This window comes from Mytilus californianus, unplaced genomic scaffold (genome assembly GCF_021869535.1).
Source record: "Mytilus californianus isolate M0D057914Y unplaced genomic scaffold, xbMytCali1.0.p SCAF_2, whole genome shotgun sequence".
Taxonomy (NCBI): domain Eukaryota; kingdom Metazoa; phylum Mollusca; class Bivalvia; order Mytilida; family Mytilidae; genus Mytilus; species Mytilus californianus.
The window spans coordinates 139,213,844-139,347,718 of record NW_026262668.1 but is presented as its reverse complement, the minus strand read 5'-3'; the positions used below and the strand labels follow the sequence as shown (position 1 = coordinate 139,347,718).

Genomic DNA, 133,875 nt, shown 5'->3' with positions numbered 1-133,875 from the left:
TAAAAAAACAAAAATTTCGCTAACGTCAGCAAAAATAAGGCCCCCTTTTTATTAAATATGCATAAATACATGCAGTGTTATCGAGGATGAGGAGAAATGATTAAAGACAGAGTCATTGACAGAAATCTCGTTCTTACAGTAGGTTAATGAACCCTACCCCTTAGGCAGAAGAATAAAAAAACAGTAAAAATTTGATATAGACTATAGTTTCTTGGCGATCAGCAATTTTCTTCTGATACAGTTTATCACTTAGTACCTTATTAATTTACCGATCCAATTTCTAAAATATCTCGAAAAATACAGTGATGCGCCAGAAATCGTTATTTCGCTTTAGGTTACAAGGAAGTAATTATTTACATAGGCGACAATGGTAGCCTTTTTTGGTCCTGCGTTTTCACTATCAAAGATCCATAGAAAAAAATGTCGAATTCTGAATTATCAACACCTTTGGGTGTAATTGAAACTGCAAAACACATATGGTGCCGCAGCTTTTTTGATAGAAAAATTGCATTTTTTAAAGGTACTCAACGGTTCCGGAATTTTCGAAATAGTATAAACGAAGAACACCCCTTGCTAAATTTGGCACAGAAAATGTTGCTCGTCACAGAGAGTTTTCTCTAAATTTCTCGCTATTTCTACACCAATGGCCAACACTCATTTCTCACTATTTCAATTTTGATTTCTAATTACAAGGGCAGCAGAAAATAAATTTACTTCTACCTATTACAGTTATAGTCTTTATCACGAGTATATGAACACCGTTGCATAAGAGTCAAAATATTTTATGAAATAGACTATAAAAGTGCTGAAACTAAGAATTTATCATTGCTGTTATGTGTTTTATATGAATCGTGTGCAGAATATTCAATTCGACGATACTAAGGAGAAACATGTATTGCCTTTGATTTTTTACCTAATTTTAATATTTTAGGGGCATTTTGGCACATTTTGGCCATTAAAAAAACAAAAATTTCGCTAACGTCAGCAAAAATAAGCCCCCCTTTTTTTTAAATATGCATAAATACATGCAGTGTTATCGAGGATGAGGAGAAATGATTAAAGACAGAGTCATTGACAGAAGTCTCGTTCTTACAGTAGGTTAATGAACCCTACCCCTTAGGATGCTAAGCAACCAACAATCTTTAATCTATCGCTGTATCATGCCAAACCTTAGAAGGTAGTATGGAAACTTACTACAAACTAATATGATTGTCAATGAACTATGGAAGTTGTACTATTATACTAGCAAACAACCTTATGTCATCACTATATCATAGTCCTAAACATACATGAAATATTTGCCACTGGATGCTAAGCAACCAACAAATCTTTAGTTCATCGCTGTTTCATGTCAAACCTTAGAATGTAGCATGGAAAACAACTACAACTAATATGATTGTCAATAAACAATGGAAGTTATACTATTATACTAGCAAACATCCTTGTTCCACCACTATATGTATCATAGTTCTAAACATACATGAAATATTTGCCACTGGATGCTAAGCAACCAACAAATCTTCAATTCATCACTGTTTCATGTCAAACCTTAGAAGGTAGCATAAAAATTAACTACAAACTAATATGATTGTCAATGAACTATGGAAGTTATACTATTATACTAGCAAACAACCTTATGTCATCACTATATCATAGTCCTAAACATACATGAAATATTTGCCACTGGATGCTAAGCAACCAACAATCTTTAATCTATCGCTGTATCATGCCAAACCTTAGAAGGTAGCATGGAAACTTACTACAAACTAATATGATTGTCAATGAACTATGGAAGTTGTACTATTATACTAGCAAACAACCTTATGTCATCACTATATCATAGTCCTAAACATACATGAAATATTTGCCACTGGATGCTAAGCAACCAACAATCGTTAATTTATCGCTATATCATGTCAAACCTTAGAAGGTAGCATGGAAACTAACTACAAACGAATATGATTGTCAATGAACTATGGAAGTTATACTATTATACTAGCAAACAACCTTATGTCATCACTATATCATAGTCCTAAACATACATGGAATATTTGCCACTGGATGCTAAGCAACCAACAATCTTTAATCTATCGCTGTATCATGCCAAACCTTAGAAGGTAGCATGGAAACCTACTACAAACTAATATGATTGTCAATGAACTATGGAAGTTGTACTATTATACTAGCAAACAACCTTATGTCATCACTATATCATAGTCCTAAACATACATGAAATATTTGCCACTGGATGCTAAGCAACCAAAAATCGTTAATTTATCGCTGTATCATGTCAAACCTTAGAAGGTAGCATGGAAACTAACTACAACTAATATGATTGTCAATGAACTATGGAAGTTATTCTATTATACTAGCAAACAACCTTATGTCATCACTATATCATAGTCCTAAACATACATGGAATATTTGCCACTGGATGCTAAGCAACCAGCAATCTTCAATCTATCGCTATGGAAGTTATACTATTATACTAGCAAGCAACCTTATGTCATCACTATATCATAGTCCTAAACATACATGGAATATTTGTCACTGGATGCTGTATCATGTCAAACCTTAGAAGGTATCATGAAAACTAACTACAAACTAATATGATTGTCAATGAACTATGGAAGTTATACTATTATACTAGCAAACAACCTTATGTCATCACTATATCAGTCTTAAACATACATGAAATATTTGCCACTGATTGCTTAGCAACCAACAATCTTAAATTTATCGCTGTATCATGTCAAACCTTAGAAGGTAGCATGTTAACTAACTACAAACTAATATGATTGTCAATGAACTATGGAAGTTATTCTATTATACTAGCAAACAACCTTATGTCATCACTATATCATAGTCCTAAACATACATGGAATATTTGCCACTGGATGCTAAGCAACCAACAATCTTTAATCTATCGCTGTATCATGCCAAACCTTAGAAGGTAGCATGGAAACCTACTACAAACTAATATGATTGTCAATGAACTATGGAAGTTGTACTATTATACTAGCAAACAACCTTATGTCATCACTATATCATAGTCCTAAACATACATGAAATATTTGCTACTGGATGCTAAGCAACCAAAAATCTTTAATTTATCGCTGTATCATGTCAAACCTTAGAAGGTAGCATGGAAACTAACTACAACTAATATGATTGTCAACGAACTATGGAAGTTATACTATTATACTAGTAAACAACCTTATGTCATCACTATATCACAGTCCTAAACATACATGAAATATTGGCAACAGGACGTTAAGCAACTAATATCGATAATAATTATTATGTCAAGCCGTTGAAGGTAACATGGAAACTAATAACAAATAAATATGATTGTCAATGAACAACGAAAGTTATACTGTTGTACTAGCAACAGATCGTTGGCGTTTCAATGGGCAGAGTTGCCTCCCTGGAAATATCTGATATTGCTATATTTAACCATAATTATAGACATAAAACAGAGAAATATCCTACGAAAATACTATTAAATTCCACTAAAGAATGAGAATTGATGGATTTAATATATTTAATGAAGAAGGTGAACAAAGTGAACAATTATTTGAAATAGTACATTGTTTTCATTCCTTCTGAAGGTACGAGAATTCTTAGAAACAATAGCAACATGTACTTATAAGATAATCGTTTCAAATACGGTCTAAAGTGTAAATGTCTTGCAGATTTTTCCCTAACAAAACAGTTAGGCTAAGTTAGCATAGATACAGACAGCAACTTCGAAAGAAACCAAATATTAGAAAACAAGTGGCAGAAATATCTTGAATATTTTAACACGGTAATAACAAAATTTGGTATATAATTCGGAGAGATCCGATTGCCAAAATAATAAATAAAAAAAACTATCTAAATCCAAACCTGATATTGGTTTAAAAAACAATAAGAATATTGGCAACATGATAATTAATCATTAAGCCGAAGACATTGATTCACAATACCCCACCACGGGAGGCTTAAGTATACAATCATTATACTGTGAAACAGATGTAAAAAGACGTGATGCCGATTTATTTCAAGAGATCACGTACATGGGAAAACTGAATGGTTCCTGTTATATTCATGCATAGAACCGACATGGTATCTACACAAACCTCTTCAATTGTTAAACATGGAGACATTTGTATATTATCAAATAGGTGTTAAAACATACACGACAGTCTAGTGTGAATTCAACAGTATAGCACTGATAACTTCTATCTCTATTAGATCTCGTGTAGATTTATGATAGATTAGATTACGAGAATAAAGACAATAAGTCTTTTCATTATATATATGAATAATTAACCAAAGGTGCTGATCTACTTGGTCAGTTTCTTTAGTCTGTAAAAAGACTAGCTACAACGTAGACCTATATGCACGTGTAGTAAATTTGAAAAAAACTGTTATGAAACAGACACACATCTATCTACAATACTAGATATAAAATAAATATATAAAGGTCGGCCTCTGATGAGGGTTTACCTGGGATTATTCCCGAAAGAACCCGAAACATTGCATATTAAATTCTAAAGAATTAAGCAATAAAAAGTACGTAGTGTCAGGTCAGAAATATTGATACCATACCATGAATAAGTGGGTTTATGGTCTTTTTATAAAACTCTTCTGATACAGTTTATCACTTAGTACCTTATTAATTTACCGATCCAATTTCTAAAATATCTCGAAAAATACAGTGATGCGCCAGAAATCGTTATTTCGCTTTAGGTTACAAGGAAGTAATTATTTACATAGGCGACAATGGTAGCCTTTTTTGGTCCTGCGTTTTCACTATCAAAGATCCATAGACTATAAAAGTGCTGAAACTAAGAATTTATCATTGCTGTTATGTGTTTTATATGAATCGTGTGCAGAATATTCAATTCGACGATACTAAGGAGAAACATGTATTGCCTCGATTTTTTACCTAATTTTAATATTTAAGGGGCATTTTGGCACATTTTGGCCATTAAAAAAACAAAAATTTCGCTAACGTCAGCAAAAATAAGCCCCCCTTTTTTTTTATTGAAATATGCATAAATACATGCAGTGTTATCGAGGATGAGGAGAAATGATTAAAGACAGAGTCATTGACAGAAATCTCGTTCTTACAGTAGGTTAATGAACCCTACCCCTTAGGCAGAAGAATAAAAAAACAGTAAAAATTTGATATAGACTATAGTTTCTTGGCGATCAGCAATTTTCTTCTGATACAGTTTATCACTTAGTACCTTATTAATTTACCGATCCAATTTCTAAAATATCTCGAAAAATACAGTGATGCGCCAGAAATCGTTATTTCGCTTTAGGTTACAAGGAAGTAATTATTTACATAGGCGACAATGCTAGCCTTTTTTGGTCCTGCGTTTTCACTATCAAAGATCCATAGAAAAAAATGTCGAATTCTGAATTATCAACACCTTTGGGTGTAATTGAAACTGCAAAACACATATGGTGCCGCAGCTTTTTTGATAGAAAAATTGCATTTTTTAAAGGTACTCAACGGTTCCGGAATTTTCGAAATAGTATAAACGAAGAACACCCCTTGCTAAATTTGGCACAGAAAATGTTGCTCGTCACAGAGAGTTTTCTCTAAATTTCTCGCTATTTCTACACCAATGACCAACACTCATTTCTCACTATTTCAATTTTGATTTCTAATTACAAGGGCAGCAGAAAATAAATTTACTTCTACCTATTATCTTGGATGTACAATCTAGGTGGCGCCAGTCATCTTTATTTACTTCCTTTTAACCTATACTGACATATATTGAAATAAAATCGGACAATCTTTACATAAGTCGATTACTATATACTCCTGCTGCTAAAGTTCAAATTTTTGGATTAAAGGTACAACTTTTCACCTTTAAAAATGACTTTCTTTACAGGTACCCCCCTTTGCAGAAAACGTTGCTTTTTACAGACTTGGGGCCATTGGCCAGCTTATTTTGACTGTTTGGCTATGTTTAAAACCAGGTGTTTGATTAATGAAGTTCGATTTAGGCCTATTAAAGACTTTAGGCTGATGATTTGATAACTGTGTCCAACTTATATGTCTTTATCACGAGTATATGAACACCGTTGCATAAGAGTCAAAATATTTTATGAAATAGACTATAAAAGTGCTGAAACTAAGAATTTATCATTGCTGTTATGTGTTTTATATGAATCGTGTGCAGAATATTCAATTCGACGATACTAAGGAGAAACATGTATTGCCTTTGATTTTTTACCTAATTTTAATATTTTAGGGGCATTTTGGCACATTTTGGCCATTAAAAAAACAAAAATTTCGCTAACGTCAGCAAAAATAAGCCCCCCCCCTTTTTTTAAATATGCATAAATACATGCAGTGTTATCGAGGATGAGGAGAAATGATTAAAGACAGAGTCATTGACAGAAGTCTCGTTCTTACAGTAGGTTAATGAACCCTACCCCTTAGGCAGAAGAATAAAAAAACAGTAAAAATTTGATATAGACTATAGTTTCTTGGCGATCAGCAATTTTCTTCTGATACAGTTTATCACTTAGTACCTTATTAATTTACCGATCCAATTTCTAAAATATCTCGAAAAATACAGTGATGCGCCAGAAATCGTTATTTCGCTTTAGGTTACAAGGAAGTAATTATTTACATAGGCGACAATGGTAGCCTTTTTTGGTCCTGCGTTTTCACTATCAAAGATCCATAGAAAAAAATGTCGAATTCTGAATTATCAACACCTTTGGGTGTAATTGAAACTGCAAAACACATATGGTGCCGCAGCTTTTTTGATAGAAAAATTGCATTTTTTAAAGGTACTCAACGGTTCCGGAATTTTCGAAATAGTATAAACGAAGAACACCCCTTGCTAAATTTGGCACAGAAAATGTTGCTCGTCACAGAGAGTTTTCTCTAAATTTCTCGCTATTTCTACACCAATGGCCAACACTCATTTCTCACTATTTCAATTTTGATTTCTAATTACAAGGGCAGCAGAAAATAAATTTACTTCTACCTATTATCTTGGATGTAAAATCTAGGTAGCGCCAGTCATCTTTATTTACTTCCTTTTAACCTATACTGACATATATTGAAATAAAATCGGACAATCTTTACATTAGTCGATTACTATATACTCCTGCTGCTAAAGTTCAAATTTTTGGATTAAAGGTACAACTTTTCACCTTTAAAAATGACTTTCTTTACAGGTACCCCCCTTTGCAGAAAACGTTGCTTTTTACAGACTTGGGGCCATTGGCCAGCTTATTTTGACTGTTTGGCTATGTTTAAAACCAGGTGTTTGATTAATGAAGTTCGATTTAGGCCTATTAAAGACTTTAGGCTGATGATTTGATAACTGTGTCCAACTTATATGTCTTTATCACGAGTATATGAACACCGTTGCATAAGAGTCAAAATATTTTATGAAATAGACTATAAAAGTGCTGAAACTAAGAATTTATCATTGCTGTTATGTGTTTTATATGAATCGTGTGCAGAATATCCAATTCGACGATACTAAGGAGAAACATGTATTGCCTTTGATTTTTTACCTAATTTTAATATTTTAGGGGCATTTTGGCACATTTTGGCCATTAAAAAAACAAAAATTTCGCTAACGTCAGCAAAAATAAGCCCCCCCTTTTTTTAAATATGCATAAATACATGCAGTGTTATCGAGGATGAGGAGAAATGATTAAAGACAGAGTCATTGACAGAAGTCTCGTTCTTACAGTAGGTTAATGAACCCTACCCCTTAGGCAGAAGAATAAAAAAACAGTAAAAATTTGATATAGACTATAGTTTCTTGGCGATCAGCAATTTTCTTCTGATACAGTTTATCACTTAGTACCTTATTAATTTACCGATCCAATTTCTAAAATATCTCGAAAAATACAGTGATGCGCCAGAAATCGTTATTTCGCTTTAGGTTACAAGGAAGTAATTATTTACATAGGCGACAATGGTAGCCTTTTTTGGTCCTGCGTTTTCACTATCAAAGATCCATAGAAAAAAATGTCGAATTCTGAATTATCAACACCTTTGGGTGTAATTGAAACTGCAAAACACATATGGTGCCGCAGCTTTTTTGATAGAAAAATTGCATTTTTTAAAGGTACTCAACGGTTCCGGAATTTTCGAAATAGTATAAACGAAGAACACCCCTTGCTAAATTTGGCACAGAAAATGTTGCTCGTCACAGAGAGTTTTCTCTAAATTTCTCGCTATTTCTACACCAATGGCCAACACTCATTTCTCACTATTTCAATTTTGATTTCTAATTACAAGGGCAGCAGAAAATAAATTTACTTCTACCTATTATCTTGGATGTAAAATCTAGGTGGCGCCAGTCATCTTTATTTACTTCCTTTTAACCTATACTGACATATATTGAAATAAAATCGGACAATCTTTACATTAGTCGATTACTATATACTCCTGCTGCTAAAGTTCAAATTTTTGGATTAAAGGTACAACTTTTCACCTTTAAAAATGACTTTCTTTACAGGTACCCCCCTTTGCAGAAAACGTTGCTTTTTACAGACTTGGGGCCATTGGCCAGCTTATTTTGACTGTTTGGCTATGTTTAAAACCAGGTGTTTGATTAATGAAGTTCGATTTAGGCCTATTAAAGACTTTAGGCTGATGATTTGATAACTGTGTCCAACTTATATGTCTTTATCACGAGTATATGAACACCGTTGCATAAGAGTCAAAATATTTTATGAAATAGACTATAAAAGTGCTGAAACTAAGAATTTATCATTGCTGTTATGTGTTTTATATGAATCGTGTGCAGAATATCCAATTCGACGATACTAAGGAGAAACATGTATTGCCTTTGATTTTTTACCTAATTTTAATATTTTAGGGGCATTTTGGCACATTTTGGCCATTAAAAAAACAAAAATTTCGCTAACGTCAGCAAAAATAAGCCCCCCCTTTTTTTAAATATGCATAAATACATGCAGTGTTATCGAGGATGAGGAGAAATGATTAAAGACAGAGTCATTGACAGAAGTCTCGTTCTTACAGTAGGTTAATGAACCCTACCCCTTAGGCAGAAGAATAAAAAAACAGTAAAAATTTGATATAGACTATAGTTTCTTGGCGATCAGCAATTTTCTTCTGATACAGTTTATCACTTAGTACCTTATTAATTTACCGATCCAATTTCTAAAATATCTCGAAAAATACAGTGATGCGCCAGAAATCGTTATTTCGCTTTAGGTTACAAGGAAGTAATTATTTACATAGGCGACAATGGTAGCCTTTTTTGGTCCTGCGTTTTCACTATCAAAGATCCATAGAAAAAAATGTCGAATTCTGAATTATCAACACCTTTGGGTGTAATTGAAACTGCAAAACACATATGGTGCCGCAGCTTTTTTGATAGAAAAATTGCATTTTTTAAAGGTACTCAACGGTTCCGGAATTTTCGAAATAGTATAAACGAAGAACACCCCTTGCTAAATTTGGCACAGAAAATGTTGCTCGTCACAGAGAGTTTTCTCTAAATTTCTCGCTATTTCTACACCAATGGCCAACACTCATTTCTCACTATTTCAATTTTGATTTCTAATTACAAGGGCAGCAGAAAATAAATTTACTTCTACCTATTATCTTGGATGTAAAATCTAGGTGGCGCCAGTCATCTTTATTTACTTCCTTTTAACCTATACTGACATATATTGAAATAAAATCGGACAATCTTTACATTAGTCGATTACTATATACTCCTGCTGCTAAAGTTCAAATTTTTGGATTAAAGGTACAACTTTTCACCTTTAAAAATGACTTTCTTTACAGGTACCCCCCTTTGCAGAAAACGTTGCTTTTTACAGACTTGGGGCCATTGGCCACTTTATTTTGACTGTTTGGCTATGTTTAAAACCAGGTGTTTGATTAATGAAGTTCGATTTAGGCCTATTAAAGACTTTAGGCTGATGATTTGATAACTGTGTCCAACTTATATGTCTTTATCACGAGTATATGAACACCGTTGCATAAGAGTCAAAATATTTTATGAAATAGACTATAAAAGTGCTGAAACTAAGAATTTATCATTGCTGTTATGTGTTTTATATGAATCGTGTGCAGAATATTCAATTCGACGATACTAAGGAGAAACATGTATTGCCTTTGATTTTTTACCTAATTTTAATATTTTAGGGGCATTTTGGCACATTTTGGCCATTAAAAAAACAAAAATTTCGCTAACGTCAGCAAAAATAAGCCCCCCCTTTTTTTAAATATGCATAAATACATGCAGTGTTATCGAGGATGAGGAGAAATGATTAAAGACAGAGTCATTGACAGAAGTCTCGTTCTTACAGTAGGTTAATGAACCCTACCCCTTAGGCAGAAGAATAAAAAAACAGTAAAAATTTGATATAGACTATAGTTTCTTGGCGATCAGCAATTTTCTTCTGATACAGTTTATCACTTAGTACCTTATTAATTTACCGATCCAATTTCTAAAATATCTCGAAAAATACAGTGATGCGCCAGAAATCGTTATTTCGCTTTAGGTTACAAGGAAGTAATTATTTACATAGGCGACAATGGTAGCCTTTTTTGGTCCTGCGTTTTCACTATCAAAGATCCATAGAAAAAAATGTCGAATTCTGAATTATCAACACCTTTGGGTGTAATTGAAACTGCAAAACACATATGGTGCCGCAGCTTTTTTGATAGAAAAATTGCATTTTTTAAAGGTACTCAACGGTTCCGGAATTTTCGAAATAGTATAAACGAAGAACACCCCTTGCTAAATTTGGCACAGAAAATGTTGCTCGTCACAGAGAGTTTTCTCTAAATTTCTCGCTATTTCTACACCAATGGCCAACACTCATTTCTCACTATTTCAATTTTGATTTCTAATTACAAGGGCAGCAGAAAATAAATTTACTTCTACCTATTATCTTGGATGTAAAATCTAGGTAGCGCCAGTCATCTTTATTTACTTCCTTTTAACCTATACTGACATATATTGAAATAAAATCGGACAATCTTTACATTAGTCGATTACTATATACTCCTGCTGCTAAAGTTCAAATTTTTGGATTAAAGGTACAACTTTTCACCTTTAAAAATGACTTTCTTTACAGGTACCCCCCTTTGCAGAAAACGTTGCTTTTTACAGACTTGGGGCCATTGGCCAGCTTATTTTGACTGTTTGGCTATGTTTAAAACCAGGTGTTTGATTAATGAAGTTCGATTTAGGCCTATTAAAGACTTTAGGCTGATGATTTGATAACTGTGTCCAACTTATATGTCTTTATCACGAGTATATGAACACCGTTGCATAAGAGTCAAAATATTTTATGAAATAGACTATAAAAGTGCTGAAACTAAGATTTTATCATTGCTGTTATGTGTTTTATATGAATCGTGTGCAGAATATCTATTTCGACGATACTAAGGAGAAACATGTATTGCCTTTGATTTTTTACCTAATTTTAATATTTTAGGGGCATTTTGGCACATTTTGGCCATTAAAAAAACAAAAATTTCGCTAACGTCAGCAAAAATAAGCCCCCCCTTTTTTTAAATATGCATAAATACATGCAGTGTTATCGAGGATGAGGAGAAATGATTAAAGACAGAGTCATTGACAGAAGTCTCGTTCTTACAGTAGGTTAATGAACCCTACCCCTTAGGCAGAAGAATAAAAAAACAGTAAAAATTTGATATAGACTATAGTTTCTTGGCGATCAGCAATTTTCTTCTGATACAGTTTATCACTTAGTACCTTATTAATTTACCGATCCAATTTCTAAAATATCTCGAAAAATACAGTGATGCGCCAGAAATCGTTATTTCGCTTTAGGTTACAAGGAAGTAATTATTTACATAGGCGACAATGGTAGCCTTTTTTGGTCCTGCGTTTTCACTATCAAAGATCCATAGAAAAAAATGTCGAATTCTGAATTATCAACACCTTTGGGTGTAATTGAAACTGCAAAACACATATGGTGCCGCAGCTTTTTTGATAGAAAAATTGCATTTTTTAAAGGTACTCAACGGTTCCGGAATTTTCGAAATAGTATAAACGAAGAACACCCCTTGCTAAATTTGGCACAGAAAATGTTGCTCGTCACAGAGAGTTTTCTCTAAATTTCTCGCTATTTCTACACCAATGGCCAACACTCATTTCTCACTATTTCAATTTTGATTTCTAATTACAAGGGCAGCAGAAAATAAATTTACTTCTACCTATTATCTTGGATGTAAAATCTAGGTGGCGCCAGTCATCTTTATTTACTTCCTTTTAACCTATACTGACATATATTGAAATAAAATCGGACAATCTTTACATTAGTCGATTACTATATACTCCTGCTGCTAAAGTTCAAATTTTTGGATTAAAGGTACAACTTTTCACCTTTAAAAATGACTTTCTTTACAGGTACCCCCCTTTGCAGAAAACGTTGCTTTTTACAGACTTGGGGCCATTGGCCACTTTATTTTGACTGTTTGGCTATGTTTAAAACCAGGTGTTTGATTAATGAAGTTCGATTTAGGCCTATTAAAGACTTTAGGCTGATGATTTGATAACTGTGTCCAACTTATATGTCTTTATCACGAGTATATGAACACCGTTGCATAAGAGTCAAAATATTTTATGAAATAGACTATAAAAGTGCTGAAACTAAGAATTTATCATTGCTGTTATGTGTTTTATATGAATCGTGTGCAGAATATTCAATTCGACGATACTAAGGAGAAACATGTATTGCCTTTGATTTTTTACCTAATTTTAATATTTTAGGGGCATTTTGGCACATTTTGGCCATTAAAAAAACAAAAATTTCGCTAACGTCAGCAAAAATAAGCCCCCTTTTTTTTAAATATGCATAAATACATGCAGTGTTATCGAGGATGAGGAGAAATGATTAAAGACAGAGTCATTGACAGAAGTCTCGTTCTTACAGTAGGTTAATGAACCCTACCCCTTAGGCAGAAGAATAAAAAAAACAGTAAAAATTTGATATAGACTATAGTTTCTTGGCGATCAGCAATTTTCTTCTGATACAGTTTATCATTTAGTACCTTATTAATTTACCGATCCAATTTCTAAAATATCTCGAAAAATACAGTGATGCGCCAGAAATCGTTATTTCGCTTTAGGTTACAAGGAAGTAATTATTTACATAGGCGACAATGGTAGCCTTTTTTGGTCCTGCGTTTTCACTATCAAAGATCAATAGAAAAAAATGTCGAATTCCTAATTATCAACACCTTTGGGTGTAATTGAAACTGCAAAACACATATGGTGCCGCAGCTTTTTTGATAGAAAAATTGCATTTTTTAAAGGTACTCAACGGTTCCGGAATTTTCGAAATAGTATAAACGAAGAACACCCCTTGCTAAATTTGGCACAGAAAATGTTGCTCGTCACAGAGAGTTTTCTCTAAATTTCTCGCTATTTCTACACCAATGGCCAACACTCATTTCTCACTATTTCAATTTTGATTTCTAATTACAAGGGCAGCAGAAAATAAATTTACTTCTACCTATTATCTTGGATGTAAAATCTAGGTGGCGCCAGTCATCTTTATTTACTTCCTTTTAACCTATACTGACATATATTGAAATAAAATCGGACATTCTTTACATTAGTCGATTACTATATACTCCTGCTGCTAAAGTTCAAATTTTTGGATTAAAGGTACAACTTTTCACCTTTAAAAATGACTTTCTTTACAGGTACCCCCCTTTGCAGAAAACGTTGCTTTTTACAGACTTGGGGCCATTGGCCAGCTTATTTTGACTGTTTGGCTATGTTTAAAACCAGGTGTTTGATTAATGAAGTTCGATTTAGGCCTATTAAAGACTTTAGGCTGATGATTTGATAACTGTGTCCAACTTATATGTCTTTATCACGAGTATATGAACACCGTTGCATAAGAGTCAAAATATTTTATGAAATAGACTATAAAAGTGCTGAAACTAAGAATTTATCATTGCTGTTATGTGTTTTATATGAATCGTGTGCAGAATATTCAATTCGACGATACTAAGGAGAAACATGTATTGCCTTTGATTTTTGACCTAATTTTAATATTTTAGGGGCATTTTGGCACATTTTGGCCATTAAAAAAACAAAAATTTCGCTAACGTCAGCAAAAATAAGCCCCCCTTTTTTTTAAATATGCATAAATACATGCAGTGTTATCGAGGATGAGGAGAAATGATTAAAGACAGAGTCATTGACAGAAGTCTCGTTCTTACAGTAGGTTAATGAACCCTACCCCTTAGGCAGAAGAATAAAAAAACAGTAAAAATTTGATATAGACTATAGTTTCTTGGCGATCAGCAATTTTCTTCTGATACAGTTTATCACTTAGTACCTTATTAATTTACCGATCCAATTTCTAAAATATCTCGAAAAATACAGTGATGCGCCAGAAATCGTTATTTCGCTTTAGGTTACAAGGAAGTAATTATTTACATAGGCGACAATGGTAGCCTTTTTTGGTCCTGCGTTTTCACTATCAAAGATCCATAGAAAAAAATGTCGAATTCTGAATTATCAACACCTTTGGGTGTAATTGAAACTGCAAAACACATATGGTGCCGCAGCTTTTTTGATAGAAAAATTGCATTTTTTAAAGGTACTCAACGGTTCCGGAATTTTCGAAATAGTATAAACGAAGAACACCCCTTGCTAAATTTGGCACAGAAAATGTTGCTCGTCACAGAGAGTTTTCTCTAAATTTCTCGCTATTTCTACACCAATGGCCAACACTCATTTCTCACTATTTCAATTTTGATTTCTAATTACAAGGGCAGCAGAAAATAAATTTACTTCTACCTATTATCTTGGATGTAAAATCTAGGTGGCGCCAGTCATCTTTATTTACTTCCTTTTAACCTATACTGACATATATTGAAATAAAATCGGACAATCTTTACATTAGTCGATTACTATATACTCCTGCTGCTAAAGTTCAAATTTTTGGATTAAAGGTACAACTTTTCACCTTTAAAAATGACTTTCTTTACAGGTACCCCCCTTTGCAGAAAACGTTGCTTTTTACAGACTTGGGGCCATTGGCCAGCTTATTTTGACTGTTTGGCTATGTTTAAAACCAGGTGTTTGATTAATGAAGTTCGATTTAGGCCTATTAAAGACTTTAGGCTGATGATTTGATAACTGTGTCCAACTTTTATGTCTTTATCACGAGTATATGAACACCGTTGCATAAGAGTCAAAATATTTTATGAAATAGACTATAAAAGTGCTGAAACTAAGAATTTATCATTGCTGTTATGTGTTTTATATGAATCGTGTGCAGAATATTCAATTCGACGATACTAAGGAGAAACATGTATTGCCTTTGATTTTTTACCTAATTTTAATATTTTAGGGGCATTTTGGCACATTTTGGCCATTAAAAAAACAAAAATTTCGCTAACGTCAGCAAAAATAAGTCCCCCTTTTTTTTAAATATGCATAAATACATGCAGTGTTATCGAGGATGAGGAGAAATGATTAAAGACAGAGTCATTGACAGAAGTCTCGTTCTTACAGTAGGTTAATGAACCCTACCCCTTAGGCAGAAGAATAAAAAAACAGTAAAAATTTGATATAGACTATAGTTTCTTGGCGATCAGCAATTTTCTTCTGATACAGTTTATCATTTAGTACCTTATTAATTTACCGATCCAATTTCTAAAATATCTCGAAAAATACAGTGATGCGCCAGAAATCGTTATTTCGCTTTAGGTTACAAGGAAGTAATTATTTACATAGGCGACAATGGTAGCCTTTTTTGGTCCTGCGTTTTCACTATCAAAGATCCATAGAAAAAAATGTCGAATTCTGAATTATCAACACCTTTGGGTGTAATTGAAACTGCAAAACACATATGGTGCCGCAGCTTTTTTGATAGAAAAATTGCATTTTTTAAAGGTACTCAACGGTTCCGGAATTTTCGAAATAGTATAAACGAAGAACACCTCTTGCTAAATTTGGCACAGAAAATGTTGCTCGTCACAGAGAGTTTTCTCTAAATTTCTCGCTATTTCTACACCAATGGCCAACACTCATTTCTCACTATTTCAATTTTGATTTCTAATTACAAGGGCAGCAGAAAATAAATTTACTTCTACCTATTATCTTGGATGTAAAATCTAGGTGGCGCCAGTCATCTTTATTTACTTCCTTTTAACCTATACTGACATATATTGAAATAAAATCGGACATTCTTTACATTAGTCGATTACTATATACTCCTGCTGCTAAAGTTCAAATTTTTGGATTAAAGGTACAACTTTTCACCTTTAAAAATGACTTTCTTTACAGGTACCCCCCTTTGCAGAAAACGTTGCTTTTTACAGACTTGGGGCCATTGGCCAGCTTATTTTGACTGTTTGGCTATGTTTAAAACCAGGTGTTTGATTAATGAAGTTCGATTTAGGCCTATTAAAGACTTTAGGCTGATGATTTGATAACTGTGTCCAACTTATATGTCTTTATCACGAGTATATGAACACCGTTGCATAAGAGTCAAAATATTTTATGAAATAGACTATAAAAGTGCTGAAACTAAGAATTTATCATTGCTGTTATGTGTTTTATATGAATCGTGTGCAGAATATTCAATTCGACGATACTAAGGAGAAACATGTATTGCCTTTGATTTTTTACCTAATTTTAATATTTTAGGGGCATTTTGGCACATTTTGGCCATTAAAAAAACAAAAATTTCGCTAACGTCAGCAAAAATAAGCACCCCTTTTTTTTAAATATGCATAAATACATGCAGTGTTATCGAGGATGAGGAGAAATGATTAAAGACAGAGTCATTGACAGAAGTCTCGTTCTTACAGTAGGTTAATGAACCCTACCCCTTAGGCAGAAGAATAAAAAAACAGTAAAAATTTGATATAGACTATAGTTTCTTGGCGATCAGCAATTTTCTTCTGATACAGTTTATCACTTAGTACCTTATTAATTTACCGATCCAATTTCTAAAATATCTCGAAAAATACAGTGATGCGCCAGAAATCGTTATTTCGCTTTAGGTTACAAGGAAGTAATTATTTACATAGGCGACAATGGTAGCCTTTTTTGGTCCTGCGTTTTCACTATCAAAGATCCATAGAAAAAAATGTCGAATTCTGAATTATCAACACCTTTGGGTGTAATTGAAACTGCAAAACACATATGGTGCCGCAGCTTTTTTGATAGAAAAATTGCATTTTTTAAAGGTACTCAACGGTTCCGGAATTTTCGAAATAGTATAAACGAAGAACACCCCTTGCTAAATTTGGCACAGAAAATGTTGCTCGTCACAGAGAGTTTTCTCTAAATTTCTCGCTATTTCTACACCAATGGCCAACACTCATTTCTCACTATTTCAATTTTGATTTCTAATTACAAGGGCAGCAGAAAATAAATTTACTTCTACCTATTATCTTGGATGTAAAATCTAGGTGGCGCCAGTCATCTTTATTTACTTCCTTTTAACCTATACTGACATATATTGAAATAAAATCGGACATTCTTTACATTAGTCGATTACTATATACTCCTGCTGCTAAAGTTCAAATTTTTGGATTAAAGGTACAACTTTTCACCTTTAAAAATGACTTTCTTTACAGGTACCCCCCTTTGCAGAAAACGTTGCTTTTTACAGACTTGGGGCCATTGGCCAGCTTATTTTGACTGTTTGGCTATGTTTAAAACCAGGTGTTTGATTAATGAAGTTCGATTTAGGCCTATTAAAGACTTTAGGCTGATGATTTGATAACTGTGTCCAACTTATATGTCTTTATCACGAGTATATGAACACCGTTGCATAAGAGTCAAAATATTTTATGAAATAGACTATAAAAGTGCTGAAACTAAGAATTTATCATTGCTGTTATGTGTTTTATATGAATCGTGTGCAGAATATTCAATTCGACGATACTAAGGAGAAACATGTATTGCCTTTGATTTTTTACCTAATTTTAATATTTTAGGGGCATTTTGGCACATTTTGGCCATTAAAAAAACAAAAATTTCGCTAACGTCAGCAAAAATAAGCCCCCCTTTTTTTTAAATATGCATAAATACATGCAGTGTTATCGAGGATGAGGAGAAATGATTAAAGACAGAGTCATTGACAGAAGTCTCGTTCTTACAGTAGGTTAATGAACCCTAACCCTTAGGCAGAAGAATAAAAAAACAGTAAAAATTTGATATAGACTATAGTTTCTTGGCGATCAGCAATTTTCTTCTGATACAGTTTATCACTTAGTACCTTATTAATTTACCGATCCAATTTCTAAAATATCTCGAAAAATACAGTGATGCGCCAGAAATCGTTATTTCGCTTTAGGTTACAAGGAAGTAATTATTTACATAGGCGACAATGGTAGCCTTTTTTGGTCCTGCGTTTTCACTATCAAAGATCCATAGAAAAAAATGTCGAATTCTGAATTATCAACACCTTTGGGTGTAATTGAAACTGCAAAACACATATGTTGCCGCAGCTTTTTTGATAGAAAAATTGCATTTTTTAAAGGTACTCAACGGTTCCGGAATTTTCGAAATAGTATAAACGAAGAACACCCCTTGCTAAATTTGGCACAGAAAATGTTGCTCGTCACAGAGAGTTTTCTCTAAATTTCTCGCTATTTCTACACCAATGGCCAACACTCATTTCTCACTATTTCAATTTTGATTTCTAATTACAAGGGCAGCAGAAAATAAATTTACTTCTACCTATTATCTTGGATGTAAAATCTAGGTGGCGCCAGTCATCTTTATTTACTTCCTTTTAACCTATACTGACATATATTGAAATAAAATCGGACAATCTTTACATTAGTCGATTACTATATACTCCTGCTGCTAAAGTTCAAATTTTTGGATTAAAGGTACAACTTTTCACCTTTAAAAATGACTTTCTTTACAGGTACCCCCCTTTGCAGAAAACGTTGCTTTTTACAGACTTGGGGCCATTGGCCAGCTTATTTTGACTGTTTGGCTATGTTTAAAACCAGGTGTTTGATTAATGAAGTTCGATTTAGGCCTATTAAAGACTTTAGGCTGATGATTTGATAACTGTGTCCAACTTATATGTCTTTATCACGAGTATATGAACACCGTTGCATAAGAGTCAAAATATTTTATGAAATAGACTATAAAAGTGCTGAAACTAAGAATTTATCATTGCTGTTATGTGTTTTATGTGAATCGTGTGCAGAATATTCAATTCGACGATACTGAGGAGAAACATGTATTGCCTTTGATTTTTTACCTAATTTTAATATTTTAGGGGCATTTTGGCACATTTTGGCCATTAAAAAAACAAAAATTTCGCTAACGTCAGCAAAAATAAGCCCCCCTTTTTTTTTAAATATGCATAAATACATGCAGTGTTATCGAGGATGAGGAGAAATGATTAAAGACAGAGTCATTGACAGAAGTCTCGTTCTTACAGTAGGTTAATGAACCCTACCCCTTAGGCAGAAGAATAAAAAAACAGTAAAAATTTGATATAGACTATAGTTTCTTGGCGATCAGCAATTTTCTTCTGATACAGTTTATCACTTAGTACCTTATTAATTTACCGATCCAATTTCTAAAATATCTCGAAAAATACAGTGATGCGCCAGAAATCGTTATTTCGCTTTAGGTTACAAGGAAGTAATTATTTACATAGGCGACAATGGTAGCCTTTTTTGGTCCTGCGTTTTCACTATCAAAGATCCATAGAAAAAAATGTCGAATTCTGAATTATCAACACCTTTGGGTGTAATTGAAACTGCAAAACACATATGTTGCCGCAGCTTTTTTGATAGAAAAATTGCATTTTTTAAAGGTACTCAACGGTTCCGGAATTTTCGAAATAGTATAAACGAAGAACACCCCTTGCTAAATTTGGCACAGAAAATGTTGCTCGTCACAGAGAGTTTTCTCTAAATTTCTCGCTATTTCTACACCAATGGCCAACACTCATTTCTCACTATTTCAATTTTGATTTCTAATTACAAGGGCAGCAGAAAATAAATTTACTTCTACCTATTATCTTGGATGTAAAATCTAGGTGGCGCCAGTCATCTTTATTTACTTCCTTTTAACCTATACTGACATATATTGAAATAAAATCGGACAATCTTTACATTAGTCGATTACTATATACTCCTGCTGCTAAAGTTCAAATTTTTGGATTAAAGGTACAACTTTTCACCTTTAAAAATGACTTTCTTTACAGGTACCCCCCTTTGCAGAAAACGTTGCTTTTTACAGACTTGGGGCCATTGGCCAGCTTATTTTGACTGTTTGGCTATGTTTAAAACCAGGTGTTTGATTAATGAAGTTCGATTTAGGCCTATTAAAGACTTTAGGCTGATGATTTGATAACTGTGTCCAACTTATATGTCTTTATCACGAGTATATGAACACCGTTGCATAAGAGTCAAAATATTTTATGAAATAGACTATAAAAGTGCTGAAACTAAGAATTTATCATTGCTGTTATGTGTTTTATGTGAATCGTGTGCAGAATATTCAATTCGACGATACTGAGGAGAAACATGTATTGCCTTTGATTTTTTACCTAATTTTAATATTTTAGGGGCATTTTGGCACATTTTGGCCATTAAAAAAACAAAAATTTCGCTAACGTCAGCAAAAATAAGCCCCCCTTTTTTTTTAAATATGCATAAATACATGCAGTGTTATCGAGGATGAGGAGAAATGATTAAAGACAGAGTCATTGACAGAAGTCTCGTTCTTACAGTAGGTTAATGAACCCTACCCCTTAGGCAGAAGAATAAAAAAACAGTAAAAATTTGATATAGACTATAGTTTCTTGGCGATCAGCAATTTTCTTCTGATACAGTTTATCACTTAGTACCTTATTAATTTACCGATCCAATTTCTAAAATATCTCGAAAAATACAGTGATGCGCCAGAAATCGTTATTTCGCTTTAGGTTACAAGGAAGTAATTATTTACATAGGCGACAATGGTAGCCTTTTTTGGTCCTGCGTTTTCACTATCAAAGATCCATAGAAAAAAATGTCGAATTCTGAATTATCAACACCTTTGGGTGTAATTGAAACTGCAAAACACATATGTTGCCGCAGCTTTTTTGATAGAAAAATTGCATTTTTTAAAGGTACTCAACGGTTCCGGAATTTTCGAAATAGTATAAACGAAGAACACCCCTTGCTAAATTTGGCACAGAAAATGTTGCTCGTCACAGAGAGTTTTCTCTAAATTTCTCGCTATTTCTACACCAATGGCCAACACTCATTTCTCACTATTTCAATTTTGATTTCTAATTACAAGGGCAGCAGAAAATAAATTTACTTCTACCTATTATCTTGGATGTAAAATCTAGGTGGCGCCAGTCATCTTTATTTACTTCCTTTTAACCTATACTGACATATATTGAAATAAAATCGGACAATCTTTACATTAGTCGATTACTATATACTCCTGCTGCTAAAGTTCAAATTTTTGGATTAAAGGTACAACTTTTCACCTTTAAAAATGACTTTCTTTACAGGTACCCCCCTTTGCAGAAAACGTTGCTTTTTACAGACTTGGGGCCATTGGCCAGCTTATTTTGACTGTTTGGCTATGTTTAAAACCAGGTGTTTGATTAATGAAGTTCGATTTAGGCCTATTAAAGACTTTAGGCTGATGATTTGATAACTGTGTCCAACTTATATGTCTTTATCACGAGTATATGAACACCGTTGCATAAGAGTCAAAATATTTTATGAAATAGACTATAAAAGTGCTGAAACTAAGAATTTATCATTGCTGTTATGTGTTTTATGTGAATCGTGTGCAGAATATTCAATTCGACGATACTGAGGAGAAACATGTATTGCCTTTGATTTTTTACCTAATTTTAATATTTTAGGGGCATTTTGGCACATTTTGGCCATTAAAAAAACAAAAATTTCGCTAACGTCAGCAAAAATAAGCCCCCCTTTTTTTTAAATATGCATAAATACATGCAGTGTTATCGAGGATGAGGAGAAATGATTAAAGACAGAGTCATTGACAGAAGTCTCGTTCTTACAGTAGGTTAATGAACCCTACCCCTTAGGCAGAAGAATAAAAAAACAGTAAAAATTTGATATAGACTATAGTTTCTTGGCGATCAGCAATTTTCTTCTGATACAGTTTATCACTTAGTACCTTATTAATTTACCGATCCAATTTCTAAAATATCTCGAAAAATACAGTGATGCGCCAGAAATCGTTATTTCGCTTTAGGTTACAAGGAAGTAATTATTTACATAGGCGACAATGGTAGCCTTTTTTGGTCCTGCGTTTTCACTATCAAAGATCCATAGAAAAAAATGTCGAATTCTGAATTATCAACACCTTTGGGTGTAATTGAAACTGCAAAACACATATGTTGCCGCAGCTTTTTTGATAGAAAAATTGCATTTTTTAAAGGTACTCAACGGTTCCGGAATTTTCGAAATAGTATAAACGAAGAACACCCCTTGCTAAATTTGGCACAGAAAATGTTGCTCGTCACAGAGAGTTTTCTCTAAATTTCTCGCTATTTCTACACCAATGGCCAACACTCATTTCTCACTATTTCAATTTTGATTTCTAATTACAAGGGCAGCAGAAAATAAATTTACTTCTACCTATTATCTTGGATGTAAAATCTAGGTGGCGCCAGTCATCTTTATTTACTTCCTTTTAACCTATACTGACATATATTGAAATAAAATCGGACAATCTTTACATTAGTCGATTACTATATACTCCTGCTGCTAAAGTTCAAATTTTTGGATTAAAGGTACAACTTTTCACCTTTAAAAATGACTTTCTTTACAGGTACCCCCCTTTGCAGAAAACGTTGCTTTTTACAGACTTGGGGCCATTGGCCAGCTTATTTTGACTGTTTGGCTATGTTTAAAACCAGGTGTTTGATTAATGAAGTTCGATTTAGGCCTATTAAAGACTTTAGGCTGATGATTTGATAACTGTGTCCAACTTATATGTCTTTATCACGAGTATATGAACACCGTTGCATAAGAGTCAAAATATTTTATGAAATAGACTATAAAAGTGCTGAAACTAAGAATTTATCATTGCTGTTATGTGTTTTATGTGAATCGTGTGCAGAATATTCAATTCGACGATACTGAGGAGAAACATGTATTGCCTTTGATTTTTTACCTAATTTTAATATTTTAGGGGCATTTTGGCACATTTTGGCCATTAAAAAAACAAAAATTTCGCTAACGTCAGCAAAAATAAGCCCCCCTTTTTTTTAAATATGCATAAATACATGCAGTGTTATCGAGGATGAGGAGAAATGATTAAAGACAGAGTCATTGACAGAAGTCTCGTTCTTACAGTAGGTTAATGAACCCTACCCCTTAGGCAGAAGAATAAAAAAACAGTAAAAATTTGATATAGACTATAGTTTCTTGGCGATCAGCAATTTTCTTCTGATACAGTTTATCACTTAGTACCTTATTAATTTACCGATCCAATTTCTAAAATATCTCGAAAAATACAGTGATGCGCCAGAAATCGTTATTTCGCTTTAGGTTACAAGGAAGTAATTATTTACATAGGCGACAATGGTAGCCTTTTTTGGTCCTGCGTTTTCACTATCAAAGATCCATAGAAAAAAATGTCGAATTCTGAATTATCAACACCTTTGGGTGTAATTGAAACTGCAAAACACATATGTTGCCGCAGCTTTTTTGATAGAAAAATTGCATTTTTTAAAGGTACTCAACGGTTCCGAAATTTTCGAAATAGTATAAACGAAGAACACCCCTTGCTAAATTTGGCACAGAAAATGTTGCTCGTCACAGAGAGTTTTCTCTAAATTTCTCGCTATTTCTACACCAATGGCCAACACTCATTTCTCACTATTTCAATTTTGATTTCTAATTACAAGGGCAGCAGAAAATAAATTTATTTCTACCTATTATCTTGGATGTAAAATCTAGGTGGCGCCAGTCATCTTTATTTACTTCCTTTTAACCTATACTGACATATATTGAAATAAAATCGGACAATCTTTACATTAGTCGATTACTATATACTCCTGCTGCTAAAGTTCAAATTTTTGGATTAAAGGTACAACTTTTCACCTTTAAAAATGACTTTCTTTACAGGTACCCCCCTTTGCAGAAAACGTTGCTTTTTACAGACTTGGGGCCATTGGCCAGCTTATTTTGACTGTTTGGCTATGTTTAAAACCAGGTGTTTGATTAATGAAGTTCGATTTAGGCCTATTAAAGACTTTAGGCTGATGATTTGATAACTGTGTCCAACTTATATGTCTTTATCACGAGTATATGAACACCGTTGCATAAGAGTCAAAATATTTTATGAAATAGACTATAAAAGTGCTGAAACTAAGAATTTATCATTGCTGTTATGTGTTTTATGTGAATCGTGTGCAGAATATTCAATTCGACGATACTGAGGAGAAACATGTATTGCCTTTGATTTTTTACCTAATTTTAATATTTTAGGGGCATTTTGGCACATTTTGGCCATTAAAAAAACAAAAATTTCGCTAACGTCAGCAAAAATAAGCCCCCCTTTTTTTTAAATATGCATAAATACATGCAGTGTTATCGAGGATGAGGAGAAATGATTAAAGACAGAGTCATTGACAGAAGTCTCGTTCTTACAGTAGGTTAATGAACCCTACCCCTTAGGCAGAAGAATAAAAAAACAGTAAAAATTTGATATAGACTATAGTTTCTTGGCGATCAGCAATTTTCTTCTGATACAGTTTATCACTTAGTACCTTATTAATTTACCGATCCAATTTCTAAAATATCTCGAAAAATACAGTGATGCGCCAGAAATCGTTATTTCGCTTTAGGTTACAAGGAAGTAATTATTTACATAGGCGACAATGGTAGCCTTTTTTGGTCCTGCGTTTTCACTATCAAAGATCCATAGAAAAAAATGTCGAATTCTGAATTATCAACACCTTTGGGTGTAATTGAAACTGCAAAACACATATGTTGCCGCAGCTTTTTTGATAGAAAAATTGCATTTTTTAAAGGTACTCAACGGTTCCGGAATTTTCGAAATAGTATAAACGAAGAACACCCCTTGCTAAATTTGGCACAGAAAATGTTGCTCGTCACAGAGAGTTTTCTCTAAATTTCTCGCTATTTCTACACCAATGGCCAACACTCATTTCTCACTATTTCAATTTTGATTTCTAATTACAAGGGCAGCAGAAAATAAATTTACTTCTACCTATTATCTTGGATGTAAAATCTAGGTGGCGCCAGTCATCTTTATTTACTTCCTTTTAACCTATACTGACATATATTGAAATAAAATCGGACAATCTTTACATTAGTCGATTACTATATACTCCTGCTGCTAAAGTTCAAATTTTTGGATTAAAGGTACAACTTTTCACCTTTAAAAATGACTTTCTTTACAGGTACCCCCCTTTGCAGAAAACGTTGCTTTTTACAGACTTGGGGCCATTGGCCAGCTTATTTTGACTGTTTGGCTATGTTTAAAACCAGGTGTTTGATTAATGAAGTTCGATTTAGGCCTATTAAAGACTTTAGGCTGATGATTTGATAACTGTGTCCAACTTATATGTCTTTATCACGAGTATATGAACACCGTTGCATAAGAGTCAAAATATTTTATGAAATAGACTATAAAAGTGCTGAAACTAAGAATTTATCATTGCTGTTATGTGTTTTATGTGAATCGTGTGCAGAATATTCAATTCGACGATACTGAGGAGAAACATGTATTGCCTTTGATTTTTTACCTAATTTTAATATTTTAGGGGCATTTTGGCACATTTTGGCCATTAAAAAAACAAAAATTTCGCTAACGTCAGCAAAAATAAGCCCCCTTTTTTTTAAATATGCATAAATACATGCAGTGTTATCGAGGATGAGGAGAAATGATTAAAGACAGAGTCATTGACAGAAGTCTCGTTCTTACAGTAGGTTAATGAACCCTACCCCTTAGGCAGAAGAATAAAAAAACAGTAAAAATTTGATATAGACTATAGTTTCTTGGCGATCAGCAATTTTCTTCTGATACAGTTTATCACTTAGTACCTTATTAATTTACCGATCCAATTTCTAAAATATCTCGAAAAATACAGTGATGCGCCAGAAATCGTTATTTCGCTTTAGGTTACAAGGAAGTAATTATTTACATAGGCGACAATGGTAGCCTTTTTTGGTCCTGCGTTTTCACTATCAAAGATCCATAGAAAAAAATGTCGAATTCTGAATTATCAACACCTTTGGGTGTAACTGAAACTGCAAAACACATATGGTGCCGCAGCTTTTTTGATAGAAAAATTGCATTTTTTAAAGGTACTCAACGGTTCCGGAATTTTCGAAATAGTATAAACGAAGAACACCCCTTGCTAAATTTGGCACAGAAAATGTTGCTCGTCACAGAGAGTTTTCTCTAAATTTCTCGCTATTTCTACACCAATGGCCAACACTCATTTCTCACTATTTCAATTTTGATTTCTAATTACAAGGGCAGCAGAAAATAAATTTACTTCTACCTATTATCTTGGATGTAAAATCTAGGTGGCGCCAGTCATCTTTATTTACTTCCTTTTAACCTATACTGACATATATTGAAATAAAATCGGACAATCTTTACATTAGTCGATTACTATATACTCCTGCTGCTAAAGTTCAAATTTTTGGATTAAAGGTACAACTTTTCACCTTTAAAAATGACTTTCTTTACAGGTACCCCCTTTGCAGAAAACGTTGCTTTTTACAGACTTGGGGCCATTGGCCAGCTTATTTTGACTGTTTGGCTATGTTTAAAACCAGGTGTTTGATTAATGAAGTTCGATTTAGGCCTATTAAAGACTTTAGGCTGATGATTTGATAACTGTGTCCAACTTATATGTCTTTATCACGAGTATATGAACACCGTTGCATAAGAGTCAAAATATTTTATGAAATAGACTATAAAAGTGCTGAAACTAAGAATTTATCATTGCTGTTATGTGTTTTATGTGAATCGTGTGCAGAATATTCAATTCGACGATACTGAGGAGAAACATGTATTGCCTTTGATTTTTTACCTAATTTTAATATTTTAGGGGCATTTTGGCACATTTTGGCCATTAAAAAAACAAAAATTTCGCTAACGTCAGCAAAAATAAGCCCCCTTTTTTTTAAATATGCATAAATACATGCAGTGTTATCGAGGATGAGGAGAAATGATTAAAGACAGAGTCATTGACAGAAGTCTCGTTCTTACAGTAGGTTAATGAACCCTACCCCTTAGGCAGAAGAATAAAAAAACAGTAAAAATTTGATATAGACTATAGTTTCTTGGCGATCAGCAATTTTCTTCTGATACAGTTTATCACTTAGTACCTTATTAATTTACCGATCCAATTTCTAAAATATCTCGAAAAATACAGTGATGCGCCAGAAATCGTTATTTCGCTTTAGGTTACAAGGAAGTAATTATTTACATAGGCGACAATGGTAGCCTTTTTTGGTCCTGCGTTTTCACTATCAAAGATCCATAGAAAAAAATGTCGAATTCTGAATTATCAACACCTTTGGGTGTAACTGAAACTGCAAAACACATATGGTGCCGCAGCTTTTTTGATAGAAAAATTGCATTTTTTAAAGGTACTCAACGGTTCCGGAATTTTCGAAATAGTATAAACGAAGAACACCCCTTGCTAAATTTGGCACAGAAAATGTTGCTCGTCACAGAGAGTTTTCTCTAAATTTCTCGCTATTTCTACACCAATGGCCAACACTCATTTCTCACTATTTCAATTTTGATTTCTAATTACAAGGGCAGCAGAAAATAAATTTACTTCTACCTATTATCTTGGATGTAAAATCTAGGTGGCGCCAGTCATCTTTATTTACTTCCTTTTAACCTATACTGACATATATTGAAATAAAATCGGACAATCTTTACATTAGTCGATTACTATATACTCCTGCTGCTAAAGTTCAAATTTTTGGATTAAAGGTACAACTTTTCACCTTTAAAAATGACTTTCTTTACAGGTACCCCCTTTGCAGAAAACGTTGCTTTTTACAGACTTGGGGCCATTGGCCAGCTTATTTTGACTGTTTGGCTATGTTTAAAACCAGGTGTTTGATTAATGAAGTTCGATTTAGGCCTATTAAAGACTTTAGGCTGATGATTTGATAACTGTGTCCAACTTATATGTCTTTATCACGAGTATATGAACACCGTTGCATAAGAGTCAAAATATTTTATGAAATAGACTATAAAAGTGCTGAAACTAAGAATTTATCATTGCTGTTATGTGTTTTATATGAATCGTGTGCAGAATATTCAATTCGACGATACTAAGGAGAAACATGTATTGCCTTTGATTTTTTACCTAATTTTAATATTTTAGGGGCATTTTGGCACATTTTGGCCATTAAAAAAACAAAAATTTCGCTAACGTCAGCAAAAATAAGTCCCTCTTTTTTTTAAATATGCATAAATACATGCAGTGTTATCGAGGATGAGGAGAAATGATTAAAGACAGAGTCATTGACAGAAGTCTCGTTCTTACAGTAGGTTAATGAACCCTACCCCTTAGGCAGAAGAATAAAAAAACAGTAAAAATTTGATATAGACTATAGTTTCTTGGCGATCAGCAATTTTCTTCTGATACAGTTTATCACTTAGTACCTTATTAATTTACCGATCCAATTTCTAAAATATCTCGAAAAATACAGTGATGCGCCAGAAATCGTTATTTCGCTTTAGGTTACAAGGAAGTAATTATTTACATAGTCGACAATGGTAGCCTTTTTTGGTCCTGCGTTTTCACTATCAAAGATCCATAGAAAAAAATGTCGAATTCTGAATTATCAACACCTTTGGGTGTAACTGAAACTGCAAAACACATATGGTGCCGCAGCTTTTTTGATAGAAAAATTGCATTTTTTAAAGGTACTCAACGGTTCCGGAATTTTCGAAATAGTATAAACGAAGAACACCCCTTGCTAAATTTGGCACAGAAAATGTTGCTCGTCACAGAGAGTTTTCTCTAAATTTCTCGCTATTTCTACACCAATGGCCAACACTCATTTCTCACTATTTCAATTTTGATTTCTAATTACAAGGGCAGCAGAAAATAAATTTACTTCTACCTATTATCTTGGATGTAAAATCTAGGTGGCGCCAGTCATCTTTATTTACTTCCTTTTAACCTATACTGACATATATTGAAATAAAATCGGACAATCTTTACATTAGTCGATTACTATATACTCCTGCTGCTAAAGTTCAAATTTTTGGATTAAAGGTACAACTTTTCACCTTTAAAAATGACTTTCTTTACAGGTACCCACCTTTGCAGAAAACGTTGCTTTTTACAGACTTGGGGCCATTGGCCAGCTTATTTTGACTGTTTGGCTATGTTTAAAACCAGGTGTTTGATTAATGAAGTTCGATTTAGGCCTATTAAAGACTTTAGGCTGATGATTTGATAACTGTGTCCAACTTATATGTCTTTATCACGAGTATATGAACACCGTTGCATAAGAGTCAAAATATTTTATGAAATAGACTATAAAAGTGCTGAAACTAAGAATTTATCATTGCTGTTATGTGTTTTATATGAATCGTGTGCAGAATATTCAATTCGACGATACTAAGGAGAAACATGTATTGCCTTTGATTTTTTACCTAATTTTAATATTTTAGGGGCATTTTGGCACATTTTGGCCATTAAAAAAACAAAAATTTCGCTAACGTCAGCAAAAATAAGTCCCCCTTTTTTTTAAATATGCATAAATACATGCAGTGTTATCGAGGATGAGGAGAAATGATTAAAGACAGAGTCATTGACAGAAGTCTCGTTCTTACAGCAGGTTAATGAACCCTACCCCTTAGGCAGAAGAATAAAAAAACAGTAAAAATTTGATATAGACTATAGTTTCTTGGCGATCAGCAATTTTCTTCTGATACAGTTTATCACTTAGTACCTTATTAATTTACCGATCCAATTTCTAAAATATCTCGAAAAATACAGTGATGCGCCAGAAATCGTTATTTCGCTTTAGGTTACAAGGAAGTAATTATTTACATAGGCGACAATGGTAGCCTTTTTTGGTCCTGCGTTTTCACTATCAAAGATCCATAGAAAAAAATGTCGAATTCTGAATTATCAACACCTTTGGGTGTAATTGAAACTGCAAAACACATATGGTGCCGCAGCTTTTTTGATAGAAAAATTGCATTTTTTAAAGGTACTCAACGGTTCCGGAATTTTCGAAATAGTATAAACGAAGAACACCCCTTGCTAAATTTGGCACAGAAAATGTTGCTCGTCACAGAGAGTTTTCTCTAAATTTTTCGCTATTTCTACACCAATGGCCAACACTCATTTCTCACTATTTCAATTTTGATTTCTAATTACAAGGGCAGCAGAAAATAAATTTACTTCTACCTATTATCTTGGATGTAAAATCTAGGTGGCGCCAGTCATCTTTATTTACTTCCTTTTAACCTATACTGACATATATTGAAATAAAATCGGACAATCTTTACATTAGTCGATTACTATATACTCCTGCTGCTAAAGTTCAAATTTTTGGATTAAAGGTACAACTTTTCACCTTTAAAAATGACTTTCTTTACAGGTACCCCCCTTTGCAGAAAACGTTGCTTTTTACAGACTTGGGGCCATTGGCCAGCTTATTTTGACTGTTTGGCTATGTTTAAAACCAGGTGTTTGATTAATGAAGTTCGATTTAGGCCTATTAAAGACTTTAGGCTGATGATTTGATAACTGTGTCCAACTTATATGTCTTTATCACGAGTATATGAACACCGTTGCATAAGAGTCAAAATATTTTATGAAATAGACTATAAAAGTGCTGAAACTAAGAATTTATCATTGCTGTTATGTGTTTTATATGAATCGTGTGCAGAATATTCAATTCGACGATACTAAGGAGAAACATGTATTGCCTTTGATTTTTTACCTAATTTTAGTATTTTAGGGGCATTTTGGCACATTTTGGCCATTAAAAAAACAAAAATTTCGCTAACGTCAGCAAAAATAAGTCCCCCTTTTTTTTAAATATGCATAAATACATGCAGTGTTATCGAGGATGAGGAGAAATGATTAAAGACAGAGTCATTGACAGAAGTCTCGTTCTTACAGTAGGTTAATGAACCCTACCCCTTAGGCAGAAGAATAAAAAAACAGTAAAAATTTGATATAGACTATAGTTTCTTGGCGATCAGCAATTTTCTTCTGATACAGTTTATCACTTAGTACCTTATTAATTTACCGATCCAATTTCTAAAATATCTCGAAAAATACAGTGATGCGCCAGAAATCGTTATTTCGCTTTAGGTTACAAGGAAGTAATTATTTACATAGGCGACAATGGTAGCCTTTTTTGGTCCTGCGTTTTCACTATCAAAGATCCATAGAAAAAAATGTCGAATTCTGAATTATCAACACCTTTGGGTGTAATTGAAACTGCAAAACACATATGGTGCCGCAGCTTTTTTGATAGAAAAATTGCATTTTTTAAAGGTACTCAACGGTTCCGGAATTTTCGAAATAGTATAAACGAAGAACACCCCTTGCTAAATTTGGCACAGAAAATGTTGCTCGTCACAGAGAGTTTTCTCTAAATTTCTCGCTATTTCTACACCAATGGCCAACACTCATTTCTCACTATTTCAATTTTGATTTCTAATTACAAGGGCAGCAGAAAATAAATTTACTTCTACCTATTATCTTGGATGTAAAATCTAGGTGGCGCCAGTCATCTTTATTTACTTCCTTTTAACCTATACTGACATATATTGAAATAAAATCGGACAATCTTTACATTAGTCGATTACTATATACTCCTGCTGCTAAAGTTCAAATTTTTGGATTAAAGGTACAACTTTTCACCTTTAAAAATGACTTTCTTTACAGGTACCCCCCTTTGCAGAAAACGTTGCTTTTTACAGACTTGGGGCCATTGGCCAGCTTATTTTGACTGTTTGGCTATGTTTAAAACCAGGTGTTTGATTAATGAAGTTCGATTTAGGCCTATTAAAGACTTTAGGCTGATGATTTGATAACTGTGTCCAACTTATATGTCTTTATCACGAGTATATGAACACCGTTGCATAAGAGTCAAAATATTTTATGAAATAGACTATAAAAGTGCTGAAACTAAGAATTTATCATTGCTGTTATGTGTTTTATATGAATCGTGTGCAGAATATTCAATTCGACGATACTAAGGAGAAACATGTATTGCCTTTGATTTTTTACCTAATTTTAATATTTTAGGGGCATTTTGGCACATTTTGGCCATTAAAAAAACAAAAATTTCGCTAACGTCAGCAAAAATAAGCCCCCCTTTTTTTTAAATATGCATAAATACATGCAGTGTTATCGAGGATGAGGAGAAATGATTAAAGACAGAGTCATTGACAGAAGTCTCGTTCTTACAGTAGGTTAATGAACCCTACCCCTTAGGCAGAAGAATAAAAAAACAGTAAAAATTTGATATAGACTATAGTTTCTTGGCGATCAGCAATTTTCTTCTGATACAGTTTATCACTTAGTACCTTATTAATTTACCGATCCAATTTCTAAAATATCTCGAAAAATACAGTGATGCGCCAGAAATCGTTATTTCGCTTTAGGTTACAAGGAAGTAATTATTTACATAGGCGACAATGGTAGCCTTTTTTGGTCCTGCGTTTTCACTATCAAAGATCCATAGAAAAAAATGCCGAATTCTGAATTATCAACACCTTTGGGTGTAATTGAAACTGCAAAACACATATGGTGCCGCAGCTTTTTTGATAGAAAAATTGCATTTTTTAAAGGTACTCAACGGTTCCGGAATTTTCGAAATAGTATAAACGAAGAACACCCCTTGCTAAATTTGGCACAGAAAATGTTGCTCGTCACAGAGAGTTTTCTCTAAATTTTTCGCTATTTCTACACCAATGGCCAACACTCATTTCTCACTATTTCAATTTTGATTTCTAATTACAAGGGCAGCAGAAAATAAATTTACTTCTACCTATTATCTTGGATGTAAAATCTAGGTGGCGCCAGTCATCTTTATTTACTTCCTTTTAACCTATACTGACATATATTGAAATAAAATCGGACAATCTTTACATTAGTCGATTACTATATACTCCTGCTGCTAAAGTTCAAATTTTTGGATTAAAGGTACAACTTTTCACCTTTAAAAATGACTTTCTTTACAGGTACCCCCCTTTGCAGAAAACGTTGCTTTTTACAGACTTGGGGCCATTGGCCAGCTTATTTTGACTGTTTGGCTATGTTTAAAACCAGGTGTTTGATTAATGAAGTTCGATTTAGGCCTATTAAAGACTTTAGGCTGATGATTTGATAACTGTGTCCAACTTATATGTCTTTATCACGAGTATATGAACACCGTTGCATAAGAGTCAAAATATTTTATGAAATAGACTATAAAAGTGCTGAAACTAAGAATTTATCATTGCTGTTATGTGTTTTATATGAATCGTGTGCAGAATATTCAATTCGACGATACTAAGGAGAAACATGTATTGCCTTTGATTTTTTACCTAATTTTAATATTTTAGGGGCATTTTGGCACATTTTGGCCATTAAAAAAACAAAAATTTCGCTAACGTCAGCAAAAATAAGTCCCCCTTTTTTTTAAATATGCATAAATACATGCAGTGTTATCGAGGATGAGGAGAAATGATTAAAGACAGAGTCATTGACAGAAGTCTCGTTCTTACAGTAGGTTAATGAACCCTACCCCTTAGGCAGAAGAATAAAAAAACAGTAAAAATTTGATATAGACTATAGTTTCTTGGCGATCAGCAATTTTCTTCTGATACAGTTTATCACTTAGTACCTTATTAATTTACCGATCCAATTTCTAAAATATCTCGAAAAATACAGTGATGCGCCAGAAATCGTTATTTCGCTTTAGGTTACAAGGAAGTAATTATTTACATAGGCGACAATGGTAGCCTTTTTTGGTCCTGCGTTTTCACTATCAAAGATCCATAGAAAAAAATGTCGAATTCTGAATTATCAACACCTTTGGGTGTAATTGAAACTGCAAAACACATATGGTGCCGCAGCTTTTTTGATAGAAAAATTGCATTTTTTAAAGGTACTCAACGGTTCCGGAATTTTCGAAATAGTATAAACGAAGAACACCCCTTGCTAAATTTGGCACAGAAAATGTTGCTCGTCACAGAGAGTTTTCTCTAAATTTCTCGCTATTTCTACACCAATGGCCAACACTCATTTCTCACTATTTCAATTTTGATTTCTAATTACAAGGGCAGCAGAAAATAAATTTACTTCTACCTATTATCTTGGATGTAAAATCTAGGTGGCGCCAGTCATCTTTATTTACTTCCTTTTAACCTATACTGACATATATTGAAATAAAATCGGACAATCTTTACATTAGTCGATTACTATATACTCCTGCTGCTAAAGTTCAAATTTTTGGATTAAAGGTACAACTTTTCACCTTTAAAAATGACTTTCTTTACAGGTACCCCCCTTTGCAGAAAACGTTGCTTTTTACAGACTTGGGGCCATTGGCCAGCTTATTTTGACTGTTTGGCTATGTTTAAAACCAGGTGTTTGATTAATGAAGTTCGATTTAGGCCTATTAAAGACTTTAGGCTGATGATTTGATAACTGTGTCCAACTTATATGTCTTTATCACGAGTATATGAACACCGTTGCATAAGAGTCAAAATATTTTATGAAATAGACTATAAAAGTGCTGAAACTAAGAATTTATCATTGCTGTTATGTGTTTTATATGAATCGTGTGCAGAATATTCAATTCGACGATACTAAGGAGAAACATGTATTGCCTTTGATTTTTTACCTAATTTTAATATTTTAGGGGCATTTTGGCACATTTTGGCCATTAAAAAAACAAAAATTTCGCTAACGTCAGCAAAAATAAGCCCCCCTTTTTTTTAAATATGCATAAATACATGCAGTGTTATCGAGGATGAGGAGAAATGATTAAAGACAGAGTCATTGACAGAAGTCTCGTTCTTACAGTAGGTTAATGAACCCTACCCCTTAGGCAGAAGAATGAAAAAACAGTAAAAATTTGATATAGACTATAGTTTCTTGGCGATCAGCAATTTTCTTCTGATACAGTTTATCACTTAGTACCTTATTAATTTACCGATCCAATTTCTAAAATATCTCGAAAAATACAGTGATGCGCCAGAAATCGTTATTTCGCTTTAGGTTACAAGGAAGTAATTATTTACATAGGCGACAATGGTAGCCTTTTTTGGTCCTGCGTTTTCACTATCAAAGATCCATAGAAAAAAATGTCGAATTCTGAATTATCAACACCTTTGGGTGTAATTGAAACTGCAAAACACATATGGTGCCGCAGCTTTTTTGATAGAAAAATTGCATTTTTTAAAGGTACTCAACGGTTCCGGAATTTTCGAAATAGTATAAACGAAGAACACCCCTTGCTAAATTTGGCACAGAAAATGTTGCTCGTCACAGAGAGTTTTCTCTAAATTTCTCGCTATTTCTACACCAATGGCCAACACTCATTTCTCACTATTTCAATTTTGATTTCTAATTACAAGGGCAGCAGAAAATAAATTTACTTCTACCTATTATCTTGGATGTAAAATCTAGGTGGCGCCAGTCATCTTTATTTACTTCCTTTTAACCTATACTGACATATATTGAAATAAAATCGGACAATCTTTACATTAGTCGATTACTATATACTCCTGCTGCTAAAGTTCAAATTTTTGGATTAAAGGTACAACTTTTCACCTTTAAAAATGACTTTCTTTACAGGTACCCCCCTTTGCAGAAAACGTTGCTTTTTACAGACTTGGGGCCATTGGCCAGCTTATTTTGACTGTTTGGCTATGTTTAAAACCAGGTGTTTGATTAATGAAGTTCGATTTAGGCCTATTAAAGACTTTAGGCTGATGATTTGATAACTGTGTCCAACTTATATGTCTTTATCACGAGTATATGAACACCGTTGCATAAGAGTCAAAATATCTTATGAAATAGACTATAAAAGTGCTGAAACTAAGAATTTATCATTGCTGTTATGTGTTTTATATGAATCGTGTGCAGAATATTCAATTCGACGATACTAAGGAGAAACATGTATTGCCTTTGATTTTTTACCTAATTTTAATATTTTAGGGGCATTTTGGCACATTTTGGCCATTAAAAAAACAAAAATTTCGCTAACGTCAGCAAAAATAAGCCCCCCTTTTTTTTAAATATGCATAAATACATGCAGTGTTATCGAGGATGAGGAGAAATGATTAAAGACAGAGTCATTGACAGAAGTCTCGTTCTTACAGTAGGTTAATGAACCCTACCCCTTAGGCAGAAGAATGAAAAAACAGTAAAAATTTGATATAGACTATAGTTTCTTGGCGATCAGCAATTTTCTTCTGATACAGTTTATCACTTAGTACCTTATTAATTTACCGATCCAATTTCTAAAATATCTCGAAAAATACAGTGATGCGCTAGAAATCGTTATTTCGCTTTAGGTTACAAGGAAGTAATTATTTACATAGGCGACAATGGTAGCCTTTTTTGGTCCTGCGTTTTCACTATCAAAGATCCATAGAAAAAAATGTCGAATTCTGAATTATCAACACCTTTGGGTGTAATTGAAACTGCAAAACACATATGGTGCTGCAGCTTTTTTGATAGAAAAATTGCATTTTTTAAAGGTACTCAACGGTTCCGGAATTTTCGAAATAGTATAAACGAAGAACACCCCTTGCTAAATTTGGCACAGAAAATGTTGCTCGTCACAGAGAGTTTTCTCTAAATTTCTCGCTATTTCTACACCAATGGCCAACACTCATTTCTCACTATTTCAATTTTGATTTCTAATTACAAGGGCAGCAGAAAATAAATTTACTTCTACCTATTATCTTGGATGTAAAATCTAGGTGGCGCCAGTCATCTTTATTTACTTCCTTTTAACCTATACTGACATATATTGAAATAAAATCGGACAATCTTTACATTAGTCGATTACTATATACTCCTGCTGCTAAAGTTCAAATTTTTGGATTAAAGGTACAACTTTTCACCTTTAAAAATGACTTTCTTTACAGGTACCCCCCTTTGCAGAAAACGTTGCTTTTTACAGACTTGGGGCCATTGGCCAGCTTATTTTGACTGTTTGGCTATGTTTAAAACCAGGTGTTTGATTAATGAAGTTCGATTTAGGCCTATTAAAGACTTTAGGCTGATGATTTGATAACTGTGTCCAACTTATATGTCTTTATCACGAGTATATGAACACCGTTGCATAAGAGTCAAAATATTTTATGAAATAGACTATAAAAGTGCTGAAACTAAGAATTTATCATTGCTGTTATGTGTTTTATATGAATCGTGTGCAGAATATTCAATTCGACGATACTAAGGAGAAACATGTATTGCCTTTGATTTTTTACCTAATTTTAATATTTTAGGGCCATTTTGGCACATTTTGGCCATTAAAAAAACAAAAATTTCGCTAACGTCAGCAAAAATAAGCCCCCCTTTTTTTTAAATATGCATAAATACATGCAGTGTTATCGAGGATGAGGAGAAATGATTAAAGACAGAGTCATTGACAGAAGTCTCGTTCTTACAGTAGGTTAATGAACCCTACCCCTTAGGCAGAAGAATAAAAAAACAGTAAAAATTTGATATAGACTATAGTTTCGTGGCGATCAGCAATTTTCTTCTGATACAGTTTATCACTTAGTACCTTATTAATTTACCGATCCAATTTCTAAAATATCTCGAAAAATACAGTGATGCGCCAGAAATCGTTATTTCGCTTTAGGTTACAAGGAAGTAATTATTTACATAGGCGACAATGGTAGCCTTTTTTGGTCCTGCGTTTTCACTATCAAAGATCCATAGAAAAAAATGCCGAATTCTGAATTATCAACACCTTTGGGTGTAATTGAAACTGCAAAACACATATGGTGCCGCAGCTTTTTTGATAGAAAAATTGCATTTTTTAAAGGTACTCAACGGTTCCGGAATTTTCGAAATAGTATAAACGAAGAACACCCCTTGCTAAATTTGGCACAGAAAATGTTGCTCGTCACAGAGAGTTTTCTCTAAATTTCTTGCTATTTCTACACCAATGGCCAACACTCATTTCTCACTATTTCAATTTTGATTTCTAATTACAAGGGCAGCAGAAAATAAATTTACTTCTACCTATTATCTTGGATGTAAAATCTAGGTGGCGCCAGTCATCTTTATTTACTTCCTTTTAACCTATACTGACATATATTGAAATAAAATCGGACAATCTTTACATTAGTCGATTACTATATACTCCTGCTGCTAAAGTTCAAATTTTTGGATTAAAGGTACAACTTTTCACCTTTAAAAATGACTTTCTTTACAGGTACCCCCCTTTGCAGAAAACGTTGCTTTTTACAGACTTGGGGCCATTGGCCAGCTTATTTTGACTGTTTGGCTATGCTTAAAACCAGGTGTTTGATTAATGAAGTTCGATTTAGGCCTATTAAAGACTTTAGGCTGATGATTTGATAACTGTGTCCAACTTATATGTCTTTATCACGAGTATATGAACACCGTTGCATAAGAGTCAAAATATTTTATGAAATAGACTATAAAAGTGCTGAAACTAAGAATTTATCATTGCTGTTATGTGTTTTATATGAATCGTGTGCAGAATATTCAATTCGACGATACTAAGGAGAAACATGTATTGCCTTTGATTTTTTACCTAATTTTAATATTTTAGGGGCATTTTGGCACATTTTGGCCATTAAAAAAACAAAAATTACGCTAACGTCAGCAAAAATAAGCCCCCCTTTTTTTTTAAATATGCATAAATACATGCAGTGTTATCGAGGATGAGGAGAAATGATTAAAGACAGAGTCATTGACAGAAGTCTCGTTCTTACAGTAGGTTAATGAACCCTACCCCTTAGGCAGAAGAATAAAAAAACAGTAAAAATTTGATATAGACTATAGTTTCTTGGCGATCAGCAATTTTCTTCTGATACAGTTTATCACTTAGTACCTTATTAATTTACCGATCCAATTTCTAAAATATCTCGAAAAATACAGTGATGCGCCAGAAATCGTTATTTCGCTTTAGGTTACAAGGAAGTAATTATTTACATAGGCGACAATGGTAGCCTTTTTTGGTCCTGCGTTTTCACTATCAAAGATCCATAGAAAAAAATGTCGAATTCTGAATTATCAACACCTTTGGGTGTAATTGAAACTGCAAAACACATATGGTGCCGCAGCTTTTTTGATAGAAAAATTGCATTTTTTAAAGGTACTCAACGGTTCCGGAATTTTCGAAATAGTATAAACGAAGAACACCCCTTGCTAAATTTGGCACAGAAAATGTTGCTCGTCACAGAGAGTTTTCTCTAAATTTCTCGCTATTTCTACACCAATGGCCAACACTCATTTCTCACTATTTCAATTTTGATTTCTAATTACAAGGGCAGCAGAAAATAAATTTACTTCTACCTATTATCTTGGATGTAAAATCTAGGTGGCGCCAGTCATCTTTATTTACTTCCTTTTAACCTATACTGACATATATTGAAATAAAATCGGACAATCTTTACATTAGTCGATTACTATATACTCCTGCTGCTAAAGTTCAAATTTTTGGATTAAAGGTACAACTTTTCACCTTTAAAAATGACTTTCTTTACAGGTACCCCCCTTTGCAGAAAACGTTGCTTTTTACAGACTTGGGGCCATTGGCCAGCTTATTTTGACTGTTTGGCTATGTTTAAAACCAGGTGTTTGATTAATGAAGTTCGATTTAGGCCTATTAAAGACTTTAGGCTGATGATTTGATAACTGTGTCCAACTTATATGTCTTTATCACGAGTATATGAACACCGTTGCATAAGAGTCAAAATATTTTATGAAATAGACTATAAAAGTGCTGAAACTAAGAATTTATCATTGCTGTTATGTGTTTTATATGAATCGTGTGCAGAATATTCAATTCGACGATACTAAGGAGAAACATGTATTGCCTTTGATTTTTTACCTAATTTTAATATTTTAGGGGCATTTTGGCACATTTTGGCCATTAAAAAAACAAAAATTTCGCTAACGTCAGCAAAAATAAGCCCCCCTTTTTTATTAAATATGCATAAATACATGCAGTGTTATCGAGGATGAGGAGAAATGATTAAAGACAGAGTCATTGACAGAAGTCTCGTTCTTACAGTAGGTTAATGAACCCTACCCCTTAGGCAGAAGAATAAAAAAAACAGTAAAAATTTGATATAGACTATAGTTTCTTGGCGATCAGCAATTTTCTTCTGATACAGTTTATCACTTAGTACCTTATTAATTTACCGATCCAATTTCTAAAATATCTCGAAAAATACAGTGATGCGCCAGAAATCGTTATTTCGCTTTAGGTTACAAGGAAGTAATTATTTACATAGGCGACAATGGTAGCCTTTTTTGGTCCTGCGTTTTCACTATCAAAGATCCATAGAAAAAAATGCCGAATTCTGAATTATCAACACCTTTGGGTGTAATTGAAACTGCAAAACACATATGGTGCTTCAGCTTTTTTGATAGAAAAATTGCATTTTTTAAAGGTACTCAACGGTTCCGGAATTTTCGAAATAGTATAAACGAATAACACCCCTTGCTAAATTTGGCACAGAAAATGTTGCTCGTCACAGAGAGTTTTCTCTAAATTTCTCGCTATTTCTACACCAATGGCCAACACTCATTTCTCACTATTTCAATTTTGATTTCTAATTACAAGGGCAGCAGAAAATAAATTTACTTCTACCTATTATCTTGGATGTAAAATCTAGGTGGCGCCAGTCATCTTTATTTACTTCCTTTTAACCTATACTGACATATATTGAAATAAAATCGGACAATCTTTACATTAGTCGATTACTATATACTCCTGCTGCTAAAGTTCAAATTTTTGGATTAAAGGTACAACTTTTCACCTTTAAAAATGACTTTCTTTACAGGTACCCCCCTTTGCAGAAAACGTTGCTTTTTACAGACTTGGGGCCATTGGCCAGCTTATTTTGACTGTTTGGCTATGTTTAAAACCAGGTGTTTGATTAATGAAGTTCGATTTAGGCCTATTAAAGACTTTAGGCTGATGATTTGATAACTGTGTCCAACTTATATGTCTTTATCACGAGTATATGAACACCGTTGCATAAGAGTCAAAATATTTTATGAAATAGACTATAAAAGTGCTGAAACTAAGAATTTATCATTGCTGTTATGTGTTTTATATGAATCGTGTGCAGAATATTCAATTCGACGATACTAAGGAGAAACATGTATTGCCTTTGATTTTTTACCTAATTTTAATATTTTAGGGGCATTTTGGCACATTTTGGCCATTAAAAAAACAAAAATTTCGCTAACGTCAGCAAAAATAAGCCCCCCTTTTTTATTAAATATGCATAAATACATGCAGTGTTATCGAGGATGAGGAGAAATGATTAAAGACAGAGTCATTGACAGAAGTCTCGTTCTTACAGTAGGTTAATGAACCCTACCCCTTAGGCAGAAGAATAAAAAAACAGTAAAAATTTGATATAGACTATAGTTTCTTGGCGATCAGCAATTTTCTTCTGATACAGTTTATCACTTAGTACCTTATTAATTTACCGATCCAATTTCTAAAATATCTCGAAAAATACAGTGATGCGCCAGAAATCGTTATTTCGCTTTAGGTTACAAGGAAGTAATTATTTACATAGGCGACAATGGTAGCCTTTTTTGGTCCTGCGTTTTCACTATCAAAGATCCATAGAAAAAAATGTCGAATTCTGAATTATCAACACCTTTGGGTGTAATTGAAACTGCAAAACACATATGGTGCCGCAGCTTTTTTGATAGAAAAATTGCATTTTTTAAAGGTACTCAACGGTTCCGGAATTTTCGAAATAGTATAAACGAAGAACACCCCTTGCTAAATTTGGCACAGAAAATGTTGCTCGTCACAGAGAGTTTTCTCTAAATTTCTCGCTATTTCTACACCAATGGCCAACACTCATTTCTCACTATTTCAATTTTGATTTCTAATTACCAGGGCAGCAGAAAATAAATTTACTTCTACCTATTATCTTGGATGTAAAATCTAGGTGGCGCCAGTCATCTTTATTTACTTCCTTTTAACCTATACTGACATATATTGAAATAAAATCGGACAATCTTTACATTAGTCGATTACTATATACTCCTGCTGCTACAGTTCAAATTTTTGGATTAAAGGTACAACTTTTCACCTTTAAAAATGACTTTCTTTACAGGTACCCCCCTTTGCAGAAAACGTTGCTTTTTACAGACTTGGGGCCATTGGCCAGCTTATTTTGACTGTTTGGCTATGTTTAAAACCAGGTGTTTGATTAATGAAGTTCGATTTAGGCCTATTAAAGACTTTAGGCTGATGATTTGATAACTGTGTCCAACTTATATGTCTTTATCACGAGTATATGAACACCGTTGCATAAGAGTCAAAATATTTTATGAAATAGACTATAAAAGTGCTGAAACTAAGAATTTATCATTGCTGTTATGTGTTTTATATGAATCGTGTGCAGAATATTCAATTCGACGATACTAAGGAGAAACATGTATTGCCTTTGATTTTTTACCTAATTTTAATATTTTAGGGCCATTTTGGCACATTTTGGCCATTAAAAAAACAAAAATTTCGCTAACGTCAGCAAAAATAAGCCCCCCTTTTTTTTAAATATGCATAAATACATGCAGTGTTATCGAGGATGAGGAGAAATGATTAAAGACAGAGTCATTGACAGAAGTCTCGTTCTTACAGTAGGTTAATGAACCCTACCCCTTAGGCAGAAGAATAAAAAAACAGTAAAAATTTGATATAGACTATAGTTTCTTGGCGATCAGCAATTTTCTTCTGATACAGTTTATCACTTAGTACCTTATTAATTTACCGATCCAATTTCTAAAATATCTCGAAAAATACAGTGATGCGCTAGAAATCGTTATTTCGCTTTAGGTTACAAGGAAGTAATTATTTACATAGGCGACAATGCTAGCCTTTTTTGGTCCTGCGTTTTCACTATCAAAGATCCATAGATAAAAATGTCGAATTCTGAATTATCAACACCTTTGGGTGTAATTGAAACTGCAAAACACATATGGTGCCGCAGCTTTTTTGATAGAAAAATTGCATTTTTTAAAGGTACTCAACGGTTCCGGAATTTTCGAAATAGTATAAACGAAGAACACCCCTTGCTAAATTTGGCACAGAAAATGTTGCTCGTCACAGAGAGTTTTCTCTAAATTTCTCGCTATTTCTACACCAATGGCCAACACTCATTTCTCACTATTTCAATTTTGATTTCTAATTACCAGGGCAGCAGAAAATAAATTTACTTCTACCTATTATCTTGGATGTAAAATCTAGGTGGCGCCAGTCATCTTTATTTACTTCCTTTTAACCTATACTGACATATATTGAAATAAAATCGGACAATCTTTACATTAGTCGATTACTATATACTCCTGCTGCTACAGTTCAAATTTTTGGATTAAAGGTACAACTTTTCACCTTTAAAAATGACTTTCTTTACAGGTACCCCCCTTTGCAGAAAACGTTGCTTTTTACAGACTTGGGGCCATTGGCCAGCTTATTTTGACTGTTTGGCTATGTTTAAAACCAGGTGTTTGATTAATGAAGTTCGATTTAGGCCTATTAAAGACTTTAGGCTGATGATTTGATAACTGTGTCCAACTTATATGTCTTTATCACGAGTATATGAACACCGTTGCATAAGAGTCAAAATATTTTATGAAATAGACTATAAAAGTGCTGAAACTAAGAATTTATCATTGCTGTTATGTGTTTTATATGAATCGTGTGCAGAATATTCAATTAGACGATACTAAGGAGAAACATGTATTGCCTTTGATTTTTGACCTAATTTTAATATTTTAGGGGCATTTTGGCACATTTTGGCCATTAAAAAAACAAAAATTTCGCTAACGTCAGCAAAAATAAGCCCCCCTTTTTTTTAAATATGCATAAATACATGCAGTGTTATCGAGGATGAGGAGAAATGATTAAAGACAGAGTCATTGACAGAAGTCTCGTTCTTACAGTAGGTTAATGAACCCTACCCCTTAGGCAGAAGAATAAAAAAACAGTAAAAATTTGATATAGACTATAGTTTCTTGGCGATCAGCAATTTTCTTCTGATACAGTTTATCACTTAGTACCTTATTAATTTACCGATCCAATTTCTAAAATATCTCGAAAAATACAGTGATGCGCCAGAAATCGTTATTTCGCTTTAGGTTACAAGGAAGTAATTATTTACATAGGCGACAATGGTAGCCTTTTTTGGTCCTGCGTTTTCACTATCAAAGATCCATAGAAAAAAATGTCGAATTCTGAATTATCAACACCTTTGGGTGTAATTGAAACTGCAAAACACATATGGTGCCGCAGCTTTTTTGATAGAAAAATTGCATTTTTTAAAGGTACTCAACGGTTCCGGAATTTTCGAAATAGTATAAACGAAGAACACCCCTTGCTAAATTTGGCACAGAAAATGTTGCTCGTCACAGAGAGTTTTCTCTAAATTTCTCGCTATTTCTACACCAATGGCCAACACTCATTTCTCACTATTTCAATTTTGATTTCTAATTACAAGGGCAGCAGAAAATAAATTTACTTCTACCTATTATCTTGGATGTAAAATCTAGGTGGCGCCAGTCATCTTTATTTACTTCCTTTTAACCTATACTGACATATATTGAAATAAAATCGGACAATCTTTACATTAGTCGATTACTATATACTCCTGCTGCTACAGTTCAAATTTTTGGATTAAAGGTACAACTTTTCACCTTTAAAAATGACTTTCTTTACAGGTACCCCCCTTTGCAGAAAACGTTGCTTTTTACAGACTTGGGGCCATTGGCCAGCTTATTTTGACTGTTTGGCTATGTTTAAAACCAGGTGTTTGATTAATGAAGTTCGATTTAGGCCTATTAAAGACTTTAGGCTGATGATTTGATAACTGTGTCCAACTTATATGTCTTTATCACGAGTATATGAACACCGTTGCATAAGAGTCAAAATATTTTATGAAATAGACTATAAAAGTGCTGAAACTAAGAATTTATCATTGCTGTTATGTGTTTTATATGAATCGTGTGCAGAATATTCAATTCGACGATACTAAGGAGAAACATGTATTGCCTTTGATTTTTTACCTAATTTTAATATTTTAGGGCCATTTTGGCACATTTTGGCCATTAAAAAAACAAAAATTTCGCTAACGTCAGCAAAAATAAGCCCCCCTTTTTTTTAAATATGCATAAATACATGCAGTGTTATCGAGGATGAGGAGAAATGATTAAAGACAGAGTCATTGACAGAAGTCTCGTTCTTACAGTAGGTTAATGAACCCTACCCCTTAGGCAGAAGAATAAAAAAACAGTAAAAATTTGATATAGACTATAGTTTCTTGGCGATCAGCAATTTTCTTCTGATACAGTTTATCACTTAGTACCTTATTAATTTACCGATCCAATTTCTAAAATATCTCGAAAAATACAGTGATGCGCTAGAAATCGTTATTTCGCTTTAGGTTACAAGGAAGTAATTATTTACATAGGCGACAATGCTAGCCTTTTTTGGTCCTGCGTTTTCACTATCAAAGATCCATAGATAAAAATGTCGAATTCTGAATTATCAACACCTTTGGGTGTAATTGAAACTGCAAAACACATATGGTGCCGCAGCTTTTTTGATAGAAAAATTGCATTTTTTAAAGGTACTCAACGGTTCCGGAATTTTCGAAATAGTATAAACGAAGAACACCCCTTGCTAAATTTGGCACAGAAAATGTTGCTCGTCACAGAGAGTTTTCTCTAAATTTCTCGCTATTTCTACACCAATGGCCAACACTCATTTCTCACTATTTCAATTTTGATTTCTAATTACCAGGGCAGCAGAAAATAAATTTACTTCTACCTATTATCTTGGATGTAAAATCTAGGTGGCGCCAGTCATCTTTATTTACTTCCTTTTAACCTATACTGACATATATTGAAATAAAATCGGACAATCTTTACATTAGTCGATTACTATATACTCCTGCTGCTACAGTTCAAATTTTTGGATTAAAGGTACAACTTTTCACCTTTAAAAATGACTTTCTTTACAGGTACCCCCCTTTGCAGAAAACGTTGCTTTTTACAGACTTGGGGCCATTGGCCAGCTTATTTTGACTGTTTGGCTATGTTTAAAACCAGGTGTTTGATTAATGAAGTTCGATTTAGGCCTATTAAAGACTTTAGGCTGATGATTTGATAACTGTGTCCAACTTATATGTCTTTATCAAGAGTATATGAACACCGTTGCATAAGAGTCAAAATATTTTATGAAATAGACTATAAAAGTGCTGAAACTAAGAATTTATCATTGCTGTTATGTGTTTTATATGAATCGTGTGCAGAATATTCAATTAGACGATACTAAGGAGAAACATGTATTGCCTTTGATTTTTGACCTAATTTTAATATTTTAGGGGCATTTTGGCACATTTTGGCCATTAAAAAAACAAAAATTTCGCTAACGTCAGCAAAAATAAGCCCCCCTTTTTTTTAAATATGCATAAATACATGCAGTGTTATCGAGGATGAGGAGAAATGATTAAAGACAGAGTCATTGACAGAAGTCTCGTTCTTACAGTAGGTTAATGAACCCTACCCCTTAGGCAGAAGAATAAAAAAACAGTAAAAATTTGATATAGACTATAGTTTCTTGGCGATCAGCAATTTTCTTCTGATACAGTTTATCACTTAGTACCTTATTAATTTACCGATCCAATTTCTAAAATATCTCGAAAAATACAGTGATGCGCCAGAAATCGTTATTTCGCTTTAGGTTACAAGGAAGTAATTATTTACATAGGCGACAATGCTAGCCTTTTTTGGTCCTGCGTTTTCACTATCAAAGATCCATAGATAAAAATGTCGAATTCTGAATTATCAACACCTTTGGGTGTAATTGAAACTGCAAAACACATATGGTGCCGCAGCTTTTTTGATAGAAAAATTGCATTTTTTAAAGGTACTCAACGGTTCCGGAATTTTCGAAATAGTATAAACGAAGAACACCCCTTGCTAAATTTGGCACAGAAAATGTTGCTCGTCACAGAGAGTTTTCTCTAAATTTCTCGCTATTTCTACACCAATGGCCAACACTCATTTCTCACTATTTCAATTTTGATTTCTAATTACCAGGGCAGCAGAAAATAAATTTACTTCTACCTATTATCTTGGATGTAAAATCTAGGTGGCGCCAGTCATCTTTATTTACTTCCTTTTAACCTATACTGACATATATTGAAATAAAATCGGACAATCTTTACATTAGTCGATTACTATATACTCCTGCTGCTAAAGTTCAAATTTTTGGATTAAAGGTACAACTTTTCACCTTTAAAAATGACTTTCTTTACAGGTACCCCCCTTTGCAGAAAACGTTGCTTTTTACAGACTTGGGGCCATTGGCCAGCTTATTTTGACTGTTTGGCTATGTTTAAAACCAGGTGTCTGATTAATGAAGTTCGATTTAGGCCTATTAAAGACTTTAGGCTGATGATTTGATAACTGTGTCCAACTTATATGTCTTTATCACGAGTATATGAACACCGTTGCATAAGAGTCAAAATATTTTATGAAATAGACTATAAAAGTGCTGAAACTAAGAATTTATCATTGCTGTTATGTGTTTTATATGAATCGTGTGCAGAATATTCAATTCGACGATACTAAGGAGAAACATGTATTGCCTTTGATTTTTGACCTAATTTTAATATTTTAGGGGCATTTTGGCACATTTTGGCCATTAAAAAAACAAAAATTTCGCTAACGTCAGCAAAAATAAGCCCCCCTTTTTTTTAAATATGCATAAATACATGCAGTGTTATCGAGGATGAGGAGAAATGATTAAAGACAGAGTCATTGACAGAAGTCTCGTTCTTACAGTAGGTTAATGAACCCTACCCCTTAGGCAGAAGAATAAAAAAACAGTAAAAATTTGATATAGACTATAGTTTCTTGGCGATCAGCAATTTTCTTCTGATACAGTTTATCACTTAGTACCTTATTAATTTACCGATCCAATTTCTAAAATATCTCGAAAAATACAGTGATGCGCCAGAAATCGTTATTTCGCTTTAGGTTACAAGGAAGTAATTATTTACATAGGCGACAATGCTAGCCTTTTTTGGTCCTGCGTTTTCACTATCAAAGATCCATAGAAAAAAATGTCGAATTCTGAATTATCAACACCTTTGGGTGTAATTGAAACTGCAAAACACATATGGTGCCGCAGCTTTTTTGATAGAAAAATTGCATTTTTTAAAGGTACTCAACGGTTCCGGAATTTTCGAAATAGTATAAACGAAGAACACCCCTTGCTAAATTTGGCACAGAAAATGTTGCTCGTCACAGAGAGTTTTCTCTAAATTTCTCGCTATTTCTACACCAATGGCCAACACTCATTTCTCACTATTTCAATTTTGATTTCTAATTACCAGGGCAGCAGAAAATAAATTTACTTCTACCTATTATCTTGGATGTAAAATCTAGGTGGCGCCAGTCATCTTTATTTACTTCCTTTTAACCTATACTGACATATATTGGAATAAAATCGGACAATCTTTACATTAGTCGATTACTATATACTCCTGCTGCTAAAGTTCAAATTTTTGGATTAAAGGTACAACTTTTCACCTTTAAAAATGACTTTCTTTACAGGTACCCCCTTTGCAGAAAACGTTGCTTTTTACAGACTTGGGGCCATTGGCCAGCTTATTTTGACTGTTTGGCTATGTTTAAAACCAGGTGTTTGATTAATGAAGTTCGATTTAGGCCTATTAAAGACTTTAGGCTGATGATTTGATAACTGTGTCCAACTTATATGTCTTTATCACGAGTATATGAACACCGTTGCATAAGAGTCAAAATATTTTATGAAATAGACTATAAAAGTGCTGAAACTAAGAATTTATCATTGCTGTTATGTGTTTTATATGAATCGTGTGCAGAATATTCAATTCGACGATACTAAGGAGAAACATGTATTGCCTTTGATTTTTGACCTAATTTTAATATTTTAGGGGCATTTTGGCACATTTTGGCCATTAAAAAAACAAAAATTTCGCTAACGTCAGCAAAAATAAGCCCCCCTTTTTTTTAAATATGCATAAATACATGCAGTGTTATCGAGGATGAGGAGAAATGATTAAAGACAGAGTCATTGACAGATGTCTCGTTCTTACAGTAGGTTAATGAACCCTACCCCTTAGGCAGAAGAATAAAAAAACAGTAAAAATTTGATATAGACTATAGTTTCTTGGCGATCAGCAATTTTCTTCTGATACAGTTTATCACTTAGTACCTTATTAATTTACCGATCCAATTTCTAAAATATCTCGAAAAATACAGTGATGCGCCAGAAATCGTTATTTCGCTTTAGGTTACAAGGAAGTAATTATTTACATAGGCGACAATGCTAGCCTTTTTTGGTCCTGCGTTTTCACTATCAAAGATCCATAGAAAAAAATGTCGAATTCTGAATTATCAACACCTTTGGGTGTAATTGAAACTGCAAAACACATATGGTGCCGCAGCTTTTTTGATAGAAAAATTGCATTTTTTAAAGGTACGCAACGGTTCCGGAATTTTCGAAATAGTATAAACGAAGAACACCCCTTGCTAAATTTGGCACAGAAAATGTTGCTCGTCACAGAGAGTTTTCTCTAAATTTCTCGCTATTTCTACACCAATGGCCAACACTCATTTCTCACTATTTCAATTTTGATTTCTAATTACAAGGGCAGCAGAAAATAAATTTACTTCTACCTATTATCTTGGATGTAAAATCTAGGTGGCGCCAGTCATCTTTATTTACTTCCTTTTAACCTATACTGACATATATTGAAATAAAATCGGACAATCTTTACATTAGTCGATTACTATATACTCCTGCTGCTAAAGTTCAAACTTTTGGATTAAAGGTACAACTTTTCACCTTTAAAAATGACTTTCTTTACAGGTACCCCCTTTGCAGAAAACGTTGCTTTTTACAGACTTGGGGCCATTGGCCAGCTTATTTTGACTGTTTGGCTATGTTTAAAACCAGGTGTTTGATTAATGAAGTTCGATTTAGGCCTATTAAAGACTTTAGGCTGATGATTTGATAACTGTGTCCAACTTATATGTCTTTATCACGAGTATATGAACACCGTTGCATAAGAGTCAAAATATTTTATGAAATAGACTATAAAAGTGCTGAAACTAAGAATTTATCATTGCTGTTATGTGTTTTATATGAATCGTGTGCAGAATATTCAATTCGACGATACTAAGGAGAAACATGTATTGCCTTTGATTTTTGACCTAATTTTAATATTTTAGGGGCATTTTGGCACATTTTGGCCATTAAAAAAACAAAAATTTCGCTAACGTCAGCAAAAATAAGCCCCCCTTTTTTTTAAATATGCATAAATACATGCAGTGTTATCGAGGATGAGGAGAAATGATTAAAGACAGAGTCATTGACAGAAGTCTCGTTCTTACAGTAGGTTAATGAACCCTACCCCTTAGGCAGAAGAATAAAAAAACAGTAAAAATTTGATATAGACTATAGTTTCTTGGCGATCAGCAATTTTCTTCTGATACAGTTTATCACTTAGTACCTTATTAATTTACCGATCCAATTTCTAAAATATCTCGAAAAATACAGTGATGCGCCAGAAATCGTTATTTCGCTTTAGGTTACAAGGAAGTAATTATTTACATAGGCGACAATGGTAGCCTTTTTTGGTCCTGCGTTTTCACTATCAAAGATCCATAGAAAAAAATGTCGAATTCTGAATTATCAACACCTTTGGGTGTAATTGAAACTGCAAAACACATATGGTGCCGCAGCTTTTTTGATAGAAAAATTGCATTTTTTAAAGGTACTCAACGGTTCCGGAATTTTCGAAATAGTATAAACGAAGAACACCCCTTGCTAAATTTGGCACAGAAAATGTTGCTCGTCACAGAGAGTTTTCTCTAAATTTCTCGCTATTTCTACACCAATGGCCAACACTCATTTCTCACTATTTCAATTTTGATTTCTAATTACAAGGGCAGCAGAAAATAAATTTACTTCTACCTATTATCTTGGATGTAAAATCTAGGTGGCGCCAGTCATCTTTATTTACTTCCTTTTAACCTATACTGACATATATTGAAATAAAATCGGACAATCTTTACAGTAGTCGATTACTATATACTCCTGCTGCTAAAGTTCAAATTTTTGGATTAAAGGTACAACTTTTCACCTTTAAAAATGACTTTCTTTACAGGTACCCCCCTTTGCAGAAAACGTTGCTTTTTACAGACTTGGGGCCATTGGCCAGCTTATTTTGACTGTTTGGCTATGTTTAAAACCAGGTGTTTGATTAATGAAGTTCGATTTAGGCCTATTAAAGACTTTAGGCTGATGATTTGATAACTGTGTCCAACTTATATGTCTTTATCACGAGTATATGAACACCGTTGCATAAGAGTCAAAATATTTTATGAAATAGACTATAAAAGTGCTGAAACTAAGAATTTATCATTGCTGTTATGTGTTTTATATGAATCGTGTGCAGAATATTCAATTCGACGATACTAAGGAGAAACATGTATTGCCTTTGATTTTTGACCTAATTTTAATATTTTAGGGGCATTTTGGCACATTTTGGCCATTAAAAAAACAAAAATTTCGCTAACGTCAGCAAAAATAAGCCCCCCTTTTTTTTAAATATGCATAAATACATGCAGTGTTATCGAGGATGAGGAGAAATGATTAAAGACAGAGTCATTGACAGAAGTCTCGTTCTTACAGTAGGTTAATGAACCCTACCCCTTAGGCAGAAGAATAAAAAAAACAGTAAAAATTTGATATAGACTATAGTTTCTTGGCGATCAGCAATTTTCTTCTGATACAGTTTATCACTTAGTACCTTATTAATTTACCGATCCAATTTCTAAAATATCTCGAAAAATACAGTGATGCGCCAGAAATCGTTATTTCGCTTTAGGTTACAAGGAAGTAATTATTTACATAGGCGACAATGCTAGCCTTTTTTGGTCCTGCGTTTTCACTATCAAAGATCCATAGAAAAAAATGTCGAATTCTGAATTATCAACACCTTTGGGTGTAATTGAAACTGCAAAACACATATGGTGCCGCAGCTTTTTTGATAGAAAAATTGCATTTTTTAAAGGTACTCAACGGTTCCGGAATTTTCGAAATAGTATAAACGAAGAACACCCCTTGCTAAATTTGGCACAGAAAATGTTGCTCGTCACAGAGAGTTTTCTCTAAATTTCTCGCTATTTCTACACCAATGGCCAACACTCATTTCTCACTATTTCAATTTTGATTTCTAATTACAAGGGCAGCAGAAAATAAATTTACTTCTACCTATTATCTTGGATGTAAAATCTAGGTGGCGCCAGTCATCTTTATTTACTTCCTTTTAACCTATACTGACATATATTGAAATAAAATCGGACAATCTTTACATTAGTCGATTACTATATACTCCTGCTGCTAAAGTTCAAATTTTTGGATTAAAGGTACAACTTTTCACCTTTAAAAATGACTTTCTTTACAGGTACCCCCCTTTGCAGAAAACGTTGCTTTTTACAGACTTGGGGCCATTGGCCAGCTTATTTTGACTGTTTGGCTATGTTTAAAACCAGGTGTTTGATTAATGAAGTTCGATTTAGGCCTATTAAAGACTTTAGGCTGATGATTTGATAACTGTGTCCAACTTATATGTCTTTATCACGAGTATATGAACACCGTTGCATAAGAGTCAAAATATTTTATGAAATAGACTATAAAAGTGCTGAAACTAAGAATTTATCATTGCTGTTATGTGTTTTATATGAATCGTGTGCAGAATATTCAATTCGACGATACTAAGGAGAAACATGTATTGCCTTTGATTTTTGACCTAATTTTAATATTTTAGGGGCATTTTGGCACATTTTGGCCATTAAAAAACAAAAATTTCGCTAACGTCAGCAAAAATAAGCCCCCCTTTTTTTTAAATATGCATAAATACATGCAGTGTTATCGAGGATGAGGAGAAATGATTAAAGACAGAGTCATTGACAGAAGTCTCGTTCTTACAGTAGGTTAATGAACCCTACCCCTTAGGCAGAAGAATAAAAAAACAGTAAAAATTTGATATAGACTATAGTTTCTTGGCGATCAGCAATTTTCTTCTGATACAGTTTATCACTTAGTACCTTATTAATTTACCGATCCAATTTCTAAAATATCTCGAAAAATACAGTGATGCGCCAGAAATCGTTATTTCGCTTTAGGTTACAAGGAAGTAATTATTTACATAGGCGACAATGGTAGCCTTTTTTGGTCCTGCGTTTTCACTATCAAAGATCCATAGAAAAAAATGTCGAATTCTGAATTATCAACACCTTTGGGTGTAATTGAAACTGCAAAACACATATGGTGCCGCAGCTTTTTTGATAGAAAAATTGCATTTTTTAAAGGTACTCAACGGTTCCGGAATTTTCGAAATAGTATAAACGAAGAACACCCCTTGCTAAATTTGGCACAGAAAATGTTGCTCATCACAGAGAGTTTTCTCTAAATTTCTCGCTATTTCTACACCAATGGCCAACACTCATTTCTCACTATTTCAATTTTGATTTCTAATTACAAGGGCAGCAGAAAATAAATTTACTTCTACCTATTATCTTTATTTACTTCCTTTTAACCTATAAGTTTGTTTTTTTCTTTTAGTTTTCCATTTACTGACAACTCTTTTAATTTCAAACTTTCTTCTTTTTCTTTAGTTTTAATTCTAATTGACGTAATTCTTTCTGTTTCAACACACTATTTCCATATTTCTTAACTTGATTTTCATTAGATTTATCAGAAATGTTTTTGTCTTCACAAACTGGAGTGGGACGAGGTGATGTAACCTTCTTCACTAAAGTTTCATTATTTAAACGTAAATTTTCAGAAGTTTGACTATGTGTTGTGTAATAGCTGACTTTTGGGCTTCTATTAAAATTAAGTCGCTTTGCTAGGGTTCAGGATATATTTATTTATCAGTAATGTAAAACACCCTGTAATAACAATGATTAAGTTACAAGAATTTACAGAACAATAGTAATAATACACATGATAAGAATAATACTCTTTCGTTACATTTAATGGTATTATAAAAAACATTGCACTCCAAAAATACACTTAAGTTGTGAACATAATGAGAACAAATATTATGTTCAATCATCAAATCATAGTATTAGTGTATTTTCATGTAATATTCAAATGTTCAAATTAACACTATTGATATATTAAGCGAATATTAAAAGCATCCTAAAACAAGGGAAATAACTCTATACCAAAACTATGTGTTTAACATACTTCGTAGTTAATTCAACCTATTTAAACACCATGACATACAGTATGATTCTAATAAGATATTTCTAATCCTCACCAACTTGTGCAGCAATGTAGTTTCTGTTATGGCACAAACCATTTTAAGCGTTCATACTGGTAAATCATACAGTGAATTTCTATACAACAGCTTACAAATTCTGTAAACTTAAATTACAATGTTTAATAACGGATTTTGATGAAACCGTATTTAAACCAGAGACATATAATACAAGAGATTCGCAACTCGGCGAAATCCCGTAATAACACGCGGCCACTAGTTAAACCTCGCGAGATCTCCTTAGGTAATAAAGTCATTAATAAAAGTATTAAAAGTACTCGAAGTAAGGACGAATGTTTAAGCATAACATAAACTGTTTCAGTGTTAAATTTATCATAATTAATTAAATATAATTTGAGTACATATATAATTAATTATTTATTTTAATGTAATTTTGATTTTAGATTTGTATTATTGAAAAAGAGACATAATTTGATATTGTATAAAAAAAAACTGATATTAAATAATTAACACTTGATAAATTGTGTCAGAGTTCATTTTATTTGATAGTTACATAATGGGTTTCTATTGAATATACACCTGTCTCGGAGACATAATTTCACAGTGTGACATGTATATTAGGTTTGAATTATTCGATGACCAGGTAAATCACGAACATGTTATAAATAATGAGTTTTAATTGACACCTTGTAAACAAGAAGTTGTCACACCACAGGTGTCCACACTCTTTCCAAAAATACAAGTCACAAAATGTATAATTAATTAATATGGAAAAAAACTTAATTTATTTGTTAGTTAATTGTTAATCATGATAGGCTTTGTTTTTTAGTCTTGATATTTATAAATTATTAAAATTTTATCTATTTTTATATTCCTCATTTATTGGGCTTTCATTGAGTTTTTTTTCTGTAGGATTGTCGGTAAATGTTTGATTTCTAAGTGTTGTTTGACAGTTTTATCATATAGGCTTGCATTGAGTTGTTTTTTTAAATGATTGTCGGTAAATTTATGGTTTCTTCATGTTCGAAGTGTGTATTGAGAATTAATATTTAAGAAAATTACAATTAATTTCTCATTTGAATAAAGCTTCATTCATGTGCACGCAATATGGAAAATTCCGATTTTATTTCGTGGGATGACAATCTTAATTTCGTGGGATGACAATCTTAATTTCGTGGGATGACAATCTTAATAGTAACGACTTAGATATACTCCTAGTTGAATAGACTGATAACGAACTCTTTGTTGATAATGAAAAGGACGAAAACATAAGCGAGAGACCCACCAACAAAAACAATTGACAATACTGCATACATAGATGGATATGTGTGTCCTCGAAGCAACAAAAAATCTATAAAAAAACACAGGTCATACATCAAAGCAACACGGAAGACACTATTTAAAAAGTATTTTATAACCTTGTTTCCACGAGACAATCATTTGTAGTGGTTTTTGTCTTTTAATCATTTGTAGCGGTTTTTGTCTTTTTAATCTGGGGTAAAGAGATGGCAATTTAAAAGTAAGATTGTTTATGTGTATACATATACAAATCCTTGGTGTAAATAAAATCTTTTATTATCAAATATATATATAAAATGCGTTTTGTTAAAATATACTTTTTCACTCTTTTTGGTCTTTTGGAAAATGTTGTTTGTGCTGTATTTAGACCACTCTACCAAGTAATTTGTTTTGCATGCACACGTATCAAAATTGCGGTTTTTATCCAACGCAATCATATATAGGTTTGAACGTTGTTTTCAATTTAGACTTGTTTATATTTTTTCGTTTGGGCTTGTATTATATTTGCCTTCGGGTTTATATGATCCGTTCATCCTATTTTGACTCTTCAAAATTTAAGAGTCAATCCCAAATTGAGGTAAATTATATGGCCTTCCAAATACCGTTTCGATTCCTAACATCACTGAAGAGACATTAATTGTCGAAATCCGGATATGGTGTACAAATTTTTGCACCTCATGTTTGCGGTATACCATCTTTTCCGCAAGTTTATTGTTTTCTGTTTGGTATTTAATTAATAAATTAAGATCCATTTTTACATCTGGTGATCCGTTTTTTTGGCAATCGCCATGGCAGTCAGCAGGGTTTAAGAACATCCGTTGTTCGACCTGCTAGTCAAATGCGTTTTGTTAAAATATACTTTTTCACTCTTTTTGGTCTTTTGGAAAATGTTGTTTGTGCTGTATTTAGACCACTCTACCAAGAAATTTGTTTTGCATGCACACGTATAAAAATTGCGGTTTTTATCCAACGCAATCATATATAGGTTTGAACGTTGTTTTCAATTTAGACTTGTATATATATATATATATATATATCTTTTGCAGTCACCATTGAAACGATTTTAATTTAAAAATGAATTAGGTTCATGTTTTGAACGAGAAGCGTAGACTGAAACGACAACAGATGCATATGAAGCTCATTCATAATATTACGACCAGCAGAAGGTTTCCTTTACTAGGAAAATTTTACTCCTTTTGTAAATTTACTGCATTCGTTCATCTTTGGCACCCTAAAAAGAAGGAAAAAAAACAATGAATTCAGAATAGGAGAAAATAAACAACTTTGCTATAAACAGAATGAAAAATGAATAAAATGTCTTACAAAATGCAGGCTATAAATTTTATAGTGCACAAAAAAGAAGGACTGATTTAAGGAAATTTGTCCATGAACAATTTCAATATTAAGCCAGTTTAATAAAAAATTTCGGGTATCAATCAGAAAAAATCGCCACATTGTTGGATCAAATTTTACGAAAATAGTCTTATTTTCACGAAACAACATTTGGGAGTACTATTGGCCCATAAAATTATATATTTATTAGCATATTTTCAAGTTTTAAGAACAAAATTGGGAGATCAAATGGTTTCTACGGCAATAGGTGAAGTAAAATGGGCCGAGTTTTAACTTTGTTTGTATTTGATTAATCTCATCATTAGAACACATTTTATCAATAACAAATTATTAGAATTAGTTTTTTGTAACTTTTAAATATACTTGCATGCTTTAGCTGTGAAAGGTATCGGCATTATCCATTAGAAAAATCGTGAGGCGTAGAACCTTTTACACAACAATACGGGTTATTACCCATAAATCAATCGGATTAATCGGCTTTCCGGTGGCCACGTCATTTCATTGGCTGTTATATAGACTCTACTAGAGTTGCGAATCTCTTGTATTATATGTCTCTGTTTAAACATAGACATAATTATTAAACATACATTATAGATAATGTTCTTTTGTATAAAATAAAACATAACTCGGAAAATACTTTCAATATGTACAGAAACGTAGTTTTCTATCTAGTACCACTTTGTTTATGTTTTCTATCTATAATCAATCAACAAAGTTATCGTGTACGAACCAATTCACACCAGTAATACACGGTAGTATTTAAAATCTACTCATAACAAAGTCTTATCGAATACACCTCAAAGTATCGATCGGAATGTGTGTACTTTCTAAACTGATTTACATATATCTCTAACGAATGACTTCCAGTAATTTATATAATAAAATTAGTGTATAATATATGCATTCTATGTAGCAAAAATACTTTTTGGGATCATAGAGAAAAATAAACATTCATACCAAAAATCATTCAATCTATGAAAATATATTAGAAATATTAATAAAGAAGTAAATAGGGAAAACTCACGTCAAAATGTCAAGTCTGTCATTTCAATACAGTTCTGACTTTTCAATAAAAATTCTCAATAACTTCAATGGCTACTGGATATAAACGTCTGTCCATTTCGAATCCATTAGTCCTTCTAACTCAAACAAAGAAACTCACTACTTAGCGCTAAAACTTCAAACCAACCAATCAGATTACTTGAAATCCAAATAATCATGAATATTCAACAATACGTCAATAATGTATGGAAACGTTTCAATGTTATCAAAATTAAGAAAAGACAACATGTTTTGTATTTTTATTTAACATTTACATAATTATACATCTTTATATTACGATTAAAATCTACACAAAATAAAGAGGTTATCACGTGTTGCTTCACAGCCTAAACACATTTTATTGTCTTTTCCAATACACTGCACATGATAAGATTGATCACAAACTTCACATATTTGTTCATCACTGTTTAATAATTCTAAACATAAGACACAAGTACTTGGAAATTCCTCCAATAAAAGAGATTGAGCTAAAGTTACTTTAGGTATTACTTGATCTATTAATATTTGTCAATAGTAGGCAAATGTTTTATATATTGTTATACTAAAGTTTCGGTTTCTATTTCATTTCCTTCTACAAAAGATTCTTCATTGACCATGTTTACCAAAAGTAAATAGTCACTAATACATAATTGAGTTTCTGTAGGAGAGTTAACAGATACTTGCTTATCATCTTTTGAGTCGATGTCACATAGTGAACATATATAATGGTTTGTGTCTAAATTATTCTCTAAAATGTTAATCATTACACTTTTTAATTTCTCGCAGTGATAATGTATCCAATGATTTCCTTTACTACACCAAACACTTCTTGATAAGCATTTTCTTTTACATTTTAAACATTTTTAGGGTTCTTAATGTCATTACTACAAGCGTTTGTTACAGCTTTAGATGGATTAATCTTTGTATTATTTACTACAACTGATGCATTATGATCATTGTTAATTGATGATAATAAAATATCACATTGCTCTTTAATTTTGGTATTGAGATGTTTATAATCTACATCATTACTCATCTGTGATGTAATTTTAGAAAGTTCATCTATAAATGACATAAATTGTTTCCCATTCACTTCAATACGACATGTTGTATTAAAAATGTTCACCCTATACAGTTGCTTTGAAGCATTATTAATATCAGCAAATGAAATTAACCTTTCTGATAATTTCTTTGATAAATCGAACCTCTCGTGTACTGTTAATTTTAAACTTTGACTTGAACTAAAATACTGGTCGAAGCATGTATTAAATTGTAAAAATGCAGCTGACGAAAACTGTATGATTAAATTTCCCCTTTTCAAAGTTGCTTGAATATCAATAAAAAGCAAAATCACAAAAATACTGAACTCCGAGGAAAATTCAAAAAGGAAAGTCCCCAATCAAATGGCAAAATCAAAAAAACAAAACAAACACATCAAACGAATGGATAACAACTGTCATATTCCTGACTTGGCACAGGCATTTTCTTATGTAGAAAATGGTGGATTGAACCTGGTTTTATAGTTAGCTAAACCTCTCACTTGTATGACAGTCGCATCAAATTCCATTATATTGACAACAATGCGTGAACAAAAAAAACAGACACAATAGGTAAAAATGTCAAAAATAGGGATACAGCAGTCAACATTGTGTTGTCATCTTAGTCACTATAAAAACAAACAAATGTAACGAAGAAGCACAAAAAGGCATACATCAAATTTAACATCCTCATTTAGCTTATATTATACGATTTTATTTATCTATGTAAAATCCACCCATAAAGGATGGAAGATTTTAAGTACTGGCGTAAAATCGCGCGTTTGAAATTCGCACAGGTAGACATAAAATAATTTTGTCGTTCAAAGTATGAGGGGATACATAAATACAGAGTCACGTAAAATGGATATAACAAAAAACAGACTTAACAGTAAAAGTAATATTAATAAATAAAATAAAATAATTGTATGGTACAAAGTATGACGATATACATAAGTACAGAGTCACGTCAAATGTATATCACAAAAACAGATCTAGACTCAACAGTAAAAGTAATATTAATAAATAAAATAATTTTGTCGTTCAAAGTATGACGGGACACATAAGCACAGAGTCACGTCAAATGGATATCTCAAAAAACAGACTTAACAGTAAAAGTAATATTAATAAAGATAAATAAAAGAATACTATAACACGTTATTAAGATGATAAACAACGTCAGTACGCAAAATCTATACTTCAAGACCATCGTGTATTATTTGTGAAGTTGATACGGAATATTTATCAACAAGTTATTGGTACCTTCCGATGAACTTTTTTAGAAAAAGGACGAGACGTTCTTTGGCATACCCCTGGTTCATCAACTTTCTGCTCAGACACTGCTGACGTTTAACAAGGTCTGAGTAGGAGCTGCAAGCTCTTGAATACCGAATAAGTTGGGAAATGTATATCCCATATGCAGGTGAAGTTGGTATATTAATTGCTACTAAGGTGGGGGAAATTGAAAATTAAAATCGTCTCGTTTGTCATAGATTCTGGTACTGAGATGACTGTGTATGTCAAATTCGAGGTATAAGTCTAAAAATGAGGCTATAAAATTAATGGATATATTAATGGAACCCAATCAGAAAGTTCGGATTGTTAATGGAAAGAACATCATCAATATATCTGAAGGTGAAATTAAATAACCTGGCTTCTTTGATCTTCTTGTTTTTGACAAGTGTCTGAAGGAACTCCGATTCATATGAAAATAAGAAGAGGTCGGCAAGGAGAGGCGCACAGTTCGTTCCAATAGGAATGCCGACAATTTGATGAAAAAGTATACCTCCAAATTCAACAAAAATGTTGTCAATAAGAAACTCCAGCATACTGATCACTTGTTCCTCTGTGTAGCATGTTTTACCCTTTTGTTCACTATTAACAAAATATGCCTTATGGTATCCCAAAGTAATAAATTTATAGCGTATGCTACCATTTTTATGATGAAAAGCATTGTGGATTATTTCTTTTAGACGGTTTTTCAATTTCACATGGGGAATGGTGGTATACGAGGGTTGTCCGTAAAGTTTGAAGACAATCTCAATAAAATATTATTTACCCGTCCGAAATGAATAAAACAAGTATATAACTAATTTACTGATTTACTGATTAAGTGTACAAAATTTTATTACAGTACCTGCTTAAATACTTGTATTTTCATCAATTTAAAAATCATAAGAAACTCTCACCCGGAGCACCCAAACAAATATTTCCGACGTTCAGACGTTCGACGACGTCAACATTTTAACTTTTCTCAACGTAGTCTCCTTTCAAAGCAACACATTTTTTTACATCTTTTTAACCAGTCATCAAATATTTTCTCAATGTGTTCTGTTTTCATTTTTAAGATTATGTTCATTACTTCCTGTCTTAGTTAGGTAAATCGTCGAACCTTTGTCCACGGAGAAAAGATTTGATATGCGGGAATACCGCAAAATCCATTGGCGCTAAGTCGGGGCTATACGGAGGATGTTTCAGACATTCGAATCCAAGTAAATCAATTTCTAGATTAGTTTTTAGAGAAGTGTGGGCCGGTGCATTGTCTTGGTGTGAAATCACTTGCTCTATGTTGGCTGCTAAATAAGGGCGTTTCTTTCTCAAAGCTTGAACCAAATCTCGCCTCAGTACCTGAAAGTACAAAATAAACGGACTTTTAATCGTATTGCATCTAAATTAAAAATAAGATTGATAATTTATTTTTTATTCTTTGATAAACACCTTCTTAAACGGATTTTGAAACTTAAAATAACAAAAATATGAAAACACCAGCCTGCATGTTATGTGATATTTTCGCGGTGCTCCGGGTCCCTATTGCTTATATTTATATGAAGTAAGTGTTATTATTTCGCATTGAAAATTGGACAAATATTGATATAACCGAACTAGGATATAGTTCAGGATTACAAATAGGCAAAAAGAATTTACCTGAAATGCTATTTTTACGCAGACTTCAGCTTGTCCACGAACTTTACGGACAACCCTCGTACAAGGTTGAAAAATCAAAAGTTTTGATAGAACTAATTTCAGAAAAAGACCGAGATTTAAAATTATCCAGAAGTTCTTTAGAGTTTTTAAGAATCCACATATGGTTAATACCACTACGCGAGTAAACAGTTTCACAGTATTTCTGAATACCCTCTTTCACTGCGGACAGAATTTTAGTCAATCTAATGGACAATATCTCCATTTGCAGCTTCTTTAATTTTATTCAATGTTCTTTTCTCATTTAATACATAATTTCTAGTAGTTTGGTTACTCTTGCTGGGTGTATATATTTTGGTTGGAACTAATTCTCTATTTGACCTTCTCGACCTTTTGAATTGCGTCTACTAGTACTATTGGTTGTATCTACTCAGAAACAGTGATATTTAAAAAATGTTCAAATAAAACGATTATCTTTCATAAACCTGTTCTCTATATATTAAAAATGTTCACTGTTTAAAAGGTAAAAGGACTGTTTTATAACAATTAAATTTTTTTTTTGTAAAACCAAGATGGCGACTATGCGTCAGCTATTGTTCTTTGTCTCGTGTATCTCATTTTTTCGAAAAATGGCAATATTTGGATTTTCCCTCTGCTAAAAAATTCATTCTGGGTTTTCGTTAGGTACTCAGGAGATAAATGTTCACATTAAAACACTATTAAGTCTGTAAAATCTGTAAAAGTCTCTCCTTCAACAAATTACACAACCTCCACCATGCACAACCTTCACCTCATGACCAATGCATCTGTCTGACTGGTTGCCTCTTTAGTTTAAATTATTAATCATGCAGGATAATTTATTTCTACATAATAATTTTCCCAGTTTTGTTTGATTTTACATTATCACATTTGAAGTACATATTTTTTTTCTTATGAGTTGATTGCCGTACCCGATAGTTGCCATTGATACGCATGGCGCATCAGAGGTTGAGGGTAGTGCAATTTTATGGAGAAAAACTTTAGACAAATATGTTAACCAAATAGAAGACGGTTGTGAACGGTTATGTGATATTTATATCAAACAGCCCACCCCATTATGTATATTAGCTGCTTATATATATGCCAACTACTGGTAGTAAAACTAATGATCAACTGTATAGTGCGTGCTTAGATGAGATCCATGAAATCAGACAAAAGTTCGAAAATTGTGAGTTTATCTTTATGGGAGACATGAATGCATCTTTCATTAGGGATAAAGTTTCTTCAAGGGACAAAATTTCTATTGAAGCCGTGCGAGAAATGGAGCTGGAGCTTCCTGTAAATTATCCATTAATACCGACGTTTCACCATTATAATGGAGTATCAACATCCAAGATATACTTTATTTTACCTTTTAAAAATGACAAATTGGTATGTAATACAAATGTGTTAGAAAGGGAACCATGAGAACACTGCTACACATGATCCAGTAATTGGAAAAATTAATTTTAATTTTTATAATGATAATGTGCAAGATGTAACGGATATAGGTAAAAACTGTCGAAATAATTAAGTCTTTAATAGTAAACTAAATTGGAATACTGTTGACATTTGCAAATATCGATTATTAGTAGATGAAAAGTGTAATAAAGTTAATATCTTGGGTACAGAAGATATACAATTGCAAGTGATAAAACTAGCTGAAATCTTGAATACAAGTGCCATACAATCAAATGAGATAAAACCGAAGAGGAAACCGAGTAGTAAAAAGAAGGGGAAACCTATTAGTGAAGACATTAAGAAATTAATTCAAATAAGTAAAAAAGCTCATTGGAAATGGAAAAATGAAGGAGGGGGAAGGACACTACTTTATATATAGATTGTAAAGAAGCAAAACGTAATTTGAGGAAGGTTCAAAGGCAGCTAGAGGCTGAAAACAGAAATAATATATATTTTGAAATTAAGGAGAGTCACGAATATAATCAATTTTTTTTCAATAGACTTATACGTAGACAGAGAAGCAACCCAGTACAAAAATTAACCAGTTTAAAAGTAAATGAAACTATTCATGATACATCTCGTGCTATTGAGAATGCTTAGGCGGATTATTTTGAAAATCTTAGTAAGGCATCAAAAAATGAACTTTTTAATAAAGACTATAAAGAATTTGTTGATAGGGATTTAGACGCTCTAAGGAAGTTATATGAAGTTGATAAACCAATTGAGAAATTTACAAATGTAAGTGAAATCTATAATATTATTTCAACTATGAGTAATGGCAAAGCCCCTGATGAATTGTCTTTAATGGCTGAACATTTGAAAAATGGTGGAAATATAATTCTCCTTATTCTAGAAAACTTGTTTAATAAAATATATGAATGTGGCCGTATTCCAGAAATTTTTAAAAGTGGCATTATAACACCAGTGTTTAAAAAATAGGGAAAGCCTTCAGATTATCCAAACTCATACAGGCGTATAACAATTTGTAGCATTATAGGGAAAGTTTTTGAAAAGTTACTTCAAAATAAAATAATACAAACATTAGAACCTAAACAAAGTAAACTACAAAGAGGGTTTACCAAAAATGTGCCTCCAACAAATACAGGTCTCCTTTTTACAGAAGTATTAGCCGAAGCCATAGATGGAAATTATCCACTCCACGCAGCCTTCATTGATGCATCAAAAGAGCCTTTGATGTAGTCTGGCATGCTTCACTATTACGGAAATTACACGGTGCAGGAATTAAAGACAATGATTGGAAAATGCTTGATGATTGGTATAAAGAACTTACTTCAAGGGTTAAGTGGGATGGAAATTATTCGAAACTTTTTAAGGAAGAACAAGGCGTTCGATAAGGAGGAATTCTGTCACCTTATTGTTATTTTATTTATCATTTTATTTATTTATATTACTTTTACTGTTAAGTCTGTTTTTTGTTATATCCATTTTACGTGACTCTGTATTTATGTATCCCCTCATACTTTGAACGACAAAATTATTTTATGTCTACCTGTGCGAATTTCAAACGCGCGATTTTACGCCAGTACTTAAAATCTTCCATCCTTTATGGGTGGATTTTACAAAAATAAATAAAATCGTATAATATAAGCAAAATGAGGATGTTAAATTTGATGTATGCCTTTTTGTGCTTCTTCGTTACATTTGTTTGTTTTTATAGTGATTAAGATGATAACACAATGTTGACTGCTGTACCCCTATTTTTGACATTTTTACCTATTGTGTCTGTTTGTTTTGTTCACGCATCGTCAATATAATGGAATTTGATGCGATTGTCATACAAGTGAGAGGTATAAAACCAGGTTCAATCCACCATTTTCTACATAAGAAAATGCCTGTACCAATAAGTCAGGAATATGACAGTTGTTATCCATTCGTTTGATGTGTTTGAATTTTTGATTTTGCCATTTGATTGGGGGCTTTCTTTTTTGAATTTTCCTCGGAGTTCAGTATTTTTGTGATTTTACTTTTTATTGTATAAAGTATTCATAAATCCGTTGCTTAAGTCGTTTGAAGACGAACATATTGGTGCTAACATTGGCTCAATCCACGTAGGATCGCCAACCTGTGCAGATGATGTATTACTACTGTCTAAGAGTTTGTTTGAATTACAAACGATGTTGCTGATGCAGGAGCATTACGCAGATTGTGAACGTTACATGTTGTCTGATGCAAAGAACAAGTCTATGACTTTAAATAATAAAAGTAAATATAAGGTGGTCGATGGGGTAAACTTAAAGCTGCATGGCAGCCAGCTTGAAGAAGTTGAAAGTTATACACACATTGGTATACAGAGAACCTGTGGCAAATCCAATCTTATAGCGGAAAGAATAAAAATGGCAAGGAGAACTTCCTATGCGTTAATGGGGGGCAGGACTTCATGGTTATAATGGAGTAAATCCCAAGATTAGTGTCAGGTTATGGAATACATATGTCATGCCAAGGTTGATTTTTTGGTCTCGAATCAGTAGTACTCAAGAAAAAAGACTATGAGGAGCTAAATCAATATCACAAGAAAGTTCTGAAGAATATCCAAAATCTTCCAGATCGAACTGCAGATTCAGCAGTATACATTCTCTCTGGGCAGTTACCAATTGAGTCTACAATACATTACCAAATATTGATTAGACTCGGCAGTATCCTGAGAAATGACTGCATTGAAAAGGAAATTTGCATTCGTCAGATATTTAAAGCTGCATTCGTCAGATATTAGTTAAAGATGACACTTCGAATAGTTGGTTTATCTATGCAAAGAAATTGCTTGACCAGTATGATCTTACATCCATTTTTACGCTTATTGGAAATATGCCATCTCCAGCTGTATGAAAGAACATGGTAAAACAGAAAATAAATGGCCACTGGAAGAAAATAGTGGAAAAAGATGCAGCAAATATCTCAAGTTTGGTATATCTAAACCCACTGCAACGCCCGGTACTCTGCACAACATTTGGATATCTGCAGGTCTAGAAACCGTGTCGATCAAGAAGGCATGTATCAGAGCTAGAATTGCTACCGGGGTATATATACTACAGAAGGATAGGTCCAAATTCTATGGAAACAGAGAGAAGCCAACTTGTCCGTTGTGTAATGATGGTGAAGACGAGATATTGAACATTTTATATTAAAATGTAAGACATTAGAAAATACTAGGAAACATTTTATAAATAGCTTAGAAAAGTTTGTGGAACAAATGGACAGTCATCTATTAGGTCACATAAAGTGTAGTAGACTATTTTTACAGATGATAATAGACATCACGCATCCGTCATTGCCATTGGTACTACAATCTGGTGAGATATCTCACCAGATGGAAGCAATGTCCAGAGGATTGTGTTTTGCCTTACACCGGGAAAGATGTTCCAGGCTTGATATACACATGGGGTGAGGCTGGGTTAATCCAAAGGGCTAGGTGCGCTAGTAGTCGATTTTACCTTTTAGTCCTTTTATCTTTTAGTAGCAAGTTAAAACTTTTGATTAAGATTAAATGGATTATTAAAGTAGAGAAATCCTGTGGCATTAAGTTATTTAAATACCATATCCTAAACGTTAACTGACTAATTTTAAGGATAAGTTTTGAGATCAAGATAATGTTTATCATATTGTTTGGATGAAATTTAAGCAGAGGTCATTTTATAGTGGAAGCTAACAGAGACAGTTTGGACAGTGATTGGATGTTTTAATTCACATGAGAAATAGACTTTTTAACTGTGAAGTTTTGTGATTGGACAAGAAAGACTTTTAAATCTAGTAGTGTGACTTTTATAGTTATGAATACTGTACATTACGTGTTTTTTTATAGGTGGTGGGTAAGATGTGTATATAATCTACTTATATGATGCTGTACAGACTAATTCTACTGAGTAGTGCGAAGATATAAACGTAGGCCCGCACATACAGAATACGTTTTATACATATTTTTAAACCTGTTGCTCTGATTACACAGATAACCTGTGGTGCTCCAGATAGTGGAGGGATCTACTAAAAAGAAAGAAGAAAGAAAGGTGACCATTCAAGACTCTTTCAACCCAAATCGTAAAAGAGGCCGAGAGAGAATTTGGGACAAATAATATTTTGTGGCGAAAAGACACAAATTCAAATATGGCTGCGCCCATGTAATACAAACATAAGTGTTGATCTGTGTGCTGTTTGTGATATAAACCTATCAGAAAATGACGAGAAAAAGAAAAGTCCACTTTAAGGATGACCCAGCTAATTTGAAACGCTTTCGAGATGAAATAATGCACCTGTCTGAACCTAAAACTAAAGACAGTAATGTTGAATATTACAAGCATGATAAATCTGAATTTTCATTACGTGGAAAGAAGAAATTACCAAGGAAAATGAAGAGGAAAGAGGAAAGACACATGAAAAAAGCTAGAAAATTGGCACATTATCAGGGAAAACAGGTAAAATTTGCACATTATCAGGGCAGACATGTGTCTTGAGTGGCGTACAGGTCAGGAATAACCCAGCAAACAAAAAATAACCTTAATGTAATGTTATTTATAATATGAGGAAGGCGCTACCTTGAATGCCAGCTTACCAAAAGGCAAAACTATGTCCTACATATTGATTGATTGTTGGTTTGCTTAACGCCCAGTGGCAAATATTTCATGCATGTTCAGGACGAATGTCCTACATATAGTTTTTGTCTAAAATAAAATAATAAGTTTAGATGGAAAATGTTTACGGAAAGATCATTGAACTTCAAAAGGCAGAAGGAGGTATGGTATTTTTTTTTGGTGTGTCGCAGGAAGCATCAAAGCAAAAATTTAAAATAGCCTTCCTGGACGTCATAATTATTTGGACTAGTATTTTTCTTTAAAAATTGATGACAAAAATACTCTGTTCAAGCAGAGGACAAAAAAAAATATTCTGAATCCAGATTTTCCCCATACCTTCTAGTGTTTATATTTTGACTAAATAATTTTGATTGATAGCATTGAAGTGCTTCACGTGTAAAAAATCTGACTCAAACAAAAAACCATACCCCCCTTTGAAGCTAAATGGTTGCTCCCTTATTGTTTTCTGCTGAAAATGAATTTATTGGTGATTTATATAAATGACAATGCTTACATTCATTATCTTGTGCATTTTCATATCCATTTTTCTTTCTTTGCAAATTTTATAAAATTTAAAACAATAAGACATTTGTTTAATTTCAAAACTATGAATACTGTACAGTTATACAATCCATAACTTTATTAAATTAATTTTTTGTTGATTTTCATGAAAAGGTGGAGGATTTGGAATATCTTTTTCATCAATATCTAAAAGTTGTAGCGTTTTTTTTTTATTTAGTATTGCAAACAATGCTTTCTGTTTGTTGAATTATTTTTACTTTCTAAATTAGCTGGTTGTTCATATTGTATTCCCAGTTTCCTGCATCTCATATAAGAGGATCATTCTGATTGTTAAAAGAAGAGTTTGAATTTACAGTGAGCCTGCTTAGAATAATGTTTTGATCAGGTTTTTTATTTTCATCTAAGCATATAAGGAACCATAAATAGGATTGTTAAGTTGATAATCTAAAGATTCATCTATTTTCTAGGATGCTATTTAAAATTTGAGGGGAGAACACTGCTCAGCAGTATAAATGTATTCCTGATCATCTTCTTTTTGTGGGTTTCTACATCAATTTCATGTACTAATTCAGAGTCGGTTTTATGTCATTTCTTGCATAATTTGTTTTATTAGCTTACTTTTCAAGTTTTTATACGACGGCAATATAAAATTGAGAATCGAAATGGGGAATATGTCAAAAATTTGCTTTCGAGTAATGCTATCATGTCGCTGTTGCTGTCCGAAGACACCTTTGGTTTCCGGACAATAACTTTAGTTTAAGTAAATGGATCTCTATGACAATGTATAAAATTGTACCAGAAGGTTCAATACACAAAAGGAATGTTAGAATTGATTTTGGGGGTTATGGTACCAACAGTTTAGGAGTCAGTGGTCAAAAACAACATTTTTGGGTTGTTTTTTTTCCATAATTTTTGGGTTTTTTCTCCAAAAATTTACCATTTTTACATTGATTATTTCTCATTTATATATAAATGCAACAAATACTGATATGGGAGGTGATACACACGAAACAGTGTGTGTAATTCATTTTATCGGTAATTTGTGCATTTTTCCTTTGATGTGTATACTCCTTGTCCTTGATAATGTTGACGTCATTATCAGTGGACTGGTCATGATAAAGAAAATATACTGGGTTAGTTCGCAATTGACATGCATAAGTGCACCGCAAAAGGATCTTCTTTCCCTTTAATTCACAAAATTGCACATGATTTTTTTCACAGAAACGCACACGTTATTTCATGAATGAAACACTTGTCATTGTTTGAAACTTTCACAGTAATCAGCTGGTAATAAAACGTTAGTTTAGCCTTTTTGAACGATTCACTGATTGTGTGAAAATTTGAACAGAAAATGTACGATAAACCTGATAAAATTGCGGAATTATTGATAGCTTTCCTTACTATTCACAAGGACATATCACTAACATATCGTCCATGCTATTCCGATTTGAGTTTTTATTCCTACATAGTCTGGCATGGCTGGTGCTGTTCCAAGTTGTCTTCTTTTGCTGCATGTTTCTTGAGAAGTATTTGTTTGACCTGGTCAGTCACTATAAAGTGTTACAATTCATATTAAGACGCAACACATAAATAGTGACCAAAAAGGTACCGCTTTCACATGCATGACATGAGAGAATCTAGAAAAAAAATTAAATGTACACATTTTCAACATTTTTGTGGGACTATCATATAAAATTAAGGGGACATGTAGTTGGAGACTGCTGCTGAATAGAAATGTTTGGGCTCACCTGATACCTGTTTTCAAATCAGTCCATATTAAAGTTTGAAGGGTCCAAAATTAAAATATGTTTGATTTCAACTGACATAAAATTTTTGGTGTTTTTTATACGCTTAATCTACATCTGTGGTTGTATCAGGCTGTGCTTGGCGAAGCATTTTATTGCTGTTTTGTTTGTACTTTATTTTATTTTGGTCATGAAAATTAACTTGTAGTTGTGAAGTTGCTAACATTTTTAAAAGATGATAATTAGATAACTTCGCATGGGCCGACACTGATGTTTTCGTAGATTTACTTTTTCCCAGGAATGCTTCATCTGTTGATACATGTATATTCTCACTGTGAACGATTTGTGTCTCAAAAAAAACTTGTAAGATTTCTGCAGTTATTTTTGTTGAATACATACATACACATAGGGTGAAAATTGGGTACTGTGACGTTATAGCCATAATTGTTTATTGCTATAATAGGTTGAAATGTGCACCTGATAAAAGTATTCGGTAAAGTGAAAATGTTTTGATCAGGTTTAAACTGACGCATAAAATATACTGGTGACTGCTGGAGGCAAATATTTATATTGCCTCCAAATAATGTGTCTGCAGCTTGAATTTCAAAAGATGTATGTAGCCCACATACTTCCAAGTAAGATGCTCTATACCTATCAAAAGTCATGGTATTATCATGGGTTATCATAACTCCATTGTAATTCCCATAAAATCCAATTTTGGACAATATGGGAGCATACAATATATACCTAAATGTATCACTCAGACTCAAGTCTCCTTTTACTATGATTAAACTTAGAGAGTGAAAAAAAAACAGTCTCCATCTCCTGGGACTGTTTAAGGTAGATATGTGTCATAATTAATGACAAGATTTGTTGAGAGTTTGTCAAAGGAAGTACAGTGACAGTCTCCAAATTAGAAGATTGTGAATTTGAATATATATATTTTTTTTAAACTTTTGTTAAGTTTTGAATTACACCTGCATTTGTCTGTTAGCTAGGAATAACAGTGACCACATTCCACAGTATAACCAACTTCATTATCACTGTAACTTGATATGGGAAATTCTGTAGCAGATTTTACTACCTTCACCAGGTCAGGAATAACCACCAATTTTTGGCAATTGATGGATTATACCTCAATTGACGTATAATCCACCAATTGACATATATTGGTATAGACCAATTGGCGTATAATGCAATTTTTTTGTTATAAAATGCTAGTGTGAGATAGGAGCATCATTTTGCAACTTACAACCTATTTTATGACCATTATTGAGTCCTCTGAAAGTTTCAGTTTTGTCAAAGCCTGCTGCATCTCTTGAGAATGCATGTGTACAACAATTCTTTTGTTGAAACATCTGTACTATTGACCAAGAATTGACAAGATAACAATAGAAGAAACTGCAAATACAATTATTGATTAAATGCAATATTTTATGTCACTATACTAAACTAGGAATGTTTGACATGTTTTCATACAGTTATATGGTTTTAAGAAAACAATGCTCCATTTTGGTTGAATAATTTGCTTTAAAAAAAAAAAATATACATCAATTGGTCTATACCATTACATGTCAATTGGTGGATTGTACGTCAATTGAGGTATAATCCACCAATTGGTGGTTATTCCTGACCTGTTTTGTGTTCACCTCCGCCTCCGGCTACGTTTCTCCCAAAATTTATTGCTTGCACTGCAGAGGGTTTTTCTGTGTTCCCATGGCTGGACGGAACTTTTACACTCAAATGTTATCATTAATTATGATATTGTGACTTTTAAATGAAGTACCTGTGGTAATTTAGGAGATTTGTCACTGATAATGGAAAGATGAAGCAGACGACGAAACATGGCTGTTGTCCAAACTTCGGTTGTTTCCGTGGTACAATAAAATTGAAATAAACTGCACAAGTTACTAAAATTTCTAAATTCTTGTTTTTGTAAACAAATAAGAATTCATGTCACATTTAACATCAAATTTATTCCGTTTTGTCCCGTTTTTTCAAGATCGCGATTAAACGAGAATCTGGCAGCCATCAAAAATATAAGGGTTAAACTAATGTCCTGAAATTGTCCTTACGGATATTCCAATGCTAATTTCGTTTTCATTATTTGAAGAATGGACCTTATATTTGGAGCCAAGCAAGAATACAATGTTTGTTTAATAGATATAATGAAAAAAAAGAAAACAAATATTTTTAAGAGTTAAATAACTTGACTTGATCTACTTCGAAAATTAAAAAAAAAAATCGTACGAGATTTAACGAGAGTGACGAAACTTTTTAGATTGCTCATGTAGAGAGAGTTATCGTTCTTTATTCCAATTCGATGCTTCTACCATAAGTGCCAGCTAAAGCTGGCATAATATGAGGCAGGCGTTACCTGTGAAAGGGGACGAAGTCTGTATGAATTATTTTTTTTTAATTCAAACATATTTTAACTTCAAAATCTGTTTAAAAAAGAAACGGAAATACCCTTACGTTTCCGATTTCGGTTCTGTTGTTCGGAATTTTAGTTGTGACGTTATTTATGTTATGACGTCATATTCGATGTAAACAAAGAAACGCTATCAGGTAACGTTTTTTCATATCAAGCCATTCAAGGAATTATTAAAAATGGAATTGGTATTGCGTTCCTTCCTATATTTTACTAGACTAATAAATATATATTTTACTCAAAAACTCATGCAAACGAGACCGGAAAAAGGAAGTAGATTTCTGCGCAAATGCGGGAAAATAAAAAAGTCTGAAAATAAAAAAGTTAACGATTTTGAGTTCATTAGTACAATGAAAATTTCGGGAAATTTTCCCGATTTTTTTTTTCTTTTTTTTTTTTATTGATTTTTCTACCGTAATAGGGGACTTCGTCCCCTTATTACCAATTTTTAAAGGCAGTGCTTTAATGCCTTTCTAGTTGCCGTGTTAATATTTCTGTCCGCGATATCCAACTTATCTACGTGGGGGGTCATTTAGCTCCAAGTAGATCCGGAAAATGTTGATTCTCTCCTCTTCTTATTGTGGTAATATGAGGCAGGCATTACCTGTGAAAGGGGACGAAGTCTATATAAATTATTTTTTTTAATTCAAACATATTTTAAGTTCTAAATCGTTTAAAAAAGAAACGGAAATACCGTATCGTTTCCGATTTTGGTTCTGTTGTTAGGAATTTTAGTTGTGACGTTATTGTAGTTATGACGTCATATTCAATGTAAACAAAGAAACGCTATCATCAGGTAACTTTTTTTCATATCAAAGAATAATTAGAAATGAAATTGTTATTGTGTTCCTTCCTATATTTTACTGGACTGATAAATATATATTTCACTCAAAGTCTCATGACAAACGAGACCGAAAGAAGGAAGTAGATTTCTGCGCAAATGCGGGAATTAAAAAAAGTTACAAAAAAAAGTTAACGATTTTGAGTTCATTAGTACAATGAAAATTTCGGGAAATTTTTCCCGATTTTTTTTTTTATTGATTTTTCTACTGTAATAGGGGACTTCGTCCCCTTATAAAATGTTTTTTGTCTCATTTCATTTACATTGGGAAATAGAGAAACGATCATTGTGTTTTGTTAGTTTTAAAAACTTTTGATATATTTGTATTTTACATTATAAGCAGTCAACCGATTGACAAACTAGAATTATTTGAATTCCGTGTGGAAAGAGCTCGGGTTAATTTCGAGTGTTTTCTGCAATCTAGATGTTTATAAATCATTTCAGTCGTTGATATAATAATTAAAGGTCGACTGAACATGAATTATATTATACAATTTAAAGCGCATTTCTGTTTATGCACGCGAACCCGTCTAACGTTATTGTTATTTCGCAGTTATATAAAGTAGCAAATTATCGTTCCTGAATAGGTGGCGCCGTTGTAGCCGATCCTGTACTTCAACTTCCGGTTTCCGCACTGTGCAACTATTACAGTTGCATTTTTAATTAACGATGCCAAGTACTTGTTGTTGTGTACCTGGATGTCATTTAAGAGGAGGACATGCATTTCCAAATGACTTAAAAAGAAGGAAAAGTTGGATCAACGCCATGGCCCATACGCAGATTGGACGAGAACACGATGAAATCGTGGAGTCCATCTCAATCAGCTGTTGTTTGCAAGGCACATTTTACTGAAAAAAGACTACGTGCAGGAAACTATTCATGGTAAAATTCTATTTTCTTTTTAAAATATATAGTTATATATGTAATCGCCATGCGAATAAACCAAAGTCAGTTTACAACTCAATTATCGTTGTAGAATAAAAGGGGGTGGTTAATTCAAGACGTCATAATTTTTTGGATTACGATTCAATGTGATCTGTTTGAGATTTTTTGGTGCTTGCTACAATTATAATGATTTCTTACAAGAGGTATATCATACTGAGAATTATTTTAGCAGTAATTATGCTTATGTAGTAATGACAGGAATGCATAAGCTATGCCTCATAGACTTTCTTGAAAAATATCAATGACAATGTTAACAGGAACAAAACAATGACATGCTCTCATCTATATTATAGTTATTTAGGTACAAACAATGTATGTTTGTTGCATACGTCTCTCATTGTTTGTCCTTTGGATTTACATAACATACATTTTGATGTACATTGAATCAGGCTAACATAGTTTTATCCAGATTGTAATGAATAAATCTAGTTAATATTTTGCCAGGTTACGAGTACAAAGGAATTATAGTTATCTCGTACCATTGTAACTCGTACCAATGTCAACTCGTACCACTAAACAAAAACTCGTTCCAATGCAAACTCGTACCACTGCTAACTCGTACCACGGTAAATTCATACCATTGTAAACTCGTACCCACTTATTTAAATGCATTCAAATGGTGTTTAATGATGAATATATACTTTAATTTCACTCAATACCTCTTAAGTCTGTAAAATGTATATAATTTGAAATTACAATAACCAATTTGTAGCTAATTTTCCTTGTCTAATTGAAAAGAGAAAACCGTGGCAGATTGGCTTTGTTGTCTCCCTTGAATAGACTCTTTTTTAAACTTTTACTGACAACTATTTGATTTAATTTTTAATCATTCCAAATCAGTAACATTGAATAGATTTGGGTATTTTTCTATTGTTTCTAAAAGGAATTTTATTTAATGAAAGAATTTATTGATTGTGTTTAAAAGGTTTAAAATTGTTTATGACCAACAGTTAGACAGTATGAAATTTATTTTTATACAATATTCAGCACATTTCAGCAGAATATGACCATGCTTATATGATTATACAAGTTGATTAGTTAAAGATAAAAAAAACCAAGTTGATTAGTTAATAATCAACCAAAACTTATGCATTGAAAATTGTGAAACAGACCTATATGCTGATGACACCACTCTTCATAAATCAGGGAAAAACATAGAAAATATACATGATGATGTTCAAGAAGATTTATACAGGGTTGAAGAGTGGTGCAAAATGAATAACATGTTCATTAATGCAAATAAAACAAAATGTTTGGTTACTGGAACAAAGCAGAAACTATCAATTCAGACTTATCAACCAAACTTAATAATAGATTCAAAAGTATTACAAAATTCTTCATGTGAAAAATTATTAGGTGTTAAAATTGACAGCACACTTAACTGGAGAAATCAAATTGACCAAGTTTGTGCTAATATATCATCCAGAATATACCTTCTTTCTAAAATAAAGAAATTTTTAGATATAAATGCAAGGAAAACATATTACAATGGATATATTCTGCCCCTGATTGACTACTGCTGTATTATTTGGGGTGAATGTAAAAATGAAGGGATAGCAAGAATTTTAAAACTCCAAAAAAGGGCAGCAAGATTAATTCTAGATGCAGATCCTTTATCCCCCTCAGCCCCCTTATTTAAAAAACTTGGGTGGATGACAGTTGACAATAGAATAAAATACCACAAATATTTACTTCTATATAAATGTATGCATATGGAAGCACCAATGTACCTAGTTCAAAAGTTTAAACTGAAATCAGATAATAATCCTTACTCCCTGAGAGGCGTCACTCAAGGTAATCTGATAGTTCCTAAGCCAAAAGCTGAGCTATTTAAGAAATCTTTTGTTTATTCTGGATCAGTGTTATGGAATGGACTACCACACAAAATGCGTAAAGCTCAAAACACTTATACTTTTAAACAAAGTATCAAGAAGTACTTAACACAGTCCTGATAAGATTATATTTTCTACAATGTATTTGTATATTCTTTTATTTTTATTTGTATTTGATTTTTGACTACATGTACATCTTGAACAGCCTTATGTCTTATCATGTTAGTAATATTACATTGAACTAATTGACTGTAAATTAACTTTGTGTAAATATCTGTTTTTGATTGTATTGTAATTTGTATGTGAGGGCCTCAGGGAAGATTAGTTTATTGTAACTAACTGAGTTTACCCTCTTTAAATAAAGAATTTATTATTATTATTATTATTATAATAATCACACAATCAAAGGAATTTAATATATTTATTAGCATGGTAATTAAGAAATTACATTTGTATTTTTGTCTAAGATTTCATTAAAATCTGGTATAAATTTCAAAGATATTTTAATTTTTTGTATAAAGCTTAAAAAAAAAATAATCATAAAACATTCGTATTTTTGTCTAAGTTTTCATTAAAATCTAGTATAAAATTCAAGTAATTCAACTTTTTTTATTTAGTTTACCAAAAAAAAAAATCATAAAACTTTCGTATTTTTGAATATATTTTTAATGGTACGAGTTTGCAGTGGTACGACTTCCCAGTGGTACGAGTTTACGTTGGTACGAGTTTACAATGGTACGAGTTAACTTGCTTCTGTACAAAGTATGCATTGCTAATGTAAGTTCATTTATTTATCAAAAAACTAATGTTTTATAACCTTTTTCAGGGCACAAACCCACCATACAGAGACTTTAAGTCTACTGCCAATCCCAGCCTATTTTCCTGGACCAAGCAAGAGACTGAATCGTCCGCAAAAAGAAAAATCAGGGCAGTTTCCTGTGAAAACAAAAGAACTAAACTTGATGAATATTGTAGTAGAAATCTAGAGGAAAGTTTTGATTGTAAAGTTGGTTTTCCAGAAGAAGTAATTCATACTGCAGACAGGATTTATGACTGTCCACCACCAACTGCCGAGCTAATGTTGAGCTTCACAGATGGAATTACGCAAACACCATCAATGCCTATATTTTCAGCAGAGAATTTTGAAATGAAGATACGTGACACAGCCATGCATTTTTATACCGGTTTAGAGTTGTATACTAAATTTTTATTTGTTTTGACCACACTTGGTCCAACAGCACATTGTTTGAGATACATATATTTTCAAATTGATAGGGTGTCATTTGAAAATCAGTTTTTTTATGACTTTGATGAAATTGATGCATTATACAACCAACTTTGAACTGTCTAGATTCTAGATTGAAACTAGTGTTAAGAATATTGTGTAAACATGGATTGTTTTTATGTCTAAACAGTGGCGTGAGGCTAACACTTGGCCATTTAGTGGTTTAGTCAGGTATTTTTCGCCATCCAACTTAGAATTAAAGTTTCCTACAACTTGGATTATTATTGACAGCACAGAATATCCTGTGATAAAACCTAAAGCTCCTAGAGCTCAGGCAACCTTTTCATCATATAAAAACAGAAACACTGAAAATACTTGTATGTTCGACACCTGGTGGTTTAGTCAACTATGTCTCTAATGCATATGTTGGTTGTACCAGTGACTGTGAAATAGTTGAAAGATGTAGAATAGTTCAATTATGTGATCCAGGTGACAGTGTGATGGCAGACAAAGGTTTAAATGTGCAAGATTTGTTTGCTCACTTTTTTCAAAAAAAGAAACAGAATTAGTTCCAAAACTCTTATACGGGATAGAAAAGTCTCCAATTAACACGTGCACATAGAGCTAATTATTGGACTTGGCAAAACATACAAAATTCTAATAAATCCTATGAATGGAACTGAAACAAAACTTTCATCTGAAATAACATTTAGTTGTTTTATGTTGTGTAATTTTAGAACTTGTATTGTGCCAAAGGATGCATAAATAAAAGTGACGCAATGAAGTTTGTTCTGATATATATATATATAAATATTATTTACAATTACATGCACATGTAAATTGTAATGCATATAAAAATAAGGAGATGTGGTATGATATTCAGTGAGTTTATCGAACCAAAGTGCATAAGAAATGGGTTAAGCAGTTACAGGTGTTACTGTCACCATACAATCTCCAACAATTAGAAAAACTTGTACCGTGTAAATAATTGCAGAGATCTTACAACTAAGTTTTGTTGTCTCACCTTGACTTTGGTGAATTGTTTATATCTGTTGATGTAAATATAAAAAAGAAGATGTGGTATGATTGCCAATGAGACAACTCTCCACAAGAGACCAAATGACACAGAAATTAACAGCTATAGGTCACAGTACGGCCTTCAACAATGAGCAAAGCACATACCGCACAGTGAGCTATAAAAGGCCCCGAAATGACAATGTAAAACAATTCAAACAAGAAAACTAACGGCCTAATTTATGTACAAAAAATGAACGAATAACAAATATGCAACACATAAACAAACGACAACCACTGAATTACAGGCTCCTGACTTGGGACAGGCACATACATGTACATACAGAATGTGGCGGGGTTAAACATGTTCGCGGGATCCCAACCCACCCCCTAACCTGGGACAGTGGTGTAACAGTACAATATAAGAGCGAACTATAAAAATCAGTTGAAAGAGGCTTAACTCATCAGATGGATAAATACAAATACTAGTGGACGTGGCTGGGTAGTTGTACATCCAAACAACAAAAAGACACTAAGTACAGATCTGAGAGTACTCGCATTTACTGACAGCTAGTTCAAAGCCACAAACAACTGATAAAAAAAACTTGCATCTAAGACTAAATTATCAATCCATAAGCTCCCTTTAGAATTTTATAAATTTTAGATTTTACATTATTGAGTTATGGGGTTTTATTCATTAAAAAGGGGGGGATTTTCCAGTTTTTGGACAACAACTCAAAAATGCTTTAAGCAGTTCGCATGAAACTTTGGTGAATTATTTATAGCTATTGATGTAATCTCCCTATTGATTTTCATAAATTTCAAATATGACATTGAGAAGAAATTGAACTTTATTTGTTTATAGTCTGGCAACAGATTTATTAAGTATTGCGCAACAGCACAGTGTATTGCACAACAGCAAGAAATCTTTAACTGAATATAAATTCAATTCATATAACCGATTTCAAGTTCTTTGACTACATTTATTCAGAAACTATAATATGTCAAATATTTAATTACAATCCAAATTCAGACCTGTATCAAGCTTGAATATTGTGTCCATTTTTGCCTCAACTGTTCAGGGTTGGACCTCTGTGGGTGTATCCAGCTGCGCTCAGCAAATCAGTTTATTACTTAATTAAGAACTCCTTTTTGTCGAGCCTGTGACTTTTGTCGCAGAAAGCTCGACATAGGGATAGTGATCCGGCGGCAGCGTTAGCTAACTTCTTAAAAGCTTTATATTTTAGAAGGTGGAAGGTCTGGATGCTTCATACTTTGTTTATGGATGCCTCATGTTACGAAGTTTCCGTCAGTCACATGTCCAATGTCCTTGACCTCATTTTCATGGTTCAGTGACTACTTGAAAAAAAAGTTAAGATTTTTTGTAATGTTGAATTCTCTCTTATTATAAGTAATAGGATAACTATATTTGGTATGTGCATACCTTGCAAGGTCCTTATGCCCGTCAGACAGTTTTCACTTGACCTCGACCTCATTTCATGGATCAGTGAACAAGGTTAAGTTTTGGTGGTCAAGTCCATATCTCAGATACTATAAGCAATAGGTCTAGTATATTCGGTGTATGGAAGGACTGTAAGGTGCACATGTCCAACTGGCAGGTGTCATCTGATCTTGACCTCATTTTCATGGTTCAGTGGTTATAGTTAAGTTTTTGTGTTTTGGTCTGTTTTTCTTATACTGTATGCAATAGGTCTACTATATTTGGTGTATGGAATGATTGTAAGGTGTACATGTCTAGCTGGCAGGTGTCATCTGACCTTGACCTCATTTTCACGGTTCAGTGGTCAAAGTTAAGTTTTTGAGTTTTGTCTTTTTTTCTAATACTATATGCAATAGTTCAACTATATTTGGTGTATGGAAATATTTTATGATCTATATGTCAGTCACGCAGGTTTTTTTTATACCTTGACCTCATTTTCAAGGTTCATTGCTCAGTTTTAAGTTTTTGTGTTTTGGTCTGTTTTTCTTAAACTATAAGCAATAGGTCAACTATATTTGTTGTATGGAAGAATTGTTAGCTGTACATGCCTGCCTAGCATGGTTCATCTGACCTTGACCTCATTTTCTTGGTTCATTGGTCAATGTTTAGTTTACTTGGTTAATGTTAAGTTTATGTGACAGTTGTAATAAAGCTTTATATTTAGGACTATCAACATAATATCAATGATTAGTAAAGAAGGCGAGACATTTCAGCGTGTGCACTCTTGTTTCATTCATAAATTACTTTATACTTGGAAATATAATTTTGCTTGGAGTTATAGTTTCTAAAAAAAGTATTGTCATTGAAAGAGTTGACATGTTGCAATGTACATTTATTCTACATAGTTCTATGGTACCAAATCAAAAGTTTATATTAAAGAAAGAAGTCAAAGGTTTCCCATCATAGTTTAGTTACATACATATTTTTTGTACCTGAGGTCGTTGAATATAGATCATTATATAAATAAGGAGATGTGTTATGATTGCCAATGAAACAACTATCATCCATACATTGTACTTACCAGTAACAAACCACATTTGCAAAGTTGAATAAAATACAGTTGATAACATTTACTTATTACTTAAAAGAAAATGCCAAACAATCGCCTTCATATAGTGCTCAGAATATGACATTCATAAAACTTGTTCAATATCATTAGAGAACTCTAAATCTTAAATACTGAAAGCCACCTCTGATAAGTACAATGTACTATGCAAGATAATGATATAACTGGACTAAAAATACACACAACCTGTAATTAACTGCCTTTACAGCGCTTTCGCGCTTTGATTTATATCATACTTACATGTACGTTACTACCGAACATATTTTTTACATCATTTTGTAGACTCCGAGTAACCTTAACGCAACGTTCCAAGTAACGTTAAGGAAACATAAAGCTATCGTAAAAGTAACATTTCTGTTCACGTTATTTATTTACATTGAACTGACGTTAGTTTAGCATCCATTATAACGTCATATATTAATATAAAACTAATGTTGGAGTAACATCTCTTACAACTTTATATATTTTCATAAAACTGACATTACCATAATTACAGTAAAATTTCTTTTAACATTATATATTTACATAAAACTGACGTTATTGTAACATACATTTGCTTATACCATTAGTTTTTGACAGAGAATAAACTTAAAAGTTACATTGTTGCGTAACATTGTTGATACAGTTAGTTATAAAACTTTAATGCAACACTCCTTTCTAATGAAACAATTTCTGTACCTTGATCCTGGAACTCTCCTTACATACTTTGCTTTATATAATGCCATAATGTCCAATAACAAGTTCCTTGTAGGTATCTTTTGTGGAAGATTTTATTCAACCTATCCAGTCACTAAGAAGTGTTACAATTCATATCTGATCATATGCAACACACAAATAGTAACCAGAAAGGTACAGGTTCTACTCCAGAAATGCTAAAAAAAATTAAATATCAACATTCATGACATAACTCGATTTAGTCGTAATGACAAATTACAATTTTTGAAAACATATTACATAAGTAACTAGTATTTACTGAATTACTAACACAAGTGCTAATACTATTAAATTTTGCAACTATTTTTTTTAAGTGTAAAATATGTACACTTAAATAGGAATCATAGACACGAGTACTAGTGCATCTTAAACACTTTTAAAGAATTGAAAACCAAGAATGTTCTTTAAAAATTGAGAATAATGCAATACTGTAATACACAAAATAACCTTCTTTTAATAATTTGAAGTCTAAACTATGATTTATTAAAAGGAATAAAAGTGGTATATGAAAAATATTGAACATTAAGAAAATCAAATGGTCGTCCCCTAAGTCTCTGAATAATCGATATTTAAAACTTTATTCAGTGCTGGTCCAAAATCAATCTACCATCAAGTATATACGCGTATTTACAATTTGTTAGCGGATGAGTTTCGGCAAGGATGAAATTGAGTATTGACAATGTACAAATGAATAAAAATAATCCCATGAACAGTCCAATGTTTATTCTGGTCGTATGATGAACAAAAAAAAAAGTGCACAAAATGAGAAAGTTTTACTAACCTATATTTAACTAATTTCCTAATTAGCTTTTAGCGTAACGATTGAAGTGCATACATGTTTAAACGAAACAAAGAATTGCTCATTTTCAACTTCTTTTAATCATGGTAATATCGCTCTATGTTTCCTTCTCTTAAAAAAATGACATCTTATACCATCGTGTGATATCATGTTACAACATGGTTAGTAATTAAACGTAAATTAATATGATAATTTAACGTTAAATAAATATTGAAAGACAGTATCTAGTCGTTGTACTATTGTAATAAATTTTATGTTAAAATTTCGTATGAATAAAAATATAATATTTTAAAGTTTCATTTATGTTACTTCAACATGGCTAATAAGATGTTTTATTATACTTTATGCAAATTTCTTATATCATCCATTCATTTTTTTTGGACACGCAGCATTTTTTAATTTTCACAAACCTTTAATAAGCCCAGCCCACCCATAGCAACATGTGATAATATTCGCAACAGGTGTTAATGCCTAAAATTAACACACGCTGAGCCCAAAGTTTGCCGATCTGGAACAATTAACACCCGCTCCAGCTGAGGTTTACCAATTCTTATTTCTACATCATTTCCGTCATTTTGTTGTTTTTATTAGTAATTAATAAGTTATTAATTTATGACCTTATTTTTTTACAATTGTCCTTCTAATAACATAGTGCACACTTGAATCATAAGGCATTCCGTATGGTTAAAAACATACTGCACTCGGATGAAGGAGTTAGGGTGATCAACACTCTTGGCGAAAAAATTATCACAATGGAGCAACTAAAGCCTCCAGGAACACTAAATTTGGAAGGGAATTTAGCAGAAAACTATAAAGAATGGATTCAATCATTCAAACTTTATCTAACCGCAACAGGAATCGAAGAAAAGTCAGGAAAGGTACAAGTGGCTACTTTTCTGTATGTCGCAGGCTCTGAAGCACAACGTGTTAACAACACTTTTGACATTGTTCCGGATGATAAAGAGAAGATTGATGTACTAAAAGCTAAATTCAAGGATTACTGTGAGCCGAGAAAGAATCTCACGTATATTTGTCATATTTTCTTTACCCGAAATCAAAGACAACATGAAAACATAGATAGTTACGTCAAGGATCTAAAGAATAAAGCTAAACCATGTGAGTTTGAACATTTGTCTGATGGCTTGATTAGGGATCGTATCGTTTGTGGTATCCAAAACAAAGGTTGCAGAGCCCGGCTTCTACAGGAAGCGGATTTAACATTAGTAAAAGCAATAAACACATGTCGTGCACATGGGATAAGCTCACATGCATTAAAATCTACAGAGGAACATTCTGTGAACACCGTAAAATAGGTCAGTAAAACTAGTAAAAGACAAAATGAAAATCACAAAAATCAAAGACTTGTGCATGCAGAGAGACAGACTCTTTGTAAGAATTGTGGTAGAACACATGGTTAACGGAATTGCCCAGCATTCGGTAAAGAATGTCATGCATGCAAGAAGAATAATCACTTTGCTAAATATTGCATGTCAAAACAGAAGAAAAAAGTAGATGCAATTTAGTATGATTACAATTACGAAGACAGCAGATGAACTTTTTATTGGAACTGTAAGCGTAGACAGTATTCAACAGTGTGAGGAATGGAAGGAATCTATGTCTATAAACAAACAGTCTGTGGTTTTTAAACTTGATACAGGAGCTCAGGCAAATATCATATCCGAAAAAGTTATTTTGTAAATTGTTGTTGCCAGATAATAGGACAGAGAAGACCAGCAATAAACTCGTAACATACGATGGACACAAAATATCGCCTATTGGTACAAGAATGTTAGAGTGTACATTCAAAGAGAGAAAATACAATCTTAAATTTTTCATAGTACCGAGCGATTCACAGCCAATTTTGAGTGCCGATACATGTAGCGAAATAGGAGCCATTGTACGAGTACGTGCCATCAAAAAACCATTGCCAAAGAAGGAAGTAATTAGTGATTATAGTGATATATTTAAAGGACTAGGTACATTGCCTAAAACACATCATATTGAAGTAGATCCTCTTATTCCATCCGTAGTTCACCCGCCGCGTAAAATTCCAGCAGCACTTCGTTATCAAGTCCAAACAGAATTAGACTGTATGGAGATGCTTGGTGTAATAGTGAAACAAGACGAGCCGACCGATTGGGTTCATAGTATGGTAGTAGTAAGGAAACCAGGAAAGCTACGTGTATGCATAGATATGAAAGATTTGAATTGTGCGATCAAGCGTGAACATTATCACTTAGAAACAATTGATGAGGTTGTTGAAAGATTGCTTAAAGCAAGCGTGTTTTCCCTTTTTGGTGCAACTCATGGATTCTGGCAGATTCAACTGGACGAGGACAGTTCAAAACTATTAACAATTAATAAGCCATTCGGACCTTATAGATATCGTAGATTACCTTTAGTATAAGTTTAGCACCAGAAGTCTTCTCAAAAGCTGTCTAAGAGATGTTTGTGGACCTTTCGGGGGTTGAATGTATCGTAGATGATATCCTTGTATGGGGAGAGAATGATGAACAACACGACAACCGCGTTTGAAGATGCTTAACAGGTGCCAGCAAATGAACTTTAAGCTGAATAAATCGAAATTTGAGTTGCACGTTCCAGAAGTCCAGTATGTTGGACATGTTATAAGCAAAGATGGCAAAAAAGTTAATCTGGAAAAAGTTCGTGCAATACAGGAAATGCCTGCACCGACCGATGTGGCAGGAGTTAAAAGGTTCATGGGTATAGTACAATATTTGGCCAAGTTATTACCTAATCTATCAGATGATTCCGATCCTCTCCGCAAATTGTTAAAAGGTGACATACAGTGACATTGGGATCATGAGCAACAGAAAAGTTTGAAGAACTTAAGCAGTTAGTATCATCTGCTCCCGTTTTACGATTCTATAATGGTAATGAACCTGTTAGGATATCAGTTGATTCAAGCTCTAAAGGTCTTGGAGTTGTACTTCTACAAAATTAACAGCACGTGGCATATGGATCCAGAGCTCTTACCGAGACACAAAGTAGATATGCGCAAATCGAGCGTGAAATGTCAGCAATCTTGTGCAGTTGCAAAAATTTGATCATTATATTTACGGTCGCCGAGCCATTATTGAAACCGACCATAAGCCGTTAGTTGCAATCTTTGACCAACTGCTTTATCGTGCTACACCACATCTACAACGCATGTTAATGAAATTACAGCAATATGATTTAAGAATTGTGTACCTCCCCGGAAAGTTTATATGTTTATATCTGACGCGCTTAGCAGAGCCTATCTACCGGATAGTAATGACAAGCTTATTGATGATGAACTTGAAATTATTTACATTGAAAAACAACTACCTGTTTAGTCTAGAAAGCTAGCAGAAATCAAAGACACAACTGTAGCCGATGAAAATCTGAGCAAGTTATTAAAGTTCCATCGTTGTGTCAGGATGGCCAAACAGTAAGGAGATGTTACCCGATGACATTCAGTCCTATTGGAATTTCAGGGATGAAATAATTGTGATTGATGGACTATTTTACTTTACTTTACGTCACATTCCAGCATGGGATATAAAGTTATACCATGGTTAGTAATCACACATTAAATAATTATGTTAATTTAATCAATACTTCTCATGTCAATTCCGCCAAAGTCATTCCAGCCCCAATAGTAAAATAATGAATAATTACTATAAAAATGGGAGGGAATTGTGACATATGTGATTCATGGTAAGTGGAATGAAAAAATTTGTGTAAATTTCACCGAATATCAGAGGAATATTTTTAGAAATCAGTATTGTGACCAATGACAGCAGGCAAGTGAAGTTTGCCTATTATCATGATTATTGACAGAACATTCCTTGGATTTATTTTATATCCATATGTTAAAGGAGTATGCTTGGTACTTTTTGTAAAGCAGCATCGCATCTTATTATGAAGTTATTTTCCACCATTATATATAGTTTTTTTTCTTAATTCACTCATTTAGGAGATAAGGAGGCATTGTGATATGGAGGTGAATCCATTCTTTCTCCTCCTTCATGTCTTTTATGGAAGGATTCGGCAAATCAATCAACATTTCTCAATTTGAGCACTTTTTATAACTTTAAACAAAAACAAAGTTTGTATGCATCAGCTTGTACACGAGGTAGTTATGTATGTAACTATTTGTTATTCGACTGTTGACAGACTTGTTAAGGTCAGTCATTTAAAAAATTGCTGATAAATCTTGGTAAAACTTAAGTAATATACATGATATATGTTTTTGGTATATAAATTATGCATACACAATAATCTTGATTACTTCTAATAAACCATTATCAACATAAATGTTTTATACTGCATAATCATCCATACTCATTAAGTGTGATCAATTGATTTGAATATAAATATTTAACATTAAAAAAAATAACATATTCCGATATGAAATCTTAATATAGATATTTAAAATATCAAAACAAATATTCTAACAAATTAATCCCCTGATGAATATTATATATATTGAATATGCCTCAAAGCCACAATTTTTTATCGTCCACCTAAAATTGCTGTTTTTCATAAAATTCATTAATATTTATGAATTACAAGTCAAATACATTTAAATATTATCACTTGTAAATATTTTTGTCCCCCACGTAACGTCTTGCGGGGACATGGAAATATTGGGCGCTCGTCCTTCCGTCCTGTCTCACTTGTACAATTCTTGTCAGATTTTTATAAAACTTATATCATAGGTTTATATCAGCAATGTCTTGGACTAGTTGGAAAATCAGTGCCGATCAATAATTTTTAAAAGAGTTATGCCCTTGGAAATATAAAGTATATGGAGAATTGCATTGTGTGTGGTCTCATATGTACAATTCTTGCCAGAATTTTATGAAACTTAAATCATAGGTTTATATTAGCAATGTCTTGGACGAATTTGAAAATCAGTGCCGATCAATTATTTTTAAAAGAGTTATGCCCCTTGGAAATATTAATTATATGGAAAATTGCCTTATGAGCGCTCTAATGTGTACAATTCTTGCCCGATTTTTATGAAATTTATATTATAGGTTTATATCATCATTGTTCTTGAAGAGCTCAAAAATAAGTGCCGATCAATTATTTTTTAAGTTATGCCCCTTTAAAATATTGATTATATGGAAAATTGCAATGTTATCGCTCTCATGTGTTCAATTCTTGCCAGAATTTTATGAAACTTATATCATAGGTTTATATCAGCAATGTCTTTGACACTTTCGAAAATAAGTTCTGATCAAATATTTAAACGAGTTATGCCCCTTGGAAATATAAATTATAATGGAAATCACATTGCATTTGCTCTGAAGCCTTCATTTCTCTTAAGATATTAATAAAAAGTTTTAAAGAACAAAAAAAAGTGCTTTTTTTAGTTATTGCCCTTGTACCTTGGATAGATAAAATATGTGCAACGAGGGGGACATTGGAACTCTGTTCTTTTATTAAAATTGGGGCAGGATCGTCTTGGGTCAAAATGACTTGGGACGGATCGACTTTGGCCTGATCGACTTGAGGCCTGATCGACATGAAAGCAATCCATCATTTGACATAGTGAGATAGATCAATTGAGGTATAATTTGTTTAAGTGATATTCAACCATCTTTCTGCATATTTGGTCCATTTTTCTGTAGCTTTGATTTATTATTCTCTATTCTGTAAATCCCATCCAGACCCTCATGCATAACTTTACATTTAATTTGCTTTTAATTTTGATTTTTACACAAAAAACAATATTTTAAGGAGAAGAGTTTGCAAAACAAGGGGAATAACTCTATTGACATACATGTTTGAAGTACACAGATTATTTAAAATCTCAGGCTTAGGCTGAGGTGCCAGACGTTAATTGGCAGTATCATGTTTGACGTCTATCAATATTCAGGTTCATAGAAAATGACATTTAATAACTTTTGTAAAGGTCTTTGATCTATCAATGTTGAGGTTCATAGAAAATTAAATGACATTTAATACCATCACCTTTTGCAAAGGCCTTTGATCTATCAATGTTGAGGTTCATTGAAAATGACTTTTAATACCACCACCTTTTGTAAAGGCCTTTGATCTATCAATCTTGAGGTTCATAGAAAATGACATTTAATACCACCACCTTTTGTAAAGGCCTTTGATCTATCAATGTTGAGGTTCATAGAAAATGACATTTAATACCATCACCTTTTGTAAAGGCCTTTGATCTATCAATGTTGAGGTTCATAGATAATGACATTTAATACCATCACCTTTTGTAAAAATCTTTGATCTACAATGTATCTATGTTGAGGTTCATAGAAAATTAATTTTTGATATCATCACCTTTTGTAAAGGTCTTTAATCTATCAATTTAGAGGTTCATAGAAAATGACATTTGATATCATCACCTTTTGTAAAGGTCTTTGATTTGTCAATGTTGAGGTTCATAGAAAATGACATTTAATACCATCACCTTTTGTAAAGGCCTTTGATCTATCAATGTTGAGGTTCATAGAAAATGACATTTTATATCATCATCTTTTGTAAAGGCCTTTGATCTATCAATGTTCAAGTTCATAGAAAATGACATTTAATACCATCACCTTTTGTAAAGGCCTTTGATCTATCAATGTTCAGGTTCATAGAAAATGACATTAGATATCATCATCTTTTGTAAAGGCCTTTGATCTATCAATGTTCAAGTTCATAGAAAATGACATTTAATACCTTCACCTTTTGTAAAGGTCTTTGATCTATCAATTTTGAGGTTCATAGAAAATGACATTTGATATCATCACCTTTTGTAAAGGCCTTTGATCTATCAATGTTCAAGTTCATAGAAAATGACATTTAATACCATCACCTTTTGTAAAGGCCTTTGATCTATCAATCTTGAGGTTCATAGATAATGACATTTAATACCATCACCTTTTGTAAAAATCTTTGATCTACAATGTATCTATGTTGAGGTTCATAGAAAATTAATTTTTGGATATCATCACCTTTTGTAAAGGTCTTTGATCTATCAATTTTGAGGTTCATAGAAAATGACATTTAATACCACCACCTTTTGTAAAGGCCTTTGATCTATCAATGTTGAGGTTCATAGAAAATACCATTTGATATCATCATCTTTTGTAAAGGCCTTTGATCTTTCATTGTTCAAGTTCATAGAAAATGACATTTAATACCATCACCTTTTGTAAAAGCCTTTGATCTATCAATGTTCATGTTCATAGAAAATGACATTTGATATCATCACCTTTTGTAAAGGCCTTTGATCTATCAATGTTCAGGTTCATAGAAAATGACATTAGATATCATCATCTTTTGTAAAGGCCTTTGATCTATCAATGTTCAAGTTCATAGAAAATGACATTTAATACCATCACCTTTTGTAAAGGTCTTTGAGCTATCAATTTAGAGGTTCATAGAAAATGACATTTAATACCATCACCTTTTGTAAAGGCCTTTGATCTATCAATGTTGAGGTTCATAGATAATGACATTTAATACCATCACCTTTTGTAAAAATCTTTGATCTACAATGTATCTATGTTGAGGTTTATAGAAAGTTAATTTTTGATATCATCACCTTTTGTAAAGGTCTTTGATCTATCAATTTTGAGGTTCATAGAAAATGACATTTGATATCATCACCTTTTGTAAAGGTCTTTGATCTGTCAATGTTGAGGTTCATAGAAAATGACATTTAATACCACCACCTTTTGTAAAGGCCTTTGATCTATCAATGTTGAGGTTCATAGAAAATTACATTTGATATCATCATCTTTTGTAAAGGCCTTTGATCTATCAATGTTCAGGTTCATAGAAAATGACATTAGATATCATCATCTTTTGTAAAGGCCTTTGATCTATCAATGTTCAAGTTCATAGAAAATGACATTTAATACCATCACCTTTTGTAAAGGTCTTTGAGCTATCAATTTAGAGGTTCATAGAAAATGACATTTAATACCATCACCTTTTGTAAAGGCCTTTGATCTATCAATGTTGAGGTTCATAGATAATGACATTTAATACCATCACCTTTTGTAAAAATCTTTGATCTACAATGTATCTATGTTGAGGTTTATAGAAAGTTAATTTTTGATATCATCACCTTTTGTAAAGGTCTTTGATCTATCAATTTTGAGGTTCATAGAAAATGACATTTGATATCATCACCTTTTGTAAAGGTCTTTGATCTGTCAATGTTGAGGTTCATAGAAAATGACATTTAATACCACCACCTTTTGTAAAGGCCTTTGATCTATCAATGTTGAGGTTCATAGAAAATTACATTTGATATCATCATCTTTTGTAAAGGCCTTTGATCTATCGATGTTCAAGTTCATAGAAAATGACATTTAATACCATCACCTTTTGTAAAGGCCTTTGATCTACCAATGTTGAGGTTCATAGAAAATGACATTTGATATCATCATCTTTTGTAAAGGCCTTTGATCTATCAATGTTCAAGTTCATAGAAAATGACATTTAATACCATCACCTTTTGTAAAGGCCTTTGATCTATCAATGTTCAGGTTCATAGAAAATGACATTAGATATCATCATCTTTTGTAAAGGCCTTTGATCTATCAATTTTCAAGTTCATAGAAAATGACATTTAATACCATCACCTTTTGTAAAGGTCTTTGATCTATCAATTTTGAGGTTCATAGAAAATGACATTTGATATCATCATCTTTTGTAAAGGCCTTTGATCTTTCAATGTTGAGGTTCATTGAAAATGACTTTTAAAACCACCACCTTTTGTAAATGCCTTTGATCTATCAATGTTGAGGTTCATAGAAAATTACATTTGATATCATCATCTTTTGTAAAGGTCTTTGATCTTTCAATGTTGAGGTTCATAGAAAATTAAATGACATTTAATACCATCACCTTTTGTTAAGGTCATTGATCTATCAATGTTGAGGTTCATAGAAAATGACATTTAATTTCATCACCTTTTGTAAAGGCCTTTGATTTATCAATGTTGAGGTTCATTGAAAATAACTTTTAAAACCACCACCTTTTGTGAAGGCCTTTGATCTATCAATGTTGAGGTTCATAGAAAATGACATTTAATACCATCACCTTTTGTAAAGGCCTTTGATCTATCAATGTTCAAGTTCATAGAAAATGACATTTAATACCATCACCTTTTGTAAAGGCCTTTGATCTATCAATGTTGAGGTTCATAGAAAATGACATTTTATACCATCACCTTTTGTAAAGGCCTTTGATCTATCAATGTTCAAGTTCATAGAAAATGACATTAGATATCATCATCTTTTGTAAAGGCCTTTGATCTATCAATGTTCAAGTTCATAGAAAATGACATTTAATACCATCACCTTTTGTAAAGGCCTTTGATCTATCAATGTTCAGGTTCATAGAAAATGACATTTGATATCATCATCTTTTGTAAAGGCCTTTGATCTATCAATGTTCAAGTTCATAGAAAATGACATTTAATACCATCACCTTTTGTAAAGGCCTTTGATCTATCAATGTTCAGGTTCATAGAAAATGACATTAGATATCATCATCTTTTGTAAAGGCCTTTGATCTATCAATCTTGAGGTTCATAGATAATGACATTTAATACCATCACCTTTTGTAAAAATCTTTGATCTACAATGTATTTATGTTGAGGTTCATAGAAAATTAATTTTTGATATCATCACCTTTTGTAAAGGTCTTTGATCTATCAATTTTGAGGTTCATAGAAAATGACATTTGATATCATCACCTTTTGTAAAGGTCTTTGATCTGTCAATGTTGAGGTTCATAGAAAATGACATTTAATACCACCACCTTTTGTAAAGGCCTTTGATCTATCAATGTTGAGGTTCATAGAAAATTACATTTGATATCATCTTTTGTAAAGGCCTTTGATCTATCAATGTTCAAGTTCATAGAAAATGACATTAAATACCATCACCTTTTGTAAAGGCCTTTGATCTACCAATGTTCAGGTTCATAGAAAATGATATTTGATATCATCATCTTTTGTAAAGGCCTTTGATCTATCAATGTTCAAGTTCATAGAAAATAACATTTAATACCATCACCTTTTGTAAAGGCCTTTGATCTATCAATGTTCAGGTTCATAGAAAATGACATTAGATATCATCATCTTTTGTAAAGGCCTTTGATCTATCAATTTTCAAGTTCATAGAAAATGACATTTAATACCATCACCTTTTGTAAAGGTCTTTGATCTATCAATGGTGAGGTTCATTGAAAATGACTTTTAAAACCACCACCTTTTGTAAAGGCCTTTGATCTATCAATGTTGAGGTTCATAGAAAATTACATTTGATATCATCATCTTTTGTAAAGGTCTTTGATCTTTCAATGTTGAGGTTCTTAGAAAATTAAATGACATTTAATACCATCACCTTTTGTTAAGGTCATTGATCTATCAATGTTGAGGTTCATAGAAAATGACATTTAATTTCATCACTTTTTGTAAAGGCCTTTGATTTATCAATGTTGAGGTTCATTGAAAATAACATTTAAAACCATCACCTTTTGTTAAGGTCATTGATCTATCAATGTTGAGGTTCATAGAAAATGACATTTAATTTCATCACTTTTTGTAAAGGCCTTTGATTTATCAATGTTGAGGTTCATAGAAAATGACATTTAATACCATCACCTTTTGTAAAGGCCTTTGATCTATCAATGTTGAGGTTCATAGAAAATGACATTTGATATCATCACCTTTTGTAAAGGTCTTTGATCTATCAATGTTGAGGTTCATTGAAAATGACTTTTGATACCACCACCTTTTGTAAAGGCCTTTGATCTATCAATGTTGAGGTTCATAGAAAATCACATTTGATATCATCATCTTTTGTAAAGGTCTTTGATCTGTCAATGTTGAGGTTCATAGAAAATTAAATGACATTTAATACCATCACCTTTTGTTAAGGTCATTGATCTATCAATGTTGAGGTTCATAGAAAATGACATTTTATATCATCACCTTTTGTAAAGGCCTTTGATTTATCAATGTTGAGGTTCATTGAAAATGACTTTTTAAACCACCACCTTTTGTGAAGGCCTTTGATCTATCAATGTTGAGGTTCATAGAAAATGACATTTGATATCATCACCTTTTGTAAAGGTCTTTGATCTAACAATGTTGAGGTTCATAGAAAATTAAATGACATTCAATACCATCACCTTTTGTTAAGGTCATTGATCTATCAATGTTGAGATTCATAGAAAATGACATTTGATATCATCACCTTTTGTAAAGGCCTTTGATTTATCAATGTTGAGGTTCATTGAAAATGACATTTGATATCATCACCTTTTGTAAAGGTCTTTGATCTATCAATGTTGAGGTTCATAGAAAATTAAATGACATTTAATACCATCACCTTTTGTTAAGGTCATTGATCTATCAATGTTGAGGTTCATAGAAAATGACATTTAATATCATCACCTTTTGTAAAGGCCTTTGATTTATCAATGTTGAGGTTCATAGAAAATTACTTTTAATACCATCACCTTTTGTAAAGATCATTTAACTAAATGTTAACAACTCATATTAACATTTCATTATACTGTTGTAGATGCCAAAAGTAGAAGATCAGTTAAAGAAAAAGAAAGAAGAAGAAAAGATTGAAAGAAAACAGAAAAATTTGGAAAAGCTTAAGAAAAAGAAGAAAAAATCAAAAGAAAAAAAGAAAGAAAAATTGAAAATGGTTAGAATGTTATTGGTCAGAATGCTTTATTGGTCATTATAGTGTGGGATAACAACTTTTTACTGTTAAAACAATACAAGGATATTTAGTACCAATGAATACTGTTCCTAATGTGTTTGATTTTATTTACTGCATTATTTCTGTATATAGTACACTGTCTCACTTCATCAGCAGTAAAGAAAATTGCTAATATGAACATAAGGAGATGCTGCATGATGGCTAATGAGACAACCTAGTTATTTTAAAAGAACATTTGACAAAGAAGTCTTTTTACTATCAATTATTCATTAAATCATTTAAACCCTGCTAAAATAAAGCACTTTACAGAACTTGGAGAAGGTAAAACTAAATGATAGTGTAAAGCAAACACACAAAAGAGCAAGTGCTTAGGTATAGACTTCTTCAAAATATGGTATTTATTTGGTTTGAAGTTCAGATAAGGAATATTTACAGTTATATTGAATGGCCATTGAAACATGATTATTTATTCTAGGAAGAAGAGATGAAAAAAGAAGATATGCTTGCTGCCATTCAAAGAGAAGAGAAAATGTTAAAGCAGTTGTCTAAACAACTTCATTTGAATAAGAGAAAGAGTAAAACTCTGCCACAGTCATTTTTAAATGATGGCTTGGATTGTATCTTTTGATTTAGAATGTTAACAATAGATATATACTTTATATAAGGTAAGTTTCTTTATATACTGTAAATTTAGAAATTTTTGCAAATTTAATCAATAATCACAATGATAAATAAATGCAAAAATGTATGAATTTACAATACATGACAAGCAGAAAAAAACCAGACGTCATTGGTAAAATAATAACCAGACATCATTGGTAAAATAATAACCAGACATCATTGGTGAAATAATAACCAGACATCATTGGTAAAATAATAACCAGACATCATTGGTAAAATAATAACCAGACATCTTTGGTAAAATAATAACCAGACATCATTGGTAAAATAAAAACCAGACATCATTGGTAAAATAAAAACCAGACATCATTGGTAAAATAATAACCAGACATCTTTGGTAAAATAATAACCAGACATCATTGGTAAAATAAAAACCAGACATCATTGGTAAAATAAAAACCAGACATCATTGGTAAAATAAAAACCAGACATCATTGGTGAAATAATAACCAGACATCATTGGTAAAATAATAACCAGACATCATTGGTGAAATAAAAAAATAAAAACCAGACATCATTGGTAAAATAAAAACCAGACATCATTGGTAAAATAAAAACCAGACATCATTGGTAAAATAAAAACCAGACATCATTGGTGAAATAATAACCAGACATCATTGGTAAAATAATAACCAGACATCATTGGTGAAATAAAAAATAAAAACCAGACATCATTGGTAAAATAAAAACCAGACATCATTGGTAAAATAAAAACCAGACATCATTGGTAAAATAGAAACCAGACATCATTGGTGAAATAATAACCAGACATCATGGGTGAAATAATAACCAGACATCATTGGTAAAATAATAACCAAACATCATTGGTAAAATAAAAACCAGACATCATTGGTGAAATAAAAAAATAAAAACCAGACATCATTGGTAAAATAGAAACCAGACATCATTGGTAAAATAATAACCAAACATCATTGGTGAAATAATAACCAGACATCATTGGTGAAATAATAACCAGACATCATTGGTAAAATAAAAACCAGACATCATTGGTAAAATAAAAACCAGACATCATTGGTAAAATAAAAACCAGACATCATTGGTAAAATAATAACCAGGCATCATTGGTAAAATAATAACCAGGCATCATTGGTAAAATAATAACCAGGCATCATTGGTAAAATAATAACCAGACATCATTGGTGAAATAATAACCAGACATCATTGGTAAAATAAAAACCAGACATCATTGGTAAAATAAAAACGATGTAGTCAACAAAACACTACACAAAAAACTTACAAAACCAGAGGTCAATGCAACAATTTGGGCAATATTTTAGTTTCCAGATGATTTTTTTTTATTAATCATATGTCCAACTTTTACCAACTATGGTTTGATAATGCCTTATCGGATGAGGAACACCCATATTGATTGCAGGGCCAATTGGTCAAGGTCACAGCTGTTATTGGTATAGGAGAAGGTCTGGTAAGGGCTAACTTTGGCCTAAAATTTGAAGTACATCTGATGAAAGATTTTTGACATTTTTTAAACACTTAAGTGTCAACTTCAGTTGATTCAATTAGTTTATGTAAAAGATTTGAACTGGTTTGGTCATTAAAGACGCTCAAGTTCAAGCTTAATTATGAAAAATCTCTCAAATATGCCACAAAACATCACTTTTCAAACCGTATTTGTCTAAAATGGAAGTGGCCGCATTCCTGTTCAGTCTCAACCCTTATATATGTTATGTATTATCATCAAATACAACATATATTTAAATATTAAGACTGAACACAAGTGCAGCCACTTCCATTTTAGACAAGAACCATTTGAAAATTAGCACAAATGCTAAAATAGTACCATACTACAAATTGTGTTTCTTTTATTCAAATCCATATAGTTCACACAACTTGGCTTCTGCATCTATTTTGGTTCTTGAATTATTGTATTTTGTGTTGTTCCCTCATTGACCATGGTCAAAATATGTCAACAAGCCAGATAATATTGTCATGCCAGGTTAACAAAAGGTCAGTTATTCCAATATTTTATAAGTTTATATGACATTTGGTGTTTTATTGAAAAAAATATTCCATGACCATGTGAATGAACCTTAACAGTAAATATAGATTTATTAGATGTAGTGGATAAAGACAAAGTATCAGCCTTGTACGAGGATTCTGACATTGAGGATGAAGCTACATCAGGTAATGTCAAACTCAACCTATATTTTATTGTAATGTTTGATTCAAATTTATCTTCAAGTGATAAGGTGGCATACTTGTCAGATATAAAAAAAAAATGTGGTATGATTGCAAATGGGACAACTCTCTACCAGAGACCAGATTGCCAATGGGACAACTCTCCAACAGAGACCAAATAATGTAGAAGATAGCAATTGTAGCAATTGTAGGTCACATTATGGCCTTGGACAATGACCAAAACCCATATCGTTTAAAAAACCCCAAATTGACAAAACTAACTGCCTTATTCATGTGCAAAACAATGACAGTAACTGTACAATATATAAGTCATATAATTTGATTAACAATTTAAGAGAATGTTATATACTAATTTTTCTGCATATTTCTGACTCCAGAACCAAAGACATCTGGAGGTCTTCATACTGTCCTCAACATGAGACAAGTCGATGGCACATAGAACCAAAGATATCTGGAGGTCTACATACCTTCCTCAACATGAGATAAGTCAATGACACATAGAACCAAAGACATCTAGAGTTCTACATACCGTCCTCACCATGAGACAAATATCAAGCTTTAACTAACACCTTTGTAAATAAATAAAGTCTTTCAAATATCTGCCATGAACACTGAATTCCAGAAAGTATGAACATATTAAGAGTATGTGTTGTTGGTACAGAAATTATACCATTAGTTTTTCAACCACAATTATTTTCATCCTAAACTTGTTTGCATTTTTAGTTATTTAGTTTTTCTTTTTCTTTCATTGAACTGTCCTTTGTTACAGATACAGTATATATGATAGCTTAAGGCTCCCTGTTGAAGGCCGTACTTTGACCTATAATTCTAGGTCTTTATTCCTAAATTTTTATTAAACATCTATCTACCAATGTCTTGCTTCAATATTAAAGTTTTTTTCCTCCATTTCTTCAGGGAATATAGATGAAAGTAACAGTGACCAGGAAGTTAGTGATGAGATGGACGATAAAAAGTCAGATGATGTTGAGGATGATCAACAAAAGAAAAAAGCTATTGATGAAATAATGTCACATTTGAAAAAATCAGAGGCTAAATCAATTTTAAAAACTTCTAAAACTGTAAAGAAAGATAAAACATTATCAAATGTAAAATTCTATGAGGACAATGATGAGGGAGAGGCAGATGTAGAGGATGATTTCTCTGACGAAGATGAAAATTTAGATGATGTTGATGAGAATTTAAGTGATGATGATAAAGATGTGGATGAAGATGAGGAAGATGAAAATTTAGATGTTCAGAATTTAAGTGAAGATGATGAAGAAGATTTACACAATCTTGATCATGATGAAAGTGAGGATGAAAAGATTTTAAACAGAAAATTAAAGCATTCACAAGAGGAAACTGACAGCAATGAAAGTGATGATGTTCTCTCAGAAGGAAACAGTGACATTGAGGCAGTAACAAAATTACATCACAAAAAGGGAGACAAGCCAGAATCAAAGTTAAAAGAAGACATTTATGGTAGACTGAGAGATTCAGAGGGCAATGTAGTAACTATGGCAACAGGCTCATATATACCACCAGCAAAGAGGTTGGCAATGGCAGACACCATGGATGAAAAGAAAAAGTTAAAAATGGAAAGACTTAAGAAACAGTTAAAAGGTTTAATTAACAGGTGAACTTTTAATTAGGACTATTTATCCACTGGTTTCTTATTAGATATAAATATGAGAGAGTACAAAAAAGATATGTAATTCTTATCTACTGGTCCCTTATTAGATGTAAGGGTCAAGAAAGAGGGGAAAATATATATATAATTCTTGATATTAAGGTGTAGTTGTTATAAGGATTATAAGATTTTTTGACATTGTGATATTTAGTAAAATATGCCAGGAAATTGACACATGCACTTACAAGCCTCTAATCTGCAAACATTAAACTGAAACAGATCCTTCTATTTTGTACAAGTTTCAGGTCATTGAAAAAAAAAATATTTAAATGGTAAAAAGTAACAGATCCAATAGGAGATATTTATCATTTGATTCATGCATGGCTACAATCATCTCACAAAATTATTATGACTGCAAGGCTGGGTATTTGTAGATATTTATTAACAGATTTGTATTTGTCAGGGCGAGTGAAGCATGAATGGGTCCCATCATTTCATAGATTGAGACCTGGGCTTATTATCATAAAACTGTGGACTACGATTATTGTACTCAAGACTCAAACATCAACCGATCAAAATACAGGATTTGGTCTTTCATTGTTTTATATTTATTCAGGACAAGTGAGGCTAACATGGGTCCCATCATCTCACAGATAGAGACAATTTATACAACAAACAGTCGAGGAGATGTGAATGAATCGTTAAGAGATATCATCATGGAGTCGACTGTGTCAAGTATGGTCACGCCTGAGAGATTAGCTATGGAACTGATGATGTTGGTTGCAATACTAAATAATAACGTAGGAATGGAAGTTGGTAAGATGGAAAATTTTTATAATGGTCTCTTGTTCAAGTCTGTCTTGCTGAAATATATTGTAAATATTTTTTGTTTTGAATAATATCTTACTGTTAAAAGAAGTCTGTAAAGTTGAAATATATTGAATTTGTAATTTACTACCAATAAAAGAGGTATGATGGCTTTAACATCAATGTTATAGACTCAACATGAACATAGCTAAATATGACCTTTAAGAATGAAAAAAGTTAAAGATGACCTTCAACAATGAATATAGTCAAAGATGACCTTCAACAGTAAACATAGCTGAAGATGACCTTCACCATTGAACATAGCTTAATATGACCTTCAAGAGTGAACATTTTCAGAAAAAGAAAATGCAAGATTAAGTAATCCTGTAATTTAAAAAGGGAGTAGAATGCAGAAAATTAAGTGTGTTTTATTAAATGTTTCTGAAAATGACAAGTTTAAAGTAAAAAATGTCTAGTCAAACTAGAAAGGAACAGGATATAAGAAGATGTGGTATGAGTGCCAATGAGACAACTCTCCATCCAAGTCAAAATTTATAAAAGTACAAAATGCTTCTTACCACAAAACACAGATCAAGTTTGACTTTTGGTGGCGTCACTTTAACCGTTTTAGAGTTATGCCCCTTTACAAATGGAAAAAATTCTTAAATTTATGTTTCCTTTCTCCTTCTTTAGTTTGCCTCAATCAAATGTTATGAAACTTATACACAATGCTTATTACCACAAAACACAGATCAAGTGTGAATTTTGGTGGTGTCACTTTAACCGTTCTAGAGTTATGCCCTTTACAAATGGAAAAATTGCTGAATTTTTCGTTTCCGTTCTCTAACTCAAGTTAGCCTCAACCAAATGTTATGAAACTTATACACAATTCTTATTACCACAAAATACAGATCTAGATTGAATTTTGGTGGCATCACTTTAACTGTTCTAGAGTTATGTCCCTTTACAAATGGAAAAATCGCTGAATTTTTCGTTTCCGTTCTGTAACTTTAGTTTGCCTCAACCAAATGTTATGAAACTGATACACAATGCTTATTACCACAAAATACAGATCAATTTTGAATTTCGGTGGTGTCACTTTTACCGTTCTTTAGTTATGTCCCTTTATAACTTTATATGATATGCAAGCGGGGGCATCATCTGTGTCACATGGACACATTCCCCATTTATTTTACTATATTTTAGGTGGCTTGTTTATTCAGCAGTTAGCATGGAAATTAAAAGCATCATGGGAAGATTTGGAGGGGAAATATCTTGACAATATTGTTTTATTGTTTTCTCATCTCTATAACTTCAAAGTAAGTAAAATTACCACCCAGTATAGTAGGAAGATATGGTGTTCTTTTTTTATTTTTCATATCTGTACAGTGTGTAATGATACATTAAAGGGATAATAAGAATTAACAAAATATTGGACAGTACAATACTCCACACAAACTGACAGTACTATACTCCACATAAACTGACAGTACTATACTCCACACAAACTGACAGTACAATACTTCACACAAACTAACAGTACAATACTCCACACATACTGACAGTACAATACTTCACACAAACTGACAGTACAATACTTCACACAAACCAACAGTACAGTACTCCACACAAACCGACAGTACAATACTCCACACAAACTGTCAGTACAAAACTTCACACAAACAGACAGAACAACACTCCACAAAAACCGACAGTACAACATTCTTCACAAACCGAGAGTATAATACTTTACACAAACCGACAGTACAATACTCCACACACACAGACAGTACAATACTCCACACATACTAACAGTACAATACCCCACCCATACTGACAGTACAATACTCCACACAAACTAACAGTACAATACTCCACACATACTGACAGTACAATACTCCACACATACTGACAGTACAATACTCCACACAAACTAACAGTACAATACTCCACACATACTGACTGTACAATACCCCACACATATTGACAGTACAATACTCCACACAAACTGACAGTACAATACTTTACACAAACTGACAGTACAATACTCCATACAAACAGACAGTACAATACTTCAAACAAACTGACAGTACAATACTCCACACAAACTGACAGTACAATACTTTACACAAACCGACAGTACAATACTCCACACAAACAGACAGTACAATACTTCAAACAAACTGACAGTACAATACTCCACACAAACTGTCAGTACAATACTTCAAACAAACTGACAGTACAATGCTCCATACAAACAGACAGTACAATACTCAGATACTCCACACAAACTGACAGTACAATACTTTACACAAACTGACAGTACAATACTTCAAACAAACTGACAGTACAATACTCCACACAAACCGACAGTACAATACTCCACACAAACTGTCAGTACAATACTTCAAACAAACTGACAGTACAATACTCCACACAAACTGTCAGTACAATACTTCAAACAAACTGACAGTACAATACTCCACACAAACTGTCAGTACAATACTTCAAACAAACTGACAGTACAATACTCCACACAAACTGACAGTGCAATACTTTACACAAACTGACAGTACAATACTTCAAACAAACTGACAGTACAATACTCCACACAAACCGACAGTACAATACTCCACACAAACTGTCAGTACAATACTTCAAACAAACTGACAGTACAATACTCCACACAAACCGACAGTACAATACTCCACACAAACTGTCAGTACAATACTTCAAACAAACTGACAGTACAATACTCCACACAAACTGACAGTACAATACTTTACACAAACTGACAGTACAATACTTCAAACAAACTGACAGTACAATACTCCACACAAACCGTCAGTACAATACTCCACACAAACCGTCAGTACAATACTCCACACAAACTGACAGTACAATGCTCCATACAAACAGACAGTACAATACTCAGATACTTCACACAAACAGACAGTACAATACTCCCGCAAAAACAGACAGTACAATAATCCACACATACTGACAGTACAATACCCCATCCATACTGACAGTACAATACTCCACACAAACCAACAGTACAATACTTCACACAAACTGGCAGTACAATTGTTCACACAAATTGACAGTGTAAACGTTCACACAAACTGACAGAACAATACTTCACACAAACTGACAGAACAATACTTCACACAAACTGACAGAACAATACTTCACACAAACTGACAGAACAGTACTTCACACTAACTGACAGTACAATACTTCACACATACTAACAGTACAATACTCCACACAAACTAACAGTACAATACTTCACACAAACCGACAGTACAATTCTTCACACAAACCGACAGTACAATTGTTCACACAAACTGACAGTAGAATACTTCACACAAACTGACAGAACAATACTTCACACAAACAGACAGTACAAGTGTTAACACAAACTGACAGAACAAAACTTCACACAAACTGACATTATAATACTTCACACAAACAGACAGTAAAAGTGTTCACACAAACCGACAGAATAATACTTTACACATACTGACAGTACAATAATTCACACAAACAGACAGAACAATACTTAACACAAACCAACAGTACAATAGTTCACACAAACCAACTGTACAATAGTTTACACAAACCTACAATACAATAGTCCACACAAACCTACAATACAATAGTCCACACAAACAGACAGAATAATATTTCACACAAACAGACAGTACAATAATTCACACAAACAGACAGAACAATACTTAACACAAACCAACAGTACAATATAGTTCACACAAACGGACTGAACAATATTTCACACAAACTGACAGAATAATACTTCACACAAACTGACAGAACAATACTTCACACAAACTGACAGAACAATACTTCACACAAACTGACAGAACAATACTTCACACTAACTGACAGTACAATACTTCACACATACTTACAGTACAATACTCCACACAAACTGACAGTAGAATACTTCACACAAACTGACAGAACATTACTTCACACAAACAGACAGTACAAGTGTTCACACAAACTGACAGAACAAAACTTCACACAAACTGACATTATAATACTTCACACAAACAGACAGTAAAAGTGTTCACACAAACCGACAGAATAATACTTTACACAAACCAACAGTACAATAGTTCACACAAACCAACTGTACAATAGCTTACACAAACCTACAATACAATAGTCCACACAAAGAGACAGAATAATACTTCACACAAACAGACAGTACAATAATTCACACAAACAGACAGAACAATACTTAACACAAACCAACAGTACAATAGTTCACACAAACGGACTGAACAATATTTCACACAAACTGACAGAACAATACTTCACACAAACCAACTGTACAATAGTTTACACTAACCTACAATACAATAGTCCACACAAACAGACAGAATAATACTTCACACAAACAGACAGTACAATAATTCACACAAACAGACAGAACAATACTTCACACAAACCAACTGTACAATAGTTTACAAAAACCTACAATACAATAGTCCACACAAACAGACAGAATAATACTTCACACAAACCAACAGTACAATAGTTCACACAAACGGACTGCACAATATTTCACACAAACTGACAGAACAATACTTCACACAAACCAACTGTACAATAGTTTACAAAAACCTACAATACAATAGTCCACACAAACAGACAAAATAATACTTCACACAAACCAACAGTACAATAGTTCACACAAACGGACTGCACAATATTTCACACAAACTGACAGAACAATACTTCACACAAACCAACTGTACATTATAATTTACACCAACCTACAAGACAATAGTCCACACAAACAGACAGAATAATACTTCACACAAACAGACAGTACAAGTGTTCACACAAATGGACAGTACAATACTTCACACAAACCAACTGTACAATAGTTTACACTAACCTACAATACAATAGTCCACACAAACAGACAGAATAATACTTCACACAAACAGACAGTACAAGTGTTCACACAAATGGACAGTACAATACTTCACACAAACCAGCTACAAACTTATCCTTTAAGAAGAAAGATATAAACACAACAATGAATAGCGCATGATCCAGATAACCTGCCTCTGTACAGGTACACACAGGATTGAGTTAAACCAGTTTTACAAGCACAGAACCTTCTTTTGCCTATGTCATAAAAGAAAAACACAATGAAAAAGTAGGTGTCATTTATTAGTTATTATTTATCAATATTGTTGTATTCTTATTTTAACTAGTAAGCTAGTAGAAGATTTTGTAGGCATGGTGGAGAGATATGGAAATGAAATGTCTACAATATTGTTTTGATGATATCACACTTCTTGTTAACACGAAAACAACTATGATATAGTGTTATTAAATGGGTGTTTTCATATTAATCCTGTATTATGTTCAAGTACAGTGGTATTGGGTTGAGGTTAGCTGTATTGGCTCGACAGTGGTATTGGGTTGAGGTTAGTTGTATTTGCTCAAGGCATAGTCGAGGGCTAATACAGCTGATTGAAACCCAATACAACTGTACAAGGACATAATACAAGATCAATATGAAAACATCCATTTTATGACACCTTTATTAACTGCGGACTGCGCCCTCAGAGAATCTTTTACGGTTGACAATTCTGGATATTCACCCTTTCTACTGTCCATAATTGCATATACTCAGAGAAAAAGATATTACAGCATATGAAAAATAACAACAACTTTAACATCAAACTTGTTGAAATCTAATATTTCAGGTTATACACACTTTCATGTCTGACACCTTTTTGTACCAAAACGTGGAAGTCAAAATCCTGTATTATGACCAGTAAAAAGTCAGTATTTACCTGTTTTTTCAGTATTAAACTTGTATTAATGATCAGTTCTCAGACACATGGACAATTTATTATGTATTTTAAGTCAATGGTTAATGATAGAGTTTATAGATTAGTGGATCCAATATTTTCATGTACAAGAATGTGAAAAATAAATATGTTTAATTTTAGGTTATTCACTGTATACTGATCTTTGATATTATAAGAAAGTTTGTGGAAAGATTTACTGAAAAAGACATTGAACTTATATTACTGGTACTGAGATGTAAGTATAAATAGTTATGACTGACAGGTATACAGTTTTCTGATTGTACTGATATTACTTGTATTGAGATGTAAGTATAGATAGTTGTTGTCTGACAAGTATGCAGTTTTCTGATTGAACTGATAAGTATAGATAGCTACTGTTTGACAGGTACTGTAAACAACTTATGTTCATGGATACTTTATTTTGCATTTGTCCCTTTTTAGCCCACTTTGTGGCTATATAATTTCACGATTTTCATATTTACTGGAATTAGTTAAAAACACATTTTACACATTCATGATGATTTATATTTCATTACTTTTCTACTTGTGAAAGTTGCAAAAATAAGTTGTTCATGAAAATTAGTTGGTTTACAGTATACAGTTTTCTGATTGTGCTGATATCTCTGGTTCTGCAATGTAAGTATAGAAAGATACTGTCTGACAGGAATACAGTTTTCTAAATATACTGATTGATATTACTAAGTACCTGTATATATAGATAGCTACTGTCTAACAGGTATATAGATGGATGTTGGCATCTACTCAGAAAGTGAATTTACCTATTGATAATCATTTAGATTAAAAAGTAAAGAATATCTGGACTAAAAATTTTCAGAAATCAAATTACTTTAAAAAATAGATTTTTCCAGGGCAATAACGTTTAAAAAAATATTAAAAAATTGTTATTTTAAAAATTTTGCTTTTGAACATTAATTAAAATTCCTATAAAATTAAAAGTTAAATAGCTGTAACATGGGCCATGTGAGCTATTGCTATCCATAAACCAAGAAAAATTATCTACTCCTCTTAGAATTACTGAACCAATTTCAACCAAATTAAAACTGAATGATCTTTAGGGATTCTAGTATAAAGTTTGTGTTTAATGTTCCTGCCAATTTATTAACATGGCCACTTGTGTTTTTGCCTTAGATTAAATCATAATAGATGGGTAGAAACTGTACACAGAAATCAGTAGTACAAGATATATATTATTGACAGTTGAGCGATTCAGGCTCTTAGGAGACTTGTTTATTGGTGCTGTTTATGTTTAAATGTAACATCCATTATATATTGTCTGAATGATGATGTTTGATTATTGAAATAAAATTAGCTTGATTTGTTTATTCAGCTGTTGGATTCAGTTTAAGGAAGGACGACCCTCACACACTGAAAGACATTATACTATTGATACAAGGAAAGGCCAGTTCATTGGATAAAACAGAATCAAGTCGTGTCCAGTTCATGTTAGATGTATTGCTTGCCATTAAAAACAATAACATGAGAAAAATACCAAATTATGACCCAGAGAAATGTGAACAGATGAAAAAATCAGCTAGAAATCATGTAAAAAGTAAGCTATATTATGTATAAACGTGGGATACAGGGAGAAATCATGTAAAAAGTAAGCTATATTATGTTTAAACGTGGGATACAGGGAGAAATCATGTAAAAAGTAAGCTATATTATGTATAAACGTGGGATACGGGGAGAAATCATGTAAAAAGTAAGCTATATTATGTATAAACGTGGGATACGGGGAGAAATCATGTAAAAGGTAAGCTATATTATGTATAAACGTGGGATACGGGGAGAAATCATGTAAAAAGTAAGCTATATTATGTATAAACGTGGGATACGGGGAGAAATCATGTAAAAGGTAAGCTATATTATGTATAAACGTGGGATACGGGGTTGCTGCATTGTGGGATCGCATCATTTCTGACATGGCGGGAAATATTTATATAGCCACGCATTTGCCGAAAACTAATTTGAAATTTATTTTAAAATCTATTACTGGTAAAAATATAATTACATACTGCATAACATGGAGATATAACTTCAGTCATGATCAGCACTGAAACTAACTCACTTCATTTGTTCCATGCCGAGCCTTACTGACGCAAACCAGATCCCAAGCTATATAAACTATTGAAGTTCATAAATCATATAAAAAGATACTGTGGATTCATTTATTTTCGTTGGTACCAATTTTCGTTGATTAAGGAAAACATATATGTTCGTAGATTTTTAATTTCGTGGTTTTGCCGAAGTCTGCATACAAGCCTATGGAAATTTGTCATTCGTTGAACATTTAATTCCGTGGTTCACCTATACCCACGAAATCCACGAAAATTGGTATCCAACGAATAATAATAAATCCACAGTATGCTATATTATGTATTGAATATATATACTAGGTAGATGATTTCTAAATCGTCACTCTGGTAAAACTAGGAAAGATTTAGACTTTTTGTTTTAGAGGAAGTTGGTTAATGGAACCTATGTGGCAAAATCACTGTTGAAGTGTCCCACCCTATCAATGGATGAAATTAAATAAAGGGTTCCCTTACCATCATTGAGGTTTTGAAAGATTGGGTGTCATACCTTTTCATAAAAAATATTACAATTGACCAACCATATCTGTACATGTACTAGATTTTTTGCAATGATAAATTTGATAATGTTAAATTCCCTACAGTATTTCATATATTTAAAAACCTATATTCTTTATTTCTTTATATTTAGCAAGCCTTGGTACTAACCAACTTAGAATAGGCTTAGAGGATTTAATGAATGCAGAGGACAAAGGTCGCTGGTGGGTCGTAGGATCAGCATGGGAAGGAAGATCAGATAAACATGAAGGTATGTGGAGAAAGGTGGCTGGTGGGTCATAGGGTTAGCATGGGAAGGAGAGATCAGATAAACATGAAGGTATGTGGAGAAAGGTGGCTGGTGGGTCATAGGGTTAGCATGGGAAGGAGAGATCAGATAAACATGAAGGTATGTGGAGAAAGGTCACTGGTGGGTCATAGGGTCAGCATAGGAAGGAAGATCAGATAAACATGAAGGTTTGTGGAGAAAGGTCACTGGTGGGTCATAGGGTTAGCATGGGAAGGAAGATCAGATAAAAATGAAGTTATGTGGAGAAAGGTCACTGGTGGGTCATAGGGTCAGCATAGGAAGGAAGATCAGATAAACATGAAGGTTTGTGGAGAAAGGTCACTGGTGGGTCATAGGGTTAGCATGGGAAGGAAGATCAGATAAAAATGAAGTTATGTGGAGAAAGGTCACTGGTGGGTCATAGGGTCAGCATAGGAAGGAAGATCAGATTTACATGATGGTTTGTGGAGAAAGGTCACTTGTGGGTCATAGGATCAGCATGGGAAGGAAGATCAGATAAACATGAAGGTATGTTGAGAAAGGTTGCTGGTGGGTTGTAGGATAAGCATGGGAAGGAAGATCAGATTTACATGAAGGTTTGTGGAGAAAGGTGGCTGGTGGATTGTAGGATCAGCATGGGAAGGAAGATCAGATAAACATGGAAGGTATGTTGAGAAAGGTTGCTGGTGGGTTGTAGGATAAGCATGGGAAGGAAGATCAGATTTACATGAAGGTTTGTGGAGAAAGGTGGCTGGTGGATTGTAGGATCAGCATGGGACGGAAGATCAGATTTACATGAAGGTATGTGGAGAAAGGTGGCTAGTGGATTGTAGGATCAGCATGGGACGGAAGATCAGATAAACATGAAGGTTTGTGGAGAAAGGTCACTGGTGGGTCATAGGGTCAGCATGGGAAGAAAGATCAGATAAACATGAAGGTACGTGGAAAATGGTCGCTGGTGGATTGTAGGATCAGCATGGGAAGGAAGATCAGATAAACATGAAGGTATGTGGAGAAAGGTCACTGGTGGGTCATAGGGTCAGCATGGGAAGGAAGATCAGATTTACATGAAGGTTTGTGGAGAAAGGTCACTGGTGGGTCATAGGGTTAGCATGGGAAGAAAGATCAGATAAACATGAAGGTATGTGGAGAAAGGTCACTGGTGGGTCGTAGGGTCAGCATGGGAAGGAAGATCAGATAAACATGAAGGTTTGTGGAGAAAGGTCACTGGTGGGTCATAGGGTTAGCATGGGAAGAAAGATCAGATAAACATGAAGGTATGTGGAGAAAGGTCACTGGTGGGTCGTAGGGTCAGCATGGGAAGGAAGATCAGATAAACATGAAGGTATGTGGAGAAAGGTCACTGGCGGGTCATAGGGTTAGCATAGGAAGAAAGATCAGATAAAAATGAAGGTATGTGGAGAAAGGTCACTGGTGGGTCATAGGATCAGCATGGGAAGGAAGATCAGATAAACATGAAGGTATGTGGAGAAAGGTCACTGGTGGGTCATAGGGTCAGCATGGGAAGGAAGATCAGATAAACATGAAGGTTTGTGGAGAAAGGTCACTGGTGGGTCGTAGGGTCAGCATGGGAAGGAAGATCAGATAAACATGAAGGTTTGTGGAGAAAGGTCACTGGTGGGTCATAGGATCAGCATGGGAAGGAAGATCAGATAAACATGAAGGTATGTGGAGAAAGGTCGCTGGTGGGTCATAGGATCAGCATGGGAAGGAAGATCAGATTAACATGAAGGTATGTGGAGAAAGGTCGCTGGTGGGTTGTAGGATCAGCATGTGATGGAAGATCAGATAAACATGAAGGTATGTGGAGAAAGGTTTCTGGTGGGTCTTAAGGTCAGCATGGGAAGAAAGATCAGATAAAAATGAAGGTATGTGGAGAAAGGTCTCTGGTGGGTCATAGGGTCAGCATGGGAAGGAAGATCAGATAAAAATGAAGTTATGTGGAGAAAGGTCACTGGTGGGTCATAGGGTCAGCATAGGAAGGAAGATCAGATAAACGTGAAGGTATGTGGAGAAAGGTCACTGGTGGGTCATAGGGTCAGCATGGGAAGGAAGATCAGATAAACATGAAGGTTTGTGGAGAAAGGTCACTGGTGGGTCATAGGGTCAGCATGGGAAGGAAGATCAGATAAACATGAAGGTTTGTGGAGAAAGGTCACTGGTGGGTCGTAGGGTCAGCATGGGAAGGAAGATCAGATAAACATGAAGGTTTGTGGAGAAAGGTCGCTGGTGGGTCATAGGATCAGCATGGGAAGGAAGATCAGATTAACATGAAGGTATGTGGAGAAAGGTCGCTGGTGGGTTGTAGGATCAGCATGTGATGGAAGATCAGATAAACATGAAGGTATGTGGAGAAAGGTTTCTGGTGGGTCTTAAGGTCAGCATGGGAAGAAAGATCAGATAAAAATGAAGGTATGTGGAGAAAGGTCTCTGGTGGGTCATAGGGTCAGCATGGGAAGGAAGATCAGATAAAAATGAAGTTATGTGGAGAAAGGTCACTGGTGGGTCATAGGGTCAGCATAGGAAGGAAGATCAGATAAACGTGAAGGTATGTGGAGAAAGGTCACTGGTGGGTCATAGGGTCAGCATGGGAAGGAAGATCAGATAAACATGAAGTTATGTGGAGAAAGGTCACTGGTGGGTCATAGGGTCAGCATAGGAAGGAAGATCAGATAAACGTGAAGGTATGTGGAGAAAGGTCACTGGTGGGTCATAGGGTCAGCATGGGAAGGAAGATCAGATAAATATGAAGGTATGTGGAGAAAGGTTGCTGGTGGGTTGTAGGATTAGCATGGGAAGGAAGATTAGATAGACATGAAGACATGTGGAATGGTCGCTGGTGGGTTGTAGGATCAGCATGCATGAGAAGGAAGATCAGATAAACATGAAGGTATGTGGAGAAAGGTTTCTGGTGGGTCATAAGGTCAGCATGGGAAGGAAGATCAGATAAAAATGAAGGTATGTGGAGAAAGGTCTCTGGTGGGTCATAGGGTCGGCATGGGGAGGAAGATCAGATTAACATGAAGGTATGTGGAGAAAGGTCACTGGTGGGTCATTGGGTCAAAATGGAAAGGAAGATCAGATTAACATGGAGGTATGTGGAGATAGGTCTCTGGTTGGTCATAGGGTCAGCATGGGAAGGAAGATTAGATAAACATGAAGGTATGTGGAGAAAGGTCACTGGTGGGTCATAGGGTCAGCATAGGAAGGAAATTCAGATAAACGTGAAGGTATGTGGAGAAAGGTCACTGGTGGGTCATAGGGTCAGCATGGGAAGGAAGATCAGATAAACATGAAGGTATGTGGAGAAAGGTCACTGGTGGGTCATAGGGTCAGCATGGGAAGGAAGATCAGATAAACATGAAGGTATGTGGAGAAAGGTCACTGGTGGGTCATAGGATCAGCATGGGAAGGAAGATCAGATAAACGTGAAGGTATGTTGAGAAAGGTTGCTGGTGGGTTGTAGGATAAGCATGGGAAGGAAGATCAGATTTACATGAAGGTTTGTGGAGAAAGGTGGCTGGTGGATTGTAAGATCAGCATGGGAAGGAAGATCAGATAAACGTGAAGGTATGTTGAGAAAGGTTGCTGGTGGGTTGTAGGATAAGCATGGGAAGGAAGATCAGATTTACATGAAGGTTTGTGGAGAAAGGTGGCTGGTGGATTGTAGGATCAGCATGGGAAGGAAGATCAGATAAACATGAAGGTTTGTGGAGAAAGGTCACTGGTGGGTCATAGGGTCAGCATGGGAAGAAAGATCAGATAAACATGAAGGTACGTGGAAAATGGTCGCTGGTGGATTGTAGGATCAGCATGGGAAGGAAGATCAGATAAACATGAAGGTATGTGGAGAAAGGTGGTTAGTGAATTGTAGGATCAGCATGGGACGGAAGATCAGATTTACATGAAGGTATGTGGAGAAAGGTCACTGGTGGGTCATAGTATCAGCATGGGAAGGAAGATCAGATAAACATGAAGGTTTGTGGAGAAAGGTCACTGGTGGGTCATAGGGTCAGCATGGGAAGGAAGATCAGATAAACATGAAGGTATGTGGAGAAAGGTCACTGGTGGGTCAGCATGGGAAGGAAGATCAGATTAACATGAAGGTATGTGGAGAAAGGTTTCTGGTGGGTCATAAGGTCAGCATGGGAAGGAAGATCAGATAAAAATGAAGGTATGTGGAGAAAGGTCTCTGGTGGGTCATAGGGTCGGCATGGGGAGGAAGATCAGATTAACATGAAGGTATGTGGAGAAAGGTCACTGGTGGGTCAGCATGGGAAGGAAGATCAGATAAACATGAAGGTTTGTGGAGAAAGGTTTCTGGTGGGTCATAGGGTCAAAATGGAAAGGAAGATCAGATTAACGTGAAGGTATGTGGAAATAGGTCTCTGGTTGGTCATAGGGTCAGCATGGGAAGGAAGATCAGATAAACATGAAGGTATGTGGAGAAAGGTCACTGGTGGGTCATTGGGTCAAAATGGAAAGGAAGATCAGATTAACGTGAAGGTATGTGGAAATAGGTCTCTGGTTGGTCATAGGGTCAGCATGGGAAGGAAGATCAGATAAACATGAAGGTATGTGGAGAAAGGTCACTGGTGGGTCATGGGGTCAGCATAGGAAGGAAATTCAGATAAACGTGAAGGTATGTGGAGAAAGGTCACTGGTGGGTCAGCATGGGAAGGAAGATCAGATAAACATGAAGGTATGTGGAGAAAGGTTTTTGGTGGGTCATAAGGTCAGCATGGGAAGGAAGATCAGATAAAAATGAAGGTATGTGGAGAAAGGTCTCTGGTGGGTCATAGGGTCGGCATGTGGAGGAAGATCAGATTAACATGAAGGTATGTGGAGAAAGGTCACTGGTGGGTCATTGGGTCAAAATGGAAAGGAAGATCAGATTAACGTGAAGGTATGTGGAGATAGGTCTCTGGTTGGTCATAGGGTCAGCATGGGAAGGAAGATCAGATAAACATGAAGGTATGTGGAGAAAGGTCACTGGTGGGTCATAGGGTCAGCATAGGAAGGAAATTCAGATAAACATGAAGGTATGTGGAGAAAGGTTTCTGGTGGGTCTTAAGGTCAGCATGGGAAGAAAGATCAGATAAACATGAAGGTATGTGGAGAAAGGTCTCTGGTGGGTCATAGGGTCAGCATGGGAAGGAAGATCAGATAAACATGAAGTTATGTGGAGAAAGGTCACTGGTGGGTCATAGGGTCAGCATAGGAAGGAAGATCAGATAAACGTGAAGGTATGTGGAGAAAGGTCACTGGTGGGTCATAGGATCAGCATGGGAAGGAAGATCAGATAAACGTGAAGGTATGTGGAGAAAGGTCACTGGTGGGTCATAGGATCAGCATGGGAAGAAAGATCAGATAAACATGAAGTTATGTGGAGAAAGGTCACTGGTGGGTCATAGGGTCAGCATAGGAAGGAAGATCAGATAAACGTGAAGGTATGTGGAGAAAGGTCACTGGTGGGTCATAGGGTCAGCATAGGAAGGAAGATCAGATAAACGTGAAGGTATGTGGAGAAAGGTCACTGGTGGGTCATAGGGTCAGCATGGGAAGGAAGATCAGATAAATTCTTACTTAGAAAAAGTCCTCATAATGTCAGGATCTACCATTTTCACATTTCAAGTGAGTGATTTCCACAAAAATTATCAGATGACTCCTTTACAGCTATATAAAACTTTTTGTCCATAAATTAAAATATTTTACTAATTAATATGGTTTTGCTTATTATCATGACACATATAATAGATATACAGAAACTGTAAACAGCAAAAATGATCAGCAGTACATAATCTACAAAAAAGGCAATTAGACTGAAAGCATCAATTGAAGCCATCTAGAAGTTTTTGCACTTCAATGAAAATTTTTTTTATCTAACTTTTTTGTTTTTACTTGTTGTCTTGAAAATAATAACAGATAGCTAATAAATAAGCCATCCTGGTACTGCAGAAAAAATAATGTATTCCTTTATAGATTTAACTTGAATGTTGTAAATATTTGAATATTTGATGATACTATTGTTTATTATTTTTTATACAATGTTTATTTCCTTTTCCAGAAAAAGGTATCAGTTAAATGCAAATCAAATAAAAAAAAAATAGATTTTATTTCCTTCAATGTTTTAATTTAGAATATTAAAAGGTGTAAAAATGATTTTTCTGTTTCAGATGTTAGACAAACAGTTCAAACAACAATACTTGGAGAAGCCAGTGATAAAATATTAGAATTAGCCAGAAAACAGAGAATGAACACTGGCATAAGGAAAAGTATCTTCTGTTCTATAATGACAAGTGAGGTAAATACTGGTATCATATCATTCCTCCTACCTTTTTCTATGGTCCTCAGTCAAACTTCAACACATGGAGAAGATAGTAATACTGGAATAGGGAAAAGTTTCTTCTGTTCTATAATGACAAGAGATGGAAATATTGGTACAATACCACCCCTCCTCCCTTCTATGGAGTAGGTAGTAACACTAGTACTAGGATAGGGAAAAGTACTTCAGACCTTAGACACAGTTTTGTAATACTATATTATCTCCTTCCATTACCTCACAAACCTCAGAAGAAAAAAATAAACAGTATGTGGAAAACAATGAATGCAAATTATTGTTCAGTCCAATGAACAGTAATGTAAATATATACATGTATACCTGTCTGTCATTATGGTTTTGGCACACAAAACAGTACATGGATGTTTTTGAAAAAAGTAGATCCAAGAGTCTATAAGAAATCATGAGTCAAAGAAATACAGACGAGCAAAATTGTCAATAAAAAAAAACTAACAGACAAACAGTAGTCCAGAAAACACTGCACAGACAAACAATAGTCCAGAAAACACTGCACAGATAAACAATAGTCCAGAAAACACTGCACAGACAAACAATAGTCCAGAAAACACTGCACAGACAAACAGTAGTCCAGAAAATACTACACAGACAAACAATAGTCCAGAAAACACTGCACAGACAAACAATAGTCCAGAAAACACTGCACAGACAAACAATAGTCCAGAAAACACTGCACAGACAACTAAATATTGAGCAACATGAACTCTTATAAAAAAACATAGGTGAATTAATGTTTTAAATGTACAGTATTAATTTTGTATTTTCAGGACTATATTGATGCTTTTGAGAAACTTTTAAGACTTGGTCTGAAAAATCAACAAGAAAGGGAGTTAATCCATGTAATAACAGACTGCTGTCTCCAGGAAAAATCATATAATCAATTTTATGCTTATCTTCTACAAAAGTTCTGTGAATATGACAGGAGATTTCAGGTAAGGATGATAAACCCTGTGATAAAAGACCACTTTCTGCTCGAAAATTCATTAGATGTACATTGTTCATTTTGTCTGCAAACAATTCTGTGATTCTGACAGGCTATTACAGTCAAGGGAAGTAGTCCATGTGATAAAAGACTGGTATTGGTGATTATAAGGAAAATGGGTAATTTCAGGCATTGGAAATAACTCCTGCTAGAGAAAGCTATCACCATTTCAGTCATTTTATCTATGCCCATCATTTTCTAAATACATTAACCTATATGCCTTGGATTTTTTATATGATATATTGCTGTTATACTTATTTTTAACATCTTTGTTTTTAGGGGTATTTTGCAGTATTCAAGTTATCAGTTTATAAAGTTGAAATCAAATACATGTAGTTTATTTTGAAATGATTTGAGAAAATATAGACTAACAAAATATCATTCTTTGTTCTGAATAGCTTTTTAAAAAATACTAGAAGTTAAATAATTATAACATTTTCAGATGACATTTCAATTCATGATGTGGGACAAATTTAAAGAAATGAGTCACCAATCTGAACAGAGTCGAAATAATTTAGGGAAAATTGTGGTACATCTCATGGTTACAAAGTCCATATCACTCAGTGTTTTCAAGGTAAGTTTGTTAACATTTTAAAAATGTACAAAAACATATACCCTATGAAAAATGTACAAAAACATATACCCTATGTACATTATAAAGTCAGCACCAATCCTTTAATGTGTTATCTTTTTTTTTTCGCTAAAGGTTTAATATGTTTTTACATGCTAAATTTGTAAACCTTCAAGGATTGTCATGAAACTTGGACAGAAGCTAATCTTCAAGACCAAGAAATAGCATCTAAAGAAAAAGTTTGAATTTTTCTTTTAAATTCTGTATTTTACTGATAAATGGACTCACTTTTTAAGTCAACATTGACAGCAGCAATCGCAGGCAAGACACAGGGTTCCACGGAACCCCTTACGATTTTTTATAAAATTTAGTGTTTTTAAATGTTATATTGCAAACTGTAATAGAAATTGTTAACACAAAAATATCAACTGAACAGTACAAGATCTATAAAAATGGCTACATGACTGAAGCCATTAATTGACACCATATAGTTATTGCCCTTTAATAAAAAAATTTGTGTCTTGAAATTAATATGAGATAAACAGAAAATGTTATTTGAAAAAATAATCAGCAATACAAGATTTACAAAAAAGCAATTATGGCTGAAACCATCAACTGACTACTTATAGGAGGTATTGTCACTAAATATAGATTACTTGAAAATTTTTGTCTATAATATTGAATAGAATAATAGACTGACAGAAACTATAATCACTAAAAGATACAACATCTATAAAAAGGTTGATTTAATTTTGGCCATAAATTGACTTCTTAAATGAGTAATTGCTTTTAGATGATGATTATAATGAGCCTTTGATATTTTGAGATATTATCTTGAAAAATGAAGGGGATTTAAGCAACTATAGGTCACTGTACCACCTTTAACAACAAGCAAATCCCATATTGTATAGTCAGCTGTAAAAGGCCACCATATGACAGATGAAACAACAACCTAGTTAATGACAAAACATAGGAAAAACATATATGACAGACAGCAGTAACCAATGAAATCCAATGAATGGCTCCTGACTTGAGAGAGACACATATAAAATGTGGCAGGGAAAGGGTTGAACATGTTTGTGAAGGCTTAACTGTCCCCCTAACCTTGGACATTTGTGTAAAATGTGGCAGGGAAAGGGTTGTACATGTTTGTGAAGGCTTAACTGTCCCCCTAACCTTAGACATTGGTGTAAAATGTGGCAGGGAAAGGGTTGAACATGTTTGTGAAGGCTTAACTGTCCCCCTAACCTTAGACATTGGTGTAAAATGTGGCAAGGAAAGGGTTGTACATGTTTGTGAAGGCTTTACTGTCCCCTTAACCTTGGACATTGGTGAAAAATGTGGCAGGAAAAGGGTTGAACATGTTTGTGAAGGCTTAACTGTCCCCCTAACCTTGGACATTGGTGAAAAATGTGGCAGGGAAAGGGTTGAACATGTTTGTGAAGGCTGAACTGTCCCCTTAACCTTGGACATTGGTGAAAAATGTGGCAGGGAAAGGGTTGAACATGTTTGTGAAGGCTAAACTGTCCCCCTAAACTTGGACATTGGTGTAAAATATGGCAGGGAAAGGGTTGAACATGTTTGTGAAGGCTGAACTGTCCCCCTAACCTTGGACATTGGTGTAAAATGTGGCAGGGAAAGGGTTGTACATGTTTGTGAAGGCTTAACTGTCCCCCTAACCTTGGACATTGGCGTAAAATATGGCAGGGAAAGGGTTGAACATGTTTGTGAAGGCTGAACTGTCCCCCTAACCTTGGACATTGGTGTAAAATGTGACAGGGAAAGGGTTGAACATGTTTTTGAAGGCTGAACTGTCCCCCTAACCTTGGACATTGGTGTAAAATGTGGCAGGGAAAGGGTTGAACATGTTTGTGAAGGCTTAACTGTCCCCCTAACCTTAGACATTGGTGTAAAATGTGGCAGGGAAAGGGTTGAACATGTTTGTGAAGGCTGAACTGTCCCCCTAACCTTGGACATTGGTGTAAAATGTGGCAGGAAAAGGGTTGAACATGTTTGTGAAGGCTGAACTGTCCCCCTAACCTTGGACATTGGTGTAAAATGTGGCAGGGAAAGGGTTGAACATGTTTGTGAAGGCTTAACTGTCCCCCTAACCTTGGACATTGGTGTAAAATGTGGCAGGGAAAGGGTTGTACATGTTTGTGAAGGCTTAACTGTCCCCCTAACATTGGACATTGGTGTAAAATGTGGCAGGGAAAGGGTTGTACATGTTTGTGAAGGCTTAACTGTCCCCCTAATCATGGACATTGGTGTAAAATGTGGCAGGGAAAGGGTTGTACATGTTTGTGAAGGCTTAACTGCCCCCCTAACCTTAGACATTGGTGTAAAATGTGGCAGGGAAAGGGTTGAACATGTTTGTGAAGGCTGGACTGTTCCCCTAACCTTTGACATTGGTGTAAAATGTGACAGGGAAAGGGTTGAACATGTTTTTGAAGGCTGAACTGTCCCCCTAACCTTGGACATTGGTGTAAAATGTGGCAGGGAAAGGGTTGTACATGTTTGTGAAGGTTTAACTGTCCCCCTAACCTTGGATATTTGTATAAAATGTTGCAGGGAAAGGGTTGAACATGTTTGTGAAGGCTTAACTGTCCTCCTAACCTTGGACATTGGTATTACATGTGGCAGGCAAATGGTTGAACATGTTTGTGAAGGCTGAACTGTCCCCTAACCTTGGACATTGGTGTAACAGCACATCAGAACAAACTGAAAAAATCATTTGAAAACGGCCTTACTCATCAGATTTGCCTGAAGCACAAAAACAACTACAGTAGCATAAAAAACAAAATACACATAGCAATGATCTGAGAGTACTCCCAGTTAATTAAGTCTAGTTCAAAGCCAATAACAACTAATAAATAAATCATGTTCTTCTAAACTAAATGTTATTTTAACTATCAAAGTTTTTTGATGTGTAAACTTGACCTTTCACTCATTTGACAGAAAGAATCTTAAGACTTTTATTCAGTTTTGGATTGAGTCAGCTAAGTATTCACATTCAATAAACCCATCCAAAATGACCTTTATTACTATAGTATTCACCCTTCCCTTCTTCGAGTGACAGGATTCAGCCACATGCACTTTTTGTCAATAAAGTTTTCTTCATTGAAAATTGTTTTTGCAAAAAAGAAAATTGAGAAATTGATAAATTAGAACAATTTTTAGGTGAGAACCAATAATATGTACCCTGATATAAATAATATCTGTTGTCTTATTACAGGTTGTAGAGTTTGGAACTTTGGACAAGAACATGGTGAGATTCCTAAAGCAAGTGTTACAAGAAATTCTGTTGGATCATGCTGACCATGTGATGCAAGAAGTCTTCTCTAGAATTGCACCATTGACAAAATTACATCTTTTGCATGAAGGACTTAAATTATTTATGAGACATTTTCTCGTTGGGAAAAAGTCTAAACAAGATCAGAATAAGTTATTGGTAGAGAGAGTATCTTTAGCAGAGAAAGCACTGTCAGCTGGTCATTCTAAGTTTCAATTATAACTTATCTGTGAGATGGTAGTAGAAAGGTCATATTTAAAGAAAGAGATATATGAACAGTGTTAGTTTTGAATAATAAGTTTAATGAAAGTTTTTGGACTGCCTGTGGAAGATTGGCAATAAGAGTTGACTTCTTTAGCACAGAACATACAAAATTTGGGAAGAACTTCAGCACTCTTCAACAACAGACAAATATGAATAAATTTCATATATCTGTTATCTTCCCAAGTTCCCTAAGCGACAAGAACATCAAGATGTTACAAAACAGACCACTGATAAGGTTCCTGACTTGGGTTAGGCACATGGGATTGGGTTAAACACGTTCTTGGGAACTCAATCCTCCCTGGTCCCCATCTTAATTAGTGAAATGATCAAAGGTACAGTAAGAAAGATACTAACAGTCAACACAGGACAGGCACTTAACTCTTTAATACCAGTATATTAGATTACACAAGAACAAGTAAAAGTAAAATCATAAATGTCAACAGAGCTAGCTACATGTTCAAAAGAAATCAGTTTTTCTAAAATTTCATCAGAATTTTATATAACACAAATATAATTGACACCTGTGCTACGCTAGACTTTATCAAAAACTTTTATTTCATCTACTTTTATAAGACTTTATATAGGTATGTTAGTCAAGAAAGCCCTTTCATCAGATGATATGCCTAAATTATATAATAGTTTTGATGCCTAATATGATGCAAGTAGGAAACACAGGTCAAGAAAAATCCCAGAATTCTTGTGAGTCTCAGCTGCTTTGATGTGTTTTAGATTGAAAGTACGAGAATATAGCACTTTAACATGTTTAACTGCATGATTGCTGAATAAAATAATTGCATACCATCCTAATTTCATTGTTTATTTACTCAAAATATTAAGAGTATTTTGGCTGAAAAAAACAGGGCAATGTGCTCTATGAGTATTTTATGGATTATTAATTAAGTTAATGATTATGCTCTCTGTCTCTCTCTCCCTAAGAAGTTTTTGGGGAGGATATTTTTATGGTTATAACAAAATATGAACAGTCAGACAAATATTTTGCTAAATAGCTATACACCTGTTTGTGAGTTCATTGTAGAGATAAAGGTAAAATGTTCATGAGTGTTACTGTTACAATAATGGTGGTGGTGGCGTTAACAGGTTAACCAAAAGTTAAGGGTTACATATATGATAGATCATGGACAATGATTATTTCTTGACATTGACCCAATGTTTAATTACACCGAATGTTAACGTTCAAAAACGCATTGATGATCGTGACGTTACAAGCATCCAGTCTGATAGAGTATTTTTTGGCAAATTCCACGGCAGAGAGGGTAAAAAAGGCATATCCTTTTTGCATATACCCCGGCGGCGTTAAAAAATGAACGATATTCATTTGATAACAGTAAATTGGTGAAAAATACACTGGCTATCAACCAATCAAAACTCAGGATTCTTACATAAGGTGTAATTACACATGAAATGCAATGAAAAATTCACCATCTATCTAAAATTGAGAATGGAAATGGGGAATGTGTCAAAGAGACAACAACCCGACCACAGAACAGACAACAGCAGAAGGCCACCAACAGGTCTTCAATGCAGCGAGAAATTCCCGCACCCGGAGGCGTCCTTCAGCTGGCCCCTAAACAAATATATATACTAGTTCAGTGATAATGAACGCCATACTAAACTCCAAATTGTACACAAGAAACTAAAATTAAAAATAATACAAGACTAACAAAGGCTAGAGGATCCTGACTTGGGACAGGCGCAAAAATGCTACAAAAATGCTACAGGCTACAAAAATTTACTTTCTTATCAACTAAAGGTATTGGACAGAACCACAATGGGACGCTTCAGGCAACATTTATTTTAAAAGGATCAAGTACAAAAGAACATTATGGAATCTATGAATTTATTAACTTTATGTAATAATGAACAAAATATGTTTCTAAACCCGCAATATTACACCAGTCTAGATAATCATTGAGCCCTGACTTAAAGGCATAAAATCCAGAATAAAGTTTCTGTGGCTTGAAGTGTCATGTAGAATTAAAGATAGGTAATCTTTGGCTGTTGTATCCTACTCCTTTGTGGAATAAGTATTGTTATTAAAACACCACCGGATTTGCCGCCATTAGTATGTTGGTTACTGACAATCATGTTCAATTCTTCGGATTCATCATTCACAATTTCTTCTCCAACCTCAACTGTAAATATCGTTATTGATATGTCAACTCTGAATAGTATAAAGGCAGCAAATATAACCATATGGACAACCATCGAAATAAAATTGTCTGGTTTCTTTATATCATGCAAATTTATTAACAAAACTAGATTTTCGCTCATTTTTTTATTTTTTTTTAATTTTTGCTAAATATTAATCTTCTGTAGAAAAAAGTCTAGTACTCTTAAATTAATTTAAACCTGTCATGTTAATGTGACTGTCGCAAGTAAGGGTCTCATCATGAACTGTCTAGTTACCGGTATGTCTTTATAAAACACGTTTTCTATGAAACAATTTGTTTTTAATTTTTTGGTGTAATCTTACCGTCTCGTTTTCCAAATGGAACTGATTGAGTCAAGCTGGAATCAGTTTCCCCTTTGGAATTAACGCTACCACTTAACGTAGATCCACCTGCAGTTGCACTGCCACCTACAGAAACAGTCCCATGTGAATTAACATCCACAGAACCTCCCACTTCTGCTCCGGGAACACCAACACTACCATGAACACCTCCACTGACACCTTTACCCTTATCGTAACTACCGTGTACTCCTACAGAACCAAGTCCGCCTACCCCTGCAGATACCCCACCATCTCCACCTGTTATATGACCATCTGGAGAAGTATGGACATGGCCACTTACCCCTCCAAACGGTGTATCTATGCTGCCACCATACGTATGACTTCCGTCTGGATTTGTTGTTATATCAATGCTCCCTCCTAGCTTTCTTTCTTCTTCCGTAATATCTGATAAATAATTCGAACATAATCAGGGAGATACTTTTGATACTTACAGTGCAATTGTTTCGTATTGAGAAACTTCTGCTTTGATTCTACACTTGTCTTTACTGAATTGGTCTGCATGTCATCTATTTTTTTTGTTCTTTCCAGGTGACGTTTGCACAGGATTTATTTGTTTTTACACAGTTTTGATTTAGAAGAAAAACCGACATGGTTAGAAAATACAAATAATTACACCATTACTAACACAATTCTATATTAATTAGGGATGTCAACTCGGTGAAGATTTACTAATCGAGTACTCGTTGGATTTACCGAGCGATACTCGAGTACTCGCTCGGAAAAACATCTACAAAATGGAAACACAAAATTATACCCATTTTACGTATTGTGGGACGTTGTCTTATGGACGTAATCCCTCAACATTATTACCCAGGACTAGATAATAGTTCTAGGACATTTATACCATATACTAACTATGTAAGCTGGCAATGATCTAATCAATTAATTAATAAACATCTATAGAAAAAAAAGATTACTCAAACAATAGTAATTGGGAATCCTTAAAAAACACATTTAATGATCAGCAAAGGGTGATGATTAGAACTTACTGATGCCTTTAACCATTTTTTGAGGGTCGACACAGGGTGCAACGAAATTGTTCTTATTAAGTAATATTATCTTGTCAGCTTTTTCTGTGACTAGTCGATTCTCAACTTTGTTACGTAACTAACAGTCCTGTTGATGAAAATATTTGCTCTGACTGTACAGAGGTAGTTTAATGACTAAGACACGCTACGCTAAAAGTGTCAGTCTTGGAAAGGTGTTCTTGTTCATAGTCCACCTATGTTTGGAGGATTTTTAAATGACAATTAAACGCAAACATTCGAAACGTATTTTAATTTTGATTAACTATGATTAATATTTAATTTCCCGGGAGGTGCTCTTAATAAAATTTAAATATTATTTCTTTAAGAAGGCAACAACATTCTTACAGGAAACCGATTAGTCGAGTATCATTTTGGTATTCGATACTCGGTACTACCGAGCGATACTCGAGTACTCGAGTACTCGTTGACATCCCTAATATTAATATTCTTGTAATGGTTAGAAAATACATAAAACAACACCATTACAAACTTAATCCCAATTTTATATTCTGTTTTAAGAAGTTTACTTGTGACATCACTTTTTGTGGCGTTGATACATTCATGTGACGCACAGATCATAATTTCTATTGTGGTCGTCGTAAATTAATGGGTGGTGTCCGTTGTTATTCTGTGGTTTACATGTTGTAATGTACTATTATATTATTTATTTATGTATTTCTCTGTCTTGAGTGTTCTTGCGTTTATTTGTACTGTATTCCTGTCACGTAATGTTGTCATTTTAGCGGTATTTTTAACATTGCCATATAAGCGGGAGGTTTGGCTAGCCATAAAACCAGGTTCAACCCACCATTTTTTCTTAAAAATGTCCTGTACCAAGTCAGGAATATTGCAGTTGTTATCAAATAGTCCATTTCTATGTATGTTGGCGTTTGTTGTAGCAGTTCAGTGTTTCTGTTGTACCGTTGTTTTCCTCTTATAGTTGATGTGATTCCCTCGGTTTTGGTTTGTGACCCGGATTTGTTTTCGCTTAATCGATTTATGACTATTGAACAGCGGTAAACTACTGTTGCTTTTATTTGGAATCTTAATTACTGCACCAGTCGTTACTAAGAAATGGGGAAAAATCAACCCAAGATTAAACTCATCTTGCATTTAACGAATTAGATTTGTTAGTACAGTTTTGATAACTGTAGACTGAAGGAATGTAATAGTAGTGTACGCATATTATAATTATTCTTGAGCATTCAGTCACTGTGTTAGTTAAAAGCTTTTAAACCCAGCATTCCTGTCGTTAATTATGAGTGGGTATAGTGGCACTAGTGCTGTATATAGAACTAATATACCAATGTTCTACACAAAGCATACCTGTAGTTTATTATGATTTGGAATGACGGTGATAGTGCTGTATTTGAATGTACTACTTATATACCAATGTTCTAAACAAAGCATACCTGTAGTTTATTATGATTTGGAATGACGATGATAGTGCTGTATTTGAATGTAGTACTTATATACCAATGTTCTAAACAAAGCATACCTGTAGTTTATTATGATTTGGAATGACGGTGATAGTGCTGTATTTGAATGTAGTACATATATACCGATGTTGTCGGAAAGATAATACGTCAAACAAACATGGATGTAAAATCTGTTTAAGTTTCTGAGAGGAAGAGAGATTAACTTGTAAGAAACTTACTTCTACATATCTGTTTTTCCTCGATGGTAATGAGTGAAATATTAAGAGTTGAAATCTGGAGAAAAAAAATTATATAGTTAAACATTATCTTGAGCAAAACCTCATTTTAAATTTGTCATGCATTACAGTTAGAGAATTTACGAATGCAATGTTTTAAAACTAGTAAATGCGTGTATAGTAGACATAACAAAGTTTCACCAAGCCATTACTTTAGGGTACCGTCTCGATTATTTTGCATCAGTCTTAAGACACCTTTCTTTTTTCATTTGTTGTTCCGATAAAATATTTTTTAAACATGCGGTGACCTAGGTGCTAAAGGTTGCAAACTCCCAAAATTGAAAAATTGAAATGTTTTCTACCAAGGAGGTTTACTTTTTTATATACAATGATCAAATTTTGCGAAATTTTCACAAAAGTACTGGACAGGATAACATTTTATTCATGCCAAGTATTTCAAAGGTAGATAGTGCTCATTTTTTGGACTACGGCGAATAGGGAAAACAATTTTGATGTTACCTCTACAAAGAGAATACAATGAAATATTTGTTGATCATAGTAAAAGGATGTACTAAGGCAACCAAAAATAACAGCAGTAAGTCACGTTGAAATTATAAATTCTGTCAATAATTTTTTCGACAATAATCATGCCTTTGGTATAGTAGGCGTTCTAAATATGGACAGTCACTTTTCGTGTATTTCACCAGAGATATATATGTCTCTGATTTTACTAAATGTGAGCACAAGTAAAGTATATTTACTAAATAGATCTGACTAAACTATAAGCCTAACAGTACTGAACTTAAAGTTGTTCTGAAAGAATGAAGATTACTTCAAAGAATCTTCTTCAAATTTTCTATATTTAATGTCGCACCTTATTACAGGCTATCGGTACAGATGTCACACCCTATTAACGGCTATCGGTACAGATGTCACACCCTTTTACCGGTTATCGGTACAGAAGATGCAAAATGTAACAGATCGAAATCTGCTATACACAATAGCAAAACAATTTGTTTTTAATAGCAATCGGGAGCACATATCCTATTGATAGTGTGTAATGTAAATGACAATGACTATTGCAGTTCGGATATTTGCTACTGAATACCAGTAAGATGCCTCTGTGTTTCGAATCTAAACTCGTATCTTTTATTTCATTTTCTCGACATTCGGGTTTGCCTTAAAAATCGAACATTTGGATTGGTTATTCATTACAGAGTAGACTATTCTATTCCATGGATTGGCTATTCATTATAGAGTAGACTATTCTATTCCATGGATTGGCTTTTCATTACAGAGTAGACTATTGTATTCCATGGATTGGCTATTCATTATAGAGTAGACTATTCTATTCCATGGATTGGCTATCCATTATAGAGTAGACTATTCTATTCCATGGATTGGCTATCCATTATAGAGTACTAGTAGACTATTCTATTCCATGGATTGGCTATTCATTATAGAGTAGACTATTCTATTCCACTTTAAAGACAAAAAATAATACTTACACTGACATTCTGTTTTATTAACCCTTCGAAAAAGTGTATCTCAAGGCACGTTGATTCTATAAAAATAAAACATCCGTTGAATATTTTAAAACATTGATCTACAAAATGTTACAGAAAAAAAAATCTTCAGAACGTTGAAACTATGATTTAATTTATTTTGCCGTGAAAATAGATATATAAATCTTGCACAGTCTTACCTGGATCATTTTCCCAATGAAGACAGACACATTTTTCTGACTTATTAAGTCCACACAGCACCGACAATATTCCTAGTAAACAGATAACCTTCATCTTCAGTAAATTCAAGACATAACTGGACAAACCGAGGTACAAGCTTTTTATAACAGAAGGTTATCTTTTTGACATTTAACGTATTGTGAATGCACGCTATTTGGATATGATAAAGCATGTTTTGACAAATATATGACGAAATATTGTGCTCTCAAAGATAAAACTACATCTGTCATTTCATATACCTACACCAAACCTATTGCTTCCAAGATTTACAACCACAAGACGGTATCAGAGAACATTATCATCAGTTATGTAAAATCCAAACCTCCCGAATGCTCTTGTGCATCGTGCCCATCTAAATATAGTCCTGCTGATCATGTTATAACTGAAGACCTTGGCATCGTCAACTATGAACAACTTGGAGAGTTGTGAGCAAAAGGCCCGAAGTATCGAATTCTCCAGCCCATCAATTGCAAAAAGAACTTCAGGTTACTAATGAATGCAGTATAGGACTATGCCAGAAAATGGAGAAAAAAAACGCGAGTCAGTTGAATCGTCACGGGACACTTTATCTGAATGGACCAAAGCTGTTCTGTCATGCTTTCAGAAGCTCATTCAAAATTTACGATGAACAATGAGCACAAGAATCCCAAGGTTGCGGATGCCTTATTCTCTCTTCACAACAAAAATATTTTTGTTTCAGTAGACAAAGCCTAAAATAATATTGTTTTATATGCAAACATCATTATTATTATTTGGAATTTCTCACTATTCCACTGTACCCCTATTTTTGACATTTTTACCTATTATGTATGTTTGATTTGTTCACACATTGTTATCATTATATTGGAATTAAATGCGACTGTCATACAAGTGAGAGGTTTAGCTAGCTATAAAACCAGGTTTAATCCACCATTTTCTACATAAGAAAATGCCTGTACCAAGTGAGGAATATGGCAGATGTTTTCCGTTCGTTTGATGTGTTTGAGCTTTTAATTTTGCTATTTGATAAGGGATTTCCGTTTTGAATTTTCCTCGGAGTTCGGTATTTTCCTTATTTTACTTTTCACTGAAGAACTTGAAATTTACAGCAAAACTGGGACTCCCACATAAACTCCTACATCATTCACGAAGAAAAAGATTCAAATTTGTTTTCAACAAAGTCGTCTTTCTCTCTTTTAAACATAAAAAAGGACAATGAAGATCTCCCATCTTTATACTGGATTCCTAAAATACACAATAATTATCATAAAGAACGAATGATTTTGATCCGTAACATGTGACACCAACTTTGAAATATATTAACAATGTTTTAGGAATGAAATAATGTAATAAATTGTAAAATTAACATTTATATTTGCAGTTGTGCAATAAAGTTTTGTTTGATTGTTAAAAAAAAAGAACGCTATATAGCCGGGTCGTCAAGATTTTCGAATTATTATATAAAGTTCTGCCACCTTTTTTTCTACAGTTATAGATGGCCCTCAGAAATGTAATAATGAAGTATAGTTATCAAGCGGTGTCAATCAGATGTTGATTTTTAAAATTTCCGATTATCTACTCTAAGATCTTCAATCACAATCTTTACAATTATGCAGTAATATCAATTTTTTTAATTTGTTGAAGTTCTTCTCTTTACAGTACTATTTTCCATGCTCAATTGAAAGATTGACTACATCGTCTCATTTAACAGAGACTTTTCTACAAAAATTGGAAATGCAGATAAAAATACCTTGTTTTAGGTCATGAAAATCTAACTTGGTGAAGAAATATACCGAGTCCCACAACAAATACATCGAATATGATATCATCAAAATGCTGGACTTTTTGATCGACTATATATTAGCTAAGTTTGAAGGATTGATATTCCAGTAGACAGTTGGCATTCCAATTGGTACTTATTTGGTACCACTACTGTCCGACTTGTTTTTGTATTCATATGATGTTTGCTTCGAAATAAAAGGAATACATCATAATGCCCCATGCTCAAACTTAAACGAAGTCAAAATGTAAAGGACCCATCGAGCATCATAAGTAGAAGAAAAACATACAACACCATTGCCAACAAAAAGGAGATAAAGAAGACAAAAAACACCACACAGAAAACTTTGAGCAACACGGACTATACTAAAAGTAGTGGGATGAACCCCGAGCTTCTGTAAGGGTCCTGAGTGCCTGATTCATTAATCAGTGACATCTGTTACTTTTCATAGTTTCACAGAACAACTACAAAATATATTCGATTTAATCTGGATTCTATAATATTGCTTTTGAATGCTAATACAGAAAGTACATGAATAGCAGCTAGTTTCATATTTTTCAGACTTCATCCAGTTTCACATTGGAAATAGAACACCGAACCCAGATATTATTCGGTTTTAATCGTGAATGTATATTAAGTATATATGTTTTCTCTTCAAGCAGCTATAGTAAAAAACGTCAAAGATGAAGCTATATTATAGCATTGGTCAATTAGCCTAACTTAAAAAAAAGACTGACAGTATCAAGCTCATGCTTGTTAAGTGTTCAGTCGTGACAGATTGATCAATTTTGATTCTAACGAAAATTCGTTGTATAAAGTTTTCAAAGTATGTAATGTTACAAAACAGAAGACAGCCGACTTCCATAATAAGGTTAATGTAGTTGAATAAGTACAGTACAGTCACTAGATATACATAGTAGTATGGAGGAAAGTAAGAAGATACCCAAACGTCTATCAAACTTTTTTTTTAGTCTAAGTAAAACAGAAAACTACACAACCAAATGACAAGAAGACGAAATACAAGCAACGATTCATAAAACATACGGGCTACTACGGGATACTACAGTAGTTTACCTATGTTCAATGTAGAATACAGTTATCAAATTAAAAAAAATGAAACTTTTAATCGCATGAACTACCACGGCAGCAAAGTCCGCAAGCAGTCAAATTGTCACAATAGGGAATAGAAAACAACCTGTAAAATAGATAAAAAAAAACCTATTCTAGTATCTAAAGAGATAAGACCACGTCGCTTGTGACTTCAGACACGGACACATCGTATCGGTTAACCAGCTCATGATGGTGACCGTGAACCTTGTAATGTCAATTTCTGTCGAACGATCTTCTTCGTTATCCTTCTGTCACTGTTTTTAAGTTAGGAGCACTACCCTATTAATGAAGTCCGAATAGTGTGCACAGGCATGAGGGTAATATGTCGATGGAGGTATGTAGGCTACGATTTGGTAGCGGATAACTTTTCTAGACTTTTTTGGCACACATTTTAGGGATTTTCGGTTTTTAATGCTCTTCAACTTCGGATTTGATTTGGCCTTTCAACTGTTTTGATTCGATTGTCAGTGATGAGTCTAGATCTTATGTAGACGAAACGTGCGTCTGGCGTACAAAATATAAGCCTGGTATCTTTGATGAGATTTTGTTTTCTTCATTAAAAGATAGCTTTCAGAAATATTGTGATGATGAATATTTAACCAGTGGTGTCAATCAGATATGCTTCAAAAATTCAAAACAACTGCCACAAAATCTTCAAGCACGGTCTTCACAATTTTGAAGTGATATCAATAATTTTGATTTTTACGCTATACACTACTATTCTACTATTCTACATGGAAAATGAAAGATCGACTTTATCTCCCCACTTAACAGTACACTTCCTGCAAAAAATGGGAATCGTAGATACAAATTCCTGGTTTCAGGTCACGAAAAAAAATATTTTTTAAAGAACCACATTAATTCCAACAACATTTACACCGAATATATAATATCATCTTCTTCTTTTAAAATCTAAAATTTTCAAAATTTTAATAGTATAAAATTTTATTTTAAAAATCTGAGTTTGTATGATTTTAAAATATAAGATTTAACCTTAAGAAGTCTAAAAGGATTAAAAATGGTATTTACCTATTATCTAGATGTAAGAGACATGGGGATATAGAGTTAACTTAGTTGGTTGCATAAAATACATCGCATACTGAGAAACCAGGTAAGTGGTTTGCATTATGTTAAAACATATGTAGTCATCGACTCTCATGACCGATAGCACACCCGCTTCTGTATAGTTGTGGTGACTATTTTGTCGATAAATGTTAGTTTTGTTAGAACCCAGTTCTTTTAATTAACACAGAAGTTTAGCTTTCTTGATATGCAATGCATAGACCCTATCTTTGCATATTCTTTCTATAGCATCTAAGTGAGATATAGGTATGCAGGTATTGGTGCTGCAGTCGACTAACAGTTTATGTAGGTCTATTTCTGATTTAATGATATTATTATAAATAATCTGGTTGTCTGTCATTATCTGTTTTAATCTGTTGTGGTGAGCATTCCTCACATTATCTAGGCTTTTACAAGTAACTAGGAAATGTTTGTAATCTTCATGGCCTTCCTTACATAACTTACATTCAGCCGACTTTGTTTTGTCAAAACGGGAAATGACACTTTGGGTTTTATAAGACCCTGTGAGAATTTTAGATTTAATTATACCTTTGCTGATGTCTCTTTTGTGGTCTCTGACACTTCTCCAACAGATATTTGGTTTCCGAAAATTCCAGTTGTTTATTTCCGTGTGTGCAAGAGTAGATTTAGTTTCAGCTATTTCTGTCCATCTCTTTTTCCAGGTTGAATCAATCATATCGTGGGTTATTTTTTTCCAATTTTTCTTTGGTTTAAGTATAATTTCATGTGCTGATGGCAAATCATAGGACCTGCAATATTCTAATGAAAAGTAAAATAACAAAAATACCGAACTCCGAGGAATATTCAAAACGGAAAGTCCGTAGTCAAATGGCAAATTAAAAGCTCAAACACATCAAACGAATGGATAACATCTGTCATATTCCTGACTTGGTACAGGCATTTTCTTATGTAGAAAATGGTGGATTAAACCTTGTTTTATAGCTAGCTAAACCTCTCACTTGTATGACAGTCGCATAAAATTCCATTATATTGACAACGATGTGTGAACAAAACAAACAGACATAATAGGTAAAAATGTCAAAAATAGGGGTACAGCAGTCAACATTGTGTTATAATCTTAATCACTATAAAAACAAACAAATATGTAAAAAAGAAACACAAAAAGGCATATAAACAAAGCACATTTAATTTAGCAAAATTGAAAGACAAGAATACAAAAATTTACCATAGCATAATAACACAATGACGGGATGTATAAGTACAGAGCCACGTCATATGTAACAAAGAAACACAAAATGGCATATAGACAAATAGATATAAGAAGATGTGGTATGAGTGCCAATTAGACAACTCTCCATCCAAGTCAAAATTTATAAAAGTAAACCTTTATGGGTCAAAGTACGGTCTTCAACACGGAGCCTTGGCTCACAACGTACAGTAAGCTATAAAGGGCCCCAAAAATTACTAGTGTAAAACCATTCAAACGGGAAAACCAACGGTCTATGGCTTGTCATGTTACTAACAGCAGATTTACTTGACTCCTTCTCTTGATTAACAGCAAAACTGTTTTTGCTATTAGTACTATTGTCTGTCAAGTCATGCGGGGTATCTACTTGAATGTTTTGGAGATTACTATAATATCTGTTAAAGTCTAGAGGATGATAAGTTGACAGACAAATCTTGGAGGTTGGATCTGTATCTATTATTTCTTTGGCAGCAAAACTGTTTTCACTACTAAAACTGATTGTGTCGCTTGTTTTTCAACAAACAATCGGCATTCCCATGGGAACAAAATGTGTCCCTCTTCCTTCTTGCCAACTTGTTCCTTTATTCATATGAGGCTGACTTCATACTGGAACTTCTTAGGAAGAAAGAAAAGAAGTTAGCAGTATCCTTTAACTTTACTTTCCACTATATAGATGATGTTCTCTCATAAATAAAATTTGGTGACTATGTTGAGCGCATCTATCCCATCGAACTTGAGATAAAGGATACAACAGATAAAGTTAAGTCTGCCTCATATCTTGACTAGAAATTGACAATGAGGGTCGGTTGAAAACAAAACTTTACGACAAAAGAGATGATTTCAGCTTCCCAATTATGAACTTTCCATTTATATGTAGCAACATTACAGCAGCGCCTGCATACGGAGTACGATATTCAAGGGCTTGTATTTCCTATCATGATTTCCTTGGTAGATAGTTGCTGCTCACAAGGAAGCTATTAAACCAAGAGTTCCAAGTGTTGAAGTTGAAATCATCCCTTTGTAAGTTTTACGGACGCCATTACGAGTTGGGTGACCGTTATGGAATATCCGTTTCACAGATGATAACGGATATGTTCCTAATGTCGTAACTACAATCCCGTCCCCTTTTCTCGAATGTGACCTACCGAATCAGATTTATTACCGGCTTTGTACTAACATGAGCAATACGACGGGTGCCACATGTGGAGCAGAATCTGCTAACTCTTCTGGAGCACCTGAGATCACCCCCAGTTTTTGGTGGGGGTTGTGTTGCTCAGTCTTTAGTTTTCTATGTTGTGTTTTGTGTACTATTGTTTGTCTGTTGGTCTTTTTCTTTTTTAGCCATGGCGTTGTCAGTTTATTTTCTGCTTATGAGTTTGAATGTCCCTCAGGTATCTTTCGCCTCTCTTTTTGTGACTGTAGCAAAATTTGAATTCATGTCTCAGTTGGTCTTCACTTTCACGCCGTTGTTTTTCTGTACGTTTTCTTGAGGATTGAACTGACTATCACGAGAACGTTGAAAATATGTTGGATCAACAGCAATACTGTTATTACTGTCGATGATAGGTATATGTGGTTAAATCTCACTATTTATTTAAGGCTGGTACAGTTGTGAATGTTGAACTT

The 133,875-nt window shown here is 33.5% G+C and overlaps 2 protein-coding genes across 13 annotated transcripts; one reads left to right on the top strand and one right to left on the bottom strand.

The window, feature by feature from the left end:
• The first annotated feature begins 67,786 nt into the window (after nt 1–67,786).
• LOC127731236 (nucleolar MIF4G domain-containing protein 1-like) lies at nt 67,787–120,933 on the top strand. 12 transcript variants are annotated; one of them, XM_052240236.1, is made up of 15 exons: nt 67,787–68,109; nt 94,456–94,587; nt 95,081–95,222; nt 97,372–97,449; nt 98,380–99,100; nt 99,711–99,910; nt 101,108–101,220; nt 105,904–105,997; nt 107,111–107,332; nt 108,508–108,570; nt 112,656–112,709; nt 114,840–114,967; nt 115,789–115,953; nt 116,446–116,577; nt 119,810–120,933. In XM_052240236.1, the coding sequence occupies exons 1-15, from the start codon at nt 67,873–67,875 to the stop codon at nt 120,086–120,088; spliced, it is 2,760 nt and encodes a 919-aa protein (XP_052096196.1). In that variant the 5' UTR covers nt 67,787–67,872; the 3' UTR covers nt 120,089–120,933. The 12 variants fall into 12 exon arrangements, with proteins under 12 accessions (XP_052096196.1, XP_052096195.1, XP_052096197.1 ...); XM_052240235.1 differs by lacking the exon at nt 112,656–112,709 and adding an exon at nt 111,976–112,029; XM_052240237.1 differs by lacking the exon at nt 112,656–112,709 and adding an exon at nt 111,908–111,961.
• Nucleotides 120,934–121,913: 980 nt separating this feature from the next.
• On the bottom strand, nt 121,914–123,164 carry LOC127727842 (uncharacterized). The gene is made up of 3 exons (XM_052234956.1): nt 123,095–123,164; nt 122,625–122,900; nt 121,914–122,283 (listed from the first exon to the last, which is right to left on the bottom strand). Exons 1-3 carry the CDS (start codon nt 123,162–123,164, stop codon nt 122,126–122,128), a joined length of 504 nt encoding a protein of 167 aa, XP_052090916.1. The 3' UTR covers nt 121,914–122,125.
• Between the last annotated feature and the right edge of the window lie 10,711 nt (nt 123,165–133,875).

Bases quoted from the DNA above. Each gene is read 5' to 3' on its own strand.
- LOC127731236 (XM_052240236.1), top strand. From the start codon at position 67,873: ATGACGAGAAAAAGAAAAGTCCACTTTAAGGATGACCCAGCTAATTTG. The intron at 101,221-105,903 runs GTAAGTAAAATT...GTTTAATTTTAG, and splicing joins CTCATCTCTATAACTTCAAA to GTTATTCACTGTATACTGAT. The intron at 114,968-115,788 runs GTAAATACTGGT...TTGTATTTTCAG, and splicing joins GTTCTATAATGACAAGTGAG to GACTATATTGATGCTTTTGA.
- LOC127727842 (XM_052234956.1), bottom strand. From the start codon at position 123,164: ATGCAGACCAATTCAGTAAAGACAAGTGTAGAATCAAAGCAGAAGTTT. The intron at 122,901-123,094 runs GTAAGTATCAAA...GTCATATAACAG, and splicing joins CAATACGAAACAATTGCACT to GTGGAGATGGTGGGGTATCT. The intron at 122,284-122,624 runs GTAAGATTACAC...CGATATTTACAG, and splicing joins TCCATTTGGAAAACGAGACG to TTGAGGTTGGAGAAGAAATT.